General features: G+C 41.6%; 1 protein-coding gene across 36 annotated transcripts; it reads right to left on the bottom strand.

Moving 5' to 3' along the window:
• Positions 1-1,692: 1,692 nt before the first annotated feature.
• On the bottom strand, positions 1,693-108,640 carry LOC123568261 (uncharacterized). 36 transcript variants are annotated; one of them, XR_012421790.1, is made up of 8 exons: positions 108,167-108,313; positions 53,489-53,573; positions 48,615-48,757; positions 47,665-47,766; positions 43,631-43,848; positions 43,293-43,395; positions 40,509-42,448; positions 1,693-1,805 (listed from the first exon to the last, which is right to left on the bottom strand). XR_012421790.1 is itself a non-coding variant. In XM_045368481.3 (2 exons), exons 1-2 carry the CDS (start codon positions 108,613-108,615, stop codon positions 103,198-103,200), a joined length of 609 nt encoding a protein of 202 aa, XP_045224416.2. In that variant the 5' UTR covers positions 108,616-108,640; the 3' UTR covers positions 101,601-103,197. The 36 variants fall into 36 exon arrangements, 1 of the variants encoding a protein (XP_045224416.2); XR_012421786.1 differs by lacking the exon at positions 1,693-1,805 and adding an exon at positions 67,038-67,690 and having other exon boundaries at positions 40,816-42,448; positions 43,631-43,713; positions 48,627-48,757; XR_012421780.1 differs by lacking the exon at positions 1,693-1,805 and adding an exon at positions 67,038-67,690 and having other exon boundaries at positions 40,816-42,448; positions 43,631-43,756; positions 48,627-48,757.
• Between the last annotated feature and the right edge of the window lie 35,539 nt (positions 108,641-144,179).

Below are 144,179 nucleotides of genomic sequence, written 5' to 3' on the forward strand. Positions count from 1 at the left end.
TTGCACAAAGATCATTGAAATATGATCTGTCTTTAAAGCATTTGCAAGCGACAAAGATAATTTTAATAATCCTCACAAATAATTTTAACTTACTTTAAAAAGTGGGAATCCTCATGCGGATGGAATAGATAAAATGTATTAACTGTTGAAAAAGCAAGGAGGTTATTTTTAATCCTCATATCAGAAGTTCAAGGTTCAAGTTCTTCTCTTGTGGAGAATCATCTAGCACCACCTTCCTAGAAACCTGGAGTAATTCTGCCCTAGACTTAGCTGTCGACTCTGAACTCCTCTAGAAACTGATGCTCTGATGGACAGAGTCCGATATCAGATGATACAGTGACTTCTACCATTCATGAGCTGGCTCTTGTGTTGAGCTCTGCTTTTGCCAATGAAATAGCCAATGGTATTTCAGTCCAAGGCCTCCTTCTGGCTTTTGTATTCTTGCAGGGACTGGATGGGTTCCAGCCAGTCAATGGTCTATCAGAGATGGTGTCAGCTGCTGATGAGGAGTAGGAGACTTAAGTAAGTTAAGTGATGTCCCCATGCCGCACAGCAAGCCAAGGCTAAGACAAGGCCACAGGTTCCCAGTGTACACTCCATCATCCCACTCTGGCTCAAAACTGGATAAGAGGAAGCTAGATACAGGAAAGCTAATCTTCTCTCTGATTAAGTTAAGACAAGTCCATAATGAAAACTGATGCCCTAAGGTTAGCAGGCACTGTCCTTTCTCTTCCTCTCTTAAAATTTCCAGGAAAATGCTCACTGCATTTGAGAAATGTGTCTCTTCATGTCTGTGTGAGCCCTGGGGACCAGAATCTGTGTCTTATTTATGTTTGTATCTTTAGTAGAAAACTTTGCCTGATATGTCAAGGGCGTCTATTAACTGCTCATTGAGGGAATGCTTGCACTGGTTCTTTCCTTTTTTTAAAATAATATTCACAAACCTTTAGTGACCAGACCCACAGCAAAAATTATTAAATGCTATTACTCATGCCCCTTTCTCAAACGATTTCTACTAAGATCTTGTGAGAATATTAGCTCAATTCCCATTTTACAGACAAGCAAATAGAGGCTACAGCAGGTTGAACAGTAACAGCTCACACTTCTTGACCTGACACTGTGTCAGGCACCATCTGGAACATGCTCCCTATAATGCTTTATTTAGTCCTCATGATGACCCTATGAGAAGGTGAAATTATGGTCTTCATTATTTCATATGATGAAACTGAAGCACAGAGATGTCAAGTACATTGCCCAAGGTCACAAAGCCATTTACAAGAAGCCAGGATAGGAGGACAGTTAGTTTGACTTTACGACTCAAGTCTTAATTGCTTCATTGTACTGTCTTTAATGACACACCAAAGCCTCAGAGATAGCCAGGGACCATGAGTTTTTCCTTTTGTTAATGACTGGGCTTATGATGCTGAGAATGTCTCCATCTTTCAGAGTTTGGTTTCCTTATCTCTGAGATGTTATACCAACATCCACCTCCCTAATACAGGTCTGACTTTCTCCTAGACTGCCCCCAATCTTACATAAAAAACATACATGTATAAGCCACTCTTTGGCTTTCAAAATGCCAAAATCTCAACGGAATCATTTTATCCTCTACATTTTTAAATATACTAAGCAACTAAGCACCATTTGTCTAGCCCTGGGCTCAAGAAAAATACTTTTTCAGTGTTTGAGAGTCATAGTAACATTGGGAAAAAAACTAAGGGTATAAAATTGTCTTTACTTTACCGCTTAATATCTGTGTGACCTTGGGTACTTCATGTCCGTTTTATGTATTTGATATTCATCATCTGCGAAATAATAACAGTGACAACAATAATCATTATCAATGAATTGTTTAAAAATGAGAGAATGATACACAGCTTTTTAAAACAATAATAACCAATTAAATACTAACCTATGATTACTGTGTATACAGATGCAGTTCGTTCAACTCTGTTAGAACACAGACAAAACTCCAAAGGTTTAACTGAGTAAGTAACCTAAGTAGTGGATGGCAGTCTGTATCCTCAGATTGTTCACTTACTGGTCAATGTGCAGATACGGGGTTAACAGGATGTAGGAGAAAGACCCCACACTCTGGAATGAAATACTGTTATGTGACCTTGGGCAAGAGGTTTCACGTTTCAAAATATCCATGGATATTTACACTAAGGGGTTAAATAACCTTCAGAATTGTCATGCTCATAGAATGTGATGCCCAAAATACAGTGTCTGCCTCAGGTTAGGATCGAATAAATTATATTTTCTTCCTCACTTTGGATAGAACTGTTTTCGCGAGTGAAGAGAACTCAAGCAACTTTTAAAATCCCAAGTTTAATAGAGTATCATTATTAACAAATAACACTACTAGCCTTTCTCTCCCCTCCTTTGCCAACAATCTAATCATTTTATTGATTTCAGACTCCATTTGTGAGATGAGAATGCCCCATGGGAAATAGCCTCAACACAGTGCTGCCTCCTCACAAAGTAAAGGCAACGTCTATTTGATTGAAGGAGAGAGTACATTCCCTAGCTCCTGATGGAAACCAGTGTGTCTCCTCTTCATATGGACCATCAATGTAAATGTGTATCTCCTTTATAGCTTATATAAAAACTAGCTTTATGCATGAAATAATAGCATTAGAAAAGCTTTAAGGAGCCGTAAGTCCTAGTTTTAATTTTACTTATTCCTGATACCATGGGAAAATCTTTATAATTTCATGAGCCACAGTCTACTCATCTACAAAATGGGGATTAAATGGGTCAAAATATGTAAAAGTTTATAACATAATAACTCATACATAGTAGGAAGTTTATAAATGTACATTTTCTATCATCTTCCCCCATAAGACCAGACTTTAAATTTTACATAGTTATATAGATCCCATAATGACTAGCAGTATGCCCTGCACAAAATATGCTCTTGAGAAATGTTTATGAAATTAAACTAAACTTAAAATATATATAGATAATACAAGTGTTTTTAACACATCATTATTTTACATTATAAAAAGTATAAGCTTAGGGCCTAAAATTAATTTCATATATTTTGAATTGTATGTATTATAATTATAACTAAAAATCCACCATGCTCAAACTTTTTTGTTGTTGTTGCTGGTTAGTTCATTTTTTTTTTCAGCCAATCTCACGTGAGGCTACAGAGTGTCAACGAAAGAATAAACAATTTGGAGCCAAAGTTGAATTTAAATTTAGTGTATCTCATTGACTCAAAGATACCATTAATTATGAGATGCCCATGTACAATTGTTACAAAGACAGTACTGCCAATACACTAAGGCATGATTGCTAACGAAAAATTGCACAATGAATACTTATTTCAGAGATGTTAATATGAAAGAAAATATGACCCAATGAAATGTTATTTAACTTCTCTGATCTCCATTTTCTCCATCAGAAAAATAAGTCTAACAGTAATAACTAAGAGGATTTTGAAATAATCACATGAAGAAAGGGTATGACTGTCCACTTCAAATTCTAAAACACTGAAAATATTGTTTATAGACAACAGTCTCACTTGATGAGAAGCTCAGTTTGGAGATATGAAATGTCTTCCATCTTCCTGATCTATCTTTCCTTGGTTGTTTATGTAATGCCATGACCAAGAAGTAACAGGTTTTGTGTCTATTTCACTGTAAAATGACAACATATAATCATGATAGTTCACCTGAATTTGTGTTACTTTGCCTTTGGAGTGAACTTCTTACAGATTTTTTTAAACCTAGTTTCTGGTAATTATTCAAACACAAAAGTAATTGTTTAATGATTGTTCAAGAAAAACTTTATATCCTATTTAGGTTACTCATTTAGAAGAATTGACCTTAGACTTTTAAACAAATCCAAAGAAAACAAATCAGAAAGCAAAACCCACAAAAAAATCTAGAAAATTACCCAGGTCAGGGAAAGAACTGGATGATTTACATGACAAACTATTCTTGAAATTTTTTTCCATAAGTCTAGTATATTAGATTTGAACATTTTTACAGAAACATTAACAGATCCATTTGACTTCAAAGTTTGGGACTGAAGACAGGAGACGCACTTTCTAGGCTTCCTGATCCTCTGTGTGTCAGGTGACATACCTAAAGAATTGCATGCCATATGAGCTAAATAGTTGGATGTTGCAGATTCATTGTCTTGTGGGGTTTTGCCAATACCTCCCGATGTGACAAGCAAGAGTGCCAAGAAATAGTATGATTCAGCTTTGTGAGTCCCTCCTGTTTCTGATTTTGTAACTCCATTTCTGCTGCCCCTGGAAGGATGGTCATCATTTGGTAAATTTGATTCATTATTGGAGGTTCAAAGAGCAAAGGAAATGCAAATGGCTTACAACTTACAAAGACACACAGTACTGCAGAATGCCACAAGAAAGACGTTAACAAAGTCATTGTGACATTTGATGGGGATAATTTTTAAAACCTAAGAGACAGCAAGGTGCTGAGCACATTCTACCATGTTTTCCTGGATTCTTCCAGGTTTGTCTCCTAAATAACTCTGATAATTCAAAGTACCTGAAGATTACTTCCCCTCATTCTCAAGCTTTTAATTAGGGTGTTTTCATCAAGAACATCTTCCTCAGTGCTCTCATGTTAAAATCCTAAATATGCTTTAAATTTCAAACTCATTTTTCTTTTTTCCATAAAACCTGCTTGTCTCCATGCAATCTCTATCCCCTAAAGCATTCCATTTAACATGTTCTTGATACATCCAGAATAGCTCTTATCCTAGTTGCTCAGGGATTTAGGGATATGTTTCTCTTATAGCTTTAAATTTCTCTGTTTTATTTATAGTTATAATCCTAGAGCTTATGTACAGATTTATTCAATATTTGTTGGCTAATTTTTATTCTCTTGCAATTGGGATGAGGAAAGAGATGAAGTGAGTGTCAGAAAGCAATAGTTTTCATGGAGTAGGTGATGTTCCCTGGGCTGCTACCTCCTACTCCAGCTAACTCCACACCTCCTAGTCCAACTACCCTTGCCCAACTACCTCCTAGTCCAACTAGCTCCACACCTCTATTCCTGTTAAAGAAAAAGAACAGCAAAATCCAAAAAAGTGAGAGTGATATTATAAAAGACAGACCATTAAATCTACAAACCTCATGCTTTGTTCTTAGTTACAATGCACTTAAATCACACCTCAATTTTCTGCATGTTAGGTTTGGCAATGCTGTAGTTGAGAGCTGTTGCCATCAGCCTATGCTTAAAGAATTTCCCACAGAAATTGTTTCTAACTTCCTCCACTTTCTGCTAGTCACAAAAAACCCTCTTGTCTTCAGAAAATTGCTTCCTATTTTATCAATCTGTGGCAGCATTTCTCAGCATTGCACTGCTGACATCATGAATCAGATAATTCTTGGTTTTGTGGGCTGCATGTGCATTGTAAAATGTTTAGCAGCATCTTTGATTTCTACCCATTAGACACCAGTAACAATCTCATGACAATCAAAAGTATCTCCACGCATTGCCTAATCTCCACTGAGATCCCCCCAGTTTTAGAGTAACTAGTCTATAGAGACTCCTCTGGCTAAGCCTCCTCAACTTGCATAACTGAGATTCTTAAACTAGGAGACATGACAGGAGCCACAGAGATTCAGTGGCTCAACCACATATTACAGATAAGCCCATAGCAGCTAAGTGTGTTCCCCAAATAGACTAACAGTGCAAGACTAATGCATCTAAAATATAAGTGCCACCATGTCCATCTAGTATTTAACATTCTTCAGTGGCTCTTCGTAACTCACAAGACAATATCATAAAGTCCCTTGCCTTGACTCATAGTGTCTTCTTTTGTGGTTCTACCTGTCCAGTTTTGTAGCTGCCTCAAGCTACTTGCAGATAGTGGAATGTAGGGTGCCCTCTCACTCATTGGCATGAGATGTTCCTGGCAAACATCTCTGTCCCTGAGTGTCATATTTTGACATTTCTCTGTGTATTTGTCAGCTTCTCACCATGAGACTGTAAGATCCACAAGGGCAAATATCTAGTCTCCCTTCTTTATAATTTCCTCACCAGCACCTTACTCCACAAAGTTGGTAGAAAAATGACTGGAAGCCTCTATATTTTGGCAAATATTTATCTACCTGAAATGCCCCTTAGAAATTCAGTCCGACATCATCAAAGAGCACACAAAGACACCAATATTCTCCTCTTTCATCAGAATGGATCCTGTAAGTTTCTCCTAAAAACCTTAATGGCTGGGTTGTTCGTCTGTCAGTCAGCCAGATGCTCATTCTCAACACCATTGATTCCTAAGAGCAAGGACCAAATGGCACCACACTTGTAACCTTAGTGTTTAGTGCTAGTGTTTGGCTCATATTAAATGTTTCATGAAAAATGGATGTCTGTATCCCTTAGTTCTTCCTTTTCTGTTCTGAGTACAGCAGAAGTCGTGTCTCATCCTTCTGGATATTTTTCATAATGCATAGCACAATACCTCGCAAAGAGGAAATAATTAGTTAACATGCCACATCTGCTTCTTCTTTGTCATTGCTTAAAGGTTTTGGGGAGTCCTAGACCTGAAGTTTCAGCTAAGCTTTCTCAGGAATAGCAGACATTGTTTATTGGTTTCTGTTTATTGGTTTCAGGGTGCTTGGCCACTGTGACCAACACTGCCAGTGCTCTGCACAAATTCTCTTAAGTCCCTCTCACTGCTTGAGTATTTGCCTTTCCCAGTTTCAGGGTGCTTCTGAATGCAAGGTCTGCACCTGCAGCTCTTTACTGAGGACTGCCCTTAGCTACTAAAGGGCCTTAGTACCTTTGTGTTGCTATGAAGGAATACCTGAGGCTGGGTAATTTACAAATTAAGGAGATTTATTTGGCTCATAATTCTGCAGGTTATCCAAAAAGCACAGGGTCACCATCTGCTTCTGGTGAGGTCCTCAGCAAGCTTCCAGTCATGGTGGGAGAGGAAGGGGAGCCTGCATGTGCAGAGACCACATGGTGAGAGAGGAAGCAAGACAGAGAAGGGGAAGGTGCAGGCTCTTCTAACAAACAACTCCCATGGGAACTAATAAAGCAAGAACTCATTCAGTGTTCTCAGAGGACATTAATCTATTCACGAGGCATCCATCCCCATGACCAAACACCTTCCATTATGTCTCACCTCTAACATCAGGGAATAAATTCCAACATGAGATTTGGAAGGGTCAAACATTTAAACGATATCATGGAGTCTCATTAACTACAGGTGCGGGGAAGGGGACATTCTTGGAGGGCCCCACACCCATTCCCAATTCCTGCACCCAAGCATAAGGGAACACAGAAGCTCAACTGTCTCACCTCAGGTTCAAACACCGGGAGCCCAACTTACACCCACACTCCCTTCTGGGCTGGGCTGAAGCAACCCTCTGGGCACGTTGCCTAAAATTACACACTGGCCTTGTTTCTTTCCCTTTCCTGTCTTTCCCCCCCAGTTTCTCATTCGTTTCCCTTGGAAGCAACTTCTTTATAAATCATTGACACACAAACTCTTATCTCAGGGTCTTCTTCTGACAGCAAACCCAGGACAACATCTTCCTCTCTACTGATTGTTAACCAGCAGGGGAGGGAGTGAGGAGCACGTCGAAATCACTTGAGTACATGACTGGGTACATGATTTGTGAGGCTGTCTTAGTCCTTTCAGCTGCTATAACAAAATCCCATGAACCGGGTGGGTTATAAACAGCAGGAATTTACTTCTCATCATTCTGGAAGCAGGGAAGTCCAAGATCAAGGTCCCAGTCAATCCAGTGTCTAAGGAGGCACCTTCTTGCTGTGTCCTTGTGTGATGAAAGGGGCAAGGGAGCTCTCTGGAGCCTCTTTTCTAGGGGCTTTAATCCCATCCATGAGGACTCTGCCCTGATGACCTAACCACCTCCCAAAGGCCCTACCTTGTAATGCCATCATTATGGGGATTAGAATTTCAACATACGCATTTTGGGGGATATAAACATTCAGACCATAGCAGGAGCTGAGTGTGCCTGAAAATGTGGGTTTCTTATTCTTATTATGAATTTCAGGATCAAAACAGCAGAGCATTGAGCTAAGTGTGGTTTCCTTCTGGGCCTGGGTACTTGTGTGACTGCCCAGACTGCATGCCCATGAAGCCTGCCCTACATAATAGACTTCGTCAATCTCCCGTATCCAACTACTCTTTCACAACTACCAACAACCGATAACACATGTGCACAGCCTTTGTATGGATGCTTTTTCCTCTCTCTAAATAGCAGTTATTTAAAGTATTATCAGTATAAAAATAGCTGTAAAAAGGCAAGACATACAGGGAAATTTTAAAATATGAATAGCTTCAGCAAAATGATCTATGACACATGAGGGAGTTTTAAGATTCATTGCCTGTGGGCAAAATTTTGGACACATAGTAGTTACTCAATAAATGCTCATTGATTGACTGATAAGATTTCAAATACTTGATGTTTTTAATTTTTTTCCTTTGCACTTGGCACTATTAGAAGCACATAGGATTGGAATATGTGAAAGTTAGAAAGGACTGAGGACCTCAGTAATCATAATCCAAAAATTTGATTTTGCAGATCTGAGACCAATATATTTTAATGATTTCCCTAATGTCATATATCTGAGATACAGTAACAAAGAATTATGTTGCTCATCATTTTCTAAGCGCCATAGTGTATGTTATAATTGTTTATGGGAATCATGCTAACATAAACTCAAGAATTACCAAAGGGACAGTGAAGCTCTGTTAAAAGACGAGGTTGAAAGTATACTATTTTTCTATAGCCATACAACAGTGAGTTACCACAACATTTAGCTGCTGAAAACAACATACATTTGGTCTGAAGAGAGAATTGGACATGCTGGGATGGGAGTAAAGAAAAATTCTATGTGAAACAGGTGAGGTGTATAGATAAAGAAACTCAGAGTTCTTGTGAAGATAAAATCCCCTGCTTCAGATAAAGAACTAGACCTTAACTGTGGGCAATTTGGAATAAAATGAATGCCTCTGAAAGTCACATAGTCCATGGTATTACTTTCAGGGGGTAAGTAGCAGCTCTGTGCATGAGGAATTGAAGAGAAGAGGGAAATGCTATGACTAAAGATACCCTGCAAAAAGTATTGGTGAGAGGAATGAAGATATAAACTAAAGATACAGCAATGGATAGGAGAGGACCAATGTGGGAGCTAACATGGAGGCAGAATGGATCAGACTTGGCAGTGGGTTGACTAGAGGCTTGGCAGTAGCCAGGAAGAAAGAAGGGAAGTTAAAATGAACGGCAGGTGTCACAGCCGTGAAGAGAAATAGCATCTCAGCTCTCAGCAAGCAAGGCCCATTCTCCTCTGAAAACCCCTTACAGATTCCTATACTTCCTCTAAAGAACGTTTGCTTGAGATAAGGTAGTAGATAGCTTGTTCCTAGGAAGTATAGCCAGTGCAAGAAGGACAAGCTAAGGTTTTTGAGCCAATCTTTTTGGTATTGGTGAGAACACTGAATTCTGGTTTCAGGAGCTCAATCATTGGAGCTTCATTTACAGATTCAGGGGCCAGGTTAGATCTACTAGTGATCTAGACAAAAGCTGTCCTGTCAGAGGGGTAGTAAAATCATGTGAAAAGACATATTGGTTACCTACAGTCCCATAACCAATTACCCCAAATCTTAGCAGCTCAAAACAACACACTATGCCTGAGAGCCAAGAGTCAGGGAATGACTTAGCAGGTGCTCTGGCTCAGAGTGTTTCACAGGCTGAGTCAAGCAGTCAGCTAAGGCTACAGTCCCGTGAAGGCTTTACCTGTGATTCCAAGGAGCTAATTCATATGGCTGGAGGCTGGAGGCTTCAGCTGTTTGGCATGTGAGCCTCTCCACAGGGCAACTGGCTTCCATGAATCAAGTGATAAAAATGGGAGGGAAAGAGAAAGCCAGAGAGTGAGACAAAGAAAGCAAGTGAAACAGAAAGACAGAAAGAGAAAGGTAGATAGAGAGAGAAGAGACAGAGAGAGAAAAAAAGAGAGAGAAAAGAGAGACAGAGACAGACAGAGATGGAAGAGATGCAGAGACAAGCACATACCAGAGGGAGATGAAGCAGGAAGCTGATGAAAATTTTACGACCTATCTCCAAAGTCAGACACAATCGTTCCTCCTTATTTTGCTAGAAACAAGTCCATCCCACACTCAAGAAGAGGGGAATTAAACTCTACCTCTTGAAACAAGAGTATCCTAAAATATGTAAATATATTTTTAAAACCACAACAATGGGTGAGCTGGACTGCAAATGAAAAAGTGTTAGGAAGATGGAGAAGACTCTGGAAAGAGAAAGAGGAGGAAAATTAGGGTTAATAGATCCTTTGGCAAACACAGACAGAGGAGGGGAGTGCAAATCCCTCTATACATAGCTCTGATGCCATGTTGAGCTTAATACCTTACTACCGCAAGAAAGAAGTGGAGAGTTCCACGCCAACATGTGTTTGCCAGGTATGTGAACCAATAGCCAAGTGTCTCATCTGCCGATACAATTAGGTGATATTTCAGCTGACCCATTTTAAAACAAATTTTTCCTCCCACAAATTGTTATAGAACCCTACTCCTTTATCATATAATAAAAAAAATGGCTTAGGTATTTATTTCTCAAATCTCTTTAAATAGACAAGGTGCAAAAACAAACATGGCAACAACCTGGGCTCTTGTAAGTGCCTGCCATTTCCTAGGCTACAGGGCTGGTGCATCCTCTTCAATGCTCATCCTCCAGACTTGTCCCTGCAAGGGGCTGCTGTGTCTGCATCTGCAGCGGCTCATTGATTCTCCTCTTTTGGCCAAGAACAACTGATGGACACGCAAAATACATGATTGGATGACTGATAAATAAACATGTGCAATGTCTTGGCTCCCAAATGAATTCCCATAACTCATTTAACCTTCTTGGATGCTCAGCCAAGACAGTATGTTCTTATTGTTTCCCCGTCTTTTCCAGGTGTACCGAAAGTTAATACCTAAATAACAATCGTAAAGCATTTATAGCTAAAACATCTCAGATGTTTGTTGTATTTATCACTGGCTGCAGGAAATAGAAGACACTCTGAGGTAATGGATGAAGTCCTAGATTTTAGTCCAAAGCCCTGGATTGACAACTGGCTTGGTGGCCACTTAAGTGAAAACTCTGGGAAGGTTGATCCTTGGGACCATGAGATGTGTGCTCTTTTTGGCTTGTCCATTGGTGTACTTTGATTGGCAGTTGCCAGTTCGGTAACAATTTCCCTTTTATGGATCCTCTGGCAGCGGTTGTATTTCAGTTTCAACCGGTTCTGCCTCGGTAGCAAGCTGTGGAGGAGTTTCTCCCAACTTAAACCTCCAGGGATTATTCAATTATTTGTTGATTTATTTTGGAACCCATATATTAATCTGACTCTTAGTTTGCAATATCTTCTGCCAAGAAACTGGGTTCGAAGCAACAATCCCTTGGGCTTTATTTTCCCTTGAATCCATCATGTACCTTAGAAAGGAGACTGAGCACTTCTCTTTAATATCTTCAGGAGACTTCCCTGCTCCCCTGGCTTTCCTGTCAACCTCTTGCTCCCTGTGTTATCTTAGACTAAGGGGTGCTACCATAAATAGGGTTCACAGAGTTCTGTTCCAATATTCTGGTCATGGCCAGATTATGTGGTCCCCCAGGGCCCTCCCTATGAAGCCACCAAAAAGCATGATGGAGTATAAATGAAGCCCATATCTGACCAGTCTTCATTCCATAGTCTTCATTCCACAAAAGAAAATTTTTTAAAAGCTCGGATGCATAGTGTTCAATTTGATTCCTGTGTCCTGAACACAACATTTATCTTTAATGCCGGAGGTTTCTTAGAATGTAAAAAAACATGTTTCAGCAAAGGGAGGCCAATTTTCAAAATCACTCATTTGGCAAATGCACCAGCTTTCAAGCTGAAAAGCCCTGTTTCTGGTTCCTCACAGTTTACCTAATCCAAAAGCAGTGGTAATCATGCTAAAAACAAAAAAAATTATCAGCTCTGCCAATAGCCTTGGGCTTTGCTTGCTGCCACAGTACATACACAAAGAGAGATGGTGATAGCGGGTTGCTTATGCAATTGAAATGCACGACCATCCATATAGAACATGCATGCCTATTTGAAGAGCTACCGGGCACAAAATTTATGGCACCCTTGATTTTACAACTGCACCACCCTCACTATAAATACTTTCATGGGATCAGCCAGTTTATTTCCCGGCTAATAACCGATCCATTCAAGCAGAAATGTCTGAATAAAGAGTTCTACTACTACTACCAGATGTAGTATTTGATCAGACTATAATCAACATATCTCATTTTACTAACACTAGGATAACTTACACAATAAATTTCTCATTGTTGTATGGATTGAGTTCTTCCTAAAAAAAATTAAAAAAAAAAAAAAACTTGGAAGGAGACTAGCACTTTTATAATTTGGGCTGGCATTCGGAGTCTACAGGAATCTCTATAAATCTGCTTTCCAGCATTATAAAATGATGCATCCTCAGCATATTCTTCTCTTTCTTGATGTGGAATTGCATGTGCTTACCAGAGCAGAATCAGTGAGGGATAAAAATGCTGCAAGGATATCTTGCTACAGCCATTCTCTCCTAAACCATCAATTTGCAAGAGATTGACTAATTAAATCACACCTTGGGTCTTCCTTTCAGCAGGAAAATGCAGTTAGCTAATCTGAGCTCATATACTAATAATAGAAATAGGCATCTTCACATAGAAGACATTATCTGGAGTCTCACAAAATATTCTCACTTGTTTGTATTTGATGCCTAAGGTGAGCATTGCCTTTTTCCAACCTCATGTCAAACACATGTTTAACATAGAGTAGTCCCTTAAGAAACTGTAGGGTCAGTGTGGACCAAAGGATGCTAATGGTTGCTGTTGGGTGGCACGGCTGTGTGTTGGTTCCCCGGGACTGTCATAACAAAATACCACAAACTGGGTGAATTGAAACAACAGAAATTTATTGCCTCGTAGTTCTGGAGGGCAGATATCAGGGTGTCAGCAGGGCTATGATTCCTTTGAAACCTAAAGATGAGAATCCTTTCTTCCATCTTCACCCTCCAGTGTTGGGTGGCGATACTTGGTGTTCCTGGTTTACTGCTGCATCACTCTAGTCTCTGCCTCCATTGTCTGTGGTTGTCTTCTCTCTATGGGTCTGGGTTTACACATGGCGTGCTCCTCTGTGTGATTCCTCTTCCTAAAAGGATACTAGTCATATTGGATTAAGGGTCAATCCTACTCTGTTATGACCTCCTCTTAACTAATTATATTTACAACAGTCCTATTTTCAAATACAATCACATTCTAAGGCATTGGTGGTTAGGACATCCACATATCTTTATAAGGGAAAAAATTTAATCCATAGAAGGCTACCTATGCCCCAGTTGGTTCTGGTTCCCATTTAACAACTAGGATTATACACAGATATGGTGTATATCAGTCAGATGAATACCTCTGTCAGTGGTTTGTCAGAAAGAATGGCAAGCAAAGATGTCTATATCCAATCTTATTGGCACTAACAGATCCCAAGCAACCAAGTGCAATGTTACCCCTTCCCATTTACCCTGGGACTCTCCCAGGGAGTCATCAATGGGTTCCAGGAGGCTATGCGAAGTGGCACCACTGACCAAGCAGAAGAAACCCCATCCATTGCCATTACCTTAATGAATCATCGTTCTCAGGGGAATTTGATTCAGGAATCCAGTCTTGTCTTCACGCCTAGAATTGTTTTATCTCAGAAGAGAAAATGATGCTGACTCAATTCTTCATGCCCAAACCATAATCTAAGTGTGTTCATTTTTCATAGAAAATCTGTGCCACAGGAGCTGGAATGTCCATTTCAGTGTGAATGTGAATTTATTTTCTGTAGGCTGAGCTACACAGGAAGCAAAATCAGAAATTGTCTTAGTGAGACTAGAAACTAAAGGAGAGAAGACAGTTGACAATTCAGTTATTATGTTATGAAAGTCTGGGACAGCCACTTTCTTAGATTTGTTTCATATAAAAATGGATAATAAAATAATGAGTATAGTGACATTTATTACAAAGTTATTTTGTGTTAAGCATTGTACTAAGTATTTTTTTACATTAACATTTTTTAGTCTTTTCAGCAATGGTATGAAGTAGATGATATTATTATTCTTGTTTTACAGATGAAGACACAGAGAGGTGAGGTGTCTTTTTCACTGTTCATAGTTAATAAGAGGCAGCCCCACAATGAGAATGCTCATCATCTGGTTTCCAGAAGCCAAACTCTTTTTTTTTTTTTTTTTTTTTTTTTGGAGACAGAGTCTCACTGTCGCCCAGGCTGCTCACTGCAACCTCTCTCACTGAAATCTCTGCTCACTGCAATCTCCACTTCCATGGCTCAAATGATTCTCCTGCCTTAGCCTCCCAAGTAGCTGGGATTACAGGCACCCACCACCATGTCTGGCTAATTTTTGTATTTTTAGTAGAGATGGAGTTTCACCATGTTGGCCAGGCTAGTTTCAAACTCCTGACCTCAAATGATCTGCCCACCTCGGCCTCCCAAAGTGCTGGGATTCCAGGCATGAGCCACCGTGCCCGTCCCCAGAAGCCAAACTCTTAATCAGCGTGTGACTCTGTCTGTGGAAAGTCCCTGCCCTGGTCAGTGGTAGATTCACACTGCTGGCTGCTCCCCGCTGCCAGTCTCTGATTCCACATTTCTGTGCTGATTTCATGTCCTTCACTTGACAAACACTAATTAGTTAATATCCATGACTGGTCCAAAGAGAAGTCTTATTATTCTTCTTTCTTGCTTGAAAGACATTTTGTTTTTCATTTTGGTGCGGTGAAAGGAAAATAAATCTCGGGACCCCAAACTCACTAAGCCAAATGGAAAAGTCAAGCTGGAAACTGGGTCAGGCAAACTTGCCTCCCATTTGATTCCAAAATAACATGGCTACAAAGATAAAAAGCTACACACCTCCCCAACATTTTGCCCACAAGGAAATTCCTGGTGGCCCCCAAGATCTTTACCCTAAAGCATTTACTACTAAGGTTCACCAAGGCAATGTAAATTGATAGCTTATCTTCACAGGTGCAGGGACATAGGACAGAACTCAGAGTCATCCTTCTGCTAACCTGAGACAAATGCATATCTGATTGCTTCCTCTGCCCTATTGTCTACATTATCTTATATAAAAATTCAGATTCCCTGAGCCAGACAAAGGCATGAATGACCATTTTCCCCATCACTTCTCACATGAAAATTGTGTGTTTATCCAATATCCACCTTTTGCTCTTTAAATATTGAAGCCCTCAAAATCATCTTTGGAGAAAGGCATAGACTTGTCTTCTAGGCACGCATCCTTAACTTTGGCAAGTAAGTCTCTTAAAGTGAGTGCTACTTGCTTTGGTCATTTTCTGATTTACAGTGCATGACACAAAATAGATTCCTTTGTTCAACGGCTGGTAGTAATAAGTGCCAGGAAGAACAATGAATTAGTGTTAGAGGCCATGGAGTGAAAAGGAAAGCCATGTTAGGTAAGATGGTCATGAAGATGATATCTGAATTTAAACCTAAACTAAGTGAGAGGAGACGTGAAAACAGTACTAGCAAAGCGCCTTAAGGTGCCCAAGGAACCACACTCAGAGTAGGAAAGAATGATAGATGGGGGCAGAGGGTAGCTGAGACCAGGGACAGGAGTTTCTCACACATCTCCAGGGTGGTGGGACTATACGGAGGGTTTTGCACAAAGAAGACATGTTGTTTGACTTATGCTTATAAATAATAATTTAGGCTATACTAAAACTGCTTTATAGTGTCAAGAGTAAAAGCAGGGTGTATTCAGTCTGTTCTTACACTGCTATAAGGAAATACCTGAAACTGGGTCATTTATAAAGAAAAGAGGTTTAATTGACTCACGGTTCTGCAGGCTATACTGGATTTTGCTTCTGGGGAGGCCTCAGGAAACTTACAATTAGCAGAAGGCAAAGGGGAAGCTACCACATTTTACATGGCCAGGGCAGGAGGAAGAGGGTGAAAGGGAAGGTGCCACACATTTTTAAACAAGCAGGTCTTATGAGAACTCACTTACTATCACAAGTACAGCAAAGGAGAAATCAACCCCCATGATCCAGTCACCTCCCACCAGGCCCTTCCTCCAACAATGGGGATTAAAATTCAACACGAGATTGGAGCAGAGACACAAATCCAAATCATATCACAGGGAGAACAGGAAAAGCCTCTTGCAATGATGGTGGCCTCCCCGGGCCTGTTTGATGTAGGAGAAACACAGACTTCACATGTGTGGCAGCTGCTGGAACCACAGGGACCCTTTGACAGACATTCCATCTGTCTTCCCATTAGAAGGGCAGAACCTTGCTTCTTGGAGATCTATCTGCTACTTGCACGAGCTCTCCCCAACAGCTGGCACTGTAACACCCCCCTCTAGTTAGGGACTCCGAACCCATTCGGGACCAAGGGGTGGTGGTCACTGGCCTCCACATGAGTGTGTCTTGAACCAGAGTGTGCATCGTATTTTATCCCCAGGCCTCGCTGCAATGGAAGGAATGAAGAGAAAGCACCCGTCATAACCAACAAAAAATTCTAAGGACTTTTAAGAACCACTACTTTGGTCATCTTCGGGAATTTTCTCTGATAGTGCCATCTCTGAGTCATCCTTCCCTCCTCTGAACACCTATTTCACTTACAGATGATTAAACAAGATGTAGCATTTAGCAGTGCCCCTGTTATTTCATGTGTGTGCGCTACACCTACCTGAGTGCACACACATGAAGTAACATAGACAGCAGCAAGGTCCATTTCACCCTCATCATCCTAAAAATAATTAATATTTATCAGGCACCTATGGTATGCCAGATACTATTCTAAGTACTTTATATATATCAAATCATGTAATCCTCATGACAAAACTATGAGGTGGATACGATGATTATTCATAGCTTTCTGACGACGAAGAGACTGAATTAGATGAAGATTATGCCCCTGGATGAAGATACCCCTCAACCCAAGCAGTTTTCCCCAGACTTCTACTCTTCCACTAAGACACATGACTTCTTGTGTTGACCAGCACAGCAATGAGCACTCAATGGAGAGAGATGACTGAAAGCAGATCTCTTACTTATGGGTTAACTAGCCAGTAATAAAATATTCTAACAGTGCATTCACAATTATGCTGGAAAGAATGGCAGAGGAAATAGGAGAGAGGGGAAGATGAACACACTCAGGATGTGTGAACTCCATTACTCGGCCCCTCCAGGAGCCAGCCTGCAGACAGATCACACAGATGTGGGCTCAGACCCTTCACTCTGTCCATGGCCTCCATATTCAATCATGGACCATCACTCAGCATCCTGACCTTAGTCTGCTAATTAACTCAGCAAATGTTTATTAAGTATGCACCAGGTAGCACGGGCCTCATTACCAACTCCTAGGCTGTGGCTTCATTTAAGTCTGTATCTTCTATTCTGTACCACACCTCTGGACTTCAGTTTTGGCGTCTCTTCTCGGCTACAATGTGGGTGCTTCCCTAGGGCTATGTTATTTGAACCAGGCCACAGCCTTCCCAAGAAAGCAAATAAGGTGAGATATGGAAAATGACTGAAAAATAAAATATAAGACTGAAAGTTCCAGTGACAAGTACACATTCCAATAAGTGGTGGTGGTGGCTAGAAGGACACACGTGTCCTGACTGCACCTAATTCTCCTATTGTTTCTGTACACAGTGACTCCTTCAGAACTGCTCTGAATTCTATCTGTTCCTAATTCCTTTTTCTACCTCCCTATAAAGCTTAAAAATAGTACATTTTCTCTCCATATTTCCTAATACACTGTGAATTAAACTTACAAAGCCAGCTAATCAATAAATAGCAATCCAACATCTAAATGCTACGTAGGCTGTGCACAAGGTACAAGAAGAAAATATGTTCTTATTTTTCCTATCATCTCAATTGCCTTTCAATATTAACACCGTTTTTTTCTACAAGCACTTATTAAGCACCCACTATTAATGATGCACTATTTTGGGCAACTGAGAAACAGCAGCAAAGAAGGCAGACAAAACTTCTTGCCTTCGTGTAACCTACCATCTAAAAGAGAGACAAATGACTATGGAGAATTCTGATACTGATGACAGAAATAAAGAAAATTAAACAAGGTAAAAGAATGAAGAGTAAAAGATGGCAGACAGGCTGGTCTTAAGGGATGTATTAGGGTTCCCCAGAAGGACAGAACTACTATATATATGCCCTATATGCCCTAGTAGTTCATATATATATATATATATATGAATATATATATATGAATATATATATATGAATATATATATATATATGAATATATATATATGAAAGAGAGTTTATTAGAGAGTTTATTAGGAAGAATTGGCTCAGAAGATTACAAGGCAAAGCCCACCATAGGCTTTCTGCAAGACGAGGAAAGAGAAAAGCAGGAAGTAGTTTAGGCCAAGTCCGAAAGCCTCAGAACCAGGGAAGCCAACAGCGCATCCTTCAGTCTACCACTGAAGTCCCGAGAGCCCCGGGGAAGCAGTTGGTGCAAGTCCTAGAATTCAAAAGCCAAAGAATCTGGAGTCTAATGTCCAAGGGCAGGAGGAGTAGAAGCAAGAGTCTGGCACGGGAAGGAAAAAGATAAACAGAAAACTCAGCAAGCTGCTCATCCCCCTTCTTCTGCCTGCTCTGTTCCAGCTGCACTGGCAGTCGATTGGATGGTGCCCACCCACACTGAGGGTAGGTCTTCCTGTCCCGGTCCACTGACTGAGATGTCAGCCTCCTCCGGCAGCACACTCCCAGACACACCCAGAAACAATACTTTACCAGCCATCTAGTCATCCCTCAATCCAATCAAGTTGACATCTAATATTAACCATCACAAGTGATGTTCCACAAAGGCCCCTCTGAGAGCACGAAGGTAGAGAGCTTATCACGTGATTGTCTGGCAGAAGAACCTTCCAAACCATGAAACTGCAATTGCACCAGTCTGAACACAGATTTGAGCTTGGATGCTGAAAAGACAGAATAAAGATGATGTGTAGTTGGGTGTAGAGTATGGCAGAAAGTCAAGTTGGAAATATAACTTGAAGCCAGATGCCATAAGTATCTTACAGACCAGGATCAGGTATTTGGATTTCATTCTAATTGCACAGAGAAGCCAGGCTGAGTGGCTCTGGGGCACTGCTCAAGAGAGTGGCATGATGTAAGTTTGAATTTTTAAAGAATTGCTCTGGCTGTTGTGTGGAGAATAGGTGTAGAGAGGATACATGCCTCTAAGTGGAATCGGAAGTGGGAAAATCAGAGAAGAATCCATGAGAAGAAAGAAGAAGCATCAGTAAGGGTAACTTCTAGGTAAACATAAAAGACATAAAAGAGGTACAAACACATGTTTTGTTCTTAGTTCTGTTCTATCTGATTGAAAAGAAACTGCCTAAACCAGTAATTATAAAACTGTGTTTGATGTGCTTATAATGTATAAACATGTAATTTGTGTGATAATAACAGTGCAGAGGAGGAGGAGGTGGGAATGGAGCATCACAGCAGCAAAGTTTCTGTGTACAAGTGAAATCAACTTTGTATTAATCCAAAGTCGATTTTATAAATTAAGATGTTAATTTTAACCCCCAGGACAATCACTAAAAAAAAAAATTCAAAACAACTAGGAGTAATGGCTCACACTTGTAATCCCAACACTTTGGGAGGCTGAGGCAGGAAAATCCCTTGAGGCCTGGAGTTCAAGACCAGCCTGGGCAACATAGAAAGACACTATCTCTACAAAAGAAATGTATTTGAATTAGCTGGGTGTGGAGGTGCCTTCCTATAGTCCCAACTGCTCAGGAAGATCAGGTGGGAGGATCCCTTGAGCCCAGGAGATCAAGACTGCAGTCAGCATTCCAGCATTCCAGGCAAGAAAGCGAGATGATATTTCAAAAAAGAAAGAAAGAAAGAAATTCAAAAATACAATAGGAGACAAAACAAGAAAATTAAAGTGTTACACAAGAAAATACGCACTTAACATAAAATAAGTCAGGATAGTGGAGCAAAGAAGACATAAAAATAAAATGGTTCAGACAGAACTACAAATGAAATCAGTATGTACTTTAAGATGAATGAAAACAGAAACACAACATAAAAGCACTTCTGGGATACAGCTATAGTAGAACTAAGAGAAAAAAAATGTACATGTTAATGCCTGTGTTAAAAGTGAAGGAAAATGCTAATAAATATCTAAATACTCCCCTTAAAAAACTAGAAAAAGAAGTGAAATAAAGATTAGAAAAACAATAGATAATGTAACAAAACCAAAAGTTGGTATTTTGAAAAGATGAACACAATTGACAAACTAGGCTGATCGAGAAAAGAGAGAAAACCTGCAGTTCTGTAAAAGAGATTGAATCTGTAATTAAAAACAAAACAAAGCAAAAAAAAAAAAAATTCCCCGCAAAGAAAAACCAGGACTGGCTGGCTTTATGAGTGTTTTCCACCAATTGTGTATTATGTATGTATGTATGTATGTATGTATGTATGTATTTATTTATTTATTTATTTATTTATTGAGACAGAGTCTTGTTCTGTTGCCCAGGCTGGAGTCCAGTGGCATGATCTCGGCTTACTGCAACCTTCGCCCCCGGGTTAAAACAATTCTCCTGCATTAGCCTCCTAAGTAGCTGGGATTACCGACTCCTGCCACCATGCTCTGCTAATTTTTGTATTTTCCACCAAATATTTAAAGAAGAATTAACACCAACCCTTCACAAACTATTTCAAAAAATAGAAAAGTAGGAAACACTTCTCATATTCTGTGAGGCCAGTATTATTACCCTGATACCAAGATTAGACAAAGACATCACAATGAAAGAAAACTACAGGCCCGAATTCCTAAAAAGTGTAGATGAGATGCAACAATCTACAACGAAATACCATGGAACCAAATCTAATAAAATATGTAAAGGATTATATACCATGACTAACTGGCATTTAACACAGGAATGCAAGATTGGCTCAACATACCAAAGTTAATCAATGTAATGCACTGTATCAATAGAGGAAAAATATCACATGATAATCTCAACTGATGCAGCAAAAAGTGACAATATTACTCATTTTCACCAGAAAAACATTCACAAGGAATTGAAGAAAACTTTCTCAACATGATAAAGAATATCTTTTAAAAAACTCCCAGTTAATATCATACTTTATGGCAAAAGACTGACAGATTTTCTCCTAAATTAGAAACAAGACAAGATTTCCACTATCACCACTTATATTAAATATTTTACTGGAGGTTCCAGTTTGGACAATTAGCAAGAAAAGGAAATAAAAGTCATACATACTGAAAAAGAAAAACAGAACAAAAAAAACTTTTATGCAGATGGCATAATATTTAATATAAAAATTCCTAAAGAAGCCAAAAAATTATAACTAATAAGTGAATTCAAGGGTGCAACATATATGATAAATATACAGTAATAAATTATAGTTCTATATGTTAACAACAGTTGAAATATGAAGTTAGGAAAATTATTTTATTTACAATAGCATCAAAAAATAAAATTATTAACATAAAAATTAGTAAATAAAGTACAAGTTTTATACACTGAAGACTACCAAAATAAATGCCTGAATTAAAGAAGACCTAAACAAATAGAAAAGTATCCCTTATTCATTGTTTGGAAAACACAACATTGTTAAAATCCCACACTGTCTATAGATTTATTAATTATTATTATTATTAGTTTGAATCAGAGTCTCGCTCTGTCACCCAGGTTGGAGTATAGTGGCGCTATCTTGGCTCACTGCAACCTCTGCCTCCCAGGTTCCAGGTTCAAGTGATTTCCCCGCCTCAGCCTCTTGAGTAGCTGGGACTATAGGCATGCACCACCACACCAGGCTAATTTTTCTTGTAGAGATAGTGTTTCACTATGTTGGCCAGGCTGGTCTCAAACTCCCGACCTCAGGTGATCCGCCTACCTCGGCCTCCCAAAGTGCTGGGATTACAGGCATAAGCCTGTCTACAGGTTTAATGCAGACCCTATATAAATTGTATATAAATTGTAGCTGACTTTTTATATAACTTAACAAATTAATCCTAGAATTCATATGAATATGCAAGAGACCCAGTATAACCAGACAGTCTTTAAGAGGATAAAGTGGAAGAGCTCACATTTCCAAAAGCTTAAGCAACGTGATCCTGATATGAGGATAAACAAACAGATCAATAGAATGGAATTGAGAATCCTTCTATTTATAATGAATTCCTTTTTAACAAGGAATCAGAAAAACTCAATGGGGAAAAAGTAGCCCTGTTAGGAAACGATGCTAGAAAACTGAATACACACATGCAAGTAGATTAAGTCGGATGTCTATTTCACACCACGTAGAAAAATTAACTCCAAGCTGATCACAGACTTAGCTACAGAACTAAAACTGTAAAATTCACAGCAGGAAACATAAGAGTAAAACTTGGCGATCTTCATTTAGGTGATAGTCACTTAAATATAATAGCAAAAGGTCAAGTGACTAAGCAAAATATAGATAGATTTGACTTTATCAAAATGAAAAAGTTTTGTGCTTCAAAATACAACTTCAAAAAGTGAAAAAACAATTCACAGAATGTGAGAAAAATAATTTGTAAATTATACATATGATATGGGATTGTATCCAGAACATATATATATATATAAATTTGTGTATGTATGTATGTCCATATATACAAATAAATTCTTACAACTGAACAATAAAATGACAATCTATTTTTTAATGGAAAAAGATCTGAATACACGTTTTCACAGAAAAACAGACAACAGCTATGGCGCAAAGGTGAAGCAGTTGGAACTCTCAAATATTGCTAATAAGAAAGCAGAATGGTAGTTATTTGGGAAAATATGTTATCAGTTCCTCAAAATTTTAAACAGAGTTATCATGCTACTCAGTATTCTACTCCTAGTGGAACTCCAAGAGGACTGAAAACACATGTTCACACAAACACTTACACAAAGATATTCATAGCAGCATTATTCCTAATAGCCAAAAAGGAGAAACAATCCAAATGTCAATCAACTGATGAATAGGTAAATGAAATGCAGTATATTCATAAAATGAAAACTTTTTATTTAGCCATGGAAAGGAATGGAGAAATAATGTACATGCTAAAACATGGATGAACCTTGAAAACATTATGCCAAGTGAAAGGATCAAAAACAAAATGGTCACATACTATATGATTCCATTTTCTGTTTTGATTCCATTTATATTTTATAATGTATAAATGGAATCAAAACATAAAGTATGTTAGAGGTTGCCCGGGGTTTGGTGGAGGGAGGATAGGGAACAGCTGCTTGTGAGTCTGAGGTTTCTCTGGGGGGTGACGAAAATGTTTTGAAATTAAATAGTGGACAACTTTGTGAATACTATAATAAAAACATTGAATTTTGATCATCAAAACAATAAATTTTAGGGGATGTAATTCATAAGTTAATGTAAATTATTGGCATTATAAAAACACAGCCTTTTATTAGCTTATGATTCTGTAAGTACAGCCATGATATGGGTCTTAGGGTACAGCCATGATATGGCTGGGTTCTCTGCTTAGCGTCTCCTAAGGCAAAATTTAAGGTGGTGTCAGGCTGCACTCTCCTCTGGAACTTGGGACCCTCTTCTGTGTGAGTTTTCGAGGTTGGCAAAATTCAGTTGCTTGGAAAGGAATAGCACTGTTGTCACTGTGTCTTTCCTTGCTGTCAACCAGAGGCCACCCTTAGTTCCCAAGGGCCACCCGCATTCCCTGCCACTTGGTCCTCTTCATTTCAGTGCTAACAATGGATAAAATCTTCCTTGTGAAACAGCTCTTGCATGCTTCAGACCTCTTTATTCAGGATGAACCTTGTCTCTTTTGATTAGGTCAGTGCTGTCCAGGACAATCTCCCTTTTTTAAAGCTGGCTGTGCTATAATAAACAGCCTTCTTCATGGAAATTATAGTCCATCCCATTCACAGTCCCCGAGATTGTACCTGCTGTGTATATAGGGGGCCGATTGTCTGAGCGAGCATCTTATCCTTCTGCCAATCACAAATTGCTTGCTGAAAGCTCTCCTGGTTTTATGCTCATCACACCCTGTTTTTCTCTTCAGTGGTGCTCTGCATACACTCTTTAGCACAGCCACACAGTCTACCAAGGAGCAGCAACTTTAGTGAGACTCTAATGGTGTTTTTAGACTAAAAACCAAAGGCGTTGGAACCATGCCACTCACCCTCACTCTCAGGATACGTGCAGGTCAATGCACTCAGCATTCCTTTTCACGTGTACTCTAGGCATCGTGCTAAATGTTGAAGCCTTCTGGGCATGCTCCTATGATTGTTCTAGAAATCTTAGTCTTATTTTCTATATTTGGAAATGCAACTCTTAGAAGAATTATGTGTGTTTATGTGTATGTGCTAGAGATAACATGTGTGTGGGTGAGAAAGACCAAGATGACTGACAGAAACATTGCTTTATTGCTGCTATTGCTTCAAGCTATTCTGCTCAAAAATGGGAAATAACATGAAAATCAATAGAACATAATAAAAGTCATCACCGAAGTGAAGAAGGCTGCAGCACAGCAGGAGTATTTCCTGGAATGCTGGTAATTTCTTTCCCTGTTTTCTCGCTCTATTCTCCACAATATGCCTAGCTTCTGAAAACCCAAGGGGTGGGGTGAGCCTTAATTGCAGCCACATGAAGCCTTGGAGGGCTTGGCTTATTGACATGGCCTCCCTGCAAGAAGCAGAGGCACTGGCCAAATGATTATAATTGACCCAGACAGCAATCACAGAACCTTTTGGCTTTGCAAAGTAGTTTTATTCACCAGTCATGATATAAGATAAAAACTGTGGGCCTATGACTTGTCTTCAAAGAAATCTTCTTACCTATTTGGCAAAAGCATAGTTGGGTTAACTTTCCTCATCTATATAATATGGGGAGATGAAATTCACCCTGGTTGTATAAGTTGAATATAAAAGATACACAGTTTTTGAAATGTGTGTTTACTTACATAAGAATCCGATTTTAATAAATAACATGTGATGCTTTTATAGGTTAAATTTTTTTTTGCTCTGTGCCAGTCAGAAGATTTTACTTGTGATACATTGTAAGAACCCTACAACAACTCTTTGCGATGCACTTAATCTTCATTCTTTTATAAATCAGAGAAGTAAAGCTCTCTAGATGATACGGCTATTTACCCATGCTGAAAGTTAAGTGGACTGCAAGGCCTTCAATTTGCATTGACTGCTTTCCACTTTCTGCAGCACCACTGGCCTCTGTTATTCATGGAGACACTGACACACTGCTTTCCCAGGAACTTTAATAAGACAGTGCTGCATTTTATCAAATAAACATTTTACAAATTTATTATTGCACGTTCTTTGTCTAGTGGAAAAGACTTTTATAACTAATGGTACCTTGAATCGTTTGGTAACACAGAATACTAAGCATGTGGTTCTCACTCATAGGTGGGAATTGAACAATGAGAACACTTGGACACAGGGTGGGGAACATCACACCCTGGGGTGGGAGGTGGGGGAGGGATAGCATTAGGAGAGATACCTAATGTAAATGACGAGTTAATGGGTGCAGCAAACCAACATGGCACATGTATACCTATGTAACAAACCTGCACGTTGTGCACATGTACCCTAGAACTTAAATTATTTTTTTTAAAGAGAAATACTAAGCATGTGGAACAAATGAATTACTAACAAAACTATCTAACTGCATATAATGCACTAGTCATTGTACATTTTCTTTCTAAGGAACCATTTCAGAATCTTTTCAGACCAAGTTTTGATATAAATAAGTGTAACTGATTATCCAATAATTGTGCCAACCTTTAGAGCTTTTACGGATGGTCATGAAACCAAATACCCAGGTGACAATTATCTCAGTTTTTTTAAAGGATAGCTAGACTCATTCTCTGTAGCAATTGCTAAGAAGTCATCAAAGCTAATTGTAAGATCCTTAATCTATCACCAGTCTTTGAACTTTAAAAAAGAGGAGAGTAGAAATTGATCAAAGCTAGAAATAGGAGAAGGCAGGGTGTGGAGTGCCTAGGAATGAACACTACATTAGTACAAGTGGTGGAGATGGTCTCAGTGCCACAGGGAAAGGGCGGGTGTCTATTGAGAAAAGAAACTGGAAGCTAATTCATTCCCCCACTCCAGCATGGAAATAAGCTGCCAGCACATTCGGGAGCCAACTCATGCAGACACCTGCTTTCTTCTGAGGTGGAGCATGAAGAGCTCTCGGGAGGTTCCTGGATTTCACTTGGGGTAGGGGCGTGGGTGCCCGCATGGTTATAGAGATGTGTTTGCATTGTTGTTGGGTGGCTGTATTTCACTGGGAACATATGCATTTCCCTTCAAAGATGTCTGTATTTCCACTGGGAGGTGCCTACATTGCCAGATTTTAGAACAGTGAGAATACCTGGTAGTTCTTGTTGGCAAGGGGAGACTCCCAGGAACCCAGCTGAACCAAAGATGGTGGATCACCCATACCAGGAACAAATGCATTATTCAATGACAGGAGGAAAGGAAGAAGACAGAGGGCCAGTTATACCTGAAATAAACCCACAACAAGTGCTCCGAGGTGAGCCAGCCAGCGTTTTGGAACCTGCACAGAGGTCACTAATCACATAGGACATTGCCCTTGCAGCACCCCTTTAAGGGAATTATAGGTAATACCCAGAAGACGTAATGTAATATGAACCCTAAGAGCATGTTACCCCTGCTTTCCTCTGAAGGCTGCAGAAACTGAGTCAGACATCAACTGTGCGATTGTGGAGCATTTCAAACAAATATGTGAGACAAAAGTATTGATTTATACTAGCCTGGAATTTTTAGTAACTGAAAATGAGTTCATTTTAATGCCTGAACATGATCAAAAAGCTGTGAAAACTACCCATTCAGGGATATCAGAAAGAAATAAAAAACAATGAATTGGGTTTGAAGATGGCGATGAGAGAAAAATAAACTTTCTTAATTTGCCTGTCAAGTTCAGCTCATGCAGTGTGCCAGTTACAGATAGCCATGAAGGCACGCAAATATATTTAAGTAGAGAATGCTGTAATATAAATAGTATGTGAGGAATATTGCCCTCTGGAATTGGGCTTTATTTAAAAAAGAGACATCATCATATCTACGTCTATTGACACCGTTCCTTCTCTTTGCCTTCCATTTCTATCCTCCCTACTCTTCTGTATTTCACGAATCTATATTCAGTCCAGAATATTGAGTTCCTGCTATGTATTCAGCACTATATTATGGAATCTACAGGAACACAAAAGCATCTGTCCACAGGAAATATGATGACAGCTTGGCTCAAAATAATGATTCCTTAATAAAAATAAAAGATGCAGTCATCTTATTAGTTTTTTCAAAGGCTTTGGTTATAAAATGAAGAATACCAAATCTTCAAAATATTTTACACAGTCATTTGACTAATGAAATACATTTGTGTGCATGGCCAATTGGATTTATTATGCAAAACAACTGGCCATTGAAGTAACAGAAAAGTAAAAGGGGAAAAAATCATGCTTTGGTGAATCTATACTTCTTTACAAGCAATAATTACCTTTTTACTAAAAAAAAAAAATCACCTTCATTACAACTCTGTATTAGAAGAATTATGTTCTAGGAGGTAAGACCCCTAGGTTTTAATCTTAGCTCTGCTTCAGCCATCCATCTATTTGATCTTGAATCATTTTTCAACATCTCTGAGCCTACTTTCTCATCTGTAACCAGCAGCTCTAAACCTAAACATACTCTTTCAGATTTTCAAAGTTAGGAAAGCAGTTTAATTTCCTGTTTTGCAATCTACATATTTTAATGCTTATGTTGGGTCTTTTCCATGACAATTCCAGAAGGTAAGCAAATTCACTCATATCAAGTCTCCTATTGCATCTTTTCCAAAAGATAAACTGAATTTTAGGGTAACAGATGTTTGCTTATTATAGGAAGACAATGCTGTAAAATTCAGGCAGCTTGGTACATTGGTTTCCAAGCAGGAGAGTTTAAGACATTTTGAGTATTTGTAAAGCGTCAGTGGTTCTGGCTGGACAAGACGTGGCCTTTGTCCATTGTTTTTTTCTCTTTGGCATGAGATCCCCATAGCAGTGGTCATTTAGAGAAAGGTAAACTCAGTAGAGGCTATATGAAGGATACCTACCACTGTCAAAAATATGGCTATTTTTAATGAGGCATGATCTTTTCCCTGGAAGTTGCATTTTCCCAGCAGGGAAACTTTTTTCAGATTGTTATGCTCTGGGTCCTGCAGGTTAGCGAGCTAAACTCAAATGTGATTGGCATGCAGAGTCCCTTAAAACTGTCAGGCCACCTTGCAATTAGGCATAATGCCACTGTGACAGATGGCGTGAGTGATGCCAGCCAGCCAATACATATCAGCATTGAACATTCAGAGAGAATTTCCTCTTTCAGAATGTCAGAATGTGGGTCTATGGCATAGCTAGCAATGAAGGATTTCACATAACACGCACATTTTAGACAGAATAATACTGCTTTTATATAGGGCTAGATATAGAACAAGAGAATCATAGACTTAGTCTCTCAGGGTGAAGAGGCAGTTTAAAGCCAATGAATTTCAATGCCCCACATGATGCTTCATTCATTCATTTATTTATTCAACAAATATTGAATATCCATAATGAGTTAGGCACTATCTGCCTGGCCATTGGGCCATAACATCACCTAGCTTAGCCTTGACTAAATCCACCATCAAAGAACTCACTACTGTTACACTCAATATCCTAGTTATCCTCCACAGAATAACTTCAATACTGACCACATTCTACGGCATCCAGACCCAAATCCATCGCTCCCCTTGGAATTGGTTCTAAGATATCAGACAATAAATGCTTTAAGTGGAGTTGCAAAATTGTTTGATGCTTTTGCTTGAAATATGAATGTGACTCATTATTTGATGTTATCACCTTCTCACTTGAATCAGCTTTTATGAAACTTAACAGGCTTTGCAATTCTTCGAGAGACAACAAAAAGCCTGTAGTTTTGAAAATATCCTCATTGTGACCTTGTATGGTGACATGACATAAGAAGCAGCAATTTCTGAATCAGGAGTGGTTTAGAAAAAGAATATAAATTTCCTAGCTTGGTGCCTTGGGGGAGCTATTTAGTTTTTCTGAGGCTCCGTATGCTGCAAAGTGGAGCTATGACTGTAGTGGAGATATGGGCATGTGGATATGGAAAAGTGGAGATACGGAGATGTGCAATTTACATCTATTCCTTTCTTTGGCAAACATATTTCATAAGGATTATGAACAAACCAGCCACCATAGGACATAATTAACTACGGAATGTGGAGAGTTCATATTCTAATAGGTAAACAGTCCACATTGCTGTTGGATTATTTGATTAGTCCATAGGTAAATAATCCATATTGCTATTGGACTATTTTCTGAGCAAGTGGCTTCGCCAGGGTGAAGGTCACAATGAGGATATTTTCAAAACTACAGGATGAAGCAACTTGCTCAGAAAATATTTATGGAATAAAGGAGAAACTTAACCACAAAAGATGGAAGAAACCTTACGATTAAATGTAGGTATGTCTGTCTATGTCTGGAAAATGGTGCATCTCTGTGTAGAGAAGACTCTGAAAGAAAACTTCCTGAGGAAAAAAAAAAAGGTTGAACCTATACATATGTTTCAAGCCATTTGGGCTGCTATAACAAAATAACAACATTATGTGTTCTCACTTCTAAGTGGGAGCTGAATGATGAGAACGCGTGGACACACTGGGGGAAACAACACACATTGGGCCCTCTCAGAGGGTGCGGGAGTGGGAAGGAGGACAGCATTGGAAAGAATAGTTAAGGGATGCTGGGCTTAATACCTGGGTTATGGAATGATCTAATCTGTGCAGCAAACCACCATGGCACACGTTTACCTATGTAACAAACCTGCACGTTCTGCACATGTATTCCTGAACTTAAAATAAAAGCCTAGGGAAAAAAAAAACTGGGCAATTTATAAAAAACTGAAGTTTGTTGCTCACAATTCTGGAGGCCAGAAAGTCCAAGATCAAGGTGCTGGCAGATCCAGTGTCTGGTGAGGGCCTGTTCCTCATAGATGGTGCCTTCTGTGTCCTCACATGGAGAAAAAGCAAAAGGGCTTTTGTAGGCCTAGACTGTAAGGACACTAGTTTCATTTATGATGATGGAGCCCCAATGACCTAATCACCTTCTAAAATCCCCACTTCTAATAGCACCACATTGGGTATTAAGTTTCAAGATGAATCGTGGAGGGACACAAACACTGAGACCACAGCAAAGACCATGAGCCAAGGTTAGAACAGAACTGAATGGAATGGATCAAAGAAATGATTGTGAGAAAGAGTGGTCCTCGACAGAAGTTATTTCAGAATCACCAAGGATTCCTTCCAAATACCCGCACTTACATTTGGCCTCCTCCTTCTGCACCTTTATGTGGTGTTGCTACACAATATATTAGACCATTGGAAGAGGAAAAGAGGGAATTGAATCATATTCTCCAGGGCACCCAGATGGCCCCAAAGCCATATATGCCTTTTTCTCCCCTGCCTACTCTCTCCATGTAAAGCGAGGATAAGAATCATAGAAGCAAACAAGGGTCGTCTTCTTAGTTGCTCTCTGGTCCAGACCCCATGGGTCCTGCTTGATCTCCTGGAGAGGTTGAATCCTTGAGATCTGGATGACATTGTGCCTGTGGTTTGATGTACAGGAAATGTTCTCCTGCAGAAAACACTGGGTATGGCAGTTTCAGCATGAGTGGGGTGGACATCAGCAGTGGTGATAATTCACGCATAGGCCGTTGATGGGAGTGCCTTCTCCTTTATTGTGAGCATACATGGTGCTTTTGGCATTAGATAGTGTTATGCACTAAATTGTGTTCCCTACAAATTCATATGTTGAAGTCTTAAATCTCATACCTTATTTGTGACATGATTTGAAACGAGGGTTATTGCAGATGTAGTCAGTTAAGATGAGGTCATGCTTGGGTAAGGTGTGTCCGTGGTCTAATCCTTATAAAAGGGGAACATTTGGAGACAGACACATAGGCGTAGATCTACAAGCCAAGGACCACCAAAGATGGCCAGCAAATCACCAGAAGCTGAGAGGGTCCTGGAACAGATTCTTCCTTAGAGCCCCCAGCAGGAATTAATCCTGCCAACACCTTGATATCAAGCTTCTAACCTCCACAGTTCTGAGAAAATAAGTTTCTGTTGCTTCAGCCACCCGTTTGTGGTTTTTTGTTACAGCATCTCGAGCAAACTAATATAGATGGCAAGGGAGACATTTATATAATCAGCCAACTGGAACCAGAGGGGAATGGCAGATGCTCCATGGAAACCAAGGGGATTGCTTCAAATGTGCCATAGGGCTTCCAGTGGGATGGAAGAGACTGTGGATTTTATAGCATGAATGTAGACACAGCCAGCAAGAAGTATTAATGACAATTTTGAATCCTAGTTTTACCAACTGGTTTATAAAATCTTGACTTGAAGACATTTATATTCATCTATTCTGTAATCATCCTAGGTTTCTCCCCAACCTCTCCTTCCTCTGCTGCATTTAATCAGTTTCCGAAACTCATAAAATCTGTCATGCTAACAGCCCTGTTATCTGACCCTTCTCCACTCTTACTACTCCTACCTTTTGGAGAATGTCACCCTTTCTTGCCTTGTCCAGTGAAGTTATCTCTTGTTCTCTCTGAAGTCAACCTTCCACATTCTCTTATTTGCCCTTCCAAATGCAGTTGCTAATGGATGTTGAGAGCTTGCTAAAGTATACAGAAAAGTCCAAAATCCTTAGCCTGTATACGAGACCACTGGGATCTCTTTTCTCTCTGGAGTATGTAACGGTTAAGAACACAAGATGTCTGAGATGAACATGCGTGTCTACACTTCCTAGCTCTGTAACCCTGAGCTCTTTATGTAACCATGTGCATTGCTCCCATCATTATAAAATCAAATAGCTACAGTGTCTCTCTAGGTTTGATTGGCGAAGTGAGTGAGTTTGTAATTTTACTATTAAAGAGTGTAACTTAAAACACAACTGCTTAATAGATGTAGTTTATAATCATCTCATGTTTAAAATATTTTTGCTCCCTTTTCTTTTTTTTTTTTTTTGAGACGGAGTCTTGCTCTGTCGCCCAGGCTGGAGTGCAGTGGCCGGATCTCAGCTCACTGCAAGCTCCGCCTCGCGGGTTTATGCCATTCTCCTGCCTCAGCCTCCCGAGTAGCTGGGACTACAGGCGCCCACCACCACGCCCGGCTAATGTTTTGTATTTTTTAGTAGAGACGGGGTTTCACTGTGTTAGCCAGGATGGTCTCGATCTCCTGACCTTGTGATCCGCCGTCTCGGCCTCCCAAAGTGCTGGGATTACAGGCTTGAGCCACCGCGCCCGGCCTTTGCTCCCTTTTCTTCTAGCCATTCCAAAATGCTTATAATCCCAGAATGAGCCAAGCTGTATGGTTTCTCAGACTTTTAGTGTGTGCTTCCTGGCCCTTATTTGCCTTGAAAACGTTGACTGCTATTTAGAAATTGTCTCAATGATATCTTTTTAATGAATGTTTTCCTGAGCCCTATAGGTGGAACTGACCACACCCTGGCTGTGCCCCAGTATGTTTGTTTCTACAGACTTCTTTCTTGGCACTGAGAATTTACCACCAGAAGGGTTGGCTTACGTTAATCTCCCTTAGGGACCAAGTCTTTGAATTTGACCCGCTTTAGAAGATTCTCATCACATACTTATTTTTAATCAATACAATTTTAAATCTATATTTTATGACCATTAATGATAAAATTAACACATCTTGTCCTCCACAGTGATTAGCTCCAAACAGCTTGCTGAGTGGATAAATGAAAGAAAAGTGTATCTGGGAAAATATTCTTATAAAGTTTGCTGTGTTCACACATAAAGTAACAGAACCAGAATAAACAGCTCAAGCTTTCCAATAGTCAGGCCAATGCCTCTGGCCCTAAGTCACACACAGGCCAATATGAAAACACACAGGAACACATTAGTTATAGAGAAACATAAAATTTAGCTACTTACAAGTATCTCACTTTTGCACCTACATTCTCCTCATTATGTGGAATTCATCATCTTATCATCCTCATTACTCTTTAGAGTGTGAGAAAAATACACCACATTGAGTCAACATTGAATTTTGTAAGTTTCTGCTTATGTTCCAAGAGTCTCATGTATCTTTTTCCAAAAAGTCATAGAAAGAAGCTAGACTTCAGGGATTATTGGCTTGTTGAAGAAGCCGTTTTATCAGAATGGCCTTTTCTTCAAGGGGGAAACAAGCCATCATCAGCCAGTGCTAGCGTGCAGGTATCCCTGCCCACTCCAGGGGTACCTAAGAGGCAGGTGGCAAGTTCGTGACCAAGTACAGTTCAGGTATTCAGGTATCAGACGCAGATATTTGTATCATTCAGACTGGATTATATCTTCCTGTAGCATTATTGTAGTCCATTCTCACGCTGCTAATAAACACATATCCAAGACTGGGTAATTTATAAAGGAAAGAGGTTTAATTGACTCACAGTTTCACATGGCTGAGGAGGCCTCACAATCATGGCTGAAGATGAATAAGGAGCAAAGTCCTGTCTTACATGGTGGCAGGCTAGAGAGTTTGTGCAGGGAAACTCCCATTTATAAAACCATCAGGTCTCATGAGACGTATTCATGAACACGGTAGCAGTATGGGGGAAACTGCCTCCATGATTCAATTATCTCCACCTGGCCTGCCCTTGACTTGTGAGGATTATTACAATTCAACGTGAGATGTAGGTGGGAACACAGCCAAACCATATCAATTACATATTAGCATATACTTCTAATTTGTAGCACTAAACATAATTGTAAATATTCGTAAACTTCATTTAAGGCCAGCTTGTCCAACCTGGGGCCTGCAGACCACATGCGACCCAGGATGGCTTTGAATGCAGCCCGGCACAAATCTGTAAACTTTCTTAAAACATTACGATATTTTTGGCAGTTTTTTTTTAAGCTCATCGGCTGTCATTAGTGTTAGTGTATTTTATGTGTGGCCCAAGACAATTTTTCATCTTCTGATATGGCCCAGGGAAGCCAAAAGATTGAACACCTCAGAGTTAAGGTGACAATCTCTCTACCTGCTAAAATTCCAATTCCTAAGACAGGCATGAGCTTAGATATGCTACGTACTATGTGTATAAATACGTAAAAATGATATAAGTGGATTAACATAGAACTTTGCCTCTGGACTGCATCAGGGGCAGTGGGGGTGGAGGAGGCACTGAGCTTCTGGCATTTTTTGTTTACTCATCACAGTTAATTCAACCAAAATTCAATCCTCAAACGTTCATTGTGTATGGAACTCCTTTCTATATGCTAAGTAAACTCAGGACACAATGTTGGGTAGGCATCAATTCTAAAACAATGTTCTAGATCTTGGGATTTTCCTTTTATTCATTCTGGTTCATGGCCTATGCAAATATCATTTTAAAAGGCATACCTCAGCAACTTAATGAGAGATTAAGTAAGTTTCGAGGCATTACAAACAAAAAGCCATCCAAAAGCACTGAAAGAAATGGTGCAGAATCTATGTTTAATTTCTATATGCTGATTATTATTCAAATAAATGTAAAGAGATACCACATCCAAAGTGTTCAGTATAGTGCCTGACCTGTATCGGCACTTAAGAATTGTTATTTTCTTCCTCTTGCAGGAAAGTATCTTAAAGATCTCCTTCCCATTTCTATTCCTTCTCTTCTTCTCATCAGTATGAGGCTTGGCTTTTCTGGAGAGTAGCTAAAAGTCTTGTTGAAGTGAGAGCCTTTACTCTAAGGTCAAGAGCAAATACCCACTTTTTGGCAAAACGTTAAGCCTAGTTTCCAGGCATACATTTAAAAGCCAGACAGAGAGAGTGTAGCCTGCAGTTTATCTGTATTGAAAAATGATAGGTTCTCATTCAAATGCAATGTGATTGACATCTTCTTCCCACCAATGGATACAGATTTGATGACCTTGAAACTCTGTCTGCTAAGACAATTGTTGGAACTCAGGGACAAATCTTTCTGCTTCAAAAGCATTACCTGCTACTCTCTATGAGCATATCTCAATTTGTGAAGTATTACCTATTTGAAGACAGAATGAGACAAATTCTTCTCTTTGATATTTTTCTTACACTCGTCAGATTCTTACACACACACATACACACACACATATACACACATATATATACACACATATATATATAATTTTAAAATAAATATATAAAGACAAAAGAACATGAGTGTTTGTTAAACCCTGTATCTGGCGAACAACCTCAGAAATCAAAGCCTACACCGCTGAAAGACATAATGTAATTTAAAAATCATTTAGGAATTTAAGATGCATTTACAACAACTACAAGGCCAGTGGAACTAAAAGGATTACATTTTTTATGCATTTGTGTGATGTCTGTCTGAAAATAGATAAGAATGGCCCTCCCCCATCTCATTTTCCCTGTAATAGAGAAATTCCAAGCAGGAACATTCAGAAAACAGTGTCGTTTTCTCCTTGGTGCTGCTTTGTGACACTTTTTTTAATGGTCCCAGCCAAGTACTTCTCTTGATGTAACCAACTGAATACTACAACTCTCAGAGGGAAACAATAAACAGAAAAAGACACATCTGTGTGTGCCGAGAGGTACTGGAGATTTCATACTACATCCTGGATAAATTTTTAAGAAGGGGTACAAAGGATGGCAGAAAAACTTAAAAAAATATATAGTAGGAGATTTAAAACACACTTAACGGCTGAGCATAGCACAATTGCTATGGCTGAGAGCTGAGTCACTGTGGATCAAGCCCATGTGATCTGGAATATGGGAAAAAAGAACCGAGAACTAAAGAAGACAAGAGGACAGGGATTGATGACTGCCGGCAGGGATAAAAAATCTCAATCAAAAACTGTTTGGCATTTCTGTGCAAGATATCAACTATCCATCCATTCATTTCTCCACTCATTCATCCATTTGACAAACGTACATGAGGCAGTTGCTATCTTCCAGGCACAGTGTTAGGCTGTAGGGAAGAACTTAATGAGTAACACAGAAGTATCCTGCTGTCATGTGGTTTTAGTTCTAATAGGAGAAGAAACATCATAAACAAGCAAACAAGTGAAGAAACAGAATATTGTCAGATAGTGATAAATGCTTTAAAGTAAATAAAACAAGGTAAAGTGTTCAGGGAGACTCTGGAAACTCCCTTTAGATCACACGATCAGGGTCAACCTGTGTGGGATAGTAGAGCCCTGAATGTTGAGAAGGAGAATGAGCCACAGGAAGGTAAATGAAAGGGGAAATGATCCTAGGTACAGAAAAACGGGCACAGAGTTGCTGAGTGGGGACTGTGCTAGCAATTAGTGACACTGAGCATCACTTGGATGATAAAGAAATAGGATACATGAAGAGAAAGGGTTTATAAAGACTTGCGTATGTAAAGAAGAGACTCCAAAATGCTTACCAGATCCATACTCAAACTGACTCTGTTGGTGTTTTAATAAAAGAAAAATCTTATATGTATTTTTTAGTTTGTGTGAGTTGCGAGATGATCACTACAAAGGCAAACAATACTAGACTTATACTTTGCCTCAACATTAACTGCTAAAAAGCTTATCCCGCACAGTTCTAGAATTTTGGAGTAGGAAATTTGAGGTCTAAGAATTATAGTTAGTCAAATTGTTTTACATTATCATCAGATATATAAGTGCTTTGAAAAAACATCAACCTAGTATCTTTTTGGAAGATAACGTTACCTGGTACGATGATCACTAATTGACAAAAGAAATAAATTCCATTTCTGAGTACTGGGAAGTATTAGGTATTATATAAAAATATATATAATTGGTTAAACGGAAGGTTATCAACAGGCCTAACTCCTAGAATTTTTCCTTGAGTGAATTAAAGATCATCTCAGCAAAACATATCCTATTGTACTGGCCACAGTAAAATCTCTGCTAAACAAATTCTGTTCACGATTGTATTAGAAGTTTAAAAGTAAGCGGTTTCAGCATAATTTTTTTTCTTGTTCTATGAACATTATTGTAACAACGCCATAGAAATTATCAGGAACGGTCTTTCTTTTAGGCAATATATGCATTAAATTATGATCTCTGATGCAAAAATATCACAAGAGTGTGTTCTAGTTACTATGACTATGTGACAAACCACTTAAAATGTAGTGGCTTAAAGCAAAATCAACATTTATTTATTTTTCTCAAAAATCTGCCACTGGGGAGGGTCTACATGATGACACCACTTCTCTGCTTCTGCTGGAGGAAGCGGAGCTGGCTCCAGGCTGGGCACTGCAGTGGTTTTAAGGCTTGCAGACTCACAGAACTGGTGTTACTACCAGGAACACCCTGGGCTCCTCAACCTCTCCATCTCTGTGTGGCGCCCCCCATCCAGCAGCAGCAGAATGAACGCTCATTATGTGAGACTTCCGGGCTCCCTTTGTGCATAGCCCAAGGGAGACGTTATGGTTTGAATCCTGGTATCCTTCCAAATTCATACATTGAAACCCTACCCCACCAATGTTATGGTATTAGGTGGGGCCATTGAGAGCTAATTAGGATGAGATGAGGTTATGAGGATACAGCCCTCATGGAAAGGATTAGTGGCCTTAGAAGAGTCACAACAGAGCTCGTTACCTCTGTAGCTCTCTCCCTACCATGTGGAAACACAGCCAGAAGGCGGCCAACTGCAAGTCAGGAAGAGCGCTCTCATCAGAACCCAACTATGCTGGCTCCTGGTCTCAGACTTCTAGCTTCCAGACTGTGAATGCTGGCTCCTGGTCTCAGACTTCTAGCTTCCAGACTGTGAAGAATAAACGTTGGCTGTTTCTAAGCCACCAAGTTAGGATAATTTATTATAGCAACCCAACGGACCAAGATGTCAGAGAGGAAGCAGGAGGAAACCTGCGTGACCTACTCTTGGAGGAAGTCAGGCAGGATCCTTTGCACCCTCTTTCACAGAATGCTCCAGAGCGTCAGGAAACGTTCTGGGAAGGGTGTGAAATTCTATCTGATCAGAGCCCTGTCAAAGGCCTTACAGAAGAATTTTAGTATCTTTGGTGCTTGGAGAAAAATGTGAAAAGTAAAATACCCAAAGGCAACGCTGACACGTATTTCTTTTGTCATTTTACTTTTTTCAATTTTCTTAACCATCGTTCTTTTTCCAACAAAAAAAAAGAATGAAAATTAAAAATGAGACAGCTATGTAAGCCTTTCCCTAATGCCTGCTGATAATGATTCCCCTACACCCCTCCCCAGTCTTTCTCTTCATGTATCCTATTTCTTTATCATCCAAATCCATATATTTCTTAATAATAATATACAATCTACAGGCAGTTTGACATAAGCTGATATCAAGCCATGAGGAGGTAAAACACGTAATGGAAACATGCATGTTCCCATCTGTCATTCACCAGGTGCATGAACTTGGGAAGTCTATTTAACTCCTTTGAGACTCCTTATTCATAAGAGGAAAGTCAAACTGCCTAACTCACTGAAATATTTTGAGGATTAATCAGATAATTTATATACAATTGCTAGAGAATGCATACATACGAAAAGCAGGTACCCAATAAATATTGCCTGGATTTAAAGATTTACCATGCTTCACATAGGCCAAAATGACTTCTGTATTTTTCTAGGTGATGGATCACTAATGTAGACTCAGCAGAGGAACAAATTTGAAATTACCACAATTATCTGTTCTTTGCGTTCATAGAAAACACACAACATTAAACATCAAGGCACAACACTAAAAATACGGCAACATTTTAGCCATTATAACTCTGCACTGGAATTTCCTATTTTAGAGCAAAATAGTATACTTCCATTTGCCTGGATAACGTTCATCTCCTAATTACCAATTTCAAAAGGTGATAATTAATATGTAGCTTGCAACAAGCTTGATGCGAGAAAAAGCACCAATCAATTAGTCAACATGGTGCTCCAGGTACTAAATGCCAGGAGCCATGCTACGTAGGGTGTGCAAAGCCCTTTGTATTCCAGCAGAACCAGACTCATTCTCACTAATGACAAGGAAGCCCATTGTGAGTTAGCAAATTTCACAAATTAGCAAGTAAGAAAAAAACATAATTAAAAGAATTAGGGACACTGAATCATGGTATGTGCAGTGTTCATTTATTTTGACAAGTATAATTTAATTTTACTTATTTATGGTAATATTTCATAGTATACTAATGAATGCACTCTTGTCTCTTTTGTAAATGTAATGAAATATTAGTAATATGAGACCTCAGTGCTGTTCTCTGTTATTAAATTGCTCCTGACAGGTGAGGTAGGACCACCACAGTTGGGTTTGCACTGGAATGGTAATTGCACTGGTGGCATAGTGGTGTGAAAGTGAGTGCGTATTCACTGAGGGACTAACATGAAGGCGTGCAAAGTTCATTGCTAAGTGAATACACAAAATTTAAAGAGACATATTAGGTGAAATGTTTATAGTAGTCTTCTGGTACACTCTAAAGCTACTTCTTCTTTGGGAAATTGGAACCACCATTTTTTAAAAAGGCATTTTTATATGCTGAGAAGCACTACTTCTTCAAGTCTTATTTCTATCAAAGAATCCCTCTTTCTCCAAGACAAGCAGGCAGAAAAACTTAGAAATAGTCTTTTCTGTTTCATTTTCTCCCCTATACATTCACTGACAATTCCTCATCATTCTTTTTCTTTTTCTTTCTTTCTTTTTTTTTAAGACAAGGTCTCACTCTGTCACCCAGGCTAGAGTGCAGTGGTGTGATCATGACTCACTGAAGTCTCGACCTCCTGGGCCCAGGTAGTCCTTCCATCTTAGCCTCCAGAGTAGCTGGGACTACAGGCATATGCCACCACGTTTAATGTTTTTGCATTTTTCGTAGAAAAGGGGTTTTACCATGTTGCCCAGACTGGTCTCAAACTCCTGGACTCAAGAGATCTGCTCACTTTGGCCTCCAAAATTGCTGGGATTATAGGACTGCGCCACTGCACCTGCGCCCTCCCCCCCACCTTTTTTTGTTTGTTTTTAGCTTTATTGGTGTATCACTGAGAAATTGAAATTTTATTTAACATATACAATGTGTTGTTTTGATCTATGTATACATTTTGAAATATCCCCCAAACCCAGCTAATTAACACATCTATTGCCTCACCTAGTAACCAGTGGATAGGACTGTATGCTAGTAGGACAGACACTTTCTATGGTATCTGAAAATCACATATCCACTCTCTCCCCATGTTAACTTTCGGGCCATAACTTGTTTCTGGATCACTCATATCTCTCTACATGCTTGCTCCAAGTCTACCTTCCTAGATTTCTTCTTATTTGCTTTAAATTTTATTATTGACCAGTATTATATAGTTACATCTTGCTACTGTTATTCCCACTGCATGTAGACTTGGTTTTTAACTGCTGTGGAATGTTTCTGACTTACCTTCATCCCAGCCCTGACATTCCTCTTGAGCTCCGGGCACTGGTGGGTGGTTAACTAGCCCACTCCTCCTGAGTGTCTCATTGGTGCCTCAAACTGAAATTGACTCACACTGAAATCATGATGTCAGCTCTAAACAGTGTCTTTTTTCCTGTATTCCTTGGTTTAACAACCAGCATCATTTCCATGCAAGGTAGCCAAAGCAGACTCCAACTCTCCTTACTCCAGCGACCTGCTCAGCCCCATTTACATGCTTCTTCCATAACTTGAGAGCCTATCATCACTGTTTAGCCCAGTCTTTCAGTGCCTCTTTTCTTTTTCTTTAGAGTCCTCTCAGCTTATTTGATTCTTTCCTCCCATTGAGTCCATCCTTTCACACAGCCATTGAGGGGCACTAGCTCAGTCTCAAGGTTCCTCTCGAAGCTTCTCAGTTGAAATCTTCAACAGCTCCTCAAGTCCTTGAGTAAAAGCCCAAGTTTTTGCTGCAGAATGGGAAGTCCTTCACGATCTTCTAAATTCTGTTTTCCTCCTACTTCAATTCCCACTGTTCATCCAGCAGGTCCTTACACTGCTCAAATGCCACCTTCCCTGAATTCAACAAGTCCTTCTCCCAATTCTCATGATGCTGTCCTATAATCTTCTACTACTTGTCTTTCTCTCCCAGTGGATTGTGTGTTTCAAGAGCAAGAATCTTGCCTTATGGATCATTTTAGACCTGGTATTTTTTTCCTGTGTCTAGCACATAGCAGACACTCAGTATTGGTTGTGTGAGTAAGCAAATAAATTGATTATATTTTTTCATACTTTCCTGATGTAACACCAAGCTAAAATAAATTGCTGTCTTTTATCACATATGATCTCATTTTTAATCTCACGTTTGGACAATATATTTGGCTCTGTGTCGAGCCTCCTGGCATCTTCAACCAGGCAGCATGTGGCAAAACAGAGACAAAATAATACAACAGAAGAGCAAGAAGTAAAATCCCAGCCAGGGCCGGAGTCGCCTCCTCATTCACTGCCTCCTGGATTCACTATCCCACCGTTTAACACTTGAACTTTCAGCTGCTGAGCTTTGGAACGAGGGTGCTTAATTAGTCAACAAGACATGACAACATTCTGTTACAGTGAGATTACATACACCTATGGGTGTTAGGAGACACGTAGTAAAACCCAGCAACTTCACAGACCTGAAAAGAGTGTTATCTTCCAGCAGCACATGGGAGAACGCTCCAAGAGATAAAACACACAAGACGAATGGTGTCTGTAATTGAAAAGCAATGGAAGAATGGAGCCCATAGAATTCCAAATACATTTTCCCTCCCAGTGTCCCTAGATGAGTATGGTGAGCTGGATTAACAAAGAGTTATGAATATCTTTAAATAGAGAAAATAATGTACATCTCTAAAGGGACTGACTCCGGGGACCATAAAAATCTGTGCAGATATCACATCACTGTATTATAATTTCTATTCCATTTATAATTCATTATTTATTCCACAGTATTAATGCAAGATGCATATGTCTTTATTTGTTAAAGGAGGAGAAGGATGTTTAGGAACCGCTGGGAATTCCTTTCCACATAATGATGCTTCTACTTATGGTAGGACTCAGAGTAGAACAGAAAATCGACGCTCCACAGATTCAGGAACAGGTTCCCATGGCCTTAGGAGTGCAGAGCTGATCTCTGTCTAACCCAGTTGACCCAGATTGGTTCTGTCTTTCTTACACTTTGCCACCTCCACATCAGTGACTTCTTCTGGGGGATCTATGTGGGCGCCTCTCTTTTGGCTGACTATGCCAGTTTGACCATAATAGCACAAAGCACACTCTACAAGGCATTCTCCTGCCCCAGTCCTGGAGGCAAGCAGAGCAAAGCACCTTTGAATGTTAGTTTCCTTCCCAGCATTGATTGAATAAACATTAAGGTCAGCTGCGTCCAGGCTCTGGAGAGAGAATAGAGAAGACGTTCCAGTGAGAGAGCTGACAATAACCCTGTCAGCAAATAGGCGTATGACATAAGCATCAATGCAAAGAAAGCCTAATCCAATAAGGCCTATGGATATTGAGAGTCAGATGATCAGAGCAGTTCTGAGAAAGCGATGTTAAAGCAATGATACAATAAAGTAGCTACGGAAAAAGCTATGTGACACCAGCCCACCGAACATTTCTCCACTCTCCACACCCAGCACCTTATACCTCCTCTCCTTCTCTTCCGGGGTCTCCACTTTGCCAGGACAAGTCCAAGGCCCTAACAGACCTCGGCCTCAATCTCTCTCTCACTCTCCCTCTCTCTACTCTCAGGAGACTCGCTGTGGAAAACACTAACACGATGATGACAAATAAATTTGTATGGCCCAGCCGGGCGCTGTTGGCTCATGCCTGTAATCCCAGCATTTTGGGAGGCCGAGGCGGGCAGATCACCTGAGATCGAGAGTTCAAGATCAGCCTCACCAACATGGAGAAACCTAGTCTCTACCAAAAATACAAAATTAGCCAGGCATGGTGGCTCATGCTTTAATCCCAGAAACGGGAGGCTGAGGCAGGAGAATCTCTTGAACCCAGGCGGCGGAGGTTGCGGTGAGCCAAGATTGCACCGTTGCACTCCAGCCTGGGCAACAAAAGCGAAACTTCATTTCAAATAAATAAATAAATAAATAAATAAATATAATTGATATGGCCAAAGCCTTGGCATTCCGAAGGGGTGATTTAAAATTTTTAAATCTCTTCTCTCTTTACAGAGTTTGACTTGCAAAAGTAAGTCTGACAAAGGAGATCAAGAAAATCCACCTTTAAAATGTAGAATTCATCAAGTCACTTTGTTCTCAGATGAGAATCGGCTCCCTCCTGCTGCGGGCAACACCCTCTGCGGCTCATTCTTGGGAGGAACAGGCTAGAAAGGAACATAATTTCAGGGGCAAATAAGAACATATCAATTTACTATCCGTCTAAGTATCTTCTATTATTCTGTATGTCTCTAGGCAACGACTCAGCCAGGCACAAAGACTGTCATCTTTGTCCTTAAAAGATGCCTCCACTTCTCCTGTAGGAAGGGGAAAGAGACAGGCAGCCAAGGGGTCAGGTTCAATATTGTCTTTAATCATATGGCTCCATGAGCAAATTCTTACCTACTGGTGTCTCCCACAGTGAGGTTGCTGCGTTCCACAGGTGGTGAAGGCTGGGATGACTCCCCTTCCTCCTGATGAATGAACTTTTGCAGGGAATCAGAAAAGGCTTCTTTCAGACACTCATTCCTAGTTTATAATAGGGAAATCCATTTGCCTCAGAGCTCAGGGAGGTGGAGGTAGAGAGGTGGTTCATTGCAAATCTAAACAACTTTCGCACTCTGTAAACAAGCAGGGACTGGTTACTTGGCCATTTGAGATGTCCTTGGGAATGGACTTTAATTTAGGCAGTCAAGGTAAACCCCAGCCTCCCTGATGACTGTTGAGAGGTCTACTATCAGACTAATTTGTTTTTCTTTATTGGGAGTCTGTTTCTTCTCAGCGCGCGCATGCGCGCGCGTGTCTGTGTGTGTGTTTAATCATGTCTTGTATTGGGTAGCATGCAGTTTCACTGCAATGAGTTTAGGTATGTACTCAATAGGACTTATTTTTCTTAGGACTTACTGAAATTCCTGATTCTCCAGACTCCATTCTTTCATAAGTTGTGGGAAAAATATTCATTATTTCTATGAATATTGCCTCTCTTCCACTTTTGTCTGTTTTCTTTCTTTGGTCCTCTAATTAGAGGTAGGTTTCTAACAGGTAACCTATGAGGTTTCTAACAGGTAAACAGAGATAAAATCTCTGTATCTCTTTTTGTTCGATGTGGGATAAATGATTCTAATCTATTCTACTACCCATTAATTCTTTTTTTCATGGGCATCATATGTGCTGTTCCTCATTTGAATTATCCCAGTTTCAATGATCACATTTTTAACATGTTCCATTTATTTTTTTCTAAAATCTATCTTGTATTTTTGAAGCATCCTCTGTCTTTTCTGATAACTATATTTCCTTTTTGAAATGTCTTTAAGCATTTTAAGCATATTGCTCCACATGAATTTGGGGCGTGGGGATGCTGGAGAGTTCATTTTTCAGGAGTGGTTTGCGTGTATTTCCACCAGGTGCACTGGGGTTCACAGCTTTGACAATCTCAGTTCCAACCCTGATCCTTTATGAGTTAGGTCCATGGTTACAAACATTCAGGGAAGTTCCCGCAGCCTGTATTTTACTCAAACCTCACTGACATCCACGTAGACACAGCCTGAAATTCATTCCAGCCCCCTGAGCTAGCAAGTAGATTTTTCTCTTGCATACTTTTCAGTGAGGGTGTGACCCAGCCAGGGCCAGGCTTAGTTGGGTGGAGCAGAAGATACGAGTAAGTTTTGCTTTCTGACCCAAGGATTCAAGGACCCAACTTCTGTCTACTGTGGTGAGGACCCCCAATCCCCTGATGCACAAATTAGAAAAGCATCCCTGTCCTCTGCATTCCTGTGTCCTCCCAGTATCTCTCAACACTTTGTTCTTCACTCTGGCTGCTGCAGAGTCCCTCTCCTGAACTCAGCCAAGCAATCAAATAATGCTTGTAGTCGTGCACACAGAATTTCCAGGAGGTGTCAGAGGCAGCACCTTCAGGATACCTGCTACCACACTGTCGAAGTTGAAATAAAAGGAAATTGTTATAATTATTTTCTGTAGGGATCTCTGCAAAATTTCTAGTGATACAAACACATTAATAGCATGTAATTCTCAAACTAAATAAAACAACCACTTTCTCAATGGATTATAATATTTTCCTTTATGTGTAATTATACTTTTATAAAACATTCACTCTGACATGGAAAAAGCAACTTTCCATTTATACGAAAACCAACATAGGATGGTTATTTTATTTCATGATTTAATGGATTAATCTGATTTCATTTGATTCTGGCATGTTGCCTTGAGGTAGGTTTCACTTTGATTTGCTTTCTAAGGGAAAAAAACTGAAAGTCAAAACAAAATGAAAAGGGAAGTTTTTATTTTCAAAATCAAATGAAAAGTCAAATAAAAATGAGCAATTCTTTCAACATTCTAATGTTTGCATATGGCAAAGGTAAGGTCTGAACCGAGGTCTGCCTAAATTCAAAGTCAGTTCTTCTTTCGCCAGTGAGATTTCTGTTGACGTCCTTCAGGAATCCCCTGGCACTCCAGGAATCCTGCCCAGACCTCGTCAGGCACCATCACTAGAGATGAGAATGGAATCACTTTCCAAAAAGCTTTCCAGGCAATCCTTTCCCACTAAGGTTTGATAAACGTTGCATGCTATCATGCTGCTTTTATATGTGTGACTTAAATCAGCTTTTTTTACTAGAGATTTTGTGTGAGGGTGGTCAAATCCCCTGGAGAATATCAACTATGACTACAACGCATTATTTTGTTCAAGATGCAGAAAACAAATATAAGAGCCATAGTATGTGGAAGACACGGGAGGTCCGAGTGAGGCTGGTCTATTGATGGATGGAGGTTGATGGGGCACCAAGGAATTCATGGGGGGAGGAGGCTTCTTTTTGATTCATCTCTGCCAAGATTTTGTTTCCATGCTTGCCATTTTCTCATGCCTTTGAATTTTTACCTAATCTGGTAGTCTGGAGTACTTCAGATGTGAGCCAAGAAAGGATGGTGGGGGTAAGTGACCAGAGAATGAGACAGAGGTGACACATGTCTGAGGAAAGAGGACGGAGGAAAGAGAGAGACCAGAGGAGGGAGGCAGGGTATCCACAAGATGACTGTAGTCCAGAGAATCACAGGGTGAATCGCTACTATGAAAAATTACTTGCTCTGTCTGAATCTTCATCTCCTCACTTGTGGAATGGGGAGAAAAACCACTGCCTTGAATAAGAAAATGAATGGAACGTGCTTTGAGGAGAATGGGGCAATGATGCTGATTGTGTCCTTGTAGCAAGTGGGAGCACAGCGTGGTAGTGATGACGGCAAGCATGCCGTTCCCCCTAGCTCAGACCAGCCAGGGGAAAGAGAGGCCGCAGGAGGTTTTAGCCCAGGCCTTGCGATATTAGTCACACAGAGACTCCCCAGAACCATCTCCATGTTCAGCACTGCCCACCCGCCTCATTCTACCCTGAGCCTGCACTAAGCTACACATGAGAAAAGGTCAGACATTCCAAGTTCAAGGCAAGTGAGAGGACTTGTGATAAGCCCCTTATTTGCACTCACAAGACCAAACTGCCTAGAGCATGAGGCATATCACCTACAGCATACAGCGCACAGCACTACAAGAGGCCTTGAAAATGCACTTTGCCAAGCCTGGGAGAGGAAAGGCATTCCTAGTGGAGGGACATGTGCAGAGTTGAAAGGCCTGAAGGCAGCCTCTTCGGGATGGGCCATGAGTGTTGAAGACAGGGGAGTAGCGACTAAGAGTCTGCACAGGTGCAACCCCCACAGGTTCACTAAGAGTCTGCACAGGTTGACAGCACATTTGCAAAGCCTCGAGTGCTGTGCTGAGAAGCCTATTCTATATGTGCTGGAAAATAAGAGCTTTATATATGAAAAACAAGTCTAGGAGTAGAGTGGAAGATAGACTGGAGAGTAAGGGGGGACCTGGATATTAGAAACCCATTAGGTGCATTAGAAATCACATTGACAGGAATTTATGAGTACCTAAACTTGGGCACTGGCAGTGCATGAGAGGAAAGGGGGATTCCAGAAATGTTTCAGCAGCAGAAGAAGCAGATTCAGATTCAGTAAACAAATTAAGAGAATTTAGGGTCTGTGTTTGTGTGTGTGTGTTTGTGTGTTGTGTGTGTGTTTGTGTGTGTGTGTGTAGGGACTGGATTGCTAGTTTGGGCTAATTATGAGAATGCCATAGATTACCCACAGGTAATTTGGAGAAGAAGTAGGTTGTGAAGGACAGGTTAGAAGTAGAGTAAGCCAGGCCACTTACTTTATTTGGATGTTTGGAGGTTGTGGTGCCTGCAGAATGGGACAGAGCTGACCAGCAGGCTTTGAAACTGTCCAGGATTCAACAGAGAGGGATGAGCTGCCTATCAATGTTTTACAAACACCAGTAGAAAATTGGAAATTCAAGTCTTAGGTGTTGCGATGGTTCAGTTGTTGTGACTGGGCTTAGATACCTGGTAAAACTTGCCTACTGAGCATACCTGTGAAGGTCCTTCTGGAAGAGTCTGGCATTTGATTCAGTACGCTGAGCAAAGAAGATCACCCTCACCAATGTGGGCGGACACCAGGCAATCTGTTAAGGGCTTGAATAGAACAAAAAGGCAGAGGATGGGTGAATTTCCTTTCTGCTCGACCTGAGACACCCGTCTTCATCTGTCCTTGCACATCAGTGGTCCTGGTTCTCAGGCCTCTGGGCTTGGACTGGAACAACACCAGCAGCTTTGCTGGGCCTCTAGCTCTCAGGTGGCAGATTGTGGGACTTCTCTGTGCCCACCATTATTTTAGCCAATCCCTCATCATAAATCTCTTTCTGTCTATTTCTATATATGCTATTGGTCCTGGTTCTCTGGAAAACTCTAATACAGGTGTCAATGAGATATCCGGGAAAAGGGAGAGCCTTAGGGGAAGTAAGGCAATTGGAGGAATTGTGAAACATGGCCAGTCTTAAGAAGCGGACTACCAGCGAGCATGATCAGAAAGCTACTCTAAGAAGAAATGCCCACAGAGGAAAGAGGAAAGGCAGAAGACATAGAGGGGATAAGTGTCTGGGTGTGTTGTGCTCACCCTTCTAACCACTACTCAGCCCTGGGAATGGAGAAGGGATGGGGAAGAGCTTGGCATATTCCAGCTCTGACCTAATGCCTAGGCCAGTCCTGTGTTATGAGGCCCAACCTGATGCAAACCAGAGAAAGGGCTACAAATCAGCAAGACTGAGCGCTTTTCCTACAGAGGCAATTCTGCTGGGACCCTGCGAAATGGGTTGTGCGTGTGTGCACTGGGAGATGCACAGTGTGCACGTGTGTGTACACACGTTTGTTTAGTTTGTGAAATTGAATCCCTGATTTCAAACCTTGTTTTATCATGGAATTGAACAGATATCTGCCCAGAGATAAACAGGCCCTGCCTGGATGTTTGATGGTTTCGTCTCTACCTGTTTAATCACCTCTGTTTCAAGGAACGGTATGCGCCAGTTGAAAAGTCAGATCTTTCTTCACAGATCTTTGTTTGTTTGTTTGTTTTTTCCAGCCACCAGGTTAGTTTACACTCTTGGAGAGGGTAGATACATTTTGTTATCTGAAAAAGAGAGAGAATGATCAGCTCGCAGTCTCCAAAATAGTTAACAAATGACCATAACTGTACACAATTTATTTGAAATGCTAAAAATCATCAGGCTTTTTCAATGAACATCTTGTTTTAATGAATACCTTCAACTGAATCATATTTTGGCCTTTAAGAATAGATTTTCAAAGTGTGGAATTACGTGTGTCTCTGCTTTTCTTTAGGCAGTGGTGATAAATCTGTGCCTGGGAATCTTTCATCTGAATAATTAAAATGATATAATAAAAATGACCTTTCAGCCCTATAGACCCAGTGAGCTTTGGGTTGATAATGGAATAATCAAATAATCAGAGAATAAGGCCATCCACAGAGCTCCTGAGGAAGCGAGACCAGTGCACGGTGAAAGATGATGTCAGGGATGATGTCAGGAGACAGAGGCAGAGGGAATCACAGCCCCCAGCACCAAGTGCAAGGCAGGACCAGAGATCATGTGTGTGACAAGGAGGCAAGCATGGTGGGTGGGGGAGGCATAGGGAAGTGGATGCAGAGAGAAGACCAGGCTTGGAGGAGCAGGTGTCTGATGGGGGAATACCTCGGGGGGCAGTTTCTTGGAGGGGGAGAACCACTTCACACTGTTTGTTCCATTTAGAGCATCTCAGGGCATGGAGTCATTTTTCAAGAGAAGTAGCTTTGTACGTCTGCACATATTGTTAACGACCTTAGCTTCCCTATTCACAACATAGGCCACTTCTTCAATGGGGCACAAGGGTACAAAGGGATGGGTCGCTGGGAATCAGCCACCGTAGTTTGGATAGTTTGAGCCACAACAGGCACCAGAGGAACCTGGGCCAGGCTGGTTTCACTGTAGCCTCCTTTAGTTTTGGAGACAGCAGACACGGGTGGGAGAGGGAAACAGCCCATTCAGTCCTCTCCATGAAGGCACAGCAGCATCTGCGAAGAGGGCAGGGGACAGGACCTCAAGCAAGGCCCCAACACAGTACTGGCAGTAACATGATTTCCAGAGTGGTAGAAGACAGGGCATGGGCTCATGCTTGCTGCAGACCCATGCGAATGGGACCAACGGGCAGAATGGAATAAGCACTGAACCACCTAAAATAACAACCACTGCAGTAACACCAAACAGAACTGGGTTGTTCGGAAAATGACAGAAGCCCATGTCACCACCCTTAATTGTTTGTTACGTGCTGCTGCAGAAAATAAAATTATTTTGGTAGAGGGAAATATTGTGTGTTCCAGCTTTCAGGCACAGATGCAGTTTGGGTGAGAAAATAGAGATTAGGTCAATAAAGGGGCCTCTGGTCTTCATGCCTTGTGTCCAGGGCTGGCCGTGTGCCTGATATTCTTAGAATGAATGCTATGTATGACCTTCTTCCTTTGGTAAATGAAATTGCTCAGCTCACACACTTTTTAATGCGATTTTTATAGAATCTTTCAGAGCAAGGGAGAAAGAGAAAGAGCGAGTGAGTCTGTGGCTGCCTTTCTTGAAAAATCACTGTGGGCCACAGCGGAACTCTGAAAGTGACAGTGTGAAGTCATTCTTGTGCTCGCCGTTTTGGATGGCAGATGGGAAGCAGGTGCGTTTCTGCAGGATGAGCTGAAGAAGAGGGGCTTAATTAAAGAACACGCTCACGGCATCCAAAAGATCTTGAATTGCCACCGTGTGGGCCTGCCTTTCCCCTTCCCCAGAATCTTTTTAACTCTTTTCATGGTGGGTCATTGTCCTCCCTGCAGCCCAAAGCAATGAGGCCGAGGCTATTATTTTCCTTGTGGACAAATGGCTCGCAGAGCTGGCTGCCGGGCCAATGCAGCCTTCTGTGGCCACTGTGCAATTGAAATGGCTCTCAGGGAAGGGGCCTCAGCTGCTGCCTGTCTGTAATTGTTGCTGGGACCCGGCCTTCTGGTCAGCTCTGGTCCCTGCCGCTGCTGTCTACACCGACTGTTTTTCCTCCCGGCTTCCAGAGACGAGGCTTCCTTTTGTTCCTCACAGTATTGCTCTTTCACATCCCCTGCAAATGTGGGAGTTGGCCTCTTCTGCTGTGCGAAGTCTCTGGGGGCCTCTGTCGCTCTGCTCACTACTGTCCGACGGTGAACTTCTTGCCATTCCTCTCCAGCCTGCCTGTGCGGGTGGCCTCATGAGCTCTGATTCAAAAGATGACAAGGAGGCACTGGAAGGAGCCCTGGAGGCCCTGGGGCCTGCTGTCTGGTTGTAGGGACAGGAACATTTGAGGTCAGGAGAGAAGAGACTGCAGGATAAATCTGTGACACATCCAGGCAGACGCCAAATAATGCTGATTCCCAGTGCCTGAAATGGAGGAAGGTTTTCACAGTTTCCAGGAGAGGGGCCTGGTGGTGAGGAAGACTGGGCCCTCCGCAGTCCTGACTGGGAATCCAAGGGACTGGGAGCCACCCCGAGGGAGAAAGTGCTGCAGTCAGACCTGCTGCTGGAGCCTGGGTCTGGGCCACATTGCATCCAAGAACAGGATGACTCCTGCCTGGCTGGCCTCTAGACCAAGTGAAATAGAAATAGGAGAAGCGCCGCTGCATCCCGTGAGCAGTGTTTCTGGAGGGCGCTGGTAGGGAGGGAGTGGAGGTGCCAGCTCACACTTCCCTCCAGGACCTGAACATCGCAGAAGCCCCTACCGATGGAGCTTCCGTATTTCACTGCCTAATTTTGGATTATTTATGACAGCAAAACAAAAATTATTTATGAAGCAACTGTTTACAACTGAGACCCAGGGAAGTGACATAATCTAAGATTGTGTAACTAATTAGTGGCACAGCTAAGACCCTGTTATATCATCTCCTTATTTTAAATCAATTGCAAAGCTTCGTAAACACTTCAAATAAGCACATATCTGGCATTTTATGACCTTTTTATGCTTAATTCAAAAGAATGTACTTGCTTTAAATAAATATTAAGCACATGAAATACATTGATATATACACAAAAGACTGTGTATAATTCTTACGTATTAAGCTCCTATTGTGTGCTATGTGTTTTTTTTATTTTCCTGCATAAACAGCATTCTCTACTACAACCCAGCAAGGTAGGCATTATCGCCCCTGTTCTGCAGCTAAAGAAGCCCTCACTAACAAGGATGAAATAGCAGAAAAGCTGGGAAAAGATCACCCACAAAGCAAATAAAGAAATGGGAAGGAACACCCAGATCTGCCTGGCTTCAAAGCCAGTGGTAGTAACTTCCCTAGTGTGAACGAGCTCATCCAGGGTTAGGGTTTATTTACGAACAAAAGAGAAATCCCTCTGAATCATTCCTATGGATTTTTCTTTCTCAATCTAAGGAGTGACAGGAAAAACTGTAAAGAATGGGACATGGACAAGCAGAATTGGCAAGTGTTCTTGAGTCAAGACCCCTCATGAAAAGGGTAAACCATTCACTCTGCCCAAATGTGATTCCTGTAGCCGGGTCTCAATCAGCACGTTTTCCACTGAAACGACGAGGAGGGGAGGGGCTCTTCCTGGGGTAGCTGTACACAGCCGTGGTGGCCAGCCTAATTCAAGGTGCACAGCATGGACACACACACTCTCACCCTGGCGACTCCCAAGCTGTTAGTTCAACCGTCCATTGAGTTTGACATCATAGATGGGGGTTGCAGGGTGCGCAAGGGAATAATCTGATTTGCAGAGAGGAAAAATTGTTTGTTTTGTGTATACTTCCTGTCTTTATTTTCACTATTCTTTTTCACTCAGCACTTCAATTTTCCACATATAAACAGAGTCTGTGGAAAGCGTTTATTATCTAACACTGTACTCTCTGAAATTCCCTCTATTATTCTATGGGGCCATGTTGATCAGGACCACCCCTGAATGTAAATGATGCCGTCAGAGGCCTTGCAGTCCTGGGGCCAGGGCTGCATTTTATATGTGCACATAAACACACAGGACGTCCTGCCTACAAACCATTTTGTCCCCAGGACTAAATATTTAAGTGTGCCCATGGTAATGATTACAGATAAGACTTTTACATTGTTGTGATTACAAAAGGGAGTATACATTTGCATCTGTTAATAATCACCAGTCTCATAAACAGCAATAACAACTTTGAATTTTTCTTACTTATTCATTTAACCTGTACTGAATGTCCGTTGTGTGCTTGTACTCACTGGATTTTTTACCATATTATTCTACCCTTACACATACATGTGTGATGTGTGATGTGTGATGTTCATTCTCCTTTGAGGATTTTGGCACTAAAAGCTTTCCTCTATTGGGAAAAATGTGAAAATATGCCTTTCCATCCAGAGTCAACCCATTTGGAAATAGGAGCAAAGCTTCCACAGACTCCATTTTTTCTTTCTATCAAATATCCTTTGTGAGATAAAGCTCCAAGGATGGAAATTAGCCGCTTCTGTCCTGAGAATCTTCCCAACCCTATTCTTTCAAAGGGATTGTCCATAAGGCTCTGGGACCACCACAATGCGGACACGCACGGCTGGCTGACGGCCTTGCTTCAATAGAAAGCCTTTTAAAACATGCTCCCATGGTCCTGAAAAGGACTCTCTTCTTGGGGGCTTGGGCCCGGGGAAAGGCAGCCAGGGCTCCGGAACTGCTCAGCGCAGCTCAGGAACTGTTCTCCTCCAGATCTGAGAAGACTCCAAAGCACTAAAAATGAGGGGAATTTAAAAATCATGTTTGTTCAAGGGATGGGGGAAAGGAAAGGAACAGAAGACGGAGGCAGGGGAAGAAATTTATAGCAAAAAGGTTACCTCGGCTATTTCTCCACTCTGGGGGTCATCCTAGAAACGTCCCTCCTCCAGACGTGGGGGTGGTGCCAGTTGCCAATAATCCTCTCTTCCCGGAAAAAAAAAAAAAAAAAAAAGCGGTTAGCAAATGTCAAGATAAAAAAGAAAATCAGCTGAACAAGGGAACAGCTAGGATGGGCTGCTCGATGGGCGCCAGCCACGGGAGCCCCAGGTGCAATCAACAGCTCTTTAAGACTGCAGGGCATCATTTCTCTGCTTTGAAAAACCCAGCCATCTCTTGGAGAGTCAGATCGATTAGAGGCCACCTTTTGTGAAAGTGATGCTATCATTGTGGTTGTAATTTATGCAAAGACATTCTGTGGCACACGATGATTAAATTATAGTATAGAAGGCAGGATTTCCATAGCGTGTTCCCCCCTCTGGATTTTGCACTTTTATCTACATTCGAATCAGGTCTGTGAAAATTTGGTGCACATGCTTTTCAATCTGTGTGACAGAACATTTCCACATGTTTCTGTGTATTTTTGAAGTGGAGAGAACGGTACCGCCACTTGGAGATCCAACTGAGCCTACGAGGCAAAGGCAATGCGATTCTTTTATAAAAAGAAAGAAAAGCAGACAGAAAGGGTTATTTCCTGAGACCTTTTAGGGGTGAAGCTGTGCAGGTAAAATAAAATCACAAAATAAATAAATAAAATGAATGGAAAAAATGAAAGCCTTGTGGCTTAGCTCCCTGAACGTTAGAGAGATCACCATACAGGGTTACATGTGCAGAAAGGAGACCCAAGGTTAAGATTTGCTTCTTACCTAGACAGCACCTCAGCCTCCTGCCTTGTGGCCGTGACTAGAAAGGAGCTTCCCCTGTCTCCACGTCAGCCACCATTTTAGTGTGGTCTCTGGATACGGTAAGATGGAGGCAGACACGGAGAAAGCCCGAGGGGCTCCCTCTGCTCGCTCGGCTGTGCCCCGCAGCCCCAGCGCGTCTCCCTAGGGGATGCGTTATTCACCATCCCCCTTCAGCTGAGTCAGGAGCTGCTGAGACAGGACAGCGCCGAGGCGAAAACGCAGACGATGACAAAGCCTGTGCTTTACCGACGGTCCCGGGGTATGGCAGGGAAAGGCAGCCCCCCTCCAAGGCATTGCAATGTGGGCTTTTAATGGGCTATGTGCTATCTGGAAATATTTAAGATGCAGCCACTATCCGTGTGGGGTTGATTCCTTCCTGGGCTAGCTGCCTTTTCCTCTCTCTCTCCAAATATATAGCCCTCATGACAAATCTGACACAGGGATCACAGGATGCTGCCGGCAGCTGGTGCAGGGTGGGGGGCTCTTGCAGGGACGGACAGGAGCCCGTGTGGCAGGGTGGCTTCTCCCTCCACCCCCTTCAGCCCGTCCAGCACCCTCCGTGCCTGCCCGCTGGATCCTTAACAAAGAAGAAACCTGCCTCCTTCAGCGCCTGAAGTCGGGGGAGGTGGAGGTTGAGCTGGGAAGAAATGGGAAGCAGGGTCCGGGCTCTTTCAGACCTTCCTGGAAGACCCAGGGAAAGAAGAGCCCCAGAGAGATTCGTGGGCACAGCAGGGCCCTGGGCTGCGCCTCCTGTCCATCATGTCAGGAGGAGGAGGAGAGCACCAGGCGCGCGCATGGGGGTGTGTGTGTGTGTGGTGTGTGTGTGTGTGTGTTTAAAGAATGTTAATTCATACTGAGATCCTAGGGAATATTTCCCTAACTAGAACAGGCTTGGGAATAAATAACGTGCTTACATAGCTGGATCTCCCCTCCCCTTCCTTTCTCCCACTCACTAACACACACGTGTGCGCACACAGACACACCCACACACGTGCACACACGTTGGTAGTTACTAAAGCTAGCCTATGGGGCAAGGAAAAGCTGACCCTGAGAAATGCAATTTTCAATTCCCGCTGAAGCGCGCGCAAGGAGGCTGTGCCCGGCACTCCAGGAGGACCCCACACCTTAGGTGGGCCACAGACAGGCACATCCCATACGTGGACTCGGGCGAGGTGCCCTAATGCGGCAGCTGAGGAGCACTAGAGGGACCCAGGTGGAGCCATTTCCACCGGCCTGGAGTGTGCACTGCAGGTCTCCAGCCTTGGTGAGGATCACGGGTGTGCTGAGGTTTCCCATCCACCCGCGCCTCTGTCTACACACACAGAGTGCCTGGGAGCTGAGAAGCGTGTTTATTCTCCTCCTTTCCTCCCTCATAAATGACTGCTACCAGCACTTGGAGGAGAAGCTCAAGCTGGGCCTGAGTGAATAGAAGCCGAGCGGGCAGGCAGGGCTCACTGGCAAAGTCCAAGCCACCACCGCGTGTGTAAGTGATTTCCATGCTCTCATTCCTTAACCCTTTTTGAGATGATCCTTCTCTTCCCGAGTGCGCTTAGGGAAGGCAGGTACAATCATCTGCTTTCCTGTCTCTTTCCTTGATCTGGCTCTATCAGAGAAAGAAAGAACTCTTAGGACACATCCAAGAGAAAAGATACCTGATCAAATTATTTCAGTGAAAGAAATCCAGTTATAAGATATAAATACATGCATTCAAATTATAATATAAACATGAACGTGTCTGTGTGGGTGTGCATCTGTAGAAAATACAAGACGAACACATATCAACACGGAAGCAGTAATACCTCTTGGGAGTGTGATAATTATATTTGATTTTTCATACTTTTTAATTTTTTCTCAAGCAAGATACAATGAGTTATTATTGCTTCTACAATCAGAAAACAATTAGCTTAAAGAAACAGACTATCTGAACAGTTACCATAAACATTAGCAAAGACACTGTTTAAAGTTCCGCTCAAGTACCCCAGTGTTCTTAGCAGGCTTTCTATCTTCTCATTGTATTTACTCCAGTTTTTATTTTAACTCAACCCAGTGTCTCTTCTGGGCTGTCAAGATACCTGTGTTATAAACTGCTAGCGATTCTCAGTGACTGCACTTTACTTATGTCTTATTATGTAGGAATAGATGACGCCAATATTTGGCTGGGCATGTGGTCATCAGAGAATGCAACGCTTTCCAGCACCTTTGCAATGGGTGTGGCTTAGTGACTAAGTCCCAGCCCATCAAATATGAGCAGAGGAGATGTGTGCAACTTTAGAGTTATCGGAAGGGGCAGGTCACCCAGACCTTTCCTTCTTCTCTTCTTTATGTCTGAAATCCAGCCAAAGCAGAAAACCATTAATAAAATGGCTACACTGCAACTCCATAGGTACCTGCAGGCAGACTTGACTGAGGCTGGATGGGGAGGGGCTGCCACCCAGGACCATTCTCTCCCCAGGTTTGGCATCCAGGGGACAACTTGGGTCTCTTTGTCAACTACTTCTGGGCCTTGGGGCCAGATGGACAAACCAAGTCTCCTACAAACTCCAAGGGGCTCCTCTCTGTAATACTTTTTGAGTTTCTTGAAATTGCCCAACAATTCCCTAGCTATTAGATTACTACTTAGGAATCTTCATTTTTGGTTCTGTGTGCCATAACATACCCAATTCTCTTTCCCCATTACTATCCTCCCCAAAACAACCACTGCCAATCCCTTTATAAATTGTGAGAAGAGGGTGAATGTTCCACTTTCCAAAGCTCTCGGAGCTTGTCTCTGAAATGCTTTCCTATCAGATGTCGGTATTTATCTCAGCCTGGAATCTTCTTCCCAAACCACCCTCCTGGGTGTGCCCTGGGCCAATGCAATGATTCAGGTTACAAGGTCTGCAATAAGCTTCTGGTAACAGGACATTGTTCTGCAGTAACTGGCTATCTGGAACCTGTTAAAGGGCACCCATGCTCGTTTCTCTGGAAGATTCCAGAGCTCTTCACTACCACCATGGGTCCCCACCCAAGACTGGAAAAGCCAAGTGAAATCTCCTATCTGAACTTCTTGCTTTTGCTCTTGATGAAGAGCCATCCTTTTTTCCTCCTCCTCTCCCTTCCACGTCACCACTGGTTAGGAATATTGACAAGGAGTTCAAATCCAGTTGTGCAAAACTTTGGGTTGAGGATGTCCCAGCTTTGCCCTGGCCACACCCATTCTAGGGAGACGAAGCCGTGCCTCCAGCTTCACATCTCCCTGCCCAGAGCCTCCACATCCATGTCACGTTTCTGCCCTCAGAACAAGGCAGAAATACCACCCCTCCCAGAGGGGTTTAGTAGGTGGCTTGCACCATCTGTCATCATCAACATGATCCAAAACCTGTTTTAAATTATTAAAAGTTTCTCTGAGTCATGGTCATCAAAGATTCTCTTTGAGTACACAAACGTCCTAAATGTGGGGCCCTGTGAAGCACCGTCATGTGACACTTTCTGTGGCCTTAGATACTGACCATTGATGCAACTTCCCAGTAGGATGTCTCAGTTAAGGCTCAAATCTCTATCCTCAGCCCAGGCCTCTCAGTTGAAAACGCCTTGGATTTGGGTGAATTAGTTATTTCCACAAAGTCTGTGGCTTCCACTCCTGTGCCCACTATGAATCCCATGCCTTGGGTGACAAGTCCTCATTCCTTGTCTCCAGGCATTCTGGCAACATGCACCCCAGTGCCATTCATCTCCACTTTGGATGAAAGCTGTAGTTTCTTAGAAATTCACATGTGGAAATGAGGCCTCAGCATCAGCTTCCACATCCTTCCTTCTTCAGGAAAATTCATCTTATGGGCAAATTGAAAATAACTTCAGAATCCACCAGAAGAATTATGCTTGGCCATGGTTCCTCCCAATTGAATAAAATCAGATCCTAACTTATCTGCAACCTCCTAGCTGCACATTTATCTCACTCATGTTTTCAGCCATTCCTCCTGGACTTTAACACAATTCCCAAAGTTTCCGTAGAGTCCAAATACCAAAGAAAAGTTCTCTGCTCTTCAGCTCCAACTGTGCCCACAGAGGTACTCTCTGTCCCTTTTAGATAAGCAGACTGAGCTGAGTTGGGACACAGGGACGCATCATCACCATAATCACTGTCCCCAAAGCTGTGACACTCAGTGTCCAGGGTCCTCACATTTTTCACGACCTCTGTGTACATGGGGCCGTCTTGTCCCAGGGACTTGGGGTACAACAACCACAACACCATCAACAACAAGAACATCCTCTGCATCCCCATGACCTAGCTGTCCTTATCTCTCATCATGGAAAACTTCACACCATGACTTCTCCCTCTACTGACAGTGTCCAGCATGCTTCCTCGCAGAAAACCCAGGCTTTCACAGATAATGGCTTGCCTTGTCTCCTAGTGCCCTAGACACTTTTGCTTTTGGTTCTATCACCCAAAAACGTGATCAATCTACAAAGGCAAGAGAGCACACACTCTTGGCCACAAAAGAGGGAGAAAAACATAACAGTATCTTAAGATCTTGTTTTACACATGTTGTTATTAGCATTGCATCTGTAGTTAGTCAATATGCTCTTGGTAAAAGAGCCTATCTTGGCTCTACTTTAACTCTGTTAACAAAAGTGCAAATGTTGAAGAATGTGGCAGCCATGAGTACAGGGTGCCCGTGTGGCTGTGAGACAGTTGGGACTGGGTTGGTTATCTCTTGCCTATTTTTCACATGAGAGTAATTTACATGATCTTGGTTTGTGTTTTGACTTCTTAGGAGCTATCTTCCATCTGGAGTCTTATATTAGGTGAGATTGCTGCGTAAAGGCAATACTTATTTACAGAGTTTCCTGGCCACTGGTGAGCTAGGCTACTTCTCTTCCTTTAGCTAGGATTGCATTTCTATTATTTTCAGAAATCAACAAAGTTTAAGACAGTAAGATCTCAGCATATAATCTCAATTCTTGTCGTCAAATTATCTTGCATCACTTATAAGAATCATCTCAATATTGTATCTAAATTTTCTCCTCTGATAGCACATGCCTTTTCTGCACAACAAAATGTTGACCTAGGCCTTACCTTGTAAGCCAGCAAGCTCATAGAGGAAAAAAGCTACCTCAAGCACCCTGAGGGCATTAGGAGGTGCAGTAGGGACAATAAAGCCTGCTAATGTGATTTTGGGTGGCCTGGCAACTGGAGTGATGGTGGGGAAGACCTGGAAATCACTCCCTTCTGAGACCAGACAGCCTAAGCAGAAACCAGAGAAATGCATCACATACAAAGGAGGCAGCAGAGCTGTCTTCATAAATCGCAGCCTGTAGGCCTTTTAATGTGTCAGTGTAACCCGCCGTTAACCATATTTAATTGCTATCTACAGTAAGTTCCGTAGATCATTACCATACCAGTCATTTTTCAAAGATCCTCGTTAGCACAGGACTAGTGAACACAATAAACGATGTGACAGGAGATGCTAGAGAAATGCTGCAGAGAAAGAGCTCATGTAAGCCAGCAAGCTATGTCATAGAGGAAACCCCCTATATTTCTATGACACCATTATAAAATCCACCATGCACACTGGGCTATTTCCACTGCAGTGCGTAAGACAAGAGAAATGGGTCGCTATTGTGCTCCTGCTGGTTTCGTCTCCACCAATGCAGCTCGTTCCCTCACACACTGAGGTGATGTCCACAATGCCTGGCTAGAACAGAAAAGATCTGACACACCTGAAGTGCCTGAAAATAACACTTTCCTACAAACACTTAGGTTGGCAATCCATCCATTTGGGAGGTACATGTGTACTGTGAACCTTCCCAGAACCAGGCACTGTGCTAGGGTGTTGAGATTCAAGGTCAAGGGAGGCACAGTCCCCACGAACCTTGCAGCCAGGGACAGAGCTAATGGCCAGGAGACATTCTAGTCCAACTCACTTGCTTTATTTCAGTGATTTTATTTTCCATTTTGTTATTACCTTCTTTTTCAAGTCTCCGGTTGGAATTTGGATTATGTTACTTTATTTTTTCCTTTAAAATGCTTTTTGAATGATCAAAGGCCCATTTTAATCCCTCTATTGTCTGCAGCTCCTTAGAGGTGAATTCTCCTTTTACAGAGCCTGTTTGCCCTCATGGTGATGAGTCTCCATAGGTGCTGGGGGGGCACCTTCCTTAGGAATCATTCTCCCATGGAGTCTCAGAAATCCCTTGAGCTCTGCAGGCATCTTCACTGGGGCAATGATTTTTGTGATGGGCTTGAGGCCTCTGGATTGTAATCTGTTCCAGATCAGCTTTTACCTTAAATTCCTGCGCACCTTTTTCCAAACGGCAAAGACAGTGTGAATTGAGGCCCCTCACACCAGCCACATTTGGGGTCCTGACTCCTCTGTGTGACTCCTGTCCCACCCCAGGCCCAGTCCCAGCATTAGCTTTTGTGATGCATTCCTTGGTACAGAAGGCTAAGCATTGCTAGTTTCTATTCAGAGACACAGGAACTCTACCCTTGTTCCTGGCTTTATAAAGCTGCTCAGTTCTAATGTTCACAGCACACAACAGCTGCAAGGGCCACAAATACCCCCAGGCAGATGTTAGGCTCTCAGCCCCTAAGATACAGTTTTCATCTCAACAACTCATAAGATTCTGCCCTCTGACGTGAGAAACTATAATTTTGTTGTGCTTTTTAATTATGCCTATGGCATCTTTTAAAATATGCCATACATGATCCAGTATTTCTTTGTGTTTGGAGTGTGAATCTGCAGGTGAAAGAGTGTGTTCTACACTTGCCCAATCCCTCCTCATTACACAAATTCACCCTCTACTTTAAAACAAGGAATCTGGGCCTTTGACAGGAAATAAGCTGGACAGTCATGGGGCCAAACTCGAACCAAATGTAAATATTTAATTTCCTACTGTTAAAAGCAGAGTGGACCCACAGTCCCTCCCGAAGTAAAAGGCACAATCATGTGTCAAGAGCACTGACCTTATTGCTTCTTGGACGTTGGCTAAGATCAAGCGAAGACCACTGGTTTTGGAGTCTGATACCCCAGGAGAGTCCCAGTTTCGTGCTCACATGTTGTGTGACCCTTGACCCCTCATTCAATTCTTACATGCTTCAGTCTCCTAAGCCATGCAAAAGGGACATAAGGATATCTCCTGAAAGCAGAGTCAGCTGGAAGGCTGGAAGGTTTATGTGAAGCAGTTGCACATTACTTGGCACTTAGAATGGGCAAATAAAAAATGGTTTAGCTTCTCCTTTGTGGGAATAGAGACTGGAATGGTTTGTATCCTGGCTCTCCTGAAACTGCGCTGCCAAGCTGGGCCCAATCTCTAGTTCAGCTCCCTTCAGAAAGCTGAAGGCAGAAGCCTACAGGACCAGAGATGGAGCGTGGCCACACAGCCCCTTCTTCCTGATGTCACATACCTGGTGATCCTGGTCACAGACTGCCTGACATGGCGAAACAGAGCTTTGTCGGACTTTTGAAGATAACCCTACGGAAAAATCACCTGGTGAAGGGCAGATGCGCATGTTTTGTAATAAGACCAATTGGGTTTCCTAAATCAGCCAAGCCATTTATCCTGTGGCCTTGACGACAGGCTGACCTTCCTTTTGCAGAGGAGATGGTGATGCCTGGTCCCAGAGGAGCGCTGTGAGCACCCAGGCATGGATTACAGTGCTTAGCACAAAGTAACATTAAATGTGAATCTCTCTTCTAAAACTATGTTACCAAAAGCAGTAATTCATTCCAAGCAAGTCTGTCAAAAGTCTTTTTCTACTGTAAAAGCTTTAATTTTTGTCTTTATTTTCATTGATACAATTAGATGTGCATATTTTAGGAGTAGATATGATAATCCAACACATTCACATAATCAAATCAGGGTAATTGGGATATTTGTCACCTTAAATATTGATCTTTTCTTGATGCTATGAGCATTAGGTTAATGGGTACAAATGTACAGTTAGATAAAAAGAATAAGACCTGCCTGGTCTTCAGTACATCATGGTGGCTCTAGTTAACATTAACCAATTGTACATTTCAAAATGCTAGAAGAGAATAATTCCAACACCTTTTTTGTTTGCTTACCTTTTTCTGAATTCTAATAGACTGATACATTAGTCCCTGCTGCAGCCAAAATAATGACTTCCCCAAAATGCACTTCAAGAATGTGACCTCAATGGTTGTAACACACAGAACCTGCTCCTGGGATTTGGGAAAGAAGAGGTGTTAGGCCTGCCACAATTGCTTCTCCTCCCAGGTGGTTCAGAGTCCTGGAGGACAGAATACCTTGGGAGCTCGAGTGAACTCCTTCCACCAGCCCAGCCTTCACTCAGATTCCAGCTCATAGCTCACAAGCTCCACCACCCAGGCCAAACTCCTCACATGCTTAGTTTTCTGTTTGTTTGTTTGCGTGTTTGTTTGAAAGAGTTTTGCTCTTGTTGCCCAGGCTGGAGTGCAATGGCACGATCTTGGCTCACTGCAACCTCTGCCTCCCGGGTTCAAGCAATTTTCCTGCATCAGCCTCTCGGGTAGCTGAGATTACAGGTGTTCACCACCGTGCCCGACTACTTTTTTTGTGTTTTTAGTAGAGACAGGGTCTCACCATGGTGGCCAGGCTGGTCTCAAACTCCTGACCTCAGGTGATCCGCCCGCCTCAGCCTCCTAAAGTGTTGGGATTACAGGCATGATCCACCATGCTCGGTCTAATGGTCAGGTTTTTATTTCCTGTATATGTCAAGTGAGGACAATAAGAATCACTTCAAAGTGTTGTTAGGAGCTAATGCATGTTGAGCATTTATAAGAATTTTTAGCACCCAGCAGACGCTCCGAAACTTTTAGCTCATAATATTAGCATTGTTATAAAAATAACATTAATAAAAACCAATAACATTAGTATTGTGAGAAAGTCATAATAATACACATCAAAGGATATTAATAATACACAATGACTTTTCCACATGCCATTTGTATGGCCAGAAAACCAGACACAACTCCTGGCTTCCTCCTGCGATTCAGGCATTGCTTAGATGCAAACTTAACTCACGGAACCACTTAATAGGTTCGTCACTCTAAGCAAAGACTAGCGTTCAAGAAATGTTCTCAGGTGATTTAAAACACAGTTCAGAATACGGTTATGGGATTTCAAATGCTTGCAATACAAGGCCTGCCTATGTGTTAAGCTCCTAGAGAGAATTTTTATAATAGATGCAGTTTTTCCTATTAGCAATGGAACATATACATTTGAAACCCATCTGGCAGCCTCTATTATTATAGGCTAAATCTCGTAAACAAAACTTAAATGTAAAGAAGTGTTTGTACTAGCTGCAAATGGGGTACTGGTTTGATGCCACAGGGTAAGTTGCTAGCAGGTGACATCAGAGTATGGATTAGTTAGGGTAACATTGTGAACCGAGGGACAGAAGTGATCTTGGCACTCACTGAAGGCGAGACTCCTCTGGAGAGCTGCTTCCTCCCCAAGATCTGCATCTTTCCCTGGACTGAGTCAGGATCTCCAAGGTTAGGACCTAGCTATGTATATTTTGCACAAAGAATTCTGATTTGGACTCCAGGATTTAGAACCACAAATGTGCATAGAGACCCAATTTTGTACATGGAAGGTGGGGACAGATAGATAAAGTAACTTGCCAGCAGTCATTCGTCTCACTAGTGTCACTGCTAGAAGTAGAACCTGTGGACTTTTGGTCCCTGGTCTGCAGCAGTTTCTATAACACTAGTGGGTATGAAACAACATAAAACACCAAGAACTGAGTTCTCGGAGGTGTGCAGCCCAGCAAAACTGAGCCTTTGGGTGGGAGTGGAGAGCAGCCAGCAAGAAAGGCCTGCGGTGGGACTCTGCATCTCAGTTTTAGGAGGGAACCCCCACTGTCAGATGGTTCAGGTGATGGTGGCCATGTGGGAGTGTGGTGGTGGCTGGGGAAGATGACAAAGGCAATTCACTTACGATAGCTGCTAAGGAGAGCAGTTGACACAACCCTGCTGCCATTTGTGACTCTTTCTTGATGAATTGAGGATATGGGGATATAACTGCAGCCACCAGCATGGAGCTTTCCTAGATTCTTAAACTTACAGGTTATTAAGGACATAAAGAGATCTTCATGCATTCTAATGTCCTAATTTCACAGGAGAAGAGACAGTCTCAGGGAAGGCAGGTGGCTTGTTCAGTTTCAATCAGCCAGCAACTGGCAGAGCTGAAATTAGAACTCAAGTCTTAGGGCTCCAGTTCTGTAACTCATCCATCCCACAAAACAATTCTAAAGGCATGTGTCCATGTGGCCTGGGCATGGCTTGTAGTCACTGCCATAGATAGAGATGGATGAGACCCACTGCCCCTAAGGCATGCAGTCCTATTGGCTCCTTCCTGCAGCATTCCCTGGACCACCAGGTTCAGAAACACCTGGGTCTGTGCTCACATGCAAAGTACTGGACCTGTCCCAGATTTACTGATGCCAATCCTCTGCAGGTGAGGCCAGGGAAACTGGCTCAGCAGGTGATACCTGGGTACTCCAACATCTGGGAAACCCCCAGATAAGACCTCAAAGTTCTGGGATGTTGTGGGGGCTCTGTTGAAGAACAGAAGGTGTAACATACAAGAAAAACAGACCTAAATGTGACATCAATTATTTCACTGAAGAATCATCAGTTGAGTGCCTACTGGCTTCTAGTGCCCACTGTTCACTATGCTGGGAACACAAGTCCACAAGCCAACCACATTCCAGCTGTGAAGGAGTGCATCTGGAAAGTCATAGAAGGCCCTGGATGCCTGGTGCCTGGGCTGGGGTGTGTGCCAGGGCAAGAAGGGAGTGGATGTCAAAGAAGAACAACTCTTGACAGTGCCCAGGAAGGGCAGCTGCTCCACAGAAGCAGTGCTCGTGGAGCCATGTTGCCATGGATACAAACAGTGTCTGGTTACTTATGGGAACACTATTGTTAGGATGGTTCTGAAATGCCTTCGTCCTGACGGTGGAGACCTCCCCAGACCAAATTACTCTTGGCTGAGGTGGTTAACCCTCTACTCATATGATGTCTTGGGGCAACAGTGCAACTTCAAAACACATTAAATAATACCACACTATGGAGACAATAAAAAGATCGGTGGTTGTCAGGGGCTGAGGGAGCAGGGGGATGAAGGAATAAGCATCAGTGGAGCAGAGAGGACTTTACGGCAGTGAAACTCATCTGTATAATACTCAAATGGTGGATTCATGTCATTACACATTTGTCCAAACGCCTGGAATGCACAACACCCAGAGCGAACCCTCGTGTCAACTATGAACTCATCGTGATGATGGCGTGTCAGTGTAGGATCATCAATTATAAAATGTGTACCACTCTGGGAAGATATGTTGATAATGAGGGAGACAGGGCATATTTGTTGGAGGGGCAGGAAGAATATGGAAAATCCCTGTACCTTCCACTCAGTTTTGCTCTGAACCTAAAACTGCACTATAAAACTAATTTTTTTTTTGACAGCTCTGTCATTCAGGCTGGAGTGCAGTGGTGCAATCATGGCTTACTTAAACTCCACCTCCTAGGCTCAATAGATCCTCCCACTTCAGCCTCCCAAGTAGCTGGGACTACAGGCATGTGCCACCACACCTGGTTATTTTTTTAAGTTTTTAGAGATGGAGTCTCACTATGTTGCCCAATCTGATATTGAAATCTTGGCCCAAATGATCCTACCACTTTGGCCCTCAAAGTGTTGAGATTATAGGCATGACCCATGGTGCCTGACCTTAAAAAGTATTTCAAAGAAAGATTAAACATTTCTAAACTGTTTTTTAAAATACGTCGTGTCACAGTGTATAAAAGTTATACTATCAAAAGTGAACTTTGGGTAAATGAAGGCTGCCGGATTGACTAGAAATCAGAAGGGGTTTGGGCTTTAAGTTTGTCACTGAATCTGGTAAACTCAGAGAAATCACTGGCTCTCTCTAAGCCTCTAGTCATCAGGATTAGGAAGGAGAGAGGTGGGCTGCTAGAATTCCTTCTTCAAGCTCTGATGTTCCAGGACAAGGATAATTGCTGATGAGAAAAAAACCAAAAAATCAGAATCTCACAGTCTGCAAAAGCAGAACAGCACAGTTTCCACAAAACCATAAAAACATACTTTTTGGAACATAACAGTCAAGCACATGCAACAGCTTAGGGTCCGTAACTCAGCATATGTAAAGTTCGTAAATTAATGTAATAGGAGGCAGGGTAACATCTGTTCTGTAGTACCCAACAGAGGGGATTTGGATATTTGAGAAGAGGCTCTGCACATAGTAAAGTCAGCCTAGGAACATGTGAGCAGTATTTACAGTGAAAAGGTCCCCATCTCTAAGTATACACATCTGCTCCAAGACAGCTGAGGCTGGGGGCACAGACTCCACTGAAGGGAAAGCCCCTCCCAGGGAAGCGGCTTGCTAAGAAATCAGAATGGAGCCATCTGCCCTTCCCACTGCGTGAGCTCCACCAGCCACCTATTTGTGCTCACCAGCTGGCAGCCTACCCTGGCCCTGGCACATGCCTGCCCCCAGTGGGCAGGGCCATGACAAAGCCACTGCTGGTTACCATTAGGGGTCAAGTCCCACAGGGGGTTTATTGAAGAACGTTTGCTTAATTTTAGATCAAAGCAGTACTTTCTTCTCCCTCTGGAATAAACAAACAAACAAATAGTATCTTGGAGCAATGAAGAACATAATCAAGTTTATGTATGGGCCACTAAGAAACTGAATAGTTACCTCCTACTTAAAAGGGTATCCTGGGCCACTGTGAAGTGGTCCTTTTTATCCTGTGGTCTGCAGTGGAAATGGCAGCATTACTGGAGAAGAGCTGTAAAAACATGCACAGTGAGTTGCTGCTGCATCCTGATTGCCCAAGAGAGGGAAGGAAGAGGAGATGAGAAGGGTTGAATCGGTTCTCTGACACGCCAGAGAGATAAAGGGGTGCCTCCCAAAGCTCTGAGGGCTTTTAAAAACTGGATGTCCACTGATATTTCAAAACAGTGCTGGGTGTCCATAATTCCAAAGGCAGTTTACAGGGGTCCAGAGTTGAAATCTGTGCTCTCAGATGCCACAGATGAGCCTTCTCAGCAGGCTTGGCAAACATCTTCACAGCCACCATGACACATGGTAGGATTCAGGGACCCCAAAAGGAAAGAGCTAAGTTTTGAGGCTGAAGACCAAATTGGTTAAAAATATGGTCACTCTCAGGGTCAGTATGAGAGAATTAAGTAAAAAAAATAATAATTGAATACAGGGAGCAAATAAGTAGACATAACACGGAATGGCGCAGGCCGCCAGGCAATCCTAAGGCAGACGTAGACTCATCTTCAAGTGGCTTCCTCCAGCCTGACACCTGAAAAAGTGCTACTTCTTCTCATTTACTCTTTCTCCTGTTTATCAAAAGGGAAGAAAAGAAGAAAAAGAAAATGTTAGTAGTTGACTATGTGTCAACACTATTCTGGGCATTTCCCTAAGTTATGTAATTGAATATTCACAACTCCCTCTGATGTGTAGATATTCATATAATTATTTTCATTTTACCAATAAATTCTGGTAAAATATAAGCTATGAAATACATCCAGAGATACTATGTGATGTGCTCAAAGACAAACAGCTAATAGGCAGCAAGCCCAGGCTTTAAGCAAGTTCTATCTGAAAACCTTTTCTCTCTTCCCTAAGGCATACTAAATTGATGTTTGAGCTTCCCATTTATCTTGTTTCATGAAAGAATGGTCTAAGCCCATGGCATCTTCCCTATCCAAAAGAAAGTAAACAGTCATGAGACCAAGATCCCCTGGGATCTCCCAGAAGGTAAGTCACAGCTCTGTATATTCCAAGCTCCAATGCTGCCAGTCCCAGAGATTGTGGGGTGGGGATTCTGTCTCTGAGCTCCACCTATTTAAGTCTTACCAGATTAAAGACCTGACTCTGATAAACTTGTGTCCATGACCTTTCTTTTTTAAAAAAAAAATGATTTTACTTTTTAGAACAGTTTTATATTTCAAAAATATAGAGAAGGATCCCCCATTGTGGAAAAGTGGTAAGCGAGAGATGCCTACTGGTTCACGTTCCCACTAAGGACTCTTGCAACCCTAGCCATAGGTGAGCCCCTTGGCCCTCGTGGGCCCTTAGACTAGTATAGAAAGCTGCTTGCAGTCTATATGATGGCATTGTCTCAGGGAGAGAGTTTGCATTGGGTGCCAAACTCCCCCAAGACCCAAGTAACTGCAACATGATGCCATTCTGAGAGCCCAGTCCACACCAGACTACATCCCACCCTGAGGACAAACAGCACCTGCCTCTCCACATACCTTAAGCCCCACTGACATTCCCCTACATCCACCCAGAGGGCTGCAGCTTTGCAATGCTGGCTGGACACAATGGCGCAGCTGGAGCAACAGCACAGTGTCCTACTCTCTGGAAAATGGGTGGTGCAACACTGCAGGAGGCTGCCTTAGGGACAAAGGAAGTGTGTACTCCCCAGAGTTTGAGAGTTGACTGCCAGGGACCATGGCCACTGACAGCAACACAGTATCCTCCAGTGGCAGGGTGGTCACATACCTGAATGTACCTTTAGCTGACTTGGATACCAGCCCAGTCACAAACCATCCACCACAGGCATCTCTGCAAGCCACATAGGAGCCATGGGTTGGCTCACCACCACCACTGCCACTACCAATGCCATGCACACCACCCAGGAGTCCAAGGTCTGGCACCCCCAACCCACCAATGACATCACTGGTGCCCAAGGACCAGCCCTCCTGGAGCCCTTGTCCCCAGGAAAGTCTTGCCACAGCCCCCAATGACAACTGCCACCTAAGCCACTGAGGAATTCACAGACACCACTGATGTTGATTACAGTTAAAGAAATCATGCAGAGACCACACTTCTACACCCACCCAGAGTACAAGTGAAAGGACCCTGCCCAGTGCACACTGTAGATATATCTTTGTAAAAAAAAATGTCCTTATGAAAGATTTTCATCGAATCCATAACATTGGACAAAATGACTGGTACACCAGATGTGCAGATATCAACACAAAGACACAAAAAATAAAAAGCAAGAAAACATGACACCTCCAAAGAAACACAGTAATTCTCCAGTAACAGATCTCAAAGAAAATGAAATCTATGAAATGCCTAAAAATACCAAAATAATGATATCAAAAATTAGTACAATAAAGAGAACATGGGTAAACACTACAAATAAATTGGAAAGAAAATTATAACTTGGATGAAAAGTTCAGCAGAGATAGAAATCATTTAAAAACACACACAAAAAAATCCTGGAACTGAAGAATACAATAAATGAAAATTTTAAAAATACAGTCAAGAGCATCAAGCACAATACACTGCATCAAGCAGAAGAAATTTTTGAACTTGAAGACAGGTCTCTTGAAATAGTCAGACAAAAAAATAAAAATAAAAAAGAATAAAAAGAGCATGCAAGGCGTGTGGGATACCACAAAGTGGCCAAATACTTAAATTTTGGGTGTTCCAGAATAAGAAATGGGTAAAGGCATAGAGAACTTAAGAAAAAAAAAAGCAAAGTTATACTTTAAAAGTGAAAGGGAAATAAAGTTGTTCCTAAACAAGCAAAAAAAAAAAGATAACTCATTCCCACTAGACCAACCCTGCAAGAAAGGATGCTTAGGGGAGTCCTACATCTGGAAGCAAAAACACAAAATCTGCTGATATGGTTTGGCTGTACCTCCTCCCAACGGCCCCATCCCATCTTGAATTATAGCTCCCATAATTCCCACATGTTGTGGGAGGGACCCGGTGGGAGATTAACTGAATCATGGGGGCGGTTTCTCCCATACTGCTCTTGTGGTAGTCTCACCAGATCTGATGATTTTATAAGGGATTTCTCCTTTCACTTGGTTCTCATTCTCTCTTGCCTGCTGCCATGTAATACATACATTTTGCCTTCTGCCAGGATTGTGAGGACTCCCCAGCCATGTAGAACTGTGAGCCCACTAAACTTCTTTTTCTTTATTAATTACCCAGTTTTGGGTACATCTTTATCAACAGTGTGAGAACAGACTAATACAGTAAATTGGTACTGGGAGTGGGGCACTGCTGTAAAGATACTCAAAAATGTGGAAAAGACTTTGGAACTATGTAATAGTCAGAGGTTGGTACAATTAGGAGGGTTCAGAAGAAGACAGGGATATGTGGGAAAGTTTGGAACTTCCTAGAGACTTGTTGAATGGCTTTGACCAAAATGCTGATAGTGATATGGGACAATGAAATCCAGGCGGAGGTGGTCTCACATGGAGATGAGGAACTTGTTGGGAACTGGAGTAAAGGTGACTCTTGTTATGTTTTAGCAAAGAAACTGGTTGCATTTTGCCTCTGCCCTAGAGACCTTTGGAACTTTGAACTTGAGGGAGATGATTTAGGGTATCTGACAGAAGAAATTTCTAAGCAGCAAAGCATTCAAGAGGTGACTTGGGTGCTGTTAAAAGGACTCAGTTTTAAAAACAGCAGAGCATAGTTTGGAAAACTTACAGCCTGATGATGCAAGGGAAAAGAAAAACCCATTTTCTAGGGAGAAATTCCAGCCTGCTACAGAAATTTGCATAGTAACAAGGAGCCAAATGTTAGTCACCAATACAATGGGGAAAATGTCTCCAGGGTATGTCAGAGACATCTGTGGCAGTCCCTCCCTTCCAGGCCAAGGGGCCCCATGCTCTGTACAGTCTAGGGACTTGATGCTCTGTGTCCCAGCTGCTCCAGCCATGGCTAAAAGGGCCCGAGATACAGCTCAGGCTGTGGCTTCAGAGGGTTCCAGCCCCAAGCCCTCGCAGATTCCACATGGTGTTGAGCCTGTGATTGCACAGAAGTCAAGAGCTGAGGTTTGAGAACCTCCACCAAGATTTCAGGAAACACCTGAATGCCCAGGAAGAACTTTGCTGCAGCGGTGGGGCCCTCATGGAGAACCTCTGCTAGGGCAGTGCAGAAGAGAAATGTGGGGTTGGAGCTCTCAGAGAGAGTCCCTACTGAAACACCACCTAGTGGAGCTGTGAGAAGAGAGCCAATGTCTCCCAGACCCCAGAATGGTAAATCCACTGACAGTTTGCACCATGCACCTGGAAAAGTCACAGACACTCAATACCAGCCTGTGAAAACCACCAGGTGGGAGGCTATACCCTGCAAAGCCACAGGGGCAGAGCTGCCCAAGACCATTGAAACCCACCTCTTACATCAGCGTGACCTGGATGTGAGATACGGAGTCAAAGGAGATAATTTTGGAGCTTTTAGATTTAACTTTCCTGCTGGATTTTGGACTTGGGTGGGGCCTTAAGCTCCTTCGTTTTGGCCAGTTTCTCCCAATTAGAATGGGAGTATTTATCCAATTCATGTACTTCCATTGTATCTAGGAAGTAACTAACTTACTTTTGATTTTACAAGCTCATAGGCAGAAGGGACTTGCTTTCTCTCAGATGAGACTTTGGACTGTGGACTTTTGAGTTAATGCTGAAATGAGTTAAGATTCTGGAAGAATTTTGGAAAGGCATGATTGGTTTTGAAATGCGAGGACAAGAGATTTGGGTGAGGCCAAGAGAGGAATGATATGGTGGTTTGGCTGTGTCCACACCCATGTCTCATATAGAATTGCAGCTCCCATAATCCCCACATGTTGTGGGAGAAAGCTGGTGGGAGATAATTGAATCGTGGGTGTGGTTTCCCCCATACTGTTCTCATGGTAGTGAATACGTCTCACAAGATCTGATAATTTTATTATGGGTTTCCCCTTTCACTTGACTCATTTTTTCTTGCCTGCTGCTATGTAAGATGTGCCTTTCACCTTCCACCATGATTGTGAGGCCTCCCCAGTCATGTGGAACTGTGAGTCCACTAAACCTCTTTTTCTTTATTATCTTTATAATTTACCCAGTTTCAGCTATTTCTTTATCAGCAGAGTCATAACAGACTAATACATCTGTCATCATGAAAACACACAAAAATATGAATTCACTGGTAGAGCAGACACACAAATAAGAAAGAAATAAAAAGACAATCATTGTCACTACAAAAGAATACTAAATTATAAAGGTAAACAATAAAAATGGAGGAAAGAAGAAAGGGAATGGAAAACAATTGGAAAAACTTAACAAAATAACAGAAACAAGACATTACCAACCAATAACAATATTGAATGCAAGCAATTTAAATTCCGAAGTTAAAAAAATACAGAGTTTCTGGATGGCATGATATAAAAAAAGACCATGTTATATGCTGCCTACAATAAACCCAACTTCATCTGTAGAGATGTACATAGACTGAAGATGAGGGGATGGAAAAAAAATATTCTACACAAACACAAACCAAAAGTGTACAGAAGAAACAATAGTTATTTCAGACAAAATAGCCTTTAATCAAAAAACATAAAAACAGACAAAGTAGGTCATGATATAATGATAAACTGATCAATTTGGCAAGAAGATATAGCAATTATAAATGTATATGTGCCCAACACTGGAGCACCCAGACATATAAAGCACATATTAATATAATACAGCTAAAAACAGAGAGAGAGACCTTAAAACAATAGTAGATAGGGACTTTAATACCCATTTCCAGCAGTGGACTGATTATTTAGACAGAAAATCAGCAAAGAAATATCAGATTTAATTTGCACTAGAGACAAAATAAACCTAACAGACATTTGTAGAACACTTTAACAACTGCAAAATATATACTATTCTCATTAGCACATGAAAAATTCTACAGGATAGACCATCTAGTAGGTAAACCAAAAAGTTTCAACAAATTTTTAGAAATCAAAGTAATATCAAGTATCTTCTCAGGGCTGTGCACAGTGCTTCACACCCATAATCCCAGCATTTTAGAAGACCTGGATGGGCAGATGACTTTGAGTTCAGGAGTTTGAGACCAGCCTGGGCAACATGGTAAAATCTCTATGGAAATACAAAAATTAGCTGGGCATGGTGGCACATGCCTGCAGTCCTGGCTACTTGGGGGACTGATGCTGGAAAATTGCTTAAACCTGGGAAGGCAGAGGTTGCAGTGAGCTGAAATCAACACTGTACTCTAACCTGGGTGACAGAATGAGACTCTGTCTCAAAAAAAAAAAAATATATAGTGTATTCTCAGACCACAGTGGAATAAAACTAGAAATCAATAACATGAGGATCTTGGGAAACTGAACAATCATGTAGAAATTAAACAAGATGCTCTTGAGTGACCAATGACTCAATAGAAAATTTAAGAAAACAATCAAAAAATTTCTAGAAACAAAAATTGAAACAAGATTTACCAAAATTTATGGGATATTAAAAAGAGTAGTGCTAAAAGGCAAATTTATAGCAATAAATGCCTACATCAAAAAGGTGGAAAGATTTCATTACAAATAACCTTACCACTCACCTCAACGGACTTAAACAGCGTGAACAAATCAAACCCAAGATTAGTAAAGGAAAAGAAATGATAAAAATCAGAGAATAACTAAATGAATACAGACTAAAAAAGAAAACAAAAGCAAATAATCAATAAAATGAAAAGTTGGTTTTCTTAAAGACAAATAAAACCAGAAACTGCAATCTAGCTGAACCAAGGAATAAAGAAAGTCAAATAAGTAAAATCAGAAACAAAAAAAAAGACACATTTACACTGATTCCACAGAAACACAAAGAATCATTAGAAACTATTATGAACAACTGTATGCTAAAAATTTGGAAAACTTAGGGGAAATGGATAAATTCATACATACAACCTTCCAAAATTGTACCAAAAAGAAATAGAAAACCTGAACAGTCTAATACTGAGTAACAAGATTGAATCAGTGTATTGGTCTCTTTTCACAGTGCTGATAAAGACATGCCCAAGAATGGGCAATTTACAAAGGAAAGAGGTTTAATGGAGAACTCACAGTTCCACATGGCTGGGGAAGCCACACAATCATGGCAGAAGGAGGAGCAAGTCAGATCTTATGTGGATGGCAGCAGGCAAAGAGAGAGCTTGTGCGGGGAAACTCCACCTTATAAAACCATCAGATCTCATGAGACTTATTCACTATCATGAGAACAGCATGGGAAAGACCCGTCTCCATGATTCAATTATCTCCTACTGTGTACCTCCCACAACACTTGGGAATTAGGGGAGCTACAAATGAGATTTGGATGGTGACACAGAGCCAAACCATATCAACTGGCAATCCACCAACAAAGAAAAACACAGGACCACATGGATCTTCTGCCAAATTCTACAAAACTTATAAAGAAGAACTAAAACCCGTTCTTCTCAGACTATTTAAAAAAAAAATAAAAATGAGGGAATTCTTCATAAATCATTCCATGAGGCCAGTATTACTGTAATACGAAAACCAGACAAGGGAATAACCAAAAAAGAAAGCTATAAGCCAATATCCTTGAATACAGATACAACAAAATACTAGCAAAATAAATCCAACAACACAACAAAAAGAAAATATACCATGATGATTAGGGCTTATGCCAGGAATACAAAGCTGGTCAACACATATCAATCAATACATGTGATACATCACATCAACAGAATGAAGGATAAAAAAAAACCATATAATTATCTTAATAGATGCAACAAAAGCCTTTGATAGAATTCAACATCTCTCATGATTAAAAACTCTCAACAAATTAGTCATAAAAAGAACATAACATAATAAAGGTCATATATGACAAAACCACAGCTAACATTATACTGAATAAAGAAAAGTTGAGTCTTTCCACTAAGAACTGGAGCAAGACAAAGATGTCTACTCTCACCACTCCTATTTAACACAGTAACGGGAGTCCTAAGCAAAGCAATCAGGCAAGAGAAAGAAATAAAAGACATCCAAATTGGAAAAGAGGAAGTCAAATTGTCCTTCTGTGAGATTGAGAGAAACTCCCAACTGAGATTCCTTATATGATACAAAGTGGGGAAGAACCCGCTTTGCCAGAAACAAGGGATGAATGGGAAGTGTGCTGCAGCCACAAATACAGGAGCTGGTCGCCCCAGCTTTGAAAGCAGATCAGGAGAGGCATGGTCTGAAAGTCACAGTTTCTGTCCTGGCAGGGAAGGCTTATGGACTGGGGCAGTTTTGAGCTCTGGGCATAGACTGCCTAGAGTCTAGCTAGCTGTTGCTAGGGGAATACCATGAATGTAAGACCTGTTTGCTAGGTGCATGGAAGCTGGGTAGGGCTTACTGCCACCTACTTCTCCCCGCTTCCTGTGCAGACCCTTCTGTACAGCAGAGACAACTGCTCTCCCACCTGGAGCATTACCCTAGTGTCCAGGAAATTGCCCTCTGATTCCCACTGGGGCCACTGCTTGCACCTTCATGCGGAGAACCAGAATACAGATGTACCTGACCCACTCCCCATCTGGTTTTACTTTTCCATTCACACTGGTAGTGTAACACGAAGGACAGAAACTTTGGGGAGCTCTATGGCCCCAGTCGTTGCCTGAGACATCAGAGTACCTCCCCTGGGTAACATAAGGCAAGCACAAATACCACCACTATCACTCCAGCTGATGCTCTTTTGTAAGTGCCACCTGGCTGGAGGCCAACTGACACAGTCCATTATAGCATCTACAGGCAAAATGATGCAGCATCCAGGAAGAAAAAATCTTGTGTGTATCCTCAGCTATCACCATTGCCTGAACCACTCTGGCTAACCAAGAGGTACTGAGTCTGTCCATGTCACCAGTTCATTACTACTACAACCTGCATTTGAGAGAGCCAACACACTAAGACTATTTAAACTAAGGAATCTCACAGAGTTTATGTAACTCCCCTGCCACCCCTGCCAGGGCTGGGGCTTGCACCCTCTGCCAGGAGATTTGAGGACAGGTCATATCACTGGATCCTTGGCAGACATTCCCCAGCGTGAACCTGGAGTGCTGCAAACCCACTGGGGGGATAGACCCAGAGAAGCAGCAGGATTCACAGTAGCCTGGCCCTCAGGGAATCCTACTCCTGTGGGAAAGTGGAGTGCACCAAATCAAGGGAGAACCCTGTGGGACAAAAAAGTTCAGATGGCAGGGCTTGAATCCTAGAACTTTCCATTTGTGGAAGTTTCTTATAGCAAAGCCAAAGTGGTCATGCTGGGCTCAGAAGGGAAAGTCTGAAGTTCTATTCTACCAGTCAGGCAGCACTGGTGCTCATGAAGGATACTGGAGAAGGGGACTTCTTCTCCCCCTCATCCACCAGTGCAATCACAGCTGGGGCTTCTCCCATGAGAGCTCAGTTTGGGTGTACCTGTAGTCAGCCTTTCTGGAACACTTCAGGGTGACTGCATCTCCACAGGAAAAGTGTTCTCCAGGTTCAGGCTTGCACAAGGGGTAGAGTCACCATCCTTTTCTACATTAAAAATCAACACTCCTTCAGATGAAAGGAGATGGCTGTCTGATCTGAATTGCTGGAACACTAGTTTAGGAGTGTGACTGGGAGGTGGACTGCTTTCCTGCTGGCCTGGCAGAGGAGCTGAGGTAGCTCCCTCTCATTCCCCTGAAAATACCTTAGTGTATTTCACTGAGAGCTCCCCCAGCTGCCTCTGTCAGGGCTGGGACCTCTGCCCATCCCTGAGTATTGCATTTACCCACCTGTTTTAGAAACAGCTGGTGTTTACTTATGGACAACTACACTACTGATCTGAAGCCTGAACTGTTCATCCTGGTAAATAAAATACTAGGGAAAAAATAAATAAATAAAAAGTGTACACCACTGGGGAAAAGATAAGCTTCAAGAGACCTCTGTCATTCAAACCCTGCAGGAGACGATGAACCTGCTCACACACTGAGCACACTGTTACCATAACCAGCATCTGAGAAAGCCATCATACAAAGACTCTTTATAACCAAGAAAGTCAAACAGAAACTTTACCACTGGAAGCACCAAGAGCCAAATTAGGCTATAATAAACTAAAAACATTAAAGTCACACTCTAAAGGAAAAAAAAGAAATTAAAAAACCACTGTTGAATAAAAATTAATTTTAAAATAATTAGAAGAATAGTTTACCCAAATGAGAAGGAATCAGAAAAATAGTTTTGGCAATATGACAAAGCAAGGTACTATAATACCTCCAAAACATCACACCAGCTCTCCAGCAGTTGATCCAAACCAAGATGAAATGCCAGATAAAGAATTCAAAAGGTTAATTATTAAGCTACTCAAGGAGATACAAGAGAAAGATTAAAAAACGCACAAACATAAAAGTTTCAAAAACCAGTTTCAAAAACCAATGAATTAAATATTTTCTAAAGCGATATATATGTTGAAGAAAAAACAATCAGATCTCCAGGAAATGAAAGACACATTTAGGGAATTACAAAATGCAACAGAAAGTTTAAACAATAAACTAGACCAAGTAGAAGAGATAATTTCAGAGCTCAAAGTCAAGGCTTTCAAATTAGCCCAATCAAATAAAAATAAACAACGACGGAAAAAAAATTAAAAAAATTGAACAATGGCTCTAAGAAATACAAGATTATGTAAAAGAGCCAAACCTAAGCATCATTAGTGCTCCTGGAGGAGAAGAGAAAGCAAAAAGTTTGGAAAACATATTTGAGGGATAATTGAGGAAAACTTCCCTGGCTTTGCTAGAGATGTAGATATCCAAATACAAGGAGCTGAAATAATTCCTGGAAGATTCATTGCAAAAATAACATCACCAAGGCAAATAATCATTAGGCTAGCTAAAGTCAACATAAAGGAAAGAATTTTAAGAGCAGTAAACATCAGCTGTTCTGTAAAGAAAAACCTATCAGACTAGCAGCATATAAAGGAAAACCTTTCAGACTAACAACAGACTTATTAGCAGAAACCTTACAAACCCAGAAGGGATTGGGTCCTAGCTTTATCCACTTTATACAGAATAATTGTCTGTCAATAATTTTGTATACAGCAAAACTAAGTTACATAAACGAAGGAGAAATCAAGTCTTTTTTTAAATAAGAAAATGCTGAGAAGAATTCATTACTTCCAAACCAGCCCTAAAATAAGTGCAAAAATGAGTTCTAAATATTGAAACAAAAGTTCAATATGCACCAAAATAGAATACTTGAAAGTATAATCCTCACAGGATCAGTATGACAATGACAAAAACAAAGTATCTGGGTAACAGTCAACATAATAACTGGAACAGTATCTCTCATCTCAGTATTATTGCTGAATATAAATAATCGACTTCACTTAAAAGACACAGATTTGCAGAATGGATAAAAAATTACAAACCAAGTATCTGCTGTCCTTACAAAACTCATCTAACATGTAAGGATTCTTATAGAATTAAGGTAAAGGGATGATTAAAAAAAAATTTCGACCCAAATGGGAAGCAAAAGCATGTAGAAGTAGCTATCCTCATGTCAGATGAAACAGCCTTTAAAGCAACAATAGCAAAATGAAAAGATGATATGGTTTGGCTCTGCATCACCACACAAATCTCCTGTCTAACTGAAATCCTCAGTGTTGGAGGAGGGACCTGGTTGGAGGTGACTGAATCATGGGGGCGAACTTCCGCGTTGGTGTTCTCACGATAGTAAGTGAATTCTCATGACATCTGGCTGTTTAAAAGTGTAGCACTTCTCTGTTCACACTCTCTCTCCCATTCCACTGTGTGAAGCTATGCCTGCTTCCTCTTTGCCTTCCACCATGATTGTAAGTTTTCTAAGGTCTCCCCAGCTATGCTTTCTATACAGCCTGTGGAGCTGTGAGTTAATTAAACACCTTTTCTTCACAAATTACTCAGTTTCAGGTAGTTCTTTATAACAATGTGAGAACAAACTAATACAAAAGACAAAGAAGGTCATTGTATAATAATAAAGGCTTAATAGAATAAGAAGATATTACAATCATAAATACATACGCACCTAACTCTGAAGCTTCCAAATCTATACAACAATTTCTATTATACCTAAGAAAAGAGAAAAACAGCAACACAATAATTGTGGGGAACTTCAACACTTCACTAATAACACCAGATAGATTATCAAGGCAGAAAGTAAAAAAAGAGAAACAGTGGACTTAAACTGCAATGTAGACCAAAAGGACCTAATAGATATTTACAGATATTATACCCTAGAATTGCAGAATATATATTGTTCTCATGAGCACATGGAACATTCTCCAGGATAGACCATATAATAAGACACAGAAGTCTGAATACATTTTTAAATATCAAAATTATGTCAAGTATCTTCTTAGTGCACAGTGGAATAAAGACAGAAATCAACTCCAGAAGGAACTTCTAAAACTATACAAATTCATGGAAATTAAACAATCTGCTCCTGAGTGATTTTTGGGCTAACAATGAAATCAAGATGAAAATTTAAAACTTCTTCAAAATGATTGACAATAGTGTCATAAGTTATCAGTCTCTTTGGTATATAGCAAAAGCAGTGCTAAGAGGAAAGTTAATAGTGCTAAGTACCTACATCAGAAAATCTGAAAAATCAGAAATTGGCAACCTAATGTCACACCTCAAGGAACTAGAGAAACATGAACAAACAAAACCCAAAGCTAGCAGAAGAAAATAAATAACAAAGTCAGAGAAGAACTAAATAAAGTTGAAACAAAAAAATATAAAGCAGCACAAAAAGTTGGTTTTTTGAAATGATAAACCAATCAATGCACCACTAGCTAGATTAACCATGAAAAGATGAGGGAAGATTCCAGTAAGTTCAATTAGAAATGAAAATGAAGACATTACAATTGATTCCACAGGAATACAAAAGATTATCTGAGACTACTATAAAGACCTCTATGCCCATAAACTAGAAAGTTAAAGGAAAATAGATACATTCTTGGAAAGACACAACCCTCCTAGCTTGAATCAGGAAGAAGCAAAAATCCTGAACAGCCAGTAACAAGCAGTGAGGTTAAATTAGTAATAAAAAATGCCAGCAATAAAGACTAGGGCCAGATGAATTCCAGCCAAATTCTACCAGACATTCAAATAAGAATTGGTACCAATCCTACTGAAACTATTCCAAAAGACTGAGAAAGAGGGAACCCATTCTAACTCATTCTGTGAAGCCAGTATCACCCTACTACCAAAAACAGGAAAGGAAATAACAAAACAAAAACTACAAGCCAACATCCTTGATGAACATAGATGCAAAAATCTTCAACAAACAGAACACAAAATATATTACACTATGATCAAGTGAGTTTAACTCCAGGGATGCAAGGATGGTTTACCATATGCAAATCAGTAAATGTAATTCATCACAAAAACAGAATTAAAAACCAAAAAACACATATGATCAGCTCAATAGACACAGAAAAAGCATTCACTAAAACTCTTTATGATAAAAACTCTTAACACTGTAGGCAGGCAGAGAAGGAACATATGGCAAAACAATAACAGCCATATATGACAAACCCACAGCCAACATCATACTGACTAGAGAAAAGGTGAAAGCATTCCCCCTAAGAATTAGAACAAAACTAGAATGCCCGCTTTCACCTCTTCTATTTAACATAGTACTGGAAGTCTTACACAAACCAATCAAGCAAGAGAAAGAAATAAAGGGCATCCAAATTAGAAAAGAGAAAATCAAACAATCACTGTTTGCAAAAGATATGACTGTATATCTAGAAAACTCTGAAAACTCTCATAAAAGATTCCTAGATTTCATAAATAAATTCAATAAATTCACAGGTTCCAAAATCAATAGCACTGCTATACATCAACAGCAAACAAGCTGAGAATCAAGTAAAAAACTCAATTATTTTTATAATAGCTGCAAAAAATAACATAAAATACCTAGGAATATACTTAACCAAGGAGGTGAAAGATTTCTACAAGAAGAACTATAAACACTACTAAAAGAAATAATGGATGGCAAAAACAAACGGAAATGCTCATGGATTAAAGGAATCAGTATCATGGGAATGGCCTTACTGATATGGTTTGGCTGGGCACTCACAAAAAATCTCATTTTTAATTGTTATCCTCATAACCCCCATGTGTCGAGGGTAGGACCATGGGGGTGGTATCCCCATGCTGTTCTGGTGAGAGGGAGTGAGTCTCATGAGGTCTGATGGTTTTATGAGCGTCTGGCATTTTCCCTGCTTGTACTCACTCTCACTCCTATCACCTTGTGAAGAAGGTGCCTGTTTCTCCTTTGTTTGTGCCATGATTGTAAGTTTTCTGAGGCCTCTCCAGTCACAAGGAACTGTCAGTCAATTAAGCATTTTTCCTTTATGAATTACCCAGTCTCGGGTATTTCTTCATACCAGTGTGAGAACAGACTAATACAGTAAATTGGTACCAGGAGTGAGGCATTCCTATAAGATACCTGAGAATGTGGAAGTGACTTTGCAACTGGGTAATGATCAAATGTTGGAACAATTCAGAGGGCTTAGCAGGAGATAGGAAGATGTGGGAAAGGTTGAAACTTCCTAGAGACTTGTTGAATAGCTTTGACCAAAATGCTGATAGTGATATGGACAATGAAGTCCTGACTGAGGTAGTCTCAGATGGAAATGAGGAACTTGTTGGAAACTGAAGTAAAAGTCGCTCCTGCCATGCTTGAGCAAAGATACTGGTGGTATTTTGCCCCTGTCCTAGAGATATGTTTGAACTTGAGAGAAATAATTTAGGGTATCTGGCTGAAGAAATTTCTCAGTGGCAAAGCATGCAAGAGGAAGTAGAGCAAAGAAGTTTGGAAATTTTTCAGCCTGACAATGCAATAAAAAATAAATTTCTGGGGGGAAATTGAAGCTGGCTGCAGAAACTTTCAAAAGCGATGCCAAGACAATGGGGAAAATGTCTCCAGGACATGTCAGAGACCTTCAGAGCAGCCCCTCCCATTATATGCCCAGAGTCCTAGGAAGGAAAAATGGTTTCATGGACTGTGCCCAGGGCCCCCCTGCTTGGAGTATCCTCAGAACATGGTGCCTGGCATCCCAGTCATGGCTAAAAGGGGCCAATGTACAAATCAGGCTGTTGCTTCAGAGGGTGCAAGCTCCAACCTTCAGCAGTTTACATGTGATGTTGAGCCTGTCAGTGCACAGAAGTCAAGAATTGAGGTTGGGAACCTCTGCCTAGATTTCAAAGGATGTATGGAAATGCCTGGATATCCAGGCAGAAGTTTGCTGCAGGGGTTGGAGCCCTCATGGAGAATCTCTGCTTGGACAGCACAGAAGGGAAATGTGGGGTCAGAGACCCCATACCGAGTCTTCACTGGGGCACTGTCTAGTGGAGCTGTGAAAAGTCAGCCACCATCCTCCACACCCCAGAATGGTAGAACCACTGACAGTTTGCATTTTGCACCTAGAAAAGCCACAGACACTCAATGCCAGTCTGTGAAAGCAGCTGGGAGTGGGGCTGTACCCTGTAAAGCCACAGGGGTGGAGCTGCCCAAGGCTGTGGGATCCCACCTCTTGCAGTAATGTGACCTGGATGTGACACATAGAGTCAAAGGAGATCATTTTGGAGCTTTAAGGTTTAATGACTCCCCTACTGGATGTTGGACTTGCATGGGGCCAGTAACCCCTTTGTTTTGGCCATTTTCTTTGATTTGGAACAGTTATATTTACCCAATGCCCATACTCCCAGTGTATCTAGGAAGTAACTAACTAGCTTTCAGTTTTACAGGTTCATAAACAAAAGGGACTTGCCTTGTCTCAGATGAGACTTTGGACTTGGACTTTTGGGTTAATGCTGGAATGAGCTAAGACTTAGGAGGACGGTTGGAAAGGCATGATGGTGTTTTGAAATGTGAGGACCTGATTGCACGTTCCCTGAGGCTTCTCCAGCCATGCGTAACTGTGAGTCAGTTAAAACTCTTTCCTTTATAAATTACCCCATCTGGGGTATTTCTTCATAGCAATGTGAGAATACACATACTGTCCAGAGTAATCTACAGATTCAACCCAGGGATAAAATGCCAGGTTGATCTCGTCTGGAATTTGCATGTAAGATCTGGCCTCTGCCTGGGATTCACAAGACAAAGTCAAATTTTTGATTGAGAGTGCAATTTTTATCAAAATACCAACATCATTTTTAACAGAATTAGAAAAAAAATTCTAAATTCATATGGAACCAAAAAAAGAGCCTGAATAGCCTCAGCAAAAAGAACAAATCCAGAGGTGTCACATTATCTGACTTCAAATTATACTACTAGACTATAGTAATGAAAGCAGCATGGTACTGGTATAAAAGTGGATACATAGGCCACTGGAACAGATTAGAGAACTCAGAAATAAAGCCAGATATGTAGAACCAACTTATCTTCAATAAGGCATACAAAAATATAAATTGGAGAAAGGACACCCTATTCAGTAAATGGTGCTGAGACAAGTATATAACCACATGGAAAATGAAACCAGCTTCCTATCTCTCACTATACACAAAGACCAACTCAAGATGGATCAAACACTTAAATCTAAGACCTGAAACCATAGAAATTCTAGAAGAAAATCTAGAATAAACTCTTCTGGATATTGTCCTAAATAAAAAATGTATGACTAAGACCCTAAAAGCAAGTGCAGCACAAACAAAATAAATAAATGGAACCAAATTTAACTAAAAACCTTATGCACAGCAAAATAAATAATCATTATAGTAAAAAGGCAATCCACAGAATGGGAGAAAATATTTACAAAGTATGCATCCAACGAAAAAGTAATAACCAAAATCTACAAGGAACTCAAACAAATCAGCAAGAATAAAGCAAATATTCCCATCAAAAAGTGAGAAAGTGACATGAACAGACATTTCTCAAAAGGGGATATGCAAATGGCCAAAAAATATTAAAAATGCTCAACATCAGCAAGCATAAGGAAATGCAAATTAAAAACACAATAAAACACCATCTTGCCCCAGCTGAAATGACCATTATTAAAAAGTGAAAAAAAAAAAAAGATCTTGGTGTGCTTGTAATGAAAAGAGAATAATTATATATTCTACTGGTCGGAATGTAAATTAGTACAATGTCTGTGAAAAACAGTATTTTTTCAAATAATTAAAAGTAGATCTACTATCTGATTCAGTAATTCCACTACTGGATATCTACCTGAAGGAAAAGAGGTAATTACATCAAAAAGACACCTGCGCATGTGTATTTATTACATCACAATTGCAAAGACTGGAACCAGTCTAAGTGTCCATCAAGCAATAAATGGATAAAGAGAATATGGTATATATACACCATGGAACTTGAATGAAGCTGAAGACCATAATTCTAAGTAAAATAATTCAGGAATGGAAAACAAAATACTATATGTTCTCATTATATGTTCTCATTTATAATTTGGAACTAAGCTATAGGTATGCAAAGGCATACAGAGTGATATAATGAACTTTGGAGACTCAGAAGGAGAAGTGTGCAAGGTGTTTGAGTAATAAAACTACTACATATTGAGTATAATGTACACTACTTGGGTGATGTAAAATTTCAGACTTCACCACTATACAATTCACCCATGTAGTCAAAAACCACTTGTACCCTCAAAGCTATACAAATACGTGTGTGTGTGTATTATAACAGAATATCTGAAAGACTTTATCAAAAACTCTTAGAACTAATAAACCCCAACTTCAGTAAAGTTACCACAAAATCAACATAAAAAGTTCAGTAGTGTTTCTATACACAAATAATAAACTAGCTAAAAAGGAAACCAATAAAACAATTCTATTTACAAGAGCTACAAAAAATTTAATTAATAAAATACTTAGGAACAAATTTAATTTAAAATGTGAAATATTTCTACTTCAAACACTACAAAACAATGATGAAAAAAATGAAGAAGATATAAACAGATAGCAAGACATCATATGCTCATGGATCAGAAGAATTATCATTTTTGAAATGATCATGCCACTTAAAGCAATCTACAGATTTAAATGCAATCCATATCAAAGTACCAAAGACATGCATCACAAAATGGAAAAATATATAACAATCCTAAACTTCATATGGAAAGAATCCAAGTAGCCAAAGTGATCCTGAGCAAAAATCACAAAGCTCGAGGCATCACACTATCAGACTTTAAAATGTACTACAAAGCTATAATACTAAAAACAGCATGGTGTTGGTATAAAAACAGACACATACACCAATGGAACAGAATACAGTACACAGAAATAAATCCATGCATTTACAGCCAATTGATTTTTAACAAAGGCACCAATAATACACATTAGGGAAAGGACACTCTCTTCAATAAATGTTGCTGGGAAAACTGAATACACATATGCAGAATTATGAAGTTAGATCCTTATATTTCACCATACATTAAAATAAATTTAAAATGAATAAAAAATATCTTAGGCTTAAAGCCTGAAACTATCAAGCTACTAGAAGAAACATAGTAAAAATGCTTTGGTACATTGGCAGAGGCAAATATTTCATGCCTATGACTTCAAAAGCACAAACAATAAAAACAAAGAAAATAGGCAAATGGAAATATACTGAATATATTAAAGTAAAAAGCTTCTGCACAGTAAAGGAAACAATCAACAGAGTGAAGAGACTACCTGTAGAATGGGAGAAAATATTTGCAGACTATTCACCTGACAAGGGACCGATATCCAAAATGTACAAGGAACTCAAACAACTCACATCAAAAACAAGTAATCCCATTCAAAATGGGCAAAGGATCTGTGTGGACATTACTCAAAAGAAGACAAACAAATGGCCAATAGATATTATTTTTAAATGTTCAACATCACTAATTATCAGGAAAGTGCAAATCAAACCCACAAGCAAATTCAATCCATATAGAATGGTTATTATAAAAAAGACAAAATATAATAAATACTGGCAAAGGTAGGGAGAAAAGGAAACTCTTATAAATGAGTGATATGAATGTAAATTAGTACAGCTATTAAAAAATAGTAGGGGAGATTCTAGACAAAAACTAAGAGATATCATATGATTCAGCAATCCCACCACTGAGTATTAATCCAAAGAAAAGAAAGTAAGTATCCAAGGAATACTACACCCCATGTTTATTTCAGCACTATTCACAAAAGTCAAGATATGCAATCATTCTAAGTGTCCATCAGTGGATGAATGGATAAAGAAAATGTGGTGTATATATACACAATGGAATTCTATTCAGCCATACAGAAGAATGAACTCCTGTCATTCGCAACAACGTGGATGAACTAGAGATCATTATTTTAAGTGGAATAAGCCAGGCACAGAAAGACAAATGCCACGTGTTTTTATTTATATGTAGAAGCCAAAAAACTTGATCTCATAGAGGTAAAGGGCAGAACGATACCACAGAGAGGAAATGAAGAGATGTAGGTCAATGGATACAAACATACAGTTACGCAGAAGGAATAAGTTCTAGGTTTTTCAGCAAAGAATGGTGACTATAGTTCACAATAATTTACTGTAGATCTTAGAATAGCTAGGAGATTAGATTTAAATGTTTTCCACACAAAGAAATAAGTATTAGAGGTGACACTCTAAGCACGGCGATTTGATCATCATACATGATATGCATATAACAAAATATCACATGTGCTCTATAAATATGTATAATTATTATACATCAGTAAAATAACAGATTAGACAGTACAGAATTCAATGTTGCTCTCTTTCTCCCACCAACACTGTTTCCCCTATTCACATATTACTTTAGCTTGTTTTATTTGTTACACTTGATGAACCAATACTGACGTGTTATCATTAATTAAAGCCCACATTTTATATGAGGGTTTACTGTTTGTGTTTTACAGTATTATGAGCCTGGACAAATGTATGACATGTATCCACCATTACAGATTATACAGAGTAGTTTCCCTGCCCTAAAAACCTTCTGTGTTCCACCTATTCATACTTTCCTCTCCCCAGCTCCTGGCAACCACTAATCTTTTTACTGTCTCCATAGCTTTGCCTTTTCCAGAATGTCACATAGTTGGAATCATACTGTAGCCTTTTAGGTTGGCTTCTTTCACTTAGTAATTTGCATTTAGAATTTCTCCATGTATTTCTGCGCCTCATGAGCTCATTTCCTTTTAAGCTTCCTTTTTTCTACATAGGAAGAACTGGTTATCCTCTCCCTAGACCCCACGGTATTTATCATAGCCATCTAGTACTGAGAAGAGGTGTCTGATCTGGTAATCATTTGAATAAATGTCTTACTTTGCCCTTCTAAATCTTTAAATACTGGTGTTCACTGTCTTCTTAAGGCCTAGTACCCTGCAATAGTAATTGATTCAAAGACACACACACACACAAAATTTTTTTGAAAATCTAAATAATAAGAAAACATGGGTAGAAATGTTGGAGGCACTGAGATGAGTGGGAAGATAAGAAAGGAAGATGTAATGTTTACTGCAGACATGTTGTGCCTGGGTTTCCATTTGATCATCAAAACACCTCCTAACTAAGGTTATTATCATTGTCTCCTTCTTCCTGGTGAGACTCAGGGTTCAGATCATGAAAAGGGTAGCACACGGCTTGTAAATAGTGGAACTGGATTGTTCATTGAACACTGCCTTCCTTCCAGTGAACACTGAACGCTGCCTTCCTTCCCCCATTGGTGGTCACCCCGGGCACTTCTTGAGATTGTAGCTATCAGAGGTAAGAACATTGCCCCCATTCATATCATAGCACCTGCCATTTTGATGTGCCTACTATGTGCCAGCAGGTGTACAAATATTTTTAATCTCTTACAAGCCATTCCACAACCATTTATTGAGTAGCTATAGAAACCCAGCAAACTAGGATTTGGTGACTTTAATTATTTAGACGGAAAATTCAAAACTTCAAAAAGTTAAGACTGGCCAGATGAAACATATCCAGATGTGAAAGAAGGGAACAGAGGCCATATCCCTCAGACCTTAAACCTACACCCTCCTCCTGGCATCATACGCTCCCCAACAGGACCCAAAGCACCACCCTTTGTTTCTATGTTGAGACTTCCTCTCAATTCCCAATCCAGTCCTGCAGCAAGAGAGCCAATCTCCAAGAAGCCAGTTTATCCCAGTCCCTGGGGCTGTATCCAAGTGAGATGTGGGAGCTGTCTCACCTGCTAAGAGCCCCATGATCACAGACACATCACCTGTTGGCAATGACCAACAGATAAACTCCCTAGTTGAGCTTTCAATCCATGGTTTACTCACTTATTCATTCAACAGGTATCTACTTTCTGCTTCTGGTGTGTTACATATTGTTCTAGGCACTGGAGGTTGTGCAGTGCATGAAACAGACACGCATACCTGTGCTCAGGCAGCTTACAGTCTAAAAGCAGAAAACAGACTATAAACAAATAAAGAGCCAAGCATACTGCAAGTTAGATAATAATAAGGGCTATGAATACAAATTAAAAGGGAAGTGGGATAGAGTATGTATGGAGGAACACAGGAGTTACAATTTTCAACAAGGTGGTCAGGAGGACTTACGATACAGTGACATTGAACAGAATCCTAGAGGATGTGGGAGAGGGACAATGCAGGGAGCTATGGGAATAGCATTTCTTGTGGAGGAAATAGCAAGTGCAAAGATCCTGTGGCAGGGGAGTGCTGGGTGTGCAGGGAAAACCAGACACTAGCAAGAAACTGCAAGTTCTGGCAGAGCAAAGGCATGGGGTCTCAAGCTAACTTCAACTAAAGAATAAGTGTTCAATATCACAGGGCTTTTGATGTGGTTGTTTTAATCATAGGGATCTGGTGAGAAAAGGTCCCCTTGTATCTGATGTGGTAGAGTGAATGAGGGGAATTGCTACACGGGTATGCTTCTTCGTCAGGAAGTCTCCCTGGATTCTGTGGTCTTAGGCAGGGCAAAAAGATGAATAAATCACAGTCCCTCCCTACAGGGTCTCATTGCTCAATGGAGAAGGGGTCCAGTGAGGGTCCAGTGAAAGAACAATCATGGCATGAAATTACCAGTATTAGAACATCAGCCTAGAACCAGGTAGCCGAGAAGCCTGTGGAGGATGTGATCAGGCTGGGCTCAGGCTGCTCTCTGGAATTCATGCCTGAGGCGTGAGTAGAGTCTCCTTACACACCCACTGGAGAAAGGTAGTTTTGCCTTCCCCGCCGTTTTCTAAAGACTTGCTGGTGGTTCTACTGACTGTGGCTGAAAAATTGCTGGCTGTGCAAACTCTGCCCTTTAAGCTGGAACCCAGGGCCTCCTGTATGTACAACTCCCCCAAAGGACTCCCACAGATTTACGTGGCTCCTCTCCCTGTGTGTCTGAAATGACACATACCAGCTAGCCTGAGCCGGGTACAGCTCTTCAGCTAGGATTATCTAACCAGCCCCTCACTGCCCATTCCTTCTTCTCAGTTGCACCCCTGGAAAGCAGGATTTTCTTGCAAAATAAAGAAACAATAGCATGGTAATCAGAGTGGTCTGGGCTCCCATAGGCTGTACCAGGGAAATCTCTTGGCAATCCTGACCCTGGCAGACAAAATGAGACAATGGCTGTCTATGGAATGGGGGTGTGTTCACACCCTGGGATTGTACATGTGGCTTAGCAACAGGGGGGCTCTTAAGAAGAACTGGATCCTTTCAAGGGTAAAGTCATCAGCACCCACTACACCATGATTGCCAAGTTCCCAAACCAGGAGAAAAATTGGATCTGGAATTGTTACTGGACCTCACTGCTATGAAAAAGCATTACTAAATCTCTACTCCATCAGCTGGAGAGAGAGAAGGAGAAAGGAGACTGATACTCAGGGAGAGCCTGCTGGGTACCGCCCCACACAGCCCCGTCTTGGACATTATAGGTACTGTCTCGTGAAATTTCACCACGACCTTCTGAGCTAAGTTTTCTTGAATTGGAAAACCTGAGTCTGGGGATGACCAGGACCTTTCCAAAGCTCTGATCCACCCGGGCCTCTGCCCCCATGTTTGGTGGTAGCCCCCAGGACACAGGTGAGACTCTGTGATGACTGCCCATGCTCACCCTGCAGAGAGTCTATGCAGGGGGCTGCCAATAGTTCTTCTAGAGGAATCCAGGCCAGACCCATACAGGGGCACACATGCACAGCAAATGCATAATGAGTTTTCAGATTTCCTGAGCAGAGTCCACAGCTTTTTTGTTCTGTGCCACACACTCAGTGCCTCTCACAGATGGTGGTGATCCAGTCTATATGTACACCACTCTGTGTTAGAGTCTATGTACAATAATGTGAATAATGAAAGCATTCTGAATAGTTGTTAAATAATGTCCACGTGAACTCAACTGATCGACTCAGTCAGTGCCCTGTGTCTGCTTTGGCCTTTAATTTCCCATTTTGTATCTCTTTTGTTTAACTATTGGCTACTGTCTTCATTACAGATTATCAGCATAATGCCAAGTCAAAATATTTGGAATGATTAATGTTCATGTGCATCTAGGTGGATCTTACTCCTGTTTAACATGTGTGTGTGTTGAGCATTTTTAAATCATTAAGGTCTGTTCAATACTCAGTCATTTCTTAAGATCTTAGGCTATTTGAAAGACATGGATTCCAAAGGGTATTTATTTACCTGACATAAAATTTCCCTCTTTTCATTCCCTGCTCAACTGTCACCTATGATCAAACTCCATCTCTCTTACCTGGCTTCTCTAGCTCCAGATGACTTCCCCATCACCCAAGTTGCCCCATAAACTGTCTATTAAAACATATTCATTCTTTAGGTCAGGACTAAATGCTGTTCCTTCTTAGCATCTTCCCTGATTTGCCTGCACAAGAAGGGGTACCTTTCTCTAAATTCCAAAAGTACTTTTCAAATGGCTGTTTTCGTCAATGGCACATGTCTATTATACCCCCTTGCTGATAAACACCTGAAAGGAGGGTCCGTGCCTTGGTCAATGCCATGGTCCTACAACCTCTAGGAGAAGACTTTGCATAGCCCATAAAATGAGGAATCAGAGTATTTCTTCTAGAGGATCCTAGAGAACAACACGAGAGACTCACTAGAATTCACAGGAGTCCCCAAGAAGGCACCTGGTTGACTTTCTTCCCACTACTTCTGCTTCTGAGAAAATGAGCCCCAAGGAGAGTAAATTGCTAACCCTCTTTGGGGGAAGATAACACAGAAAAAACTTCAGAGAAGAAGAGAAAACTTTAAGTTGCACCTTGAAGGACAACTGGGAGTCCTCTGGGCTGAAGCGTACTATAGGGATGGGTGAAGGAAGCACTGCAGGTGGGGCCGCTGAGAGGCTGCTGTTGTGGGACTGTGGGTTGTGCAGTTTGGCTACCGTTACTTTATGCATTGATTCAGCAGATATACCTTGAGTCACCTTAAGTGTCCACTACAGATATGCAAATGGTATCTGTGAGATTGACACTACAGAGGTGAGGTCACGTTGACATATGGGGTGGTATGGGGAGAGCAGGAAGGCAGAGAACACGGGCTAGACAGGCAGGTGAGGAGCAAATGTGGAGGGCTGCTCATGACATCCTAAGCATCTTTGATCTTGCCCTACAGGTAGGTCATGGGCAGTTAATACTGACAATTCGACATTTATGTAATCCACATGAATGTTTAGAAAAAGATCTCTCTGACGGCAGTGCACAATGCAGAAGAGTGAGAGAGAAACTGAGTTGTTCGTACAATAGGATTGCCTCCAGTTGGTGAACACGGAGAAAACAGGAGCAGATTGCAAGGGCCGCAATTCAGAATGCACCCTCTTCCCCTCCCTCCCTCTCTACACACAAACGTTACAGTAGGACTGTAGAAAACCTTTCAGTTAAGATCAAGTAGCATACAATATATTTCTACTACTTTCTCTACTATGTCTGAGGGAAGATGAGTGGAGAGAAGAATGAAGATAGAAATAGACAAAAGCAAAACAACAGCACTTGCCCCAATCTGCCCTGGGAGATGGAAGAAATGGGGCGATTTACCAGAGCGTCTCTGTCTACTGGCTGGGGCTCAGCACCAGGTCCCAGGGCTAAGGGAGGCTTGGCCTTTGCTGGAAGAGAGCCCTCTACCCCCCGAGGGCAAAACTGGGCTTACATCAGGGTCTAGGCTAAAACAAGCAGCTCCCCTTTGTGGCTCTGAATCTTGCCTAAGTTACTTCCCCAGGTGCCAGGTCCCTCATCTGTGACTAGGAAAAATAAATTACCTACCTTACAAGATTTGTGAGAATTAGAAACTCCTTGTAAAGCAAAGGACATCCAGGAATTATAATAAGTATTACTGCTATTATTACTATAACCACCGCCACCATTATTAATACTACCGGTGATCACAGCCCAGAATCCCACCAAGAACCTGGCATCCGAACCTCCCCTTGACCCCAGTAACCCATCTCTCTTTCTAAATGGCTCCCATCATGCCTGCTGTGGAAGTCTCTTCAGAATGTGCCTTGAGCAGGAAGGAAAAGAAAACTCTAGTCTCTCCACATCTCCTAAATCGCCAATGTCCGACGTCATACCAGGAATTCTCCCTTACTGTTTACCTGCCTCTCTGTCTTCCCACCTCACACTCAGAGAGACAGGCACAGGAGGAGGATAGGTACCGGGGTCATGTCCCTGGGAAATAGCTAGAGCAGGATGGGAACCTAGGTCTCCTGCCTCTTGCTGGTCCACACCTGAAGGTAACACTCACCATGTTGGGAAGAAAGATGGAGACCCAGGCGTCTGGATGGTGGTTAGAAAAGGCTGACCTACCATTCTCACTCCTCTGTGACCTTGGGGACTAGAACTAAACTTGTTGTTCCTTGGTGACTGGAACTCCACAGCATGGAGATTTCAGGCCTGGGTGCACACATCCACCTACAGAAAATACCAAAAGACGCCATTCTACCACTTCAAAGACCAGGAGAGAGTCCCGGACACAAGGGACTTCTCCCGAGAACAGCTTGTGGGACCATCCTGGGTGCGTGTCTGAGACATTTTCGTGACACGTTGGCCCTCCCTTCTTTCTCAGGTGGACAGCAACTGGGCAGGATTACTTTGGAAATAAAATACCTGTTTGTTCACCGACTATCCATCCCGAACCTCCGTGAGGTTATAACGTTCCCAGGTAGATCTCCAACCAAACACTGAGCCAGGAGAAATGAGTAAAGGACATGAAAACGGAGTGAGCATACGAACATTTCCTCTAGATGAAGTATCGTGCACAGACTGAGGCTCAATGCATAAGCTTGGGAGTCAGCAGAACTCACTTTGAATCAGAGCTCCGTCTCTTGCTACCTCTGTGGTCTTGGGCCTACTGCTTAACCTCACTTGCCCAGTGTGTCACTGTCTGTCTATTGAGAATAATAAAAGTGTCCAAGTACAAAACCACTCTGAGAATTAAAACAATGCCACATGCAGGTGAATTAGAGCAGTGCTTTGCGTACCTACGTGTTCACAAAGTGCCTATTACCATTATTTTGTTGAATAAATAATCAAATACATTAATTAGAGCAATTAAATTGAATCTGAATTTTGGCCTGAGTATCTAGAAAAATTAAACCAGAAAAAATTCAGATTTCATCCCCAGATTAAATCCTCAGATAGGCATACACATTTTACAGGAAGGAAGTTGAGGCCTAAAGAAATTAAACAATTTGGCTAAGAACACATAACATCCTTGCAGCACAGTTGTTAGATCACAAGACCCCTTATCTTTCACTGTGCCCGTTTGTTTATTGTAGAAAGTAAACATGTTTAGTGGCCAAGAAAACATCCTATTTAGGAAAGATATTCTGTGAAGGGCTTGCGAAAGCTAGGTGAACTCTCCATTTTTAGCTACAGTTTTACATTTTTCAGTGTTATAATTTTATGCTCGTCTAATTAAACAAACTAGTTCATGACAAGCAAGGGTAAGGTGTTCATTCAATTCCCGCCTGGAACTGTGTTCAGGGTGTTTACCTGGGAAGCCATGTGTGACTAAAGAAATCTCCCAACGCAAGGGTGCAGACTCAGGGCCCAGTGTTCGGTGCTGCATTCCTCCACTGGAATCCAAAATCTCCAGGTCCCCAAGGTTTCATTACTGCGTGCAGACTAATATTTTGGGGTGAGGACAAGGGTGGGTGGGGAGACTGGGGGACTAAGGGACAGGGAGGTGGGGGGCTGGGGTTTCAGTTGGACAGATTCCCATCCCCCGCCCGCGCTGCTGCAGGAGCCAGCAATGCACCCAAGGCACAGAAGACAAAGGGAGCAAAGCTCCCACCCAGAGTCCGCATTCCATCAGGAATTTGCAATGAAACTTTCACCTTTTCCAGCAAACTCTGTGTATTTGAAAGATTTAATTTTCTCCTCACCTCCTCCTGGCCAAGCAGGAAGAAGAATTGGAGAGCTTATTTTAGCACAGAGTGTAAGCTGGAAAGCCCCTTCTGAACCTAGCAATTGGTTTTTGTTTTGTGGCCAGTGACTGCCACAAAAGGGGGCCTACCCCCAACCCAAGTATTCAATTAACCCTGTGTGTGACAGGCAGAGGATGGAGGCTGGTTCAGGCCCCATTCATAGGATTCCGAGGGGGGCTTTTTTGAAGGATTCTTCTTAACAAAGGTTGCCAAACTAAGTAGCTTTTTTGTTGTTGCTTGGTTCTGGCCTATTGTTACCTCTCAAGCGACCTTTTCCACTTAATTGGGGCTTTAGAATTCCACGTCTATTGTATCTGGAGATAAGAAACACCCTGCGTAGGAACTCTGGAAGTTTATGAATATAAGCATTTCTGCATTGGGTGATTCCAAAGCTGTTTAGTTATCACTTCTGTCCATTGACATAAGTTACACTGATAAAAATAATCGTCAGAAAATAACAACCACAGTGATAATGAGTTTCCACATACTGAGTTCCTATGAGGTGTCGGGCGCTGTAATCTATGCTTTGTGTGTGTTGTTTCTAATGTCGCAATTAACTCTGCATGTTACAGACCAGGACTCTACAGTTCAAGAAGAAAGAAGCCACACCACACCCCAATCAAAGCTGAGGGCAAACGCTGGCCCCTCCCTCACTGCCGGGCCATAGGACTTTATTCACAGCACTTGGGGCTCTGCTTAGTCAACAGTTCCGCTGTTTTAGCTCCCTGACTAGATTGGAAACCAGAACTGTGAACAGAGAAAAGATTAAAGTGCTTTTTGTATACACAGTTAAAAATGCAAATGCTTAGAGAGAACAGGTAGAAAATATAAATGTGTGAATTGGGCCTAGTGTCAGATAACAGAGAGCAGTGAGGCCTGAGGAAAACGGGAACAGCATACCTTCCAAAGAGGCTGACCTTCACATTGATTTTATATATATATACACAAACACAATCATCACTAAGCCAAACTCAGAAAATAGTTCTATGTCTGGATTGGTGACTGGACCTCCCGGTGGAGGACATCTGTCCTCTGTTAATGATACCAGGCAGAAGTCACAAACTTGTAGCCTTCAAGCCACGTTCCTTCCACAGACATAGTTCTTTGCTCTGCACAGGGTTTTAAAAGTCGAGAGATTCCTTGTCTGAGATCTCTAGCTTCCTGTGGGACTCTAGACTATGTGGCATCCCCAGGCCTGTGTGTGTCCCCTGGCAATAATAAGCCATCCAACTCAGACGGGGCGCATCTCCCTGCTGCACTGCACCTGCTACTCCACTCCTTGTGTCAGCTGCCTGGCCTGTGTGACTCCTTGGGTTTGCCACGTCTGTGTCAAAGGGGCTGAGTTTCCTAGGACCATTTTTCTTTGCTCAGATCTGGGGTGAGAGGAGCCCTCACTTAGTTCATTATACAAATATATACAGGCATGGAATTCACAAACTGAGGGTGTCACTGTCATTCATCTGGCAAATACTAACCTGTGACCCAAGGCCATCAAAGCACCTTTTTGACATATTTTATGTACACACACACACACAAACACACACACACACACAAAGGCACCAGCCATAGGGAGCAGAAGATGTTGCTCATGACACCCTGTTTGCAATAATGGTCAAAAGCACGCACATTTTATATTTAAAACATATTATGAATAGGTGAGTAACCAAAATTGAGATGGCGAAGGCCTGCAGTCATCTTTTTAATGAAAAGAGAAAAAGAGAAAGTTGTCTTTTCTTGGCGAGCTTGTTCAACTATCCAGAACATTTCTCCAAGAAAGCTTAGAGCGTCCATAAGTCATGGCACTCAAGCTCTTGTCTAGCATGTGGGATACGAACTCCCTTACCCTTCCTGAGTCACCTTCAGAGAATAGAATCATGTCTTAGACTTAGAGGAGTTTCATACCTGTTAGCCACTTAATCAGGCATTTGAACAACTTAATTGAACCTGAACATTTTATATCATTATATAAAGTGAAATATTCATGTTGCAGTCAAAATACTTCAAATAGTCCTAACCTAGCCTTTTAGCAATCTCATTAATTAGTAAAATGGACAAAAGCTACAAAACAAGAAACTAAACAACAAGATACAAATAAGAACATCCATGCATAAAACCTCTGTATCAGTTGAAGTGAAATCTACAAAATCCTTGTTATAAATGCCATGTCCTTGACTTTCTTTTTTTTTTTTTTTTTTTTTGAGACGGAGTCTCGCTCTGTCGCCCAGGCTGGAGTGCAGCAGCCGGATCTCAGCTCACTGCAAGCTCCGCCTCCCGGGTTCACGCCATTCTCCTGCCTCAGCCTCCCGAGTAGCTGGGACTACAGGCGCCCGCCACCTCGCCCGGCTAGTTTTTTGTATTTTTTAGTAGAGACGGAGTTTCACCGGGTTAGCCAGGATGGTCTCGATCTCCTGACCTCATGATCCGCCCGTCTCGGCCTCCCAAAGTGCTGGGATTACAGGCTTGAGCCACCGCGCCTGGCCCTTGACTTTCTTTAGAACTCTCCAAATCTTCACTCAAATTCAGGTTGCTCTTAATTTACATATGTATATTTAACCAGCTTCCTCATTCATATTTCTAGTTCTCTCTAGATTAGAAAAAAATATTCCGTGAGAAGCACTGCTATTATAGGGAAATGCACCAAGAGCAGAAGAAGTAAGAGATGACAACTGACAGAGAAATAAAAAAGATAAAACGTTGAAAACTACCAAAACGAACATAGAAATGCTAAAGATATGGTAACCTGGGGCTATTTGAAAGAGCAGAGAAACTTCACTGTGGAATTCCGGAAGTATCACTGCGCTACGTCACAATATGCATTGTTTGCTCTTCTTAAGGAGAAAGAAAATTATGTAATAAATTTAAAGGATCTGTGTACAAAATGACCTAAGTATGAAAAAGTTAAGAAGCCTAAAAGATGAATGCTCAGCCTTCTGGGCAACTCGCATTCCCACATTGATTCATTGCTTCCTGATGGTCTCAAATGCCTGACTCTGTTTAATTTTAGTCATTGAATCACTTTTGTCAATAAAACCATGAAAACTGTGTGAGACCTGGCATGGCATGGAAGCCAAGATTCAGTTTCTTGTAGCCCTGGACCAGGATATAGAGGTACAGGCTCTGTGGTCACTGTGCCTGCACCCCGCATCATCTCAACAGTGAGCCAGACTCAGATTTGCAAGCTGAGCTTGTGTTAGCCCTCTCTTCCCTGCTTGCTCCCAGCCATTATTTCTAATCAATCCTACCTTGCCATCCAGGGACAAAATGTGAGTACAAAATGAATCGGGATATAGTGGCTACCACTTTACAAATAAGGAAGCACACACACTTCTGTGCTCACAATCCACAAATGACAAACTCTCTCTCTCTACTACCTTCCAGCTAATCCTACAGATGATAAGTCCTATTAGATAGAGAACGTTTTATTCAAAATCTGAGCTTATGGGTGCAACACTGAGCTAGCACATTTCTTCCTGTCTATTCTCTGGTCCCACGCTGCCTGCTTCACCTCTTTCTGCTGTTGTGTAATTGTCAGCTACCGGTAACAAGTGGGAAATGGAGAAGGAGAGAGAGAGAGAAAGAAAATAGGGAATGGGTGAAGTCCATTCAGCAAACACGTGCTGAGCCTCTGTGCTCACTGCTGGGGAGAACGAGGTATCACCAGGAAAGGCTCAGCTTGGCCAGTACCCTGGATGGAGAGGTGGGTGTGTGTGCCCCTGGTGTGGGATGGTCAGAAAAGGGTGGGATGAGACTGGACTGAGATAAAAGGTGCCTGAGGCAGGTGCTCCTGCTCAGCATCATCCAGGTCTGGTCTGAAGGAGAGATGGGAGGTTAGGGTCATTCCTGGTAGAAGAGACTAGAAGCAAAAGCAAAAAAGTAAGAAGGAGACAGGGTAGAATTTGGCACCAGAAGTAGTTGGCTGCAGTTTAAGGCAAATTTGGACAGAGATCTAGTGTCACTCACAAACAGACCCCTCCTAACAAGATGGATTTGCAAGACACCCGCTCCTCTGGAGGGTCATTGGGCAGCATTTTCAATGGCATGAAAGGCTTTCCCTTACTCACCAAGACCTTAGATCCATTTGGAGGGTGGAGATTGATCCCTGGACAGATAAGGAGACCAAGAACTGGAGGCATTTTCTTACTTTCTCAAGACCCTAGACCTTGTGGACTACAGAACCGGAAGTTAAAACCAGGGCATCTGACCCCAAGTTCTACACCTTTTCAGGAACCCTAAAACTCAATCTTATTAGACATAATTTGTTATCTATGTTCACATGCAATAAGAAAATAAGACTAGGCTTAGGACAAGAAGCAGTACCCCAGGTGCCAAGGGTCAGTTTCAGGGTTCTCTAGAGCAGGGGTTGGCAAACTTCCCCTGCCAAGGGCCACAAGTGGGTGTGGGTGTGCTCCAACGAAGCTTTAGCTACAATATAGGCAGTGTTGGGCCTCCGCCTGGGGGCTGCAGTTGGCTGACCCTGGCTCTAGGGTTTGCTTTCCCATGCCATTGGAGCTTTTCGTGTTGGGGCAGGAACCCAGAGAAAGGCTTCAGTTGGGCAGGTCCAGCTGAATGTCAGGAAAAGTCCTGTGTGGGTTTCCCAGGGCAGTTCACGTTTTCTTGCCCAAATGTTAGACACCTTCACTATGCAATGCCAGATTTTAGACACTGCTCAGTTTACTGTGATTCTGAAGATGGACATGGGACACAGGCTCTGTGGAGGATGGAGGTGGCAATAGATGACTTAGGGAGGCTTTTGACAGCCTTGTCTGTGGCGGGTGGGAACCGCCTATCACAGAGAAGAATGCTGAGCCCAGACTGGGCCAGGACCAAGAAGTCATCGTAGGAAAAGTGATGATGCTTCACATGTGAGGAGCACGAATGTGGACGAGCCCCTGAGGAAGGAGACAGGCATCCAAAAACAGTCAGAGGAGACAGCTGTCATGTGTGTGCAGAACTGTATGCAGCTCCTTATTACAATGTGAATTTTGAGGCAGGGAATGGCAAAAATGAGGCTTGAAAGGCAAGTGAGGACCAGGCCATGGGGCTTCATATGCCATGCGGAGGACTCTGATTCTATCTTAGCAGCAAAGATAGAATTTTGCTGCACCCTGAAGCCTGCAGCCACCAACCGGGAGCTTCAAAGCTGGGCTGCTGGAGGGCCCCTTAGGAGTGACTTCCCGTCAGTGCCAGGGCTGGAGCCCAGTTTCTCTACCAGTGAATGAAGGAATCATTTCTGCCATCCCAGAGGGCTCTTCTTGGACAGAGCCTCTCCACTGATATAGTTATAACATTGGCTCTCCCTGGAAGCTGCTCTCTGGCCTGGGTTCATGCCAAGTCTGCATGTTCAGTGCCCAGCTACCCTGTGCCAGGCTGATTAAAGAAACCTGGCCCTGGCAGCTGAGGGCCATGCCAATGGGACAGCTTGGCCTCCTCATCCCTTGTTCTCTTGGGGAGGAGAATGTTCTATCCTATGATGACCACTGGGTCCACTCTGGGCACAGATTAGGATAATCTGGAACAAAACAGGACCCATTCCCGGGCACATCCCAGACCAATTTAATCAGATCTTTGAGAAGAGGGCCCGGCATCAGTTCACACTGGACGATGCCTGTGTGCAGGCAGGATTAAGTGCCACTGCCATTGCTGCGCCAGGCTCCCTGCCAGGAAAGTAGCCAGGCCCTGCTGGAAGTTCCTCTCTTTACCTAGACCTGGCTCTGCTTAACCCAGGAGAGTAGCGTGTGGGGGCAACACCAGAGCTTCTCTGACTTCCTGGTGCATACAAGTCACAGGGGTCTGGAGGTGGCGCCTGAGAATCTGCGTTTCCAACAAGCCTGCAGGGCACGCTGATGCTGCTGGTTCATGGACCAAACGCTTCAGTAGCAGGACAATGGGTCAGCACAATCCTCCTGGCAGTAGTGTCTGGTTCCAAGTGTACTAAGATTGGGCCTGCTCAGCCCTGGGGGTTTACCCCTGCTGCTTAGCAGTCGGCTGTGTGTACCCCACAAGCATCTCTATTCAATTTGTGAGCCAGACGTGGAGGAAGTGGGAAGTTCTTGGGTCTGGAAGGCGCTTCAGGCCAAGTGAGAGACCTGAGAAGTAGAAAATGGGAAGAAGAAGGACGGGAGCCACTGATTCTAAATATTCATGAGAAGGGACTGCAAGATGTTAGAGAAGAACATGCCTACGGGAGCTGGAGAGCCAGGACGGTTTCCTGGAGGAGGTGCAAGCTGATAGGTGGCCCTGAAAAGACCAGTTAAATTAGATCTGAAGCCTCCTGCAGCCACCAACATGGAGCACCAAAGCTGGGCTGCTTTGGAGAAGACAGAGGTGAGAATAGAACGGAGAAAGCTGGGGGGCTCAAATCCCATTCTCATGGCCTAGCTCAATTTCACTGTCTCCTTTTGTATTTGTTTACTTATTTATTTTGAGACTCAGTCACACTCTGTCACCCAGGCTGGAGTGCAATGGCGCAATCTCGATTCACTGCATCCTCTGCTTCCTGGGTTCAAGCGATTCTCCTGCCTCAGACTCCCGAGTAGCTGAGATTACAGGTGCCTGCTGCCATGCCTGGCTAATTTTTGTATTTTTAGCAGAGACAGGGTTTCACCATGTTGGTCAGGCTGGTCTCGAACTCCTGACCTCACGTGATCCTCCTGCCTTGGCCTCCCAAAGTGCTAGGATTACATTACAGGCATGAGCAAGCCACCTCTCCTGGCCTCCTTAACATGCAGCCTTTCTTCTGGGGTTATAGCTTTTGTTGCACTACACAGATTTTGTATTTTTTATTTCTGGCTCCTACTGTTCTGACACTATATACTATGTACTTCTCTATCTAGATTTTTGCTTGTCTAGGCTGTACACTATGAGATGTCCTTCTCTTCCTTTACAGCTTGACAAACTCCTATGCATTCTTCAAAACCCATTTTAAATTATATCTTATCTCAGTACTGTTTCCTAACCATCTCCCTCAGGCAACATAAGTGATTTTTCGATCTATGTTTCTGCAGCTATCTTTACTAGAGTCCTTATTTTAGAGCATGCGTAGATTAATTATTCTGTATTTGTGAAAGCACTTTTTAAAAAACAAAAATAAAAACGGACCAAAATAATAAACACTGATTTTTTTTTCTGTAATAGGGTTACATTAAAGGAGGTTTTTTTTGGTAAAACACATACTAACAAATTGATAAATGCACAATTTGTTATCATGGGCCAATATATTCTAACAAGATTGTATATTATAGTAGCCAGCAAAAATTATCTCTACCTGGTATGGACTTCTGACAATAAAAAAGGAACAGAAAGAGAGCGCATTAACATACAATAAACACTAATTAAAAATAACTTTAAAATGAAAGATATCATGATAAAAATACAATGCTTACATTGTGTTTATGAAAATGACATTTTAGAGCAAACAAATTATTAATTGCCTAATTCATTTGCTAATAATACAGATGTGGAAAAATTTCTTTCATTTTTATGTTAGCGTTAGCTGAATTATTGCAGTGTATCCAAAAGCATCCTCAGGTTACATCATATCACATGTTACGGTGATAACATCTCTTCACATGAGATCATCTTCTTTTTTAATTATGAAAATATTGTGTCTGCTTGTCCTGATTTTGGTTTTGCTGCTGAAATCAATATTGGCTTTGCATGTTCCAGCTTTAATCAGCTTCTGATTTTATGATGGGGAATTTCACAACCTTCACATCATCTCTCTGAATTTCTTCCTTTGAAATATTTACAAAGAATTGAAGTCTATAATGGATACCCACACACCGGGAAAAGCCAGCAACAGAGAATGTTAACTTCATCTTTAATTTGCATACAGGAGCACAACACATGGCACAAAACAGCTCACTGTATGTTGTGGCATGTGCGAATGCTTGCTCTACACATAGGAAGTGTTCTCAAACTCCAGCGATGTAACTGTGCACAATGGAAGGTAAATAATGAACGCTGTAAAGCTCGGGGAAGAGGGGAAGAGGAGGCTTCTGGCAGCCTAAAGTGGAACTACAGCCCCTTCCTAAGGAATGCAGAATGGCAGGGCCTGGAAGGAAAGCCTGAGAGAGAAGCCTGGGGCAGGAACGTGGGGGCGGTGGTTCTGACCGAAGCCCACCCACCTCAGCGCCGTATTTCCGAGTCCATCAGAGTGCTCTTGTTTCCAGCTCAGAACCTGGGCCCTTGGCAGCCCCCCTTGCAGCCAGCCCTGTCCCCCAAGCTCATGGCCGGGAAACCACTCCTGCGAAAGCTGATTGTGTTTTGCTCTAGGCCTGGAGAAAGGTGCCTTTTCGCTGACTCAGTAACTCGGGTGCAGCCCTTCTCCAGAAGAGTCACCTCCTCCCCTCGCTGGAGCCCCTCAGAGCCTGGTGCATGTAGCTGCTTGTTTATGGGTCATTAAAGGGGTGGCTGGGGGCGGTGAGAGGAGTTGGGGAACTTGGGTCTGAAGGGTGAGGAGAGAGAGCACCAGCCTCCAGCTTATGACCAATTGGAAAGCGAGGCACGGGAGCTCTGCAATTACAGGATGGTGTGTCTCCTCTGCGGATGAGGGGCAGTGGCTCTGATTATGCCAGCGCATAAATTCCATCCTCCATGGCCACTCAAATACACAGGCAGCTGAGACCCGTGTAACCGCTCCTGAGGCTTCCTCCAGAGCTGGTGCAGCACTCTTAGCAGGAAAAGATGAGCCAGGAGGAGTGGTTTCCAATCCTAGTTCCACCCGTTAGGAGCTGCGGGACTCTGCCTCATCTGTGGAGTGACGCGGGCCCCTCCCTCACTGTGCTGGTGAGAGGTACGCATGCTGCCGGGCAATCTGCCTGAGTGTTGGGTTATTTGAATTTCAATTTCTCCCTCTTGTCTACTTTTTCTCCTGAACAAAGTAGAAAATGAAGGAAAAACAGATTGGGTGTTAAATTCTCACGTGTTTTAAAAATGGTAAGGCTTCTCTTTAATTTTCCCTTTTCCCTAAACAGGCCACCACTCACCATCCCGTCACCAGCGCCATTCAATTCTGCTGTGACCTGTGGCCTGATCTCCACGCAGCCCCTCCCAGCTGATTTTTCCAAGCCAGTACGAGGCACCAGGGTGTTCTGCCTGAACCTTCACAATAACCTCCTCACCAGTCTCACTGCTGCCATTCCTGGCTCCATAAAATCTGAGCTTTCAGAGAAGCCAGTGCGATCTTCCCACATAGAAATGAGAGCACGGCACCATCCAGCCGCAAAACTCCCCAGAGCTTCCCAGAACACTTTGAAAGAAATACAAAGCCCTTGCCTGGCCCTGCCTCTCCCTGACCTCAGCCTAGACTGGCTCTACACCTTCCTCTTAGCCTCAGCCATGGGCCACACAGGCTGGCCTTCCTTCTGTTCCTCAAACAAGCCCTGCACCGCCTACCCCAGGACCTTTGCACCAGCTCACCTTGGCTTGAGACGCTCTCTCTTCCGGCCCGTATTCTCCTTCACAATTCAACCAAATCCTCACTTCCTAAGTAGCCACTTTGATAATTTAGTCCCAATCCAGCACTCTCCAGTCCTCATCATTGCTCACCATTTGAGTTAACACCCATCTGCATCTTGTCTTCTTCATTTTCATTTATTTCTTTGTCTAATTTTCGGGGGCCACCTTTCATGCCTAGCTGTGCTCCCTGGGAGCACAGCTCCTATTTTCGCTCTGCTTATCCTCAGTGCCTAGAATGGTGCCTGGCCCAGAGTAGGGGAGCAAACAATATCTGTGAAATGGATGAAAATGTACAGGCAGAGGCAGCACCTACATGTGGCCCTTCACGAAGAGCATGCATTGTCAGTATATTCTCCATCTTTGCAAATGTAGGAAAGCTCACTGCTGATGCCCTCCCCCCACCCTGCGGTAACTAACCCAGCTTCTACCTGCTCCACTGGCCTCTCCTCTGAGGATAACTTCTCGTCAGGGCTTCAGATGGCCTCATTTTGGGAGGAGCATTTTACTTAGCTCAAATATGTCTCTCTTTTTTATCTGACGATTCTTATTTATTTATTGTTTTGAGATGGAGTCTTGCTCTTGTCACCCAGGCTAGGGTGCAATGGCGCAATCTCGGCTCACCGCAACCTCTGCCTCCCAGGTTCAAGTGATTCTCTGCCTCAGCCTCCCAAGTAGCTGGGATTACAGGTGCCTGCCATCACGCTCGGCTAATTTTTGTATTTTTAGTAGAGATGGGGTTTCACCATGTTGGCCAGGCTGATCTTGAACTCGTGACCACAGATGATCTGCCATCCTTGGCCTCCCAAAGTGCTGAGATTACAGGCATGAACCATCATGCCTGGCCTATCTGTCATTCTTAAAGCCACCAAAAGGAAAAAAAAAATGTAATCACTTTTTCATGTCTTCCAGATATCTATCTATATATATAGAGAGAAAGACCTTAGGTAGGTAATTTAACTTTGCTAAATAAGGTATAAACAAGATTGTCTTAGCTCTGCTGCCAATCTTGAAAGATCAATTACCTTCTCTAGACCTCAATTTCTTCAGCCCTAAAAAGAAGGTATTGATACTAGGGGAATGACTGAATGAATTTTGATAAATGTGTACATTCGTGCTAAGGAAGGTCATTAAATAATTTTAAAAAATGAATGACAAGGAAAAATGGTTAAAGTAAATTCAGAGCTCCAAAATATTAATATATTTCAAATGATGTAGATAACTTTAAAAGTATTTGGGAAAAATCAAATGATCAGAAGTACATTTAAATGTTAGAGAATTATGCGTGGTTTTTATTTATTTTCCCTTCTTTTAATTCTCTAAATTGTAACCAGTAAGTATATAAAATGTTCACAGCACTGCTCCTTTCCCAAATTAATAAACCTAAAATGAGGAAGTCAATCAGATAATGTATAAGTTCCCCTGTTGCCCTGCTAGTTTGGATTGTAGCTTTATTGCATGCACTTCTCATATGGGGATGGAGCAGGGCCAGGGAAGGGACTGACCCAGGCTGGGCCTCTCAGAACACTGCATCCCCGGACCCCAGGGCTGTATTTGGGATGTGTCTGGGAGCCAAACAAGGCCAAACAAAGGACCCGAGGATTTAGCGTGAACTCTAGGGAAAGGGGTCCTCTTTTATCACTGGAGTTACTAATGAGAACTGTCAGAGTTCTCTCTGACAATCCATGGAGAGTGTTTGCTTGTATGAAAGAGAACTCAGAAAAAAAAGCAAACTTGAGGAGTAGAGAAAATATGAACAAAAAACAATACTTATATTTGTTGACTTTATTCAGCCCATGGGTCCAGCTGGGTCAAAGTTGTGTTTGATCTTTCTGGTCACCTGACCCGATACATTTCCTCTCTTGCCTAAACTAGTGTGAGATGTGTCGGACACAACCCAAAGACTCTGCTCATGGGCACAGTTAGGCATCCATGCTGTTCCAGCTTTGCCTTTGTAGCAATCTCTGCTCAAAGGATGGTCACGTCCAACAGGAAGAACCATGGAGGCTGTGGTCCTCCTTGTCCTGCCGCATGGCTAATTAGAAACACGGCCTGCATGCACCCAGGCTCCACCAGGAAGATCTCCTCACTGCCTACACCAGAGGGCCTCAGGCTTCCATTCTGGGACAAAGTCAGCGCCTTAAAAACCTCTTTGTGTAAATTATCCAAGTCCTAAAACAACATACCGTCATCTGGGAGCAAATCAGTGCTGGAATAAATAACCCAACAATGCAACTGATCCTCACTGAGTGCTTGACCTCACTGTCTACCTCACCATTCAATCTCACTTCCATTGTGAGACCAGGGTTCAGCCTCCACCCCATCCAGCATAGCTCACACCAAGGCTGGTGCCTTGCAGGAGCCGGGCGCCTTCACCTGTGGGCATCTCTCTCCCTGCAGTGAGCCCAGAGCACCCGTGTCCCCCATCCCTTGAGCTGCAGCCTCCCTGAGATCCCCAACGCTGGTGTCTGGGCTCTGGGCTTCTGCTTCGGTTTCCTGGTTGTTGATGTCATCTAGAGCCACAATCTTCTTAAGGACCATGAAACTCTTGGAAGCCCCCTGTTATCTTCCCAGGAATTGGATATTCTTTCTTCCTCCCCACAGTTGGACAAAGTTCTCCCTCCTGTGAGCCAGGCACTGCACTAGACTCTGAATATATCAGGATGTGAAACCACAGTCCCTGCCTTCAAGGAGCACAGGTGAGTGGGGCAGGGTGTAGATAACGGCAGTACAATCTTACGTGATAGATACAACGCTGGGTGTTTTTAGGACAAGAGAGAAACACCTAAAAGAGCCTAGGGAGCTGTTTTGAAGGAAGCAGGAGCTCAGCGTAGCCTTAAACAATGAATACAAGTCATTCAGGTCACTGGAGGGGGTGCCTAGCTTAAGCAGAGGCATGAAGATGAGAAATATTGGGAAGCAAGCAGGAAAATACAAGCAATAGTTGTCCGGGAAGCAATGAAGCAGGGCATCTCACAAAATAAGGCCAGAAGGGAATATAGCAGCAAGAGAGTGGAGATCACGTACTCCAATATCAATGCAGTCAGGCAAAGGAGGAAGCTCGACAGGGCCCCCAAGGAAGTGAGGGAGGCAAGGGAGATTTAATCAGGAAGCTAACACGGTCCTATTTGTCTTCTGGATGTAACTGTTTGGTATTGAAACAAGAACATCTGCCTGACTGCGAGCACCGTGTTGTCTCTTAACACCAGAACCTGCCCAGTGGATCAGTCATCCTGGAGGTTGACTCCAACGGGGGAATGGCTCAGAGTCATCAGAGCCATTTGGTCATCATGACAGGGCTTCAGCCATACTGTTCCAAATACGCCCTCATCCCAGAGCCTGAGATCGCTCCCGGTCTCCTCTCCAACCCTTAGACCTGTCGCTGGGGTCTGACATCCACAAAGCTAAGGCCACCAGGGCTGGCACCTGCTGAAGTGCCCGCCGTGAGCCTAAGATTGACTCACATCTGCACTGAGTCACCACACAACACAAAACCTGGCTGTATTCATTTTACAGGGCTCTGAATGGGTAGCTGACTTCACTGAGACTGTAACCTAGATCCCACGGCCTTTCCAAGTTTACATCTGCATCTTATCGTCACCTTTTCTGTCTCAAAGCACCGAGTCCGTGGGTAATTTTTAGGTGTGTCAAACACCAGGCCTTGTGCCAAGGACTCAGCAAACGAAGGTAAATAGGGCACAATTTTACCCCTAAAGAGCTTCAACCTGTCATGGCAAATTCATAACCATCTTTTTCAATGGAGAACAGAAACACCAAGAGGTTATATGATTTGCCCAACACCACAGGGCTTCCTGGTGCTGCTAGGACAGGTTCTGAACTTGAACTCAGCACTCCAGACCCCCTGGAATAGTCCACTGCCAGCATTCCGTGATGAGTTCACAGACTACGGAGAGGAATCACCTCTGGGGACCTGCCGAGCAGACTCAGGGCAGTTGCGGACACATCCGAGAGTCAGAGCTAGATTTCTCCTGAGCTGGATCCTCTCTAAAGCCATCTCCCCGATTTTAAAGGGGGCTTTAAGACCCAGGTGCATGATCAGCCTAGCTCTTGCTTTTCAAAAAGGAATTAGGGAAATGCCGAAAGACTCTCAGCAAATCAATCTGTCTGATAGCAGTGTCCAGCCTGGCAGCCGGACTTGTTCTCATGCACACGGCAGAGACCTGCACCAGACGACCAGCATCCGAACCCCCGAGCCTCGTCTCACCTGAGCAGGGCTCCCTTTGTCACCGTGTCAGCGGCTCCGAGTCGTGAAGGTTCTGTGCTTCCAACGAGGCTCGTCTGGGAGGCATCGGCACAGCTTTTAGCTTCCTTTAGTGAGGCAGTCGTCAAAGCACTGCCGGGACTGCAGAATGAAATCTGGATTTGAGAACCCTCTGCAGGGCTGCCAGGGGTGCTTGGCACTGCCTGGCGCCACCAGCCGGTCCAGCTCCAGCCAGACTGCTGACCTGGCACTGGCGCTGCATGATATAACTCGCTCTCACGGGGAAGCTTTAACTGTCTCTTCCCCAAGCTCGGAGTCCTCCAGCCTCTGTAGGATGCATCTGTTCTGTGATGCCCCTCTTTCGACACTCCGGGCTCCTCTCTGCCAGGGTTCCAGCCATTCAGGGACTCACAGCCCGATCCCTGCAAACATACCAGCCAAGAATTCATCATTTTTAGCAAAGTAATGATTAATCCCAAGGCTTCTGTTGAAGTCCTTCTCTTTTATTAGTGCAGCCAATTAAAATATATTTAAGCATAAAGATATTTATAAAGATTCTAGTGTTTTTCCATAAATACCTACCGATTGAAGTCATTTTATTTTTAAAAAAATCCAGCAACTATTCCCTTATTCCTGTATAACACATTGTTCTCATTTAATTTATATGACTTTAAGACTCCATATGGAAAGGATATAGTTGACTGGGGAGACATGGATACAAAAAAAAGTAACCATGTAGGAAATTAATAATGCACATTGGAATATTAATTATGTTGTTGGAAGAATGCAAGAGACACATAAGAGCATAGAACTGAGACTAAGGAGACCTGGAGACCTGGGTTCCAGTTCCAGAAATAACACTAAATTAACTTTAAAGATGTGTGCAAGTTACTTGGTGCCTGGACGTCAGTATCTCCCTGGCTTTCAAGCAGTTAGTTTGGTTGATTGCCAAAGTTCTTCCCAGCATCACCATTCTAATACATTTTTTTAAGCCAAAACACATATACCTGTGGTTTTTAGAGGAAGTGTAATACAGCCATTAGAATCACTGAAGACTCACAGGCTTCTAATCCTCATTGCCCCTTCTTAGCTCTGTGACCCAGACAAATTGTCTAAACAGTGGACACCTCAGTATCCCCGATTACAAGACGGGAGAACATTTACTGTTACATGAGCTGATGCAGTTGCTGTTAAGAATTAAATGAGTTAATGTATGCAAAACCAGCTGGAACATTGCTTCATCCATGATTTTGCACAATAAATGTTAACTGTTAATACTCTATTCAATGGTCCTAATTCTACCACAACTATCTTACTAACTTACTAGCTTGCCAGTACTGGAGATGCAGTACTTGTTATATATATGTAGGATTCATAGTCTTCATGTCAGAGTCCTGCCAATGCTTTCAAAGATAAGGCCACATCTCTGTGTTAGAAGACAGATTTTTGGCTTAGGGTAAAAAACATTTATTGAACACATATTGTATGCCAGAATACCCTCTAAAGCATTTTTTCTATATTATCTACATGTTTCAGGGCACTGTGTAAACTGTACTCTCTTTTATTAACAATTTAAAATACTCTCAATTATAAAACAAGGTGATTCCAATGCATAAAATTTATATACTTTGCCCAAAGCTATGGATGTGGTTAGTGTTAAATCCAGGAACCAGGGAGTCTAACTCAAAGTAATTCATCACGTGAATTACCCAAGCTAAAGGGAGATTCAAGTGTATACTGCTCGGGTGATGGGTGCACCAAAGTCTCACAAATCACCACTGAAGAACTTACTCATGTAACCAAATACTACCTGTTTCCCAAAAACCTATGGAACTAAAAATAAAATAAAATAAAATAATAAAGGGGGAAGGCAAACAGAAAGTAGAAACTGAAAAGAGACTTTATAGGAGGGCAAGAGAAATTGGTCTTTTTGTCTTCAGTCTCTCAGCTCCAGCTTTTTTTTTTTTTTTTTTTTTTGAGACAGGGTCTCACTCTGTTAGCTGAGCTGGAGTGCAGTGATACAATCATGGCTCACTGCAGCCTCAACTTCCCAGCTCAAACAATCTTCCCACCTCAACCTCCCAAGTAGCTGGGATTACAGACACCATCATAGCTGGCTCACTTTAAAATTTTTCTTTTGTAGAGAAAAGATCTTCTTATATTACCCAGGCTGGTCTCAAACTCCAGGGCTTGAGAGATTCTCCCACTCTGACCTCCCAAAGTGCTAGGATTACAGGTGTGAGCCATACTGCCTGGCCCGAACTTTTTATTGGTGTGTGGACACTCTAAGAAATTTTAAAGTATGAGTCTTCAAAACATGTATTGATATATACATTACATATACCTCACACTAAATAGTAATAATAGTAGCAACAACAATAACTGAGGACGGAAACTTAGAAGGAAAATGTTTCTCTTCCATCAGCCCCTTTCAGGACCACACCACTGATTCCTACTGAGAAAGCCTAACATTCTACCAGCTGACAGAGAGGAAATGTTTACAGGGCCCAGCTGCAAGATTTCACAGCAGGGTGAGAAGGGTGGATTTAGAGCTGAGAGACAACCAATTGATGAGGGGAAGAGAACATGTAGATGACAGAAGGGTCTTCACCTCCCAAGAAAAGTCAGGATCCACAGCTGGTCTTAGAGGTTTTCTATTTTAATATTAAAATAAAGTAAAGCCTCCTTTTCTCCATGAATCTATCTGTCATTCATTAAATCAAAAATTTACATTGAAATTTTGAATAAGATGACTGCGCTGCTGAATATCCTTTATAGATATCAAAAGATGCCTTAATGTCCATCTTAGGTGTTCATTCCCTGGTAAAGGGGATCTCCATTTCCTTCTAATCAGTTCCTACTAGTTCTTGGCATTATTAAATGTATATATTTCAGTCTATGTTTTTTATATGATTTTGCACAAGCTGCTCCCCTGTCTATAGAACTTTTTACATGAAGTCTAGGTCAGTTCATGACTCCCACCCTATTCCATCTCTATTTGTTCTACACATTTAGATTATTACATTTAAGTCACCCTGTTATAATCATTTATTTACCTTTCTATTTCTCTTGTAATAGTCTCTTAGTGACAAAAGCAGTGTCTTAGTCATCTTTGTTTCCCTGAATTTTAATCCAATGTTTCTAAACCTTTGCACAGATTGAAATTTGTGAGTAGGTCATTCTTCTTTGTAGGGGAACTGACCTGTGCATTGTAGGATTTTAGCAGCATCCCTGGTGTCTACCCACTAGATGCCAGTAACATCCTCCTAGTTGAGCCAAACAGAAACCTCCCCAGCCGTTGCTCAGCATCTCTCGGGTGGCGAAATCAATGCCACTAGAGAATCACTATGTTAGTACAATTACTAGGTCAGAATTAATACTAGACAAAGTGGTCATTGAAAAAAATATCAAATTACAATAGAATTCATTAAATATAACATAAACTGCCGTCATTTGACAACTAATATGTCTCAATTTATTTCGTAGGAAAAAGAAAACTACAAATTCATTTATTTATTCATTTAATTAGTAAATTGAATGAACATACTGACTACTTATTCCATTTTAAATGTTTTCCTAACCCTGAATGTAGAGAGGTAAGAAAATTAAATTTCTGTCCTTACTGGGGTTATCTGATAAAAAGTCTTTCACCTACACACACAAAGATACATATATTCGCAGCTAACAAATCCAGCCATCCATCTATGCATTTATTAATTTATTTTGCAAATATCTGTTGCTCCTGCTTTGTGCTGGACATCACCATGCCTGTGCTAGGGACATAGAGCTTTATAAGACACAATTCCTGTCTTCAGGCAACCATAGGCAAAGAAAATCTAGTAAACAATTGTGTGCAAGAAAATATTTATTTATGCAATAAACGTTTAGGCACAGTGTTACCTACTGATATGATATTGAGCAAAGTTGATACAGTCTCATGCAGCTGTCTAGGAATGAAGACAGACATTTGGCGAGAAATAAGGAAGAACATTCTAGTAAAAGTGAGGACCACGAAAGTCTAGGGTGGGTCCACCTGTCTGAGATCAGGCAGTATTTGCAGTGATTTTAACGCATGCCCATCAGTTCTCTGACACTCCTCCCACAAAAAGTGGGGTCTATATCACCTCATCTTAAATTGACTTGAATGACTCACTTCAAATAGGATGTGGCAGAAGTGGAGCCACGTGACTCCTGAGTTTAGACGTAAAAGTTAGTATGGCTCTGCTTGGTTTTCTCTATTTTGGGACTCACCATGAAATTCAGCCAGGATACTGTAAGAAAGTTCAGGCCACGTGGCTAGGCCATGTGTAGGCATCCCAGCTGACAGTCCAAGCTGAGGCCATAGCCAATGACTCCATGAGCCACCAGACATGTGAGCGGATGAGCTTTCTCAGAAGTCCAGCCTTCAAGTTGCCCTGCCTAGGGCTAAATGGAACAGAAAGGAGCTATCCTCATCAAGCCCTGCCCCAACTACAGATTTGTGAATAAAAGAAATATTGTTGGTTTAAGCCATCAAGTTATGGGGTGGTTTGTTATGCAGCCATAGTACCTAAACAATATCATGGATTGGATTAAAAGTTGCCCAGCTGTGGTGGGTGCACAAAGTCTGTATTGAGTAGTTTAAAAACGATTTCATGAGTTGGTGATATGAGTCTTGTCTTGAAATATGAATGCATGTGCCAATGAGTATTAGCCAGGCAGAGGAGGGCAGAAATGAAGATAAGAAGTAGCATGCCTATTCTTTGAAGTGTGAGCATTTCAGTTTGGTCAGACCGTGGAGGGCAGCACTGGAATGGAAGAATCAGAATAAAGAAAGTTAATTTGTTAGCTTTATTTAACATCAATACGGTTAGTTTGTTGACTAACAAAATAAAGCCAGATTCAAATATGGAAAGCCCTTACAATGAGTTTTACTATTATGACAAAATGCACAAAATATAAAATGTATCATTTCAATAGGGTACAATTCAGTGGCATTCAATCCATTCAGAATAGTGTGTAGGCAGCCATCAGCACTACTGAGCCCCAAAACATTTCCATCACCTTCAAAAAAAATTCTTATATCTGTAAAGCAGTCACCCTCCCCAGTTGTCCCTGGTAACCAATAATCTTTTTTCTTTCTCTTTGAATTTGTCTGGATACTTCATTTATAATTGACCCTCTAACAATGTAGGGGTTAGGGGTGCCAACTCCCTAAAACTTTTTACAGCCAGAAATCTGCATATAACTTTTGACTCCCCAAAAAAACTTAATTCCTAGTAGCCTATTTTGACCAGAAGCCTTACTGATAACAAAGTCAATTAACACATATTCTGTATATTATATATATATTACCTATGGTATTCTTACAATAAAATAAACTAGAGAAAAGAAAAATGTTATTCAGAAAATCACAAAGAAGAGAAAATATATTTACTCTTCATTAAGTAAAACTGGATCATCATAAAGGTCTTCATTCTTGGTGTCTTCAGATTGAGTAGGCTGAGGAAGAGGAGGAGGAGAAGCAGTGAGTCTTACTGTCTCAGGGATGGCAGAGACAAGAAAATGCACACATAATTGGAGTCACACAGTTCAAACCTGTATTGTTCAAGGGTCAACTGTAAATGAAATCAGATGAGATACGGCCTTCTGTGTCTGCTCCTATTTCTTGGCATAATATTCATCCACATTGTAGCTTGTGTCAGTACCTCACTTCCTTTTATGGATGAATAACATGTCACTTTATGGGCTTGCTACATTTTGTTTGTCCATACATACATGGGTGGACATTTAGGTTGTTTCCTCCTTTTGGCTATTATGAATGGAACTACCATGACCATTCTTGTACGTATAATTGTTTGAATACCTGTTTTCAATTCTTCTGCCTACATAACTAGAGGTGGAATTGCTGGGCCCTGTTCAATGTTTACCTTATTGAGGGACTACCAGACTCTTCCAGGGTGGCTGCACCATGTCACATTCCACCAGCAATAACTACAGGGTCTAGGTAGTGCCGCTGCTTATAGTTTTATTGTTTCCTGGTTTCTTCTTCATTCGAGTATTTCTGCAACTATGCTGGTGATTGATTTCATGTGGTAGTTTTTTTGAAGATTAACAGGAGAAATTCCAGAAGGCTGAATGAGAAGGAAGGTTCTACTTTCTAGGCTCCTACTTGTAGAGAAATCCCCTAGATAATCAGAGGTAAACCTCAATTTTATAAGCTTCCCTTATAAAAGAGGCCCAAGAGAGCTTGTTTCCCCTTTTCCCTGGGTGAAGATGCAGTAAGAAGTTTTCATCAAGGGGGAGCAGGCCCTCACTAGACACCACATCTGCTGGTGCTTTGACCTTGGACTTCCCAGCCTCCAGAACTGTGAGAAACAAATTTTTGATTTGTAAGTCATGTAGTCAGTGGTGTTTCTGTTATAGCAGTCCAAACAGACTAAGACATACCACACAGAGCTGTTAAAAGTATACTATTAAATAAGAAATCTTGTGCAATGCAACTGGACCAACGTCTCACATATAATAGATGCTTTGGGCACACAGGAAGTTCTCTGCCTCATACTTATTTTCCTGAACTGAATTTGTCTCATCCCTGAAAAAACGGAAAATAACTGTCCTTTCTTCTTGCAAATGCTGTTTCAGTTCACTTAGCAATCTTTTCAAGAAAGAAAATTAATACTCTAACTTAAATGAAACAGCCCCAGCCCTCATAAATGTAAAAGATTATATAATACAAATTAGCACAGATATTTAGTTAGGCAATGGAAACACAAAAGCATGTTGCAGAGTCACCACTCAGGGGCTCTCCACATGGTTTCCTTCTCCCACATCAGTTCTTAGGCGAATCACTACCCTAGACGTAAGGAAAATTAAAAAAAAAAAAAAAAAAAAAAAAGGTGGGGGAAATTATTTCAGTCTGCTGACTTTACCTTTTGCAGACATAAATGGTTTATTCATCAGTGAGGCTCTGCTTGTGAAGACAGGGTAAGCCCATATGGTGTTTTTGTGAGTGGCAGCTATTTCTAGTGCTAGACGGGACTCTCATCCTTCCTAATGACCATTCGAGTACACTGCAGGAAAAGTCCCCAGTATCCCACTTCCCGTGCTCTCAGAAATGGGGGCTCCCTGGGGCAAAATGCACCCTCTACTAAAATAGAAGCAAGCCACAGTGTTCCCTTTGGAAGATGAGGGGAGGGAAAAATGCAGAGTTGGGTGCTGGGCAGTGAACAACAGCCCTCTTGGCACTGGCGTCCTGGCTCAGAAAACTGAGCGCTGCCCTGGAAGTGACCTGCTCATACCCAGACACCCTCATCTTTCATCCAGTCATCGCCTGCGTGTCCATTGCCACCACCAGCATCCAGGCTCAGGGCAGCCTTCTGAGGGACACAGGACGTGCTTTTCCTCAAGGGTTCCAAGGCGGATTCAGAAGAGGTGAACGATGCCCATGAATTTTTAATGAAGAAATTAATGTGGCAAAGCAAGGAATTCCTAGCATGTGGGGGTGAGCTCCCAACCAGCTGATTTTAATTTTCTTTGTCGGGTGAGATGTTTTTCTTTCTGGCTTCTCTAATCTGAAGTCAGATGCAGATAAAAAATACTAAACACAGACCATCTGATCAGTACTGCACAAGACATTCTGACAAGCTACTCAGTAACGTTTTAACAAGAACCTGTAAGGTATTTATTACAATATATATATGCCATAGATGAGCAAACCAAGCGTCAAGGAGTTTAAGTAAATTGCTCAATGTCACACAGCTAATAAGTACAAGAACTAAGACAGAAGCCCGGGTTATCTGGCTTAGACCCAGTGCTGTAAGCCTGTAAATTTGCAGATACCTTGGGTATTCCATATTCTTTGCACAACCTATCTCTAAATGGAATTGCTTTTAGTTTGCCTCTTAATTAGTTCATAACCATTGACCTAATGTGCTTTCTCATTTCCTGCTATGAATTAGAAATGAAAAGAAATTGAAGCAATCTATTGTTATTCATTTTTACTAATCTACCATGGTCCTTGCAAATTTCAATTATCCAAATCGTTTCATTCTTTTTTAACTGCACAAACTAATATCAAAATAACCTGGTGGGTTATGGGTCTGTATGTATAATACCACATGTTGGAAAATTATTACCATCTTTTGCAGTTTTAGACAATAGCTGTCAAAATTATATTGTTTCTTTATAACTTTAAAGAGGTTATTTGAAATCTTTCCTAGGCTCAGAGGTTCTTCGTGTGAAGTGAAGACTGTGGATTCCACCTCTGTGGAAGGCTCAGCTGCTCCTCTGCAGAACAGCAGAGTATATGCCCCTCTCGAGCTGCTGTGTGTGTCAAGCTCTTTGGCGGAGTGAGGTGCCGTGGGCACCAGGAACACACCTCCAGACTGATTGGCTGCAACCCACCCTTGTTCCAGCTCAGATTTAAGATGTTTGGTTGGTTGGTTATTTTGCCTTGTACTGTGATTTCTTTCTGTTTTTATTTCTAGCCTTTTATTCTAGGATTTAAAAATCTGTACTAAAAACAAAAACAAAAGTGTTGTATTGATTCTCATCCCATCCTTGTCACCACTGGGTGGAGACTATGTGGGATAGTGGTTGTGTGTGTGTTAACTTTCGGCCCTGAGCCTCCCTGGTAACATCTATCATTTATCTTACGAGTGAGACAGTGGCCCACGCGTGCCCACAGCCATGGGCTCCTTCCCCCACCGCACCCATCATCACTAAAGCAGGGTTAGATGACAGTCCCTCTGGGTCCAGCTCTCACGACGGGATAAAAAAGACTCCCGCCAAGCCTACATAACTCTCCCTTTCGGAAAATTCACAAGATTTCATTTATATACGCATTCACATAGTCATTTAATAACTATTAAAAATTGGGTATCCTTTATCCAAAATGCTTGGGACCAGAAGTGTTTTGGCATTTTTTGGATTTTTGAATATTTGCATATATGTAACGAGATACCTTGAGGATCAGACCCAAGTTCACATAAAATTTATTTATGTTTCATATGCACCTTATATCCTCAGCCTGGAGGTAATTTTATGCAAGATTTTAAATAATTGTGTGCATGAAACAAAGTTGGCGTTAAGCCCTGATGTGTGGAATTTTCGACTTGCAGCGTGTCACATTAGTGGTCAAGAAGTTTTAGATATTGGAACACTTCTGATTTTGAATTTCCAAATTAAGTATGCTCACCTGCAAGTGTTTATTCTGTGTCAGGCCTAGAGAGACTTAAATTGCATGGCCACAGTGCTCAAACGCCCCCAGTCCACTGAGCAGAACAGACGGACACACAGATGCTGAAGGTGGAGTGTGGGGGGCCCCTGGATATGGGTAAAAGAAACAAGAGGCAGCCTTTTTTCCTTCCCAGACCTCTAACCTGAGCAGTGGACCCGTTTAAACTCTAAACTAAAAGCAGTGTTCCAAAGGGGAGTGATTCCAATAAAGTTTTTAGCTCAATTTTGAATTTTTTCTAGTCAGCACAAGAGATCACTTAGAATCTGGCATAGCTATTTTCATCAGTTTTAGAAAATGTTTAAATCTGTTTGCTGAGCGCCCCAGGAGACCTTCCTCACTATGGTCATAGTTTTCTCCTTCACCTGGCACTCTCCAGCCCAGGTGCCTGCTCAGTTTTTCTCCCTTCAGCTCTCCCTGTCCCTCAGACTGACCCCGCAAAGGCCTGGCTCTTGGATGCACCCCTTCCTCACCCTGAAGATCAAATGCAGATCACCTAGGCCTAAGACATGCTCCCCTCCCTTCTCCCCGCCAGCAACACAGTCTGAAAATTGATAGCACCATCATTTTAAGGTCTAGGGTGGTTTTTCTCTTCTTTAATTATTTTGGTCACACTGCATGTGCTTTGACTCATATTACAAATAAAGCTCCGATGACCGGTCGGTCAGAGACATTTTTACATACCTTAATTACCTTTCGAAATATATCAAGCCAAGTCAGGTTTTCAGAAGACGTTGTTTCAGTATACATTTCAGCTATAATTACTATGTGGTTTCAGTTTCAGCTGATGGTTTTGAAAATTAATGTGGTTCAGTTCAGTTTTGGGTTCACGGTTTGGGTCAGGTCAAGACCTTTGAAGCATTCCTAGATAAGGTGGATGATATTAATTTCTTATAATAATAATGATGAAGACAGACATGAAAATAACCTTTGGTCTACAACCCTATAGCCCTTGCAAAAGTACAAATGAAAGATCTCTGAGTGATTTTCTTAAAACAGCTCATGGCCAGCGCTTTTGTGGACATGAGCTATGATACGCATGTTCCACTTTTAAAATTAGGCAGTTTGTGGTCACTGCCAATACAATGACATTCAGGCAACTTCTTTCTAGAGAAACCTTTCATATTCTGTTCAGATAACTTATCTCAACAAACTCACTGGTGGAGAATAAAGACATTCAGGTGCTGGTGTGTATTCTACTACGTAGGAGTCCTCTGAAAAATTGAAACTCTTTCATTGCAGTTTTGCTGAAACACACGTTGATTGACAATAGAATTTTTTCCCAGTTTTGTATTTGTTTTTGAGCCAGCCTTTACTAACATATGGAGGTCATCGTAACAACTGTGTGCAGGAGATTGCAATGCTTATTGCCATTTTGATTTTCTGGACCCATAGAGTTCACTCTCAAGATGTCATATTCCTGAACAATGGTAGCACAACCCATGTTATGATTATGTTACTGCAAAAGTAATTGTAATTTTTGCCATTGCTTTTAATGGCAAAAACCTCCCCAGCACCCCGTTCCATGGACCTTCTTTGTCTGTAACCCAAGTTTCTTCTGTGGTCACTCTCCATTTTTCTAACTCTTATCACAAAAGCTCTAAAAACAAATCAGCAAAATCATGTTTAGTTTCAGGAGTTGAAAATATTTATCCAGTCACCAGTAGAATTAGATAAAAAGAAAGAAGGCTGAGGAAAAAGACTAAAGAGGCCATTCTCATGTAATAGGTGGGAATTAAAATGCATAGATGGGAAGCGAGTACAACAGCTCTGGTTGGGGGCAGGCTGGGGAGAGAAGACCCAGTGATCTAACCCAAAGAAAGTTACCAAAGAAAAGCTAGTGGATATGTGAGATGTGGCATTGGAAAAGGCGCTGAGAAGCCGTCAAGATGGTGGATGTGAGACGTAGCATGCGAAAAGGCATTGGTAAGCCGTGCTAAGAAGGACTACCTGCACGACCAGCAACCTTGCAAAAACAACAACCAAAATCACAAAAATGGGAATTTGCCTTGAAACTTTGAGCCGGACCAGAGTGTCAGGACCACAGCATCCTGGAAAACATCTGATTTTTACCAGAGCTGCGACTCCTGAACGGCAACAACCAATGAACTACGGACTCCTGTACTAAACCAACCACCTCCACCAGGGTAATTATTATATATCAATACAGCTTGTGTAAGCACCCTCAGCATCATTTTTAAAATCCCCACTTTCTCCTTCTCTTTGGAATATCATTTGGCTTCTATTAAATAGTCAAATCTGTGTCTCCCAAATGGCAATTCCTAAATGTCCAATAAACGCCTTGTCTTACTGCTTTGGTATCTGATCTTTTGCCTTTTCTTGGTTGACAGATACATGGAATCACAGAAAAAAGAAAAAGAAAAAAGAAAAAAGGTCTTTCAAGGAGAATGATATTAAAACTATATTTATTCTTTTTATTTAAATACCATGGCAGGATTGAAGATGCTGATGTTAAAGAAAAAGATGGTGGCCAAGAGCAAATAAGGGTCCTCCTAGAAGCATTAATTATGAAACAACCCTGGGAGGGGCACAAACCCAACAGTGACTATAACTCACTCCAGGTTTTATGGCTCTCATTCTGATTTAAAATACATAATACATAGCTAAATAGAATGAGTTGGGGGGATAAAAACATCACATGCTTAAATGTTGTGCAGCAATTATACCTTTTTCCCTCCAAAGTAATGTTGTTTGATGACTTGCCTGCAGCAGAAATCCTGTGTTATTTGTCTTTGCCTGACAAGTAGAGTAACCAGTAAGTGCTCAATAAAGACTTATTGAATGAAATCGTGTGCCAGCAAGGTAGTCTCAGTCAGGCTCCTGGCAGGGAGCTGAGTGGAGCTATGGTTAGGGTAGTGGAGATTTGGTCACCATTTCATGACCAGGCGTGCGCTAGGAAAAGGAATGCCACCTAGAATAGTTATCTATTAAGACTGGAATACCGACATCTTATCTCTTATTTTATGGGGAAAAAATATCCTGAATATGTACAATAAAGAGGAAGAAAATCAAATTTTCTCAATACTCCTGTGGGGCAAATATTCTTACACTCATTTTACAAACAACAACAATAACAACAAATTGATGCTAAGATTTTCAGGAATTTTCTCAAGTTACACAGAATTTGGCAGAATCTGGATTTTAGTCCAGGTCTGTGCAGTTTCTACCCCAAATCCAGGGCTGTTATACAGCAGCACACAAACTTGCTCCACTTTCATCTGCAGGAAAAAAAAAAAAAAAAAAAAAAGCCGGGACTATGATTATCTGTTAGTAACAAAACAGCCAAGAGGAAAGTTTTCACAATTAAACAGGACCAAAAATATACAAAGACATGTGTTTCTCTAGAGGAGTTACAAAAAAGAATAACTGAAACCTAAAAATCAGAAATTAAAGCTATATGTGAAATTTATTAATACAATATGCTGATAGCACACAGTAGAGCCCAATTATGTAACAAACGATATAAAAATTAAAAGTTTTAAAATGAACACTAAGCCTAGAACCACTCAGTAATGCCTTCCTCTCTGAAATTAACCAGGATGGGATGTGTCTCACCCAGGCCTCAGGGCTCAGGAAAATGAGTGCTGCAAACGTCTTGGCTCGGTGCCAGAGAACTCTGACAGTCCAAAGGACTTGCTAATATCCACTCCCCTTATGTAGACTATGGAAGCTCAGCTCTGAAAAGGACAGTTCATTTTTAGCCTTGGTGACCAAGATTGAGACAATACATCAACATTCAGAAATGATAAGATAATGGAAGCTAGAACTTCCCTAGACTGAGCCATTTAGTCAGCTAAGTGAAAAAGAAGACAAAGAAGAAAAAAAGATTAAAATAGAAACAGTTCTCTTTTTCAGGCTGTCAAATGCTTCCTAAGAGCTCCCCCACCAAAATATCTGGAACATGGTTGGTGCGACTCAGGTGAGAGAAAATTAACTAGTGCATCCATCAGGGCCATGACTAAAATGCAAAGGAAGTTAAAGAATTACTTCTGAAGACTAAATGCACAATGTAAAATTTCACTGGCTTGATTTTGTGGTTGGAGGCTTGGGGATAATATCAATGATTGCTGGCTGATCAGCTTAGGAAGGAATTTCACATTCAGGTGTACCACCTTGTCCTTACAACAATCATGTACTTTTGACCTTCAGGTTTAGCTCAAGGAATATTTATAGTTTCTCCAATCTTTTTTATTTTTCATAATATTTATAGAGGATAGAATACAAATATCATAAAAATTACTTCCCTTTAAAATGTACAGTTCAATAGTTTTTGGCACATTCACAAAATTGAGTGATGCTAATTCCAGAATAGTATCAATGTCCCACAATGAAACTCATTGGCAGTTTTTCCCTCCCTACAAATTGTTGCAACCGTTAAAATTCTTTCTGTCTCTAGAGATCTGCCTATCCTGGACACTTCATGTTAATAGAAGGTCCAAAGGACTTGCTAATATCCACTCCCCTTATGTAGACTATGGAAACTCTGCTTTGAAAAGGACAGTTCATTTTTAGCCTTGGTGACCAAGATTGAGACAATACATCAACATTCAGAAATGATAAGGTAATGGAAGCTAGAACTTCCCTAGATTGAGCCATTTAGTGAGCTAAGTGAACAAGAAGACAAAGAAGAAAAAAAGATAGTAACTTAAAAAAAAAAAAGTTAATAGAATTATTCTGTTTTTAAATTTTTTTTAACTTTCATTCCATTGTGGTCAGGAAATGTACTTAGCACAATTTCAGTTATTTTAAATGTATGGCGCCTTGTTTTGGGGCCTGAGATCTGTTCTGGAAAATGTTCCATGTGCATTTGAGAAGATCATATTCTGTTGTGCTTTGTGGAATGCTCGGTAGGTATCTGTTAGGTCTAGTGTGCAGTGTTGTTTGAGAGTCTTCTACTTCCTTGTTGAGCTCCTGCTTAGTTTTACTTATTTATTATTGAAAATGGGGTATTGAAGTTTCTAACTATTATTGTTGATGTTTCCCTTTCTTCCTTCAGTTTAGTCAGTTTTGCTTCATGCACTTTGGGGTTCACATGTTAGACACATATGTTTACACTTGCAATGTTATTCTGATGAATTAAACCTCTTATCATTATAAAATGTTCTTTGTCTCCACCAAAAACTTTTGCTTAGAGTAATATTGTCTAATATTAATGTAGGCTCTCTAGATTCCCTTTGGTTATTATTTGAATGAGATAACTTTTTCCATCCATTTACTTTCTAACTATTCAAAGATACTATTTGTATATTTGAGTGTAAATGCATCTTTTGTAGATACACTAAAGGCAGGTGATTTCCTTTTTTACCCATTCCATCAGTTGCTGCCTTTTGATTGTCAGGTTTAGTAACTTTACATTTAATGTAATTACTGATAAGGTAAGATGTATGTCTGCCCCTTTGTTATTTGCTTCTGCATTCCTCCATTACTGACGTCTTTTTTGTTTAAAAGATATTCTCTAGCGTACCATTTAATTTCCTTTTCATTTCATTTACTATATTTGTGTGTGTGTGTGTGTGTGTGTGTGTGTGTGTGTGTGTGTGTTTTCCCAGTAATTGTCCTGGAGATTATAATTAACATTTTGAGTTAAAATCGTCTAGTTCATATTAATGGAAACAACTCAGTGGTTCACAAAATCATTGCTTCAATATAGCTCCATTTCCCCCCACTTCTTTGCATTATTATTGCCGTAGAAATTCCACCTTACTGCCTGCTGGGCTCCGTGGTTTCTGATGAGAAGTCATCTGTTAGTCTTATTGAGGATCTCTTGTACACAATGAGTCACGCCTCTCTTGCTGTTTATAAGATTGTCTCTTTGTCTTTGGCTGGATAGTTTGATGCAATGTGCCTAATAGCTTCTTCGACTTTACTCTACTTTGAGTTTGTTGTGCCTCTCAGATGTATAATTTGCTGTTTGTCATGAAATTTAAAAAAAAAATTCAGCCATTATATCTTTGAATATTATTTCTGAACTTCTCTTTTTCTGGTACTTTCATCATATATATTTTGATGTGATTGTATCTCACAGCTCTGAACGTCAGTTTTTTTAATTATTTTTTTTCCTTTCTCTTTCTGGGTCTCATATTACAAAATCTTGACTCACACATCTTTGATGATTCTATTTTTCTACCACTTCCAAAGTGCCATTCAGCCCCTCTAGTAATTTTCTTTTTAGTTATTTCATTTCCTTTCCATATTTTCTATTTGGTTCTCTGTTATGATTTCTATATCTTTATTGATATTCTTTATTTGAGGAGACATCATCCTTTTTTTAACTTTCTTTTAATTCTTTAGATACAGTTTCCTTTAGCTTCTGGAACATTTTTATGATGGCTAATTTAAAACTTTTGTCTGTTAATTCCAACATCTAGACTTCCTTGAAGAAAATTTTCATTAACTGTTTTTCCTTTATTTATGTACCATACTTTTTTGTGTATGGTTTTTTTGCATGTTTCACAATTTTCATTGAAAACTATAAATACAGTCCTAAATGGTTATTGTTGCCTTTTGTTGATATTGTGGCTATTTAATTAGTAAATGTTTTAAACTAATTCTGTCAATTCTCAATTAACAGAGATGTCTTTAAAGGCCTTGAACCAACACATCTCCCAGCTTTTGTGAAAAGGCTCTATGTATATTGAGGTATGCTTTCAATGCCCCAGCAGATACTTTAAAGCCCTGCCTTAGCCTTCACTTCCTGCTGACACAGTCAGTTTGAGGTATGAGATCCAGGTGTTCTTGGATCTTTTCTGGGCATGTGCACAGTCCAGCTAGTGTGGTAGCCTTCAAGATTGCCATGAATATAGAAGTCTTGCCTATGCCCTATGCGTTCCTCATTTTTCCTTTTTAATTTTTTGATCACTGTCTTACTAACCTCAAGTCTATTGCCTCAGCCAGTGAACAATTGCTACTGATTGTTTTCAACAAATGCCCTGGAGCTAAAGCTGTTTGCAAAATGTGAGCTCTGAGTTAGGTCAAATAAAGACAAGCCTTGGGAGTGGGGCTCTTTAGGTTGCTGTCAAATAGGCCAAATTTTTACAGTTCTTTGGAGATGGGGTTTCAGAAGCTTCAGATTCATTCTATCCCCATCTTCGCTGGTTGTTGGGTGGCTATTTTTCATGGCTACTGTACTTTCTCACCATGCTGAAATGATTCAGGTTTCAAGATTGCTTGTTTTCAAGACTGCCTCAGAACTGATGAAAAGAGTGTGAGATTAGGGCTTTAAAACTACATAAGCTCAGTGTTCTTACAAGAATCAGTCCTGGATCCTAGATAACCATCCTCCTAGGGAATTATCTATCTTGATGTCTGCTTCCCTTCTGGAAACCTGCTGTGAGAACACGTCTCCCTTTGCCTGGCCCTATCCTATGAGAATCTGTGACACTAAACTAGGAAGGCCATTAGGGTGGCTTCTAGCCAGCTGCCTTGAACTCATGCTACATGTCTCAAGGAAGCTATGACACAAAAGTAGTGAGAAATTCTGGAAATTGTGGTCAGCACATGTGCCCTATTGATGGCAGGAGGCAGCTATCTTTGTAAAGGGCAGCTTATGGCAAGGGACAATAACATGCAGGGATGGCAGCCAGACTCTGCACATTCCTACCAAACAGGGCTCTTTGCAATTCCAAACACCAGTTCGTTCTAGGATTGGATATAAGAACCCAGTGTAGAATGCATAGGTAAGCTGTGCAATATAAATAGTTTGGCTAATGTATTAGTTCATTCTCACACTGCTATAAAGACATTACCCAAGACTGGGTAATTTATAAAGAAAAGAGGTTTAATTGACTCATAGTTCCACATGGCTGGGGAGGCCTCAGGAAGTTTATAATCATGTCAGAAGGAGAAGCAGGCATGTCCTACATGGCAGCCAGTGAGAGAAGTGAAGTGTGAACACAGGAAATACTGCTATTTTTAAAACCATCAGGTCTCATGAGACTTACTCACTATCACAAGAACAGCATGGAGGAAACTGCCCCCATAATCCAATCACCACCAGTCAGATCCCTCCCTTGACACATGGGGATTACAATTCAAGATGAGATTTGGGTAGGGACACAGAGCCAAACCATATCAGCTAATGTAGGTACCTTACAGGTAAAGAAACTGAGGGCTAACTAACATGCGTATTTCATCTCATCTATCCCACACATGCTTGCCGTCTTTCAGTCTGCAAAATGACCTGCCCTCTCACCTCACTCTCTAAAGATCATCTCAGCATGATGAGTTGATGATTCTCTATCAATGGCCTCCTTTCCCTCCCATCCATTTCAAAATATTTATATGTCTTCACCGGTATTTTTCTCCTTGTTTACCTCTCCAGAGGAAACAGAATCTTTCCACCAGACGAAGGCTCACCCCTCCATCGAGGTCCTGAATCCAATCTCTCTTACTTTTCTAACCTTCTAAGCATGTAATAATTCATCCAAACCAGAGGAAACGGAAGCTATGATGGAAGGGCATAGGGGGCCATTAGGACTGAATTGAGACTGCGCTAGTCCAACCAGACATGCTGTCTCTGACATGCCTTAAATCTCTTTCTTTACACCACCTGCCAATCGATAAATATGATGAGAAGATTCCCTATTAAAAATAAATGAATAAAAGGCCAAGAACCCCTGATCTCTCTGATTTCATTCTTTTATTCTTATCACCTCCAAAGTTCTAGGGAAAGCAATCTACACCTGCTTCCTTCCCACTTCAGTTTGCTGAAACCTTCACCAGGTTCTGGATATCATTCTTGTAAAACTCATCAGTGGTTTAACTTCGGTGGAGCCTCATCCCATTTAATGTTATCTGAAGTTTAACCACTGCCTACCTCTTCTTCTGAAAGCTATCTCTTTTCTTGAAATGTGAGGAACGAGACTCTCCTGGCTCTCATCTCTCCTGCCTTTCCGCTTCTCGGATTTGGCTGATTCCTTTCTGTGGGGACGTGGTTAATATTTGTGGGACTGTCAAACTCCTCATTGCAGCCGTGACTCCTCCAAAAGGTAGGGTTCTCCTTGGGTTTGTGATGCCTTCTAGTTCTGGGTCATTTCCACCAGCAGAGGGACCCCTTGAGGCGAGGGTGCTAATCCTTGTTCTGTGCACTGTAAAGAACAGGCAGGATTGTGTCAATACACTTGTGGGGCAAGGGAGCCTGGTGACAACTCCACGCATATGAGACAGGGGTGTGGCCGAACAGGAGAAAGAGGACAGACAGCAAGGAGGTGAGTCGGCCTCTCTCCCAGTCCTCAAGTCTGCCCCAGTACTTGTCCTACTGTGACTTGCCTTGGAGGAGTGAGGCATTGGAGAGGGAAAAGCTTGCGTGAGCCAGGCCTGCCCCTTGGGCTGCCAGTCTTAGTGATACAAACCTGTATGTTTAGGAGACAGACCAGCAGGGGCAGCAGTCTGAGCTGTTTTCATGAGCCCTAGTAAGTTACTGAGGCCTTAAAATTAAGTCTACAATAAGATGATAGGCCTTCCTACATAGAAAAAATAAGGATGCTGGTCCATGTGAGTAGACAGATATGCACATAGGCAATGCCCATGCTAATCACAGTACTGGCCAGTGGGAAGATCTTTGTTCTTAGCCTGGTCACACATTTCTCCTAGTGGACTCCAAGATGGGTCACACAGCCCAATGTCACTCTCTGGCTACTGAGCACAACTGCTGACAATCCATCCTGTCCCCACCCTGGGTAGCCCGGAAAATCCCTGTAATGATACACAGGCCCTGTCTCCAAGCCATCCCTCTCCCCAGGGCCCCACCGCAAGGTGGAGACCATGACTCAGCCTGGTCCCTGCTGGAGCTTATCTCTGTGGGCAGTTCCAGCAGGAAATCTCTGGGATCTCAGTGGGAGTTGAGGCATTGGGAGGGCCCTCCTAGGGGCTGCTGGATGCTGGGCAGCGGGAGAGGGAGGAGAGTTGCTCGGGAGCTCTCTAGGCTAAATCAATCCTTTCCCTTTCAGCTCAGAGATAAAAACCTGAAGTGCCATTTGAGCGCTCAGCACCCAGGAATGTCCCCACGCAGCTGACAGGCATCGGCTTCCATTTAGAATGTGTGAGATTGCTGGCTGCCAGACCCACCCCTGTGGTTTAGTGAATGCCAAGAAAGTCCTGGAAATGAAGGAATTAAATAGCCATAGTCCAGGCATGTATTTCTCACACTGAGAGTTACTCAGCACCCTCACATAGCAGATCCGGATATGTGGGTTACAATAATCCCTTATATTTATATAGCACTTTTTAGTTTACAAAGCACTTTCAAGTCCATTAGTGCATGTGATCCTCCAGACGGCCCTATGAAACATCAGGGAAGCTATTATTAGTCTCTCCCCACTCTGCTCCCATAATTCTTTGTACATACCTCCTCTAAAACACTTATCACTTGGTTCTGTAATGACTTGCTTACAGTGTGTTATAGTGAAAAGAACATGGGCTTTGGAATCAAACAGCCTTGAGTGTGAAAGCTGGCTCTGCCATTTACCATCTGCCTGAGCTTAGGTTAGGTACTTCCTCTCTCTAAGTCTTAGTTTTCCCATTTCTAAGAGTGCAGCTAAGAAGCTGATGATCTCCTCTGGTTGTTGTAAGAGTTAGAGAATGGAACGTATATGAAAGTACCAAACACTGTCAGAATGCAGTAAGTAGTCACTAAAGATGGGATCTTCTCTTCCCCAGTGACAGTGTGTGACTTAAAGCTGGCCCCACACTTTATTTATTTTGTATATCTCCAGAGCTTAGCACAAGATTTGGCAAATGGGCATTATTTAAAAACAAGAAAAAACAAATGCATGAATGAAAGAATCCTATTTTATAAACAAGGAAATGGAAGCCCAAAGTGGCTAAGTGCTCTATCAAGGGTGAAAGTGGAATTTCTGGTACCTTATCTGAAGTCCTTCCCCCTGTTGCAGGTTCTCAACATCTGTTGTCAATCTTCCTATTAGTTAATTAAACTCCTGCTCCAAACACCATCCTTGACTGTTGCCAGTGCTTCTGGCTTTTTCCCAATGAACTCAACTCTTCAAGGAAATGAAAGAGGCTCATGTGCACAGAAAGGCCAGAAAACAGTAGTTGGTCAGCATCCTTTGGGTCTAAGCTATAAGCAGTGCAAATTAGCCCAGCCATTTATATGCAAAATAAGCACCAAGCCTTAAAGATTGTTTGAAAATTGCCTATCTAAGGAGTGTAAGTTAAAAGTTGATTCAAAAACTGTTGGGTTGCATCTAGGAAAGTGAATGCCAAATTGGTCTTTTCAAATTCAAATCTAAGTTAACCTTCAACTTAAAACCTACAGAGCTTCTTCATTATCACTTAGATTCAGGGGCAGAATCTCTTCCCTGGCCTGAGTCCCTAAGCGGACCAGCCTGGCTCCCACATTGCATCTTAGACTCTTCCTTGCCTCTGCCCATCAGGATTTCTCCTCTATCCTACTGGCCTTCCTTTAGGTTTTATGATGTCACATTCTTCCCCTGCATATGTTTGTTTCATCTCTCCAGAAACTCGTGTTCCTCCTTCCTTTAGTTAACTCGTGTTCCTCAGATTTTTGCTCAAATATCACTTCCCCTAGACATCATTCCCTGATTGCCTAGTCTAGGCCAAGTTTCTTTATGATACGACACATAGCATTCATTAGGATCTTTAATATCAGTTTGTTTTGTTTTGTTTTGTTTTGTTTGAGATGGAGTCTCACTCTGTCACCAGGCTGGAGTGTAGTGGCACAATCTCAGCTTACTGCAGCCTCTGACTCCCTGGTTCAAGCGATTCTCCTGCTTCAGCCTCCTGAGTAACTGGGATTACAGGCATGCACCACCACACCTGGCTAATTTTTATATTTTTAGTAGAGATGGGGTTTCACCATGTTGGCCAGGATGGTCTCGATCTCCTGACCTCATGATCTGCCCACCTCGACCTCCCAAAGTGCTGGGATTACAGGCGTGAGCCATCACTCCCGGCCTTATATCACTTTTAATACACACTCTTACAGTGATTACTGAACAATGTCTGCATCCCCCTCTACAATGGAAACTCCATGAGAACACAAAGGTTCTGCTGGTTTTGCTCACTTTTGTATCTTCAGTGCCTGGCATATAGTGGCTGCTCAGTGTTTATCAACAAGAAGAAGGCTGATCTGGCTGACTCAGAAGGTGGTCTCCTACTAGGTCACCTGGGTAGCAGGTGTAGAGGTCCAGCCAGGTCACTGATGTTTGAGAGGTTTTTTGAGCTCAGAGACCTCTCATAGAATAATAGACTCAGAACTGAAAGAGAATTTAGGTATCATCTAACCCCAAACTGTCCCTCTTCTCAAACCTCCCTGGCCATGCATTTCACTTGATAAATGGTTTTCCAGGCTTTGCTTGGGCTTATTCTGTGCAAGAGATCTACATTAATAGATGATAGGATTACATCACCCAGAAGAGTCCCTTAAGAAACTGGTACAGACAAGCAGAGGATAAAAACACCCAGAAGAACTGCATCCACGTTTTAGAACATTTTAAATCTGATAAATAAGCAAACATTTTGTAAAAAGATATAGAAAGAAACAAGTCTACCTTGTGTTTTGGTATTGACTTCCAGTTCCTCCCTCCTGGGGGATCAACCTGCCCTTGAACCAGGGTCAGCAGTGCCAGCGTCTCCTCTAGTTGGCTTCTCACAATTTTGTTGTCCTGAGTCTATTCCAGATCTCCGTTGTCTGGTACACGTCATGAACTGGCCTGGTCACATGTCGATTTTGGTATAGATATTCTCACCATCAAGGATTCTCAGTCATTCTCTCATTTGCTCAAAATTCAATAGTTAAAACGTAAAATCTTTTCGCTTAAATGGCCAAGAGCTTGACATGTGCATTTCCATTACTTTTGCAGAGCTCCTTTGTTTTACTAATTTCCATGTGTCCAGGATCTGATGCTGGGACGCTGGTGAGTTGTGCTGAATCACTTTTATTTCTGGGTTTAATTTCTGCAGTTAGGCTCAGAAATGGGGTAACTCTGTGTCTTATGGGCATGGCGATGCAGGAGGAGCACCCCTTCCTCAAGTGTTTGCAAATGTCAACTATGACCATAGTAAGAAGTTTAGAGTTTTCACAAATACAATTATTTGCAGGCTGAGTCTAGCCTGGGAGGTACTTTTCTACTTTCCATATGCTCTTTTCTCTGTTCTGCTCCCCCCCCCCCCCCCCCCGGGATTCTTTGCTACAAAAGTCCCTTGACAGTGTCCCCAGTTACAAATACATGCTTGCCCCAGGCTTTGACTGAATTTGCTGTCTGTTTAATACCTACTCCATATGGGATAGATTAACACAAAAAGCTTTAACCTTGTACAACACTCAGATGCTTTCATGTAATGGCTGTGAGGATGGGGGGTGGGACATGAACACATAAGTGGGTGCATGTACCAAGAACAGAAATCCATTGAGTTCCCCCAGACCAGACGTCTACATTCTGGAGGGCTCTCAGCAGCCAATAAATTTGACTTGAACTTTTTTATTTCATGCATTCTGCTGTTAAAGCAAACCCTTCTTTCTAAACTAAGTATAATTGCAAGATACTATTCTGAGTGCCAAAAACGTCAACTGTAAGTTGCAAACATGGACACATTTAAACAGAACCATATGTTAGATTGAAAGGAAAAATCAGAAAGGAACCAATCATTCTACCTTTTGCTGCAGAGATAAATTGCAATGAAGCAACCATGTCAGAAAAAAAATTAGGGAACCAGTGATCCTCATGCAATAATACACTATGTATTTTCATTAGGAAAGAGAGTTTTCTGTGCTCTGTGAACATTATTGGCTAAAGTCTCATAAAAACTTAGTTCATTGAAGACAGAAAAATAATACTAGTTTATTTAACATCTAACTAACTGACTGCATTTTGCACCCAGGTCATTCAACTGAGAATTAGGGAAATTTGGTTTTGTTTGTCTTTTGTCAATAAATGCCCTTGTGACTTTAAGGGATGACTTTCTATCTCACTCAGAATAAAATCCACAGTCTTTACAATGATCTATGTCATCTGTCACCATCACAAACCCATTACAACTCCTCCTTCTTGGGTTTATTTAGTCCTCAGGAGTATTGTATGGGCTAGGTTGTTGCTTTAATGTTATTCCTATATATAAGAAAACTGAGGCTCACAGATTTTTAAGTAACTTAACCAAAGAGGTAGAGGTAGGAAATGGCAGGGTAAGGACTATAATTAAAATTTTTTTAGGCCTAAGATTTTCCACTGGGCCATGGGATATATTTTTTTTCTTTAATATGCTCACTAAGCCTTAATTGGCTAGTCTGTACCACAAAAAGTTTAGATTGCATTTCCACGCCTCAAATTGTAGTATGTTTATTAGAGAGATACATAAACTATTTTCAGGTGGTCATAGACAAATTTAAGGGAAAACATTGTGTGTTGGTGTATGTGTTTTGAAAGTTTAAAACTAGCTTATTAAATCCCGGATTTAATGGACACGATTGCTTATGATAAGAGTAAATTTCTTTAACATAAAAAAAGGACTGATTTAAAAAAAAAGAAATCATTATATTGTATATAGGGAATCAAGGTATGGAAAAATATATTAAGACCATATCAAAATACTTTAAAATTATAAAACAATGAGCTGAATAATTCCAAATAGTTCTTCTAGTTTTAATAGTTTGAGTATCTGTGATTTTTCTAATTTAGAAAGAAAACATAATTTTAAAGTAAGCTCAAATGTACCTTAAAGAGGTAAAAAAGACCCAGGTAGAGTGGCTCAAGCCTGTAATATCAGCTACTTGGGAGGTTGAGATGGGAGGGTCACTTGAGCCTAGGAGTTTGAGACCAGCCAGAACAACATAGCAAGACCCTATCGCTATAAAAATAAAATAGTAATAATAATGTTTTTAAAAGATGGAAATACAGAAAACGACTACTATGTAATCATCAAGGTGGCAATACAAAGCAGATTAACACTGTGTTAAAAGATTGCTAACTTTTTTTTTTTTAAGAATAGACTCATCTTGTCACTCTGACCATCTTTCCCCATTGGATGGAATTAGAGAGCATTAGAAGTTTCTGGATTAATCCACTTATCTATAGTGTCATCTAGTTGCACATCCAGTTCTCCTGCGATGGAAGCCTTCAGATCGAACTGTTTGCAGTTACAGCAGCACGAAGCGCAGTCATTGTGACTTGGGCTGGAAGCCAGTGGAACACATGTTTTGAAACAATTTGACTCTAGGTGATGTTTGAGGTGGCGGCGCATGAGGTGTATTTTTTTTTTTCACTGAGATTAGCTGATTCTTGGGCATTAAGTAAGATAAAGAAAGTGAAAAGAAGATTATTGACAAATACACTACCTTTCCTGGAAAAAGTGGCTTTCTACTCTGTATTAAAGTACCCACGTAAATAACATTATTAACTCCGTTTCATGAAGTATGTTACTGATCTCAGTGCAACGCATAAAGAGTGGTTTTTCAGAGAAGTTAGATTCTCGATTAATAATCTAATTGAATTTTGTCACCAGATAAAATATGAATTAGGCAAAAGACGAGTGATTTGAAGAAAAATAGTGATGTCACCACTTAACATATGATAGAAAGTTTCTTTCTCATCCCCATTCTTTATTCAAATCTTGATCTATCATCATAGTCATCACTATCATATGTATTTATCTGTTTATCTATCTCTATCATCTATTTGTTATCTATCCATATATGCACATAAGGCCAACCACATACTGTGTGGGAACTCATATAAAATAAAAGTATCAGGCCTTTTGTTCAAAAATTACTAAGAATTTCAGGATGGAGACAATAGTGCCTTAAACCCTCTCCTGAGCATGTGGCTGTGTGGGGTTGTGTGGGGCTGTATGGGTTGTGTGGGGCTGTGTGGGTTGTGTGGGGCTGTGTGGGTTGTGTGGGGCTGTGTGGGTTGTGTGGGGCTGTGTGGGGCTGTGTGGGATCGTGTGAGGCTGTGTGGGGCTGTGTGGGGCTGTGTGGGATCGTCTGAGGCTGTGTGGGGCTGTGTGGGGCTGTGTGGGGTTGTGTGGGGCTGTGTGGGGCTGTGTGGTTTGTGTGGGTTGTGTGGGGCTGTGTGGGGATGTGTGGGGATGTGTGGGTTGTGTGGGGTTGTGTGGGTTGTGTGGGGCTGTGTGGGGCTGTGTGGGGCTGTGTGGGTTGTGTGGGGTTGTGTGGGGCTGTGTGGGGCTGTGTGGGGTTGTGTGGGTTGTGTGGGACTGTGTGGGGCTGTGTGGGGCTGTGTGGGTTGTGTGGGGCTGTGTGGGGCTGTGTGGGGTTGTGTGGGGCTGTGTGGGGCTGTGTGGGGTTGTGTGGGGTTGTGTGGGTTGTGTGGGGCTGTGTGGGATCGTGTGAGGCTGTGTGGAGCTGCACAGTTGCACGCCTATGAAGTTGCCTCTGTATAGGTGTGTGTGTTCCATTATCCTAATTTTTCCTGAAAATGCCCTAAGCTCAAAAACCTGAACTTATCCCTTCGGGTAGCATTTTATCTCACACATGTGAATGAAAGGCTGAATCTGTGAGCTGTCTTGTGAGAGAAGAACCAGTCAGAGGAACTCACTACATATAAACTTCTCTTTGTGTCTGAATTACAGCAGGCAACACACTTTTACATTCACAGAGTCATACGGCATTTTTATTTTGCCACAGAACTCTGCAAATATCTCGTAATATATGATAGTTAATGCATTTCTTGGAATTATTCCACAAAGGGGCTTGCTATCAGCCAGTCTGAACTTCTACTGAGTCGGTTTGTCTCCAAACTGTTATATGTAACTTGGGAGAAACCTTCAAGTTTTCCTTAAACTTAAAGGTGGGACATAGAGGAAAAATGGAAAGTGATTAAGAATACAAACCCATGAGCCACAAGGCAGCCATGCCAGTTCCCTTGGGTCCTTTTGGGGCACTTTGGAACTTCCCTTCCCAGCCCCTGTGGATTTTCGCCTCCCAGGTCTTCCCTGCTCGGGCCCGCTGGCACCTGAATGTTCCTCTAGAGTCTGGCTTCCTCTTGGGCATCCTTGTCAACATCCCCTCCACCCTCTTCTCCCTGAGGTCCACTCAGTTCTGGCTGTGGGTCCTCGTTTCTCACTCAGTTCTGCCCTTCCTTGTGAGAAGGCTTCTTAAGTGAAAATGTGTTTGACTGTTCTCAAATTAATTATCTTATGTGTTTATAAAGTCACAATCTTAAAGGATTTTCTTCAAGATTGTTGACAAAGGAAGCAGAAACAGGTAAGCCTAATTGATAATTGCAGTTATTTATTATCTCGGGCTCAGATGAGGCAGCATAATGAGGATAATCTTTTCCAAAGTGATGTCTGCATGAGGTGAACCAGCTCTGCCCTAAATCATAGATTGAAGGTCATCAAGAAACCTTAGAGATTGCCAGGGATCTAACTTTCTGACTTTATATGTAAGGGACCTGAGGCTTAGGGGGATGGTGTCTATCTTTATAACATATATGCAACACAGAATTGCCCACAGATTCTGTTCATCAAAATCTTAGCTTGGTATGCAGAAGAGATCTATGAAGTCTTAGCCTGGACTTCAAAGCCTTTTATCATTTCCTCTCAACCTGACTTTCTAACATTCCTTAGCCACATTGGACTAACCATAGTTCTAAACCACAGAGAGCATGTTACCACATTTTATTTTTATCCAAACTATTCTTTGCTAATGAAGACATTGCATTTTCTCTCTACAGCCTCCCATGTCTGGTCAACTCATTTCCTATTTACCGTACACATTTCTGTGAATCCTCGTGCATTGTAAAAGTGTCTCATTATTATTTAAGTATTTTGCTCATAAATTTTCCCTAAACTTACTTTTCAAACATTGGCTAAGATTTCCGTAATTCGTTGCCCATTAGACTGGGCCTTGGGAATACAAGAGGAATAGGACACACTCTTTACCTTCAAGGCATACAAAGTATAGAAGACTGGCATCCAAAGAACCATGAAGCCAGCATGGCGTGCGGTTACTGACATGTGCCTACAGACACAGGTCAGGGCTAAGGGTATCAGTGAAGGCTTCCTCCAGCAGGTAGGACCAGTTTGAGTGGAGATTTCACAAGTCACTAGAAATTCTACAGTTCAGAAAGTGTGAGTTAAAGTATCAGAAAATAGGGAGAAGAACCCCTGATACCATAACACGTTTCAAAATTCATGAATATTCCAAGAGGTTATTCTAATGCTTGTATTTTTGGGTGTGTGTGACTTAGGGGTAATGAGTGCACTGTTTCTTCTTGTGTGTGATTGCATCTCTTGCTTTTCACATCCAGAAAGAGACCCCTAGAAGAGCCTGTGCTCCCCAGTTATCCACTGAGCAAAGTAATTCAGAAAAAAAAAATCTATTACCAAATAAAAACAGAAAATTTGGAGGGTGTTCTCCAGGTGAGGGTCACCGCATCTCATGGATGTGAACTAGCATGCCACCCTCATAAAGAGAAGCAACACAGAATCAGAATATATGAACAATATTGTGATTTTTGTGGACTGTCTATACCACTTTCTTTTCTTGTACAAGCTGTGAGGCTAAGTGAATATAAATGATTTTTCATTTTCTTTTCCTACACAGGCACTCACTGTCTTACCTAGGCTGAGTGCAGGAGCACAAACAGCTCATGCAGCCTCAACTTCCTAGTCTCAAGCATTCCTCCTGCCTCAGCCTCCCAAGTAGCGGGGGCCACAGGTGCATGCCACCACTAGACCAATATAGTTTTAAAATTTTTCTTTGTAAAGACAAGGTCTTACTTTGTTGCCCAGGCTGGTCTCAAACTCCTGGCCTCAAGATATCCTCCTGTCTTGGCCTCCCAAAGTGTTGGGATTATAGTCATGAGCTACTGTGCCTGGCCAAGAAATGATTTTTTCACAAATCACAGAGCCCAGAGTAAAAACTAATCTATTGTCCTGCCATCAAAGTTGTGCTGTGTCCCTTTTCCTGGCATGATGCTTTCAAAGTGAGATTCAAGAGCGTTGTCACGTAGTGGTGGAAAGCACTAGTAAAGCCAAGGAATGACAGATGTGCCCATAGGTTAGGGAAAGCCAGAAGCGGCATGTATCAGCTTACCAGGAGCTCTGTTCAAGGCAAGAAATGATCGATGAAGGCTACTGATCTAACATGGCCTTTCCTTCCCTTTAAGGTAGAAAAGGGATTATTGTGAAAATTGTGATATAACAAAACTATATGGGCAGTAATGGTGAACTCAATATGGATAGGTTTGCCAAGCAACAAGAGTACAAATGCAGTGAATTTGGTCTATTGATGACATTCACATGGGATCCATGGGAGAGCTTCTTGCTTAGTATGGGTGCAAGCGAGGGATTCAGCAAACATTTGAAGGCAAATGAAAGCACTCATGCTGTTGGGATGGCTAATTGGCTGGTATTTTTCAATCCTGGCAGGGGTGAGTTTTCTGAAACGAAGTAGAAATCTCGTAATAATTCAGCTGATAGCATTTTACAAGGCTCTGGAAGGCACTTTCGGGGATCACTTTTTTTTTTCTTTTCCAAAATCCCTTAAAGGTTATTTTTTATCAATAAAATACTCATACTTCATTTTTCAAAGGTCTCCAGTGCCTGAAGAAAGATTGAAAGAATGTCAGCCTGGAAAAAATATGCTTTGAAAACAATGGTGACATTTCTCGGCAAACAATTGACAATTTCCTACATTCGGTTTGTCTGTGATGATAATTAGTTAACAGCGTTCAACTTGGTTCACCTTTGAGGAATTTGTCAAGATAATGTAGCCCTATTGCCTTTTAATTATTTTAATCATTAAAACATTGCACAGATACATGCTGTTCTCATTCTGTGGGAGTTGAAGCTTATAAACTCAGAGAGGGAAACCAATTTGAAGCTAACAGAGGAAGAGCAGTAAAGTTGTTAGTTAATTGAACAAACCCTCATTGAGCCCTTACCATGTGCCAGGCACTGTGCTTGAAGCTGGGGAGATGTAAAGAGGAATTAGCCATGGTTAGTACTCTCCAGAGGCTTACAAACTCATATAACCAACTATAAACCATTTGATAAGTGATCTAATAGTGCTATAAACAAAGCATTTGAGAATGCAGAGAGGGGAGGAATCCATTCTGCCTGGCAGGGTTGGCAAAGTTTAACAGTTAATGTCTTTCCAATGGAAAATGGCCAAAAACACAACCCGAATTGGTTTAGTGAATAAGGAAATATTTCTGAAATAGGAAAACTAATACCAGGAGTAGGATTGGGTTCAAAAAGTCAGTTGATTTTACTGGACTCTGCTTTTCTCACTCTCTTTCTTGGGTCTGTTCTCTAAGTGTCGGGTAGGCTTCATCCTCAAATCATGTGTTGCAGCAAGATGGCAGCATCAGTTCCAACATGACACTTCTTCCAGCTACAAGTACAGCAGCAATTATACCTGCAATGTTTCACCAAGACCTAACAATAGCCTTTTTATATCTTGCTGGCTCTGAGCCAATTAAGGGGAATGCATTATTCTAATTGGGTCAATTAGAGTCCACCACAGCGGCTGGAGGTGAAGTCACTTCCATCCAAACCTCATGGGTGAAGAGCCTTGAAAAAGTGAATTCTTTCCACCCCTACTCCCACACAAAAATCAATCAATCAATCACAGTATTTTGTTTGTTTGTTTGTTTTTGTTTTTTGATTTTTTCTTGAGACAGAGTCTAGCTCTGTCACCAGGCTGGAGTGCAGTGACATGATCTCGGCTCACTGCACCCTCCACCCCCCAGGTTCAAGTGATTCTCCCGCCTCAGCCTCCCAAGTAGCTGGGACTACAGGTGCATGCCACCACACCCAGATAATTTTTGTATTTTTAGTAGAGACAGGGTTTCACCATGTTAGCCAAGATGATCTCAATCTCTTGACCTCGTGATCTGCCCGCTTCAGCCTCCCAAAGTGCTGAGATTACAGGCGTCACAGTATTGTTTTAGTAAAAGAAGTTTGAATGAATGTGGGTGGGGCAGCAAAAATAAATAATATCTGTCCTAAATCTAGAAAATCATGAAGGCAGAAAGTGAGACCAGGTGTGTGCATCAGTGTGCCAGGCAGAGTGCATGCACATGGAGCAGGCACAAAAGTGCCCAATATCAGTATACCAATACGTGTGATGCTTCTCATTCTCCATCTGCGCGTTAGTGAACGGCTCAAAGAGGCGGAATAATGATGACAGTTTATGGATGCAGGCACAAAAATGTAAAGACAAGGGTTTTCACAAAGCAGTAAACATTCTATAGGGGCGAGGATTCAGTGAGGCATTAAAGATGACCAACATGCCAGGCCACAGGATTAACGATGACATTACTCTCTATCTCGCTAAATTACTTATTTGTAAGTCTTGCTCATTAGAACGTATGTTGTCTCTTAAGGGAAAGGTACGCATGATTAAGTGATTTGGATCTTTGGAGCACCTCCTAGTGAACATGAAGCACCTCCTAGTGAAGGTAGAGAAATAAAGAGGAAATAAAATAGTCCTGAATTCCTCTCCCTCCTCAAACACATAAATACATAGTTCCCAAAGCAGCCTAAAAGCCACGTCCTGGCCATCTTTTTTTCCTCTGTCCATTCATCTGGAGATGAGAGTGCTGATGAATTTGAAATGGTGAAATTTGTATATGTTTAGAATTACTGGACTGGAAATGCAGAATTGTGTCTTGCTCACACAAACTGGGTTTCATTTCCGGACTTCATGAACCAAAAATCACTGAAAAGGTATGATTGTGTAGCCAATCTTCACGGTTAGAATTCATTGAACAAATTATCCTGACTCATTTCATAATTTTAAGATCTAGTCTAATTGGCAATAGCAATAGCTATTATTTTATTCTTATTTGAAGACAAACTATGGTTTGGGAAATTCTGATATAAACCACGGTTCATTGTAGCAAAGTATTGTGAAAAGAAAAAGGAAATGCATAGAGAGGCTAGCCCTAAGTGTTAAGCGTGATTGCTGTTTTCCAGAAGGGAATAACTACTTTGCTTCCCTGAGCCTCGCCATCCACACAGATAAAGCAGGGATGGCTGCTGAGGATGAGGCTTTCTTTGTCAGGAAGCATCCTCATAGGAGCGTTGAAAACTCAGACTGGATGAGGCAACTGGTCCTTCGCATGTACCAGTCATTCTGCCAGCAACGTTGTTTTTCTCTCTCCAAACCTTTATGCTTCACCTTTGCCTTGCTAATTCTTGCTTACCCATGAGGACTACACTTAGAAATGTCACCCAGGATTTCTCTGACTCCTCCAGGTTTTGTTCCATGCCTCTCCTCGGAGCACCCACAGCTCCCTGACCCTCCTTCTAGCATTTTCTACATTGGCATCTAATTCCTAAACCACTGCTAGTCCCTTTCCCTCCAGACTCATACTAACATTTGCACTGTTCTATTCCCAGGGAGCACTGTGGAGCCACAGAGATCATGGGTACTCTCTTGCTGAATAAATGAATAAATGAGTGAATGAATGCATGGGGCATCTGAATGATGTGCTCATTGATTTAGACTCTAGCTTAACAGGGTAGAGAGAAGCAGATCTGTGGTTAGTTTGACATTAACTTAACCCATACAGGCAAAAGAGTTTAAATGGTCCAGGTTCCTTAAGGTAATCTAGGGGTTATCACACCTTTCCCATTTTGGTCAGTCAGCAGCTCTGTGACTTCAACAGCAGTTTGGGTTTCAAGGAAAGAGCCCTAGACTTAGAAAACATGGGCTTAAATTCCAGCTCGGCCATTCATACACTATTTGACATCATGATTCTGCCTCTTGGAGCCTTTTTACTGATTTACAGATGGAAAATAATAAAAATTACTCATATATGCATAAAATGTTCATTTAACTTATTTAACAACTACATGTTAATTGCATAACCTAATAAATAGTTAATAATCTATAGCTAAATATAGATAGGCCCAATAAAGTGGTTGTGGAAGTAAAAAAGAAAGTAAATAAAAAGTTTTGTAAAATGGGAAATGTTGCTCAAACATGAAGTGTTACTATAAAACCGAATGTGCACTGTCTGATACAACCTGTGGGCACAGCCCAGACCTAACTGGAGAGTTCAGGTTAACCTTCACGAGAGCCACCCTCTGGGACTCTCTCTTTTTCCCTCCTGTTCATTCCTTAATGACCAGTAGAGTTTGGTTGGCAAAACGAATTAGCTGTGCATGGTTTTCTTTCCATCAGGTGGACAAAGTGACTTGTCTTGGGCAGTGGCCCCAAAATAATTAATTTTGTAGTAGAAACACAGACCCATCTTCTCACGCCATTGTTCCTTCATTTGTAAACTTGTGTATAGCTTAAAGAAAATGCATTCAGCATCTTCTGATTTGTCACTCTTCAACCACTAAAATACTATTTTGGTAAAGTAATCTGTTGTCCAGAAACCTAACAGTTCCATTGTACAGGTCCTTTAAAGCTTTTGCTTTAGAAGCAGAAGAAATAGAATCACATTCTTCCTCCCCACCTTGGCCCTGTCCCCACTTAAACCCCTACAGATTTGAGATTGGTTTGACATTTAAATTTTAGCATTCATGCTGATTTTAAATGTAGTCAAAAGCACTCTTTTTGCTTTTAGTAAATGAATTTTCAATTTACCAATAAGAAAATCACAGTATTGGACTGTGCTAAACCTGACTCGACTTTGCGTTTGTTGTATAATTAATATTAATTGAATATGCATTGATTTTGTTCTTTGGACTAATGGAGTAATTTTAAAAGAAAAACTCGTTTCAGTAATTAAGCAGATTAAAATAGATAATATATATTTCTTGCTTAATCAGTCCAATAATTGAGTTCCACTGGTTTAAATTCTCATCTACTTCACATTTAATCAAAGTTAAATGCTATGTTCATCCTAAAACTAAATAGTGCATGGACAGTATATTTAACCTAAAGAATCACATTACGAAATTTACCGTAACATAGATGCTTTATTCTTACTTAAAGTTCGTCAAGAATAGGTTTTATTTTAAAGTGTTCTAAGATTGTTTTCGAAACCCCACTAATGAGAACAGCATTTTTACATGCCTAAGATGCTAGAAGAATATCATATGGCAAGCCTAAAGTACCGTGGGCCTTAACACGTAAACAAAGCACCCACAGCAAACATAAACAATGGTACAATCAGAGGCGCGTACTGGCAGCCGTAAAGCAGAGCTCGCTATGGTGCCAAATATGAAAACAACAGCACAGCTGGGATAGCAACCTGATGCATGCAGCTTTCACTCTTTAGAATCTAAAAGACTGGCCAGGCACTGTGGCTCACGCCTATAATCCCAGCACTGTGGCAGGCCAAGGTGGGTGGATCACCTGACGTCAGGAGTTCGAGACCAGCCTGGCCAACACGGCAAAACTCCATCTCTACTAAAAATACAAAATTAGCTGGGCATGGTGGCGGGTGCCTGTAATCCCAGCTACTCAGGAGGCTGAGGCAGGGAATCGCTTAAACGTGGGAGGCGGCGTTTGCAGTGAGCGCATATGGCGTCACTGCACTCAAGCCTGGATGACAGAGTGAGACTCTGGCCAAAAGAAAAAAAAAAAGTCTAAAAGACTACCAGAACTCATAGACTAGGGGAACAGGAGAGATTCCATGAGCTTGCATGCACAGAGGAAGCTGCGAACACCATGGTGGTAAGGGCAGCCAGAGCAGAAAGTACTGCCTCTGATTCCCATGGTGCGTCACTGGGCGGCTCAGTTAACTTTTCTCTCCCTTCAGGTGAGACCACTGGAAGCTAGAGTTGTTTCTTACTCTAAAATTCCAGATGTGAAGTAGTGATTTGCCTCAACTGCCCATAAAGAAAATATGTGTAAATGGTTTCATGGAAATTATAAAATAGCAAATAGGGGGAAGATTTTGAAATGACATTTGTCCCAATTCCCTCTTCTTTTGGAAACATGACATTTACAATAGTCTACAGAAAATAATGCAATAGATTACCAAGTGATCAAATTGTTAACTGTGTACCATGACATTCAGATATTAATCATGATTTTGCTTTTGAATAGTGGTATTACTGAGTTCAAATGACTTTCATAAAAATTGTAATAAAGACTCCCATTTCTTACACAATTATTAATAAAGCAGCCAACATGTATTAAGTGCCATATGCCAGGCACTGAAGTGCTTACCCTGTGTTGTCTCATTTAATTTATTTAATTCTAACAATACCTTAGTGTCATGATACTATTATCATTCTAACTTTGCAGATGAAAAAATGGAAGAGAAAACTTTGGTAACTAACTTAGGGAAAGCTTGTCTCAGAGGTGATGCGTCAGCTAAACATGGAAAGGTAAGTAGACAACAAACAGGAAAGGATGTATTAAAAGAAAAACAGCTTAATCAAAGGCAGGTAGATGTGAGGGAAAAAAGATGTCACCTGCCAGTAACTGTATGGAGTTCAATATAGATGCAGCTAAGGCAGTGTATGGGGTAGAGGTAAGAGATGGTGATTGACCATTATTGATAGACTGGATAAGAAAATGTGGTATATATACACCATGGAATACTATGCAGCCATAAAAAGGAACAAGGTCATATCCTTTGCAGGGACCTGGATGGAGCTAGAAGCCATCATCCTCAGCAAACTAACAAAGGAATAGAAAACTGAACACTGCTTGTTCTCACTTATAAGTGAGAGCTAAACAACGTGAACACATAGACACAGGAATGGGAACAACACACTCTGGCACCTGTCGGTGGTGAGAAGGGGGTTTGGGGGAGGGAGAGCATCAGGAAAAATAGCTAGTGCATGCTGGCCTTAATACCTAGGGGCTCAGTTGATCTGTGCAGCAAACCACCAAGGCACAAGTTTACTTATGTAACAAATATGCACACCCTGTGCCTGTACCCCACAACATAAAATAAAAATAATAAATAAAAAGAGATGGTGCCTGAAATCTTAGCAGATGACAGACCATAGAAGGCTTGGCAGTCCCCAGAAGTCATATTCATGTGGGAGAACTGTTTGTGCTCTCACCTTGATATCGCTCTAGTAAGAGAGTATTATTGGGGGTTCTATTTCAAGAAATTAAAAATCCAAACTAGGAATAGAGAAAATGAGAATAGCTTTGTTATTCTGGTGGTATTACAGGTGACTGTTTTGCTCTGCAGTTTTCTTCACTTCGTTCAGTATGACATTGCCCCATAAATCAAAGACGTTCTTAAAAAGGATTATTCATAATTAAATCCTACTACAACAACAAAATGACATCAAGCATTTCTAATTCACCATAGAGTTGTCATGAAACCCAAGCCAAATAGCATTCTGTCCTGAATACAGATTTGAAAACCATGGGCCCAAGCACATCCCTGGTGAGTTACGTCTCCTCACTCCCCTTCTGTTGAGCGTGAGAGCAATGAATGGTGAAAACATTCACTGCTGTATTTGAAGTAGCTCAATAAGTCTAATTTCCTTTAGTCTTCTTCCCACTGCAGGACTAGGACCCATAGATTGTATGGTCTAAGCTTATTTTATCATCTGAAACTTGTTTACCAAAAAGAGAAAGATTCCAGGTTAGCAGATGGGAGAAGGTAGCATGCACAGTGATCTAAGGAGGCTGAGTGACAGACGGGTTAAGAAAAGTTGGGGGAGAGGAATGAACATGGAAGTAAAGTAGGAGCAGAAGAGAACACAACTGAGGAGGAGAGACACTGGCAGAACCATTTTCACAACCTCTGCAAAACCACAGGAAACAGAGTCTCAAGAATTGCACAGCGATCAAGGTCAAGGTCAAGCTCAGGGGCTGTGTGGAGAGGCTCTCCGGGGTTAGATGCTGGCTGTGCTCCCTACCTGTGCAAATTAAAGCAAGTTACTGCAGTCCCCTCTACGCCT

This window comes from Macaca fascicularis, chromosome 13 (genome assembly GCF_037993035.2).
Source record: "Macaca fascicularis isolate 582-1 chromosome 13, T2T-MFA8v1.1".
NCBI classification, from domain to species: domain Eukaryota; kingdom Metazoa; phylum Chordata; class Mammalia; order Primates; family Cercopithecidae; genus Macaca; species Macaca fascicularis.

Bases quoted from the DNA above. Each gene is read 5' to 3' on its own strand.
- LOC123568261 (XM_045368481.3), bottom strand. From the start codon at position 108,615: ATGATGAATTCTTGGCTGGTATGTTTGCAGGGATCGGGCTGTGAGTCC. The intron at 103,358-108,166 runs GTGAGACGAGGC...TACTTTGTTCAG, and splicing joins ACAAAGGGAGCCCTGCTCAG to GAGAAAAAGTAGACAAGAGG.